At 39.9% G+C, this 144,179-nt stretch overlaps 1 protein-coding gene across 3 annotated transcripts; it reads right to left on the bottom strand.

The window, feature by feature from the left end:
- Positions 1-65,733: 65,733 nt before the first annotated feature.
- PIK3R1 (phosphoinositide-3-kinase regulatory subunit 1) lies at positions 65,734-126,256 on the bottom strand. Of its 3 annotated transcripts, XM_063422137.1 has the most exons (16): positions 126,066-126,256; positions 120,788-121,540; positions 92,667-92,759; positions 91,212-91,286; positions 88,227-88,358; positions 87,141-87,342; positions 86,856-86,935; positions 76,703-76,805; positions 75,944-76,042; positions 75,637-75,817; positions 75,076-75,201; positions 73,965-74,107; positions 73,515-73,691; positions 73,353-73,421; positions 70,929-71,099; positions 65,734-70,477 (listed from the first exon to the last, which is right to left on the bottom strand). In XM_063422137.1, exons 2-16 carry the CDS (start codon positions 121,119-121,121, stop codon positions 70,288-70,290), a joined length of 2,175 nt encoding a protein of 724 aa, XP_063278207.1. In that variant the 5' UTR covers positions 121,122-121,540; positions 126,066-126,256; the 3' UTR covers positions 65,734-70,287. The 3 variants fall into 3 exon arrangements, with proteins under 3 accessions (XP_063278207.1, XP_063278209.1, XP_063278210.1); XM_063422139.1 differs by lacking the exons at positions 86,856-86,935; positions 87,141-87,342; positions 88,227-88,358; ... (2 more) ...; positions 120,788-121,540; positions 126,066-126,256 and adding an exon at positions 80,384-81,117; XM_063422140.1 differs by lacking the exons at positions 86,856-86,935; positions 87,141-87,342; positions 88,227-88,358; ... (2 more) ...; positions 120,788-121,540; positions 126,066-126,256 and adding an exon at positions 78,197-78,397.
- Positions 126,257-144,179: the final 17,923 nt, after the last annotated feature.

Below are 144,179 nucleotides of genomic sequence, written 5' to 3'. Positions count from 1 at the left end.
TCCTCAAGGCAGTGCCCCCACAGAGGTACCAGCTACACAGTAGGCACCACAATCCATCCCATAGTTGCCCAGGAGCTGAGACCTTGATGATCTCCAAGCCTGTTGTGCAAATACACAGGTCTTGCACCCGATTCCTCCTGCACAGCTGGGAAAAGAATCCCTGAGGATGTCTACCTGAAAGGAGGCAGCTGCATTGAGTCTATTCCCTATGAAGTTCTTGTTAAGACAGGATCAGCTTTGGTTACCTTGTGGTCTGGTGTTTCATCCAGGAGACCAATCACAGCCATTGGATGCTTGAAAACTATGGCTGTAAAAGCACATCTCTAATTTCACTGAAATTTTGTAACTGGGGAGATGGAAATGCTACAGAATACATGAATAGAGACCAAAAGGACCACTGTTTCTGGGACACTAAACTTTCTCCTGGGCTGAGAGAAAGCAGATCTTGAAGGGCTTAGTTTGTGTAGAATATCAGTGAATGAAGGTATCATCAGGAAAAAGACCTCAGTTGGTTGCTTTGAAGAAGACATGATAAACAGGGAACTGGCATTGGATCAAAAAGTGATATAGGTACTCCAGATTTCATCCTGGGACCAGATAAGCTGGACTGAACTAGTGCAGCTAACTAGTGAGACTTTAGATTACAGGCAATGTTTGTCTTAGTGATACAGGTGTGTTTCCAGTGCTTCCAGAGCCTGAACACCTCGGAAATTTCCAGTTACTCTCTTGACCAGATGCCCATAAGGGACAAACACAGATACAGAAAAGGCTCAAAAGGATGTCCCCTGTGTGCAGCTCTGCACATCTTGCGTCTGAAGGGTTCGTGGAGAAAATCCTGAAGAATCACCAACCTGCTCTCTAGTACAATGAGGAGCAAAGATAGGAGCACAGCTGTTCAAGTCTGGGACAAGAGTGAGGAATTTGCAAGAGAAGCATCTGTGCTTGCACCCATAGCTCTGTCCTGCAAGGTGTTTCAAAGAAAATTTAGTGCTGGCTCACAGACCTAGTATGTGTTATGTGTCAATATTAAACACAAAACCAACAGTTGGCTGTGAGGAGGCAATAATGCCATCACCCAGAGCTCTTGTGCAACCAATTGCACAGAGCACTGTCACTTCCCTCCAGCTGTACAGCTGCTGTGCGAGAGGAAATCAATAAAACATCATCTCAGACATTTAGACAGTTTGAGGTTGTGATCTGCCCAATCAGGGTTCAGACACAGATCTCAGTCCTTGGGAGGAACAAGGGCATGTGCGTCAGCTGAGCCACAATAACGAACTATGTTTTCCTCAGCATAAAGGGTGGTGGTTTAAACATCAGTGAAAAGCATCTGACCCCACACATTTGAGGCTAGAAGTGTCTGTACTCACACTGTACTTCAGTTGGTGCAGAAGGACTTCTTCAGCACAGGAGCTCAGCTACACCTCATGTGTCTCCTACGTGGGTAGCTCCATGGCAGGGTCATCCATCAAAGAGAACACAAATGAAAGACTGAGTTATAAAACCATCATTCTGCCACTGCTGCATGTCCATGTGGAGACACCAGGGAAAGCTGGGAGACACTGAGTGGCTTCCTTTGTGGAGGATGCCACAGAAATGGGGGTCTCAGTTGCAGCTGGGAGGCAGATGTCTGCTGGGTCCAACTAGGATGGAGCAGCAGCTTTGGTGTCCACTTGTAGAGGTGGTTTTGTGTTTAAGAACTTCCACCTTGTCATAACTGTTTCTTCACTTGAAAAACATATTTGTAATCAGTGACTGTTCTGGAGGATAGTCAAAAACTGAATGGCAGAGAGGACATCCTCTCAGATATGCTGCCACACACAACACAAGAGCCTTAAAGAGTGATCTTTCTTTTTAATTGTCTTTACTAGAGCAGTCCCAGAATACTATTATCAACTTTATTCCCACTATGTATTTTTGAAACCAGGGCTCTGCATTGTGTGAGACATATGACCCACAAAACTCACAGAAAAGAAACCTTCATGCTCACATTTTGGCTGGGAGTCCAGCCCGCCCAATGCAAGCAGCATTATTTGGATCCTGTAGCTTTATGTATGAAAATGGAGCAGCCCAATTGAAGTAGCCTGACTATGCTGTTCATGTAGAAATAGAAATGAGTAAATGCCTCAAAGGTTGTCCAGGGCCTGCTCAGGCAGACCCATTCATCTTCTGAAGGTCCATTAGACACTAGATATGGTTGTTCTGTCCTAGTACTCAGTTCTTTCCTGGATCATCCCTCTAGACTGATGCTGGCTAAGAATAGAACTGTCAGGAGGGTCACAATGTGGACCATCATCATCAGAACAACCTGTTGTTGCTTGTCCCCTCCTGTGCGTGGGCTGCCTTGTCTGCCCTCTAACTTGGCTGAGGTACCTCAGTCACACTGAAGGTGTCAAGCTCTGTATGGTGTGAACAGGATGTGGGCCCTCCTTTCAAAAATGTCGAAGTCTTGTGCAGTGGAAAATGACTAGTAAATAAAAATAAATTTTCCACCAACTGTAATTTTGTATATGTGTGTATTTGCAGATTTGCACAAGCAAAAGCCATTCTGATCTGCAGAGGTCGCTTAACCATAACCCCTTGTAAAGGGTATTAGGACGCTACTGCCATTTTTTTATTAACAGAAAATTGATGAATAATGGCTGCTATAATTGTTTTGACTGAGGTATTTACTCAATGCTTTGTTGTTTCATGAATTTCTTGTTCTATTAAATCTTTGGAGCAAGGCTGGTGCAAACCATGACTTGGTACCTTTAATGTTTGGTGAGTTTTTTTTATATTGTTATTTTTGCCAACTTAACAGCTGTTTCCTAACCATTTTTTCAGTCAGGATCCTTAAATTCATTTTAGTCCTTGGTTACTGCTTAAGTTTATGCTGCCTGGTTCCTGCCCTCATCCATTAACAGAAATTCTTCTGGCAAGTTATGTTTTTTCAGCTTTTCAATAAACATGATATTGGTCTTTCAAACAAATCACCTGCCTTGATGTAATTTTACTCTATTTGCTTCTCACATGATACACCGAAGAGCAAAAATAACTCTACAGATTTTAATCTCCTATTCTACATACATTACAAAGTTTGATGGTAGCCACATACATTTAAAACGACATTCCACAGAATAAAGTTTCATGTAACTTGTCATGAAAACTAAATCTCACAGTCTGCATTAGCAGAAGTAAATCTGACATAATAGATTTGAGTTTGGTTTTTTTTCCCAGTGTTTTTTTTCCTTGTGGGTTTGCTAAGAAGCAGAATTATTCTGTATGAAAATGCACACTGCCCCTGATCTTCCTCACTGTTTTTCTCTGTTCAATCCTAACCCAGCCATTGAATTTTGCTAATGGCAAGGAAAATTTGACACCTTAATGGCGTCTTTCTGTCTATATATTGCTCTCAGTATCTGATAGAGCTTGAGGCTGAGTTTTTAGTTGAGGAGTTGCAAACAGGGCAGCAAAACATCTAGACTGGGTCAAGCTGACACGTCAATATAATTATATTCAAAGTTTGTGGTTTGAAACTTGCTGTGAACACTTTGGTAACTGGGGGCAGCTGGACAGATTGATGAGCAGCTCATCCCTTTGTAATGCTCTCATGTCCAGTAGTTCTGGTGGTTTTGTTCACAGGGGTGAACAAAATTCTCCATTCATTTCCATTCATTTATTACTTAGTCCCAATAGCTTTGCAAACTTGGTAATCAGTGTGTATCTTATTTTCAAGACAAAAAAGGGCACAGTCATTCCTAGATGCAATGCATTATCATTTTGAACATTTTAGGTGCAGTAAGGTATGGTCCTGAGAGTATGCTGAATCAAAGTATATTAAAAATACCCCTAGAATAAGGAGTCTTGAAGTCAGGAGTCAAACATCCGAAAAGCCCTACGGTATTTTGAGAAACCAAGGCCCCCTCTAGAACATATCCTGTAAACAAAGATTTAGCCCATTCAGGGGGAATTCCTCACGATGGGGGGATATCACACTATTCATCCAAGCCTCTCACTGGGGCATCTCAGTTAGATATGCTAATTTTTAAGGTCTATAAATTGTATATGTGGTCTATCGAGGGTGTGCATTGTGGCACCTCCCACCTTGCCGAAGGGAGGCACCACAAGGATCCTCATTAAAATACTGAGGTAAAACCCCTTTATCCCTTAACTGTGTCTGGGTCTCAATTTCTAAGACCAGGAAAAGGTATCACCTAGAATGCCAACTGCGTTTTCTTTCCTAAACACATGCAGCTGACAAAGGTACTCACAATGGAAATCGCACCATTGCTGCTTGAATAAGATAAAGATTGAGGTTCTGGCATGCAGAAGGAATTACTATATATTGGAAGACACACAGAGTACTGTGAGAAATGATATTTTCAAGCCTCACCTCTTATATGTTAAAAATGTTACAGTGTCATTACACAGCATTACAGGTAGGAAATAAACGGGGGGAAAATAACAGTTATAAAGGGGTGCTACAGCTCCTGCACCAGGGACAACCTGCTGCAATGGGGGTGGGTTTTTTCCTTGCATGTATTTATTAAGACATGAAGATCTCAGAAGTCATATTGCTTAATGAAACAATATATAATGGAACAGACTGAAAGTACCGAAATATACTGAAAACTACTTTCAGCTGTTTTATCCAGGGAGAAATCAATAGGCTTATTTAGCATTGCAAAACTATTCACATCAAAAATAGTTTATACATGGTGTTCCACTTTCTAATCCACTAATTTCAGAGGAGAGAATCTAAACTTCAAATATACAGCAAGAACAGATTGTTCAAGCTGTGACTATTGTACTTCAATTAAAATATTTCTTCTCCCTGTGGTAGTTGAAATATTCTGGGGCTTCAGTTGAGGGGGAGAGAGAAAAAGACTTCAGATTCTTCCTGCTCATGTGCATCTTACAGATTAAATAGTTTGATGATTTTTTCTAACATTAATTACAGTAGATCTGCCAGGTACACTTGTGCCAAACTTCCCTGCAGACACTTACTGCCTGTCACCCACACCCACTCATCTCATGTTAGCCATCATTTTGTCATTGCCCAACAAACCCACACACTGTTTTGCAGGGACCAGACGGCTCACAAAACTGCCAACTGCATAAAGCCATCAGATCTACAGAAAATCCCTCTGAGTCCTAAGAAACACAGTTTTTCAGATGATTTCCCTATTTACGAGTGCTTCAGTAACTGACTTTCTGACATTTACAGAGAAATGAGTGGTGGTTGGTGTGGCCATCTGGTTCCTCAGTATTTGTGACACTAACACTTAAAGCACACGAGTGCTTCCATGAGTACAAAAGTCAGAGGTGACTAAATATACATGAATTTTCAAACATAACAAGATTTCAGGCATTGCTCTTTTCCTCCATGTGCGCTTGTGATGCTAACAAAGCAAGAGCCAGTGAATGTGCTGACCTCTGGGAACAGCTTAACTGAGAGTGATGGAAATTCAGCTGATTTTTCTTAGAAATGACTACATAAAAATTGATTTTCCTTTCTGTTCAGAAATAAAAATATGTTCAAATTTTATCCAACATGTGAAGCATAGGCAAAGTATTTTAGAGTATGTTTATCTTTTCTACATCATGTATCTTTTAATTTACTTGCATATGTGTGCATATGTGTCAGAGTATGTACAACTACTGACCTTGTGAAGATATACAGAATCAAAGCAATTAAAAAGTTTTAGAATCTTCAGTTAACAAATTTGTTTCATTCCAAACAAATTCTGAAAATATTTTTTGAAGAATTTTGAAGGATAAATTTTTTTGATTTTGATTTTTGAAGGATCAATTTTTTTGAAACTGTTTTCCTCCTGCTCAGTTTTCCTGAAACTTATGCTTCTTGTGGGGAAAAAAAAAAGGATGAGAAAAAAAAAAAAAGAAAAAAGAAAAAGACATTTTCAAGTGGAAAAATCTTTTAGATAAAAAAGCCTCTCAGCTTTTTATCAGCTGTACCTCATGAGTAAAATAAATACTATGGAATAGTCTTACCTAATTTCCCTGGTCATCCTATGATTCAGGTTGGTTTTTGCTCACATAAAGTTTAATACAGTATTTGCTTTCTTTGCCACTCAGAGAACCATTGGTATTTGCTATGGGAGTTCTGTATTATCATTATTATTTTACTACTATTAGGCAGATACTTATATTTAATGAGCACTCAATGAAGTACACACATACACTTGCAGATGGAGTGTGTTGAAGTTGAAGTGACTTGAATTTTAAGTTCTTACCAAGACAGGCTGAGCTGCCTTCCACATGTCAAAGTCCTGTCTGTCAAGAAGACAGTGGTTTTTAGAGAACAATACAAATTATATAAAAAACATGCATTTTGAGCATGATGCAGTGGTAATGTGGAAGAAAATTTTCTTTAAATTATTTTTTGGATGATATTTCATGCCTATTACCAATAGTTGAATAGGTACTGGAGTTCAAACAATGTTACAAATATTTTTCTTGTACCAGCTCCATTTCCAACTTCTTTATTCTCACTTTAAATATTGTCTGTGGTTAGAAATGCTCTTTTAAAATGTTTGGATATGAAAAATCTTACACAAGTTTATCTGAATGCTTACCTGTATTCTGTTGTCAGTTGATTGTAACTTAAACCTGCAGTGGATGATTTTGTTGGAAGGAGGATTGCATTAAATTCAGAAAACCAGAATAATACCCACTCTGTCCTGTATGTGAGGCCTACATTGGCATTGCTGTGACTTGAAGCCAGTCACCATTTAGCCAATAAAGGCACAGAAGTGCAATTACAAAATAGCTCTCTATATATTCATTTATACCTTCTCACATTTCCTAAAAAAAAATGCTTATTCTTAAAAATCCACAAGATTTTTGTGCTGCACATTTATGTCTGAGTATTTTTTCTTCCTTCTGTCTGTTTTGTTAGTTATTTGGTTTTGGTTTTGTTTGTCCTTTGTGCTTGTGTGTGTGTATGTGTGGGTGTTCAGGTTTTATCTGTGGGTTTGGCTATGTGTTTGCTTTGGGGGAACGTTTATTTAATTTTTTTCAAGTTTCATAATATAGAAATAGAAGATTGTAAAATGTAGATACACTAACAAACAGTCCATTCACGGTAGCATAAATCTCTAAAATAACCAACAGTTTTCTGATATCACAGTTACTTAATTATGAAACGCTCAAGTACAACAGAGAGCAAAATTTCAACGTTTGGCCGCACGGCACAAAGTGCTTGAGATGATTCTCTCTTTGTAAACAGCACATTATGTGGATTGGAACAATACAAAGCAATTCAATTAGAGAGAGTGTGACCTTTTACTGCTTAAGCTCAAAAGCAGCAGAAGGAACCTCGCCTATAATGAACATTTAGCTGTCTCTACTTTATTGCTGTTTTCTAGCATTATCTAAATGAACACGTCTTCTCTGTATTGCAGATGGATTTGGACATCTGCAGCCTTTCAAGAGGGAGATTGCCCTCTCTCAGCTCAATGTTCTGAGTGCTGTCAATGAGGTCATACATATGTTCTCACTAATATAATGGTAGCTTCAGTTTAACCATCAAGATATTGATTTCACCCTTGGGAAACTACCAAGCTGGGCATCATTAAAATAACATTTGCCACTTCACAGTGATTGCAGTAATGCAGTATCTCCTCTGGTGCACCAGAGAACAGAGTTTCTGCCTCACTGTCTTCACTGTGGTGAAGGTTGTGCAGGTGGCTGCTGCAGGTAGCAATGGTGTTGCATGCAATACTTTGTTTCTGGGATAAACCACATCTTAGTCTGGGCTGATTACAAGTAAACGAAGGCAAAGAGAAAGTTATTTAAAAAAAATGCTACTCATTTCACTTAAGAAAAATATTATAATTTATCCATTGAAACTAATGAGTACCATCTGATCAAGATCTCAGTTTTGATAAAATGTTGTGACCCCTTCTAATCATGCTGGTAAACTGGCTCAATAATGACTCAGAAAATTCCACCTGCACTTCCTACCCAGCAGCTGAGTTTTACTACAAGTCTCTTAATCAGGAATACAATTTCCTACAAAGGGGTTTGTTTGTTTGTTTGTTTTTTGAGTTACTGCTCTTGGATTTGTTTACCTTGTACTTGCTTTGTTTTAAATGTAATTGTTGGCACATGTAGTGTGTGATTCTAAATAATATTCTCCAGTATAACCATTACAGCCTAGAATATAGTGTCAGAAAATGGCTTGTGGAGTGCAGGAGGCTGTTTTAGTTAAGATGGGAGAAAAGTAACTTGCTGTGTAGCCTTGCATAGCCTTCAGGTAGAGTTACTGAGAAGCTCTCAGCTCTGTTGTTAAACAATGGGAAGAAATTAAATTGGGGGATTAATTACAGGAAGGTAAGATGCATGGGAAGGAAAGTGGCCCTGAGGAGGGTCTGTGGTTAGTGGCATGTTTAGTCACGCTATGCCAGCCACCTGGATTTCTGGGAATTCAATCAAGTTTCAAAAAAGTCTGGACAATTAGTTGGTTAAGCTCTGCTGAACCACCCCAGCAGCACTCGGAGGTGTGCAGGAGGTTAATGAGAGCCCTTGGTTCCAATGGGCAAAACTGCAGCTGAGCAAGGGCGGAATTCATGAACTCACTGGGGTGGACCCTTCAGAGAGACAGGAAGAAAAGCTCTCATGCTTCTGGAAATCCCCAGCTGAGCACAGAGCAGATCTTTAACTCGCTAGGACAAGGAGACCATATATGTGCATTGTCTTGGGATCACAAATATTTCCATCCCACTCCTCACACAAGAATGTTCAAAGCAGGAATAGCTAACCTTTTTTCCAATTATGGCATTGCCAGCTTGTAAGTGACTAGGTAGATTTTCAAAGGGGAGGAAGGATACTAAAGCACTTCTCCATGGGTTCCTGTGGGCCTTGACCCCTTCAGTGCTGCCATTATGCTAGTCAAATCCTGAGCTTTGACTCATGGACCAACTAATTCGTCACAAGAGGAGACCCAGAGCTGATGAGCAGAATCATAGAATTATAGGATGTTAAGGGTTTGGAATGGACCATAAAAATCATCCAGTCCCAACCCTCCTGCCATGGACAGGGTCACCTCCCCAGGTTACTAAAAGCCTTATCCAACCTGAACACTGCCAGATTTGGGGTATCTACAATCTCTCTGGGGAACCAGTTCCAGTGTCTCATCATCCTTACACGTAAAAATTTCATCCTAATGTGTAACATAAATTTCCCCTCTTTCAGCCTATACCTGTTGCACCTTGTCCTACCACTGCAGTTCCTGACAAAAAGCCCCTCTCTCTGGCTTCCCTGCAGGCCCCTTCAGATCCTGGATGGTTGTTACGAGGTCTCCGTGCAACCCTCTCTTCTCTAGACTGAACAACCCCAACTTTCTTGTCTTTGTAGGTGAGAGCTTTGCTCCAGGAACTGCTCTACATAGCCAGTGGAGATCTGGAAATGTGCAAGGGTTTGCTGCTCTGCCCGCAAGTCTTTCAACATTATCTGTAAGTTGTGGGCTCCCCCACATCCTACACTTGCAAGACACATCACTGCTTTCCTGAGATAAAAACATTGTGCTTGTGGGCTGCCAAGACTCTTTCACTAAACACATTTGTCTTATCTTGAACTGGTGTACTAACAACACCTAGTAAGTTGCAGGGGCACAGAGGGGCGAGCTGGGGCTGAGGAGCTCAGAGGCCTCCCAGATGCCCTCAGGGCTCCATCACCTCCCACAGGATGGCAGAGCAGCTTGGCACGAGGTACAGCCATTGCAAAATGAGCTGTGTCAGCTTGCATTTTCAGAGGTTTAATGCAGCATTTTCCACCAAAAAGGTCCAGTGCATCTTTACACAGATGTGCAAGCAGTGCTGAGTCTTTGATGAGGAGATCTTGGCAGTACCACTGTTCCTGTACCATGTTCAATGTCCATCTAGTCTGGGCCTGGGGCTCTGTCTCGAGCCCACAGACCAGGGAGTCCAGCTGCTGTCTCCATATCCTCACCCCTCAGCACTAAAAATGAGGAACAAGAGGAAGGGCACCCACACCGTTGGATCTTTATCCCTCCTGGCTCTGATGAGATAGTGTTGAAGAGGGAAACCAAACCTCTGGGAGCAGATGAGAGCTGCTGCTGGGTTGTTGTTTCGTGCCTGGTGCTGTGGCACTCGGGGGGGAGTGACAGAACCCCTGGGGTCCCCAGAGTCCCCAGCAGTCACCACCGGGTCAGTGTAGAGAGGAGCAAAGTGGGCCTCACATCCAGTCTGAGATTGCTTTACTAAGATTTCTTTACTAACATCACCCAACCCAAACACACTGCAGAGGTGAGGACAGGGAACAGAGCCATGCCCGTGGGTTTTAAGGGACAGACTCATGGTGGAGTTTAGGGTCAAGGGGCCAATAGGGAGAAGACTGGGGTGGGACACAAGGTGGGGTTTACTGAACTCAAATCAGTGGGGAGTCTGATGTGAGGAGATTTACATAAACAGACCAATGGAGCCTCAAACATAGGGAATTCCTCAAGGGGCAGTCCAGGCAGGGGCTGTTACAAGGGGAGATTGACAGAGAATGTTTGGGAATAAGGGGTAGGTATCAAGGAAGACTGATAACCCAATGGGTGGACACAACCCAGGCTAAATCACCATCCCGGGGTGGGGTGGGGAGGTGAGAAGAAACAAACCATAGGGTGTTAAAACCATAGGGTATTAAAGCATAAAATTACACAGCACTACACTGGGTGAGCCACGCTCCAGGGTTATTTGTTGCCAGAGCAGCTACATTTGCACAGACGGCAGTGACACTTGCCTCCCATTGGAGAGGCAGGCTCTTGTGACATGGGCTTGTGTAAATCTTTTAGCACTGCCCTGCTATGGCCCCTGTCTGCAGCATGGACAGGGAGCATACCAGCAGCTGCTGTCCAAAAACAGGTAACCTTGACTGTGCAGTGTGGACCATGTGGATACCCAGAGTCTTCAGAGTGGCATTGTGAACATCTATCACCTGTGTGACCACAATGTATTTTTTCTGTTTTTAGATCCATGAAGTCTTTTGTCCATTAGGGCTGTATTGCCTGGCACCTTTTCCATGGGACTGACTTTTAAACGTGGTAATGTTGCTCCATTGGGGCTCTCAGTTCCCACCCAGTCACCTCAGACATGGTGTTCCATCTTTCTAGATTTTGCATTCGAGGTTGGCAGTTTTGCATGGTTAGTCCCAAAGGTGCCAGACAGTGGTGTATAACCCAAAATCTTCCCTATGCAAGGAAAAGACCACCATAGGCAGTGATCAAAACTGAGATTGTTTAGCAAGTAGGGAGGTGTTGAGGAAAGCTAAAAGAAAGGGAGGTCTGGAGATCTGGGAGCCCTATCTGATTGTACCCCTCCTTTCGGCCTGCCCCAGGCTCTGCCAGGCTGAGGCCAACCCAGTGAAGGTCCTCTGCCATCACATTGCAAAATTTTGCAGGTGCAAGTGGGGCAGGAAATAGTCTAGGATTAGCTTTGCCAGGGAGAAAGGTGAAGGTGTGCTGCCCTTTTTTGGTGTGCTCTGGTGGGGCCTGGTGCAGAGTGCAGCACAGATGGGGAGGAGTGAAGCTCAGGGGCACAGCGGTGACTGAATAGGAAGGGCTCCGGAACCAGGACCTCGATAAAGTTTGTTTTGAGTTTTGCTGCAGTCACTGTGCTCCAGAGAGGCTGATGATAAAAAGCATGAGCATGAGTCATCCCTCACCAGCTGATGGAAGGCTCCCTTCAGGGCTCATAAAGGCTGCATAGATTTAGCCTAAATGTCTCTGTAAGCATCAGAGCTCAACTGCCAGGCACCGATCACGGCTTGTCATTTGACAGTGTAGGTTCTTCTGATTCTGATTTCCTAATAAGAGATTCTAAATTTGAACATACTTTTTGCTGGCAGGTAGACATCCAAATAGAGAGTGCTATCCAGGGAGTAGCTCATGATTAAGTCTCGCTGGAATTCAGAAGATTTGCCTCCTCCTGCTTTTTTAACTTTGAGGTTTGTTGTCACACATATACCCTGAGGCTACTGAATACAAAAAAGTGTGGAAAACAGGAGGAGAGAGTTTTCACCACAACACCTGCTTTCATCTGTTGCTGAGCACCTCCTCATAAGGGCCCAAGAAGAGGATGTGCTTACAGCTGGAATGCCTATGAGTTCAGGCTGGAGCACCCATCACAGCTGGGATCCTGTAACTGGCTAGGTCAACTGTGCCCAGACAAATATCCTCACTCCTGGATACCCTGAAAGAAAGCCTCTCTCATCAAGACCTTATCTTGTCATCCTGCAATATGGAAATTATACCTTTCCTCTACGCTAGTTATTTCGAAGAAGAGTTTAGACCCCTAAGATTGGGACAGTGTTCACAAGACAATAAATCACCAATTTTTCCCTGAAAAGCTTTAATCAAAATACATGTTTCCTTTCCAGCTCTGCTATAGATCAGTATGAAATCAATACTGTAAAATAAACCCTCCAAATTCATGTTTCTCTGTTAAATATGGGTCTGACCATTTCCCATTTTGTAACAAAAAATGCCCTCCAAGACTGCTGTAGATAACATCTATTTGATTTAGGTTGGTCTGAAGTGAATGATAAATTTTGAGAGAGAGGCCATGTTTTTTAGCCTTGTTATTGGCAGGTAGAGGGGGAGGAGAGGCAGAAGGCAGACAAAAAGAGGTCTGTACTAAATCTAGTGGAAGTGGCATTCTGGTTTTCTGGGTTTCCTGGAGTAGAAGAAGAAGTCTCAGGAGCATTTAGCAGTTTGAGTAAAAAGCAGTGAAGACTGGATTTTCTTACAAGAGGTTCCTAATTTCACCTCTTAATTTATAATTTATATTACCTGGGTATTAATAAAAGAAAAAAACAACCAACCAACCAACAACAACAACAAAAAAACCCAACCAATATCAAAAAAATCTGCAATGACAAAGCTTTGGAAAGGATGTCTTGAAATCCCACCACACTGACCTGTTTTTACCGAGAGGGTTTTGTCCTACATAATTTCACCATTTCGTTAGTGTCCCTAGTCTGCAGAGTATTCTAGCCTGAATTTTTGATGGAAAAAAAATAGAAATTCCCAGGACAAGGGGTGTTTTTTTCCCATTCATTAGGGCAGAGCTTTGCTGGATCACTGGGATCCTCATCTAGAAGCTGTGTAGCTAGGTCCTGCAGCTGTCATGACAGTGGCAATGATGTGAAGAGGAGTCACCCTTGTCTCTGGGCTGGCAGTCCCATGGTGTGGGGTCTCTACATGGTGCTGTGACCACTGTCATGTCTGCAGTGCTGAAGTGCTGTCAGCAGTCTGCATCACCAGGCAATCAGCTCTCCTCGCTGGAGTCTCCACTGCACAGGCTCTGAAGAGTCACCCCTTTGACAAAGTGCTGTCTTTCATTCTTACTTTGCAGCTGCAGGTCTGAGCAGCTGCATCTCAGCCCCCACAGGGAAAGCTAACATTTGAGGCCTTCAGAAAAATGGCACTGCACTCTACAGCAAAAGAAATGTTGCTATTTTCCATCCTACTCGTTCTCACTGAAAAGGCAGGGCTGTTGACATGCAAAGGCAAACATAAGTGATATACACTTGTCAATTATTTCTTTGTTCATTTCTCTTTTTCTTAGAAATACTTTTACAGTATTACATTTTTACTCTCAATAATGTTTAATGCCAAATCTGATATGGACCTATGGTATGACTTGCATATTGATGTCTGGTCCAGACCATATCATTGATATTTCTTCTCTTCATTGCAAAATAACATAGTACACGTACATTTTCACTTAAACATTTAAATGGCCCATCACTTCTGCCTTGAAAATCTTTTTCAAGTGGAGCTAGACCTTTTTCTGAAACATCAGCTTTCAATCTAAACCCTACTCTAAGACCAACTGCATCCTTTTCATGCTGAAAAGACATCATTCAACACCTCTCTTTCCACTCAGAGTATTTTGGGTCTCTAGCATTGAAAAAATGCCGAGTGAATAAAATCATGGGTCTCATACACAGCCCTTCAATGGTTAAGTAGAGGTAATTCTTCAGTGTGCCGACTTCATCCCTGCAGGCATCCCCTCAGACACTTGGTACACTCTGTCTTTCCTTTTTCTGATGCAATGCAGCCAGTGTTATTGAAACGCTCCATTGCTGATTTACTAATTAGCCTTTATTACCAGAATTGTCTGACCTTATCTACTCTCAGTACTATTCTGACTGGCTCTGTTCCTCCAGAGCATTCTTCTCATCTATTCCCATGTACAATGCATATTCAGGAGCTTGTTTGGGTTATGAGTCAGAAGATAAGCCCGTCTCCCAGTCTCCAGCTGGAGCTCCTGAGGCTTAGCTGTGATCTCCAATATTCTTTACAGTAATTACTATTTTTTTACAGGATAGTTTGAGGGATCAATATCTAAAAGCAGTAGAGATGTTATTATAATATGCTTGACATTTGTTATCAAAACTGTAGATTATACAGAAAATTTTGCAGGCGTAGAAGTGCATGTCCTGAATATTCTTTCCTGCTGTTTTGCATAGGGTTAGTGCCAAGAGTCTTCAGCATGAAGTGAACAGTGTTTATAGGTTAAGTAAGGGTTTTTTCTGCCATGTACTTCTTAGTCTGACAAGGATCACGAAGGCTGGTGGGAAGCTGCTGTCCTACCTTCCACTTCCTGAGCAGCTGTGCCAACAGTGCCATGACATAAATAATCAAGATAGCAATAACTTAAACCAAGCACTAACCAACCCAGGAAACCTCTCTGCTGGAGTGGGCAGCTGTCTGCTGCAGTCTCCCACAAACCTGCTTATTTGCTCACCAGCCTCGAGTGGTGTGCAGGAAACCTGGCCAAAGGGCTGGTTCACCAGCAAACAGCAAGGTTACACCAGATTATGGATTCATTTAGCTGAAAGGCTGGGGTTGCTTCCTGAAGCCAAGGAGCCCAGCCAACAAGAAAGTGGGTGCTAGCAGAAGAGTTGTGTGCAGAGCACGCTGGAAACTGCTGGTGCTTGGAGGCTTCAAACAGGCAAAAGAGCAGAGTGTTTCCCTGAGAGGCTCTGATTTGTTCATTCCATTGAACTTGTCTAATTCCCTCACACACCTGAGCCTGCTGCCTTAGTGGATCAGCAGCACTCTAAGCAGTTCAGGGCCAAAGCACAAGGAATTATGAATTTTTAAATTGCTATTCACACCCTGCATTTCAGTAATGTCACCACATTAATGTGGTAGCTTGTCAATGTTAATGTTTTGCTACCCAGACAAAAAGTAGGAGCAATTCCCTGCATTATATGACTGTGACTACATTACTCTGATCACAACATGATTTAACACAGAGATTTGGGAAAGAATTTGTGTAAGACACATTTTTGCACTGGAAATGAAAGCATTTCCTACCAAGTGGGAAGTACTTCTTCCAGAAGGCTCTCTGCCTTTGGCTTCTCCTTCCCCTTCATTAGACAGATGCACTTTATACTGCTTTTTTATTGTGCTCAGCATATTTTTAAGCACTATGCTTAATATTTCTAACACAACACTATGGACAAACTTGTGTCATGTTGTCTCCCATATTTGTAATATAGACAGAGCAGACAGCTGGTGCATGGACTAAACTGTAGGCAAAGAACAAACTCCATTTTCTTGTGAGGCATTGTTCAGCATAGAACTGCACCATTTTGAGCAGGTTAGAGCATATTGTAGTGTTTGGAAGAACACCTGCAATTTTCCCCATAGATTTTGTCCTAAGAGAAGATGGTGCTGTCATTATTCATTCTCTTTAAAAAGCTGTAGCAGTTTGGCAGTCAGTTCCTCAGTTAAGGGAGAAGGGGATTGTGGTCTTTACTCAAATGTAGCCATTTTCAGGAAAATACAGCTTGCAAAAACAGAAGGCTTCCCAAGGAGTACACAAATCAGGGTCTGAAAAAAACCTCTGAAGTGCTCCCAACAGTAAAACCTAAACTCCTCAAAGGAAGAAAACAATCTTGTGATTGTGACCAATATCCTATTCCCAAGCAGAGGCTTTTGAAAGTAGATGAATTTATCAATTCCTTTGGCAAAACTATTTTCTTTTGATTATGGTGGAACAACTAAAAGACTGCAAGAGGCTGACCAAAAAAAGAGAAGGTAAAATTAAGAACTAGATATAGTATTAGATGGTGGGAAATGCTATCACCTGCATCAGTAGCATCCAGCAATGGCAGACTGGGAGGCTCCATCCAAAATTTTAAAAACACTCAAAAAGCACACTCAGCTCCCCAGAGACGTGAAGCAATCATCTATTTTTTGAGTGAGAGTACTCAAAAAAAAGAGAGCAAGAGATTGATCAAATTACAGTGAAGGGAAAAGGACTGACGTGAGCAGGGAACAATTATAAAACAGTTATTGCCAGATTCCTAACCAATATGAAAGGCAATGGCATTCAAATGAAAATGACCAAGGCAGCCATGTAAATCCACAAAGACTTGGGCAATCTAGTACACAATCTTTCATTTGAAGACAAAGCAAAGATAGGAAACAAAAAGGAGCTGCTGCCAGAAAATGTGGTGGCATAAACAGGGAAAGCAGGCCCAAATAGAGACGATACAAATTGCAGACACTCTGAATGTCATGAGGAAAAAAGTCTACAAAAAGGGAGACAAAGGAACAAAACCACAAAAACAAGCAACCATCCAAGGAGCGAAAACTTGCACATACATGAGCTCAGTGTAGCACAAAGGAAACCACCAACCACAAAACACACAAAAGAACAGAAGATGTCTGTAGAGCTCAGTGTGGCAGGAGATACAAGAGAAGGGCCAAAACCATGTATAAACTAGAACCACCAGAATAGTTAAGATTGGAAGGGTACTCTGGAATTCGTCTTGTCCAATCCCTCTGTCAAGGGAGCTGGAAGGTTAGCAAATTACTCTCTGTTTGGTTGTGGGTTTTTGTTGTTGTTGGGCAAGAATATCTTCCAGATCTGTTACATGTGATAATAGATAAAAGAGTTTGGCCATTATAGGAGCTGCTCCCATTACAAGAGCCAAACAACTGAAAATGGGAGCAACAAAGAGAATGGAAAAGTAGATCATGTTGTCACAGAAGCCAGTGGTTGGATGAGTAGCATGGTACTTCCTCAGAAATCAGGCAAGCCTGTTGCCAGAGACCATTAATGCTTCAAACAAAGTACTAAAAAGAGCTCAACATCAAAGTTTTGCAAAAAGAGACACATAAACTGAGGTGACAACAGCAAAACATGTTGGCAACCAGCGCCAACAATGGATATTAATAAATGTCATTAGAGCTACTCTACCATATTTGGTATGTCACTAGGTTGATAGAAATGGCAAAGAATGACATTTGGGGTAAAAACTGAGGGCAACTTGCAATGTTACCAGAAAGATATATAAACAAAATTCCTAGGAAGTCGCATCATGGCAGATGATGTTCTGGCAGCATAGATGCAATCACTGGGGAAAAGCTGATGCAAATCATGGCAGAAATCCCCACTGTCTTCTGTGACCATTCAAGGGATGCAGGACTGCAGCTGGAAGTGGTGTCACCGAGCCACCGACTGCGTAAGACTTGTGGCCTGGCCTTGGGAAGGCGGAAGAAAGCTCAAATCCACACTAAATGGATTCTGTCAGTTTACAGACTGTTAACACTGCTAAACTAGCTTCACTTCTCTCCCCAGAATCTTTAGGTGAAAGTAAACTTTCATGGTTAGTATCACACAAATGAGACATATGGTTGCTTTGATGTAGCATAGCTATGTCACATCTCAGACATTAACTACCTACCCCAAAATATTGGTAATATCACAGAAAAATGTGATATTACCAATATCACATACTTCAGATATTATATGTGATATTACCAATATCATGTACTTCAGAAGTGGCAGTAGGTGCCTTCTTCATTGAAGGCCACAGTGAAAGAGGGGCTTGCAGGACCATGTACATGTGAAAAATACTTCAGTTCAATTTGTCCAAGCCCTGGAAACCTTCAAAGAGAAGGTGACCATGACTGACAAGGCTTTAAAATAAGACCTTACTGGAAGTTTCTGGAAACTTTCATCACATGCTATTGATACTGCGGAGCTGGAGCTTATAGAAAATACACTTCAGTGTACTGAGGTGTGCCTATCTGGCTTCTTTTCCAAGGGGATATTGTGACGTGAAGCATGGCAGCTCATCAACTTGAAAGGAATGACTTCTTCAGCTTGAAAGAAATACAGGAAACTGTGACAGAGAACACTTCAACTGAGGTGGTTATGAGGCAATTTCAAGACAGAGGTTAGAAAGAGTCAGAGAACAAGCTGTAAAAAAGAAAAAACTGCAAGTGTTCCTACCACTTTTTCTGTTGGGAGGATGAACAGTAAGAGCAAGGCATGATCTTCCTCTGAAGTCTGGTGAGATGGGATGAGTGGACCATGGCAACATCCTGTGTGAAAACAACCATATTGCAGGAAAAGCTTTCTCTAGGGCATATTTGAGCCAATCTGGAATAAAATCTGGAAAAGCAGAGAGGCCATAGACACCTGACCAAAATACCCTGTAGTAACTTCTGATGCAAGTGGGGAAATTTAAAGGCAACAAAATACACCACTAATCTAGCAGACCTGGCTTCACTGCAAAAGTAGAATCTTCCATTGCAATTTTCTAGTCTTCTTCTAATACGATCTGCTTCTCAGACTCCTAGACCAGAGTCTGATCAGAGACATGGAGAACATAATCACAGCAACTGCCCTGGATAATGCAAGGAACATACAGAGGGTCTTCAGTCTCATGGTGAGGTATCACAGGGGAAAGCCAGGTTACACACAGCTTTGTTCAAGCTACCTGTGTCTGTGAGTCACATGTATCAGACCACTGGTAGTGGAAGGCCAGGTAGAAACGGGGTTTTTTATGTCCATTAGAAGTTTATGTGGTTACCACAGTTCACCATTTCTGCAGTAAAATTTACTGAAGGCATTTGATGTTCATATCAAATTGGTGATTGTGAAAACCATAGCAGAAAAAACTCAGTTGTAGTCCAAAGAGGGGCTTCCATTTTTGGCTGTGGTGGATTCAGGGTTCAAATTCTTAACCTAAGAGGGAGGACACATTTTCAGCTGTGGCTTCCATGTTACAGAAGAACATCTTTAATTGGAAACATATTCTGTGCTGAGTCCCTCAACGTTACTCCTGAGTTTCTCCACTTACTCCTTTGTTTTTCTGCTCTTCTAGAGTGAGGAAAATGACGAAAGGAAACAACTGGTTTTGGTAAGAATAGCTTGGAAAAATCAGTGAGAGCAGTGCCTGTAGGGGAGTGTCAGGCCATAGGATATTGTCTAAAGCATTCTCCCAGCCTGAACTACTGCAGCTTGGGGATATCCTGACTTAAATGTGCATCAGATTATTTGTTTTATAGTGGGTACTTGTCCAGTGTACCCTTGAGTCCCTGTTAACCTTGAGTAGTTACTGCTTTGTCACTATCTTGTTTTATGCTTGTACACTGAGCACAGCCACCTGCCTTAAGCTTTAGCTTGATTTCTCTATGTGGAGAGTTATAAACCACCTTTTTCAGTAAAGAAAATCCTTGAAGTGGCACAAGGCTCATAGTCTGTAGCTACATTAATTATAGGAAAGTCCTCGCTGAAGACAAGAAAAATAAAACATTCTAGATTTTCATTTTATCAGCTCACTATACCAACAGCATCACTTCCAATTTATATTCTATACCCACTAAAGATAGTTATATACTGAACAGAAAGTTACATACAACAGGATTTATAATTAAATTACATTAAAATATTCCTCATTAATTTCTTCAGGATTCTTGGACATCAACCTCAGGCTGCATTTTTCTGAGATGTCCCAAACACCAGCTCATGTGGAAGCATCTGTTTGTGCTGACCATCACTCATTATCCGTAGGCATACGAAGCTCATTCCTAAATCCACCTGTGAGAAGCTCCAGTACCTGCAGTGACAGCCAGAGTGGGTGTGGGCTGGACACAGCTGGCTGGCAGCACACACTCTTCCCCACTCTGAACCATCTGCCACCACCTGCACTTCTTCTCCAAGGACAGATTTGAGAATAAGGTTTGGACCTTCGAGGGAAGGCAGGCCTGGCATTAAGAGTTAAAAAGTTAAAAAGGGCAGAACTGCCTGCCATTGCAGACAAGGGACTTTGATCTGAGTTTATGACAGAGATGTTAATAACTAGACTGGACCAGATTTTTTTTCTCAACCTGAAGGAATTTTTAGGCTTTTACAATTCTTTTGTAGCTCAGATCAAGGCAGAAAGTTGAAATAATGGAAACCAAGACAAATACTCTTCCCCTCCTTTCTTCTGTGTCATATTTTTCAGGGTTTTTTTTTCCCTTTAATTTTTGTCTTTAGGAAGAAGTCATGTGTCATCTTTGATCTGCTATCCCTTTCCACTGCCTTCATGCTTCACAATAAATGTCCACACCTCTTGCTGTGTCCTCTCACCAACTTCCTAAAAACAGTGGGGCTAAGCTGGTGTAAGGTACTCAACACTTTCGCTCTAACTGCTACCATAATACCTACTGAGCATCATATAACAAATGGCTGAAATTTTAAAATTAAAAAAAACCTAAATGAGATATTTCAAATGTAAAGAGTCTATCCATACATTTCATGGCAGGAAGGGCTTCCACTGGGTATATTGTCACAAACATTAAGATTGGATAAATCTCTGCTTTGATGGCTGGCTACCTCTCAGGTAAAATGCAGTAAAGATCCAGGACTAATATTACTATATTACTATATTACTGATATTTGTAAAAGAGAAGCAGGAGCTGGGCTTTTGTACCCTGCAAGTGACTGTAGAGGGAACTGGCCTTGTATTCCAATGCTGGTTACTCTAGCAAGTTCAAATGAGCACCTTTGAAAGTCAAATCTTTATATCAGGGACTCAAGCACAGATCCTGGATTTATCTTCACATGCAAATGTTTGTGCCCAGTGTTTTTCTGAAGCCTTCACCAAGATGGCTGTGGATGTGTCTGGACCACTATTGACTTTTCTCAGACTATGACTTTGTCATATAGAGATCTATACTGTTGTAAGCTTCTTCTCAGAGCACCTTTAGAATTTTTCTGGGGTCTGGTATGCCTATCCTCTATTTATCTCCTTTATTAACTCCTTTGATTATTTTTCCAGTTGATTTGCTTAAATTTAAATTAAATTTGTTGAATTTCTTGGTGCTCATTCTCTACAGAAGAAATGGGCAAGCACATTACTTCTTGTTTTAATTCCATCACCAAAGTATTGAGTATAATCCTGTCTGTGGTGGGCTATAGGTACTCTATTAAAGCGAAATTTACTGTCCCATACAAAGATAAAGAGCAATTTTATTAAAACTTAAGCTTAAAAATCAACCAGCAGGTAGAACAGAATCAGAAGTCTGCCTAAACCCATTCCTATGCATGCAGAGATGGGGACAAGGGCTGGTAGTCAGGGATGTGCTGGATTCCCTGGAACCCCAAGGATTTTGTCACCTCGAACCCCACTCAAAAATATCCCAGAGAAAATAACCATGGTCCTAAAAAGTTTTCTGGGCACCTAAATGCACAGCTCCCAGGGGTGGCCACTGTCCTAGAAAATTTTGCCAATGATACCAGGAATAGAAGTTCAAACAGGGACCTGATTCACTGACGTTTGTTCTGTGAAATCTCACACTGATGCAATTTTGAGCAAATGCACATAGATGGAGTCAACCTGCTTCTACTTCAGATAAATAGCATTTATTTATTTTCCATGCCCACAAATCAGGACAATCAACCTGCTCCCTCCTTTAGCCCTGCATGATAGGTCCAATAAGCTAATCCAGAAGTAAAAAGTGATTTTTGCAAACCAACATGGGTAAATTTTCAAGTCAACCCCATTTCTGTAAGAATTGTAAAAGAATGAAACTGCAACAGGACATAAGCAAAAGGGATGATAGGAAAATTAAAAAAAAAAACCCAACAAACAGTTACTAGAGATTCAGTACAAAAAATCTTATTAACAGAAAATGACTGAGCAGTGTTTTTAATGCCTTGGCTTAGTGCTGATTTAGCAGACAGTATGGGAGAGCACTTAGCCTGGCAGCCCTAACTCTGGCCCAGATCAGTCCTTCGTGTAAAGAAATCCCTCGAAGAAGCTTAATGAGGAGTGAGATGGCAAGGACAAGGCAAGGGGGACCCTTGCCAGACATCTGTCCTGTTGGATCCCAGCAGGAACACACGGTGCATATCTAGTGCAAATGACACAGATACATAACACAGTGTGTCATTTGCACTGCAGGGCACGTGTAAAACAGCTGGTTCCAGCCTCTTCCAGCTCCTCCACTGTCTTCAAGATGGACAAAGAAGTATCAGAAGTCAACACGAGGGTGTTGCACATCCCCTGGCAGTGCAGTGAAGTGCACTTCAAACACAAAAGGGAGCTCTGGTGTTTGCATACAGGGCTGCTGGGCTGACTGCAGCAGTGAACACTCTCATCTCCTAATTCAGTCTTCAGCAGGTTCTTAATTTATTTGCTCAGAAGTATTTATCTGCCATTTTTAAATCTCACACTCACAAGGTTTCAGCAACTGAAAAAGCTTTAAACCATTTTCACCTCCATGCTTCATTCTGATGTTGAAAGAACAGATACCTCGTATGCATTATTGAACACTGAAGTCAGGGAAAGAATAAAAAACCAGAGAAGCTAAAGCTAAACAAAATATAGTCTTCACTGCTCTTACACAGCTCAGTAAGACCCAGGCAGAATTGCCCTGTGATACCCAAATTGTGCTAGGTACCATTTAGAAATCAGAAGCTGAGGAAGATCTTTGGCAATGTTTTGTCAGCAGATAAGCCGGCTAAACATTAACCTCTTTTTTTTGCAATCCCTAATCAGAGGTTTCCATTCATACAGCTGCTCTGTACTCTGAACCCTGAGTTAATGTATCTCTATTTTACAGGAAAGCTTTGCTCACATTGCTTTTGGACTCTGCAGAGTTGACAATGTGACCTCCTGCTGCCAGCTCAGGAGGCAGCCTGATGATGCCTTTGCTTGGGTTATGTTAGTTAGCAAGTTCACCTCAGGTCCAGTGCTTAGCTTGCTAAGAATGACTTGTGGTTTCCAAACGAAGTGCTCCATCCTGAAATTAGGATTCTACTGACTGAGAAGAGGCAGGATGAATTGGAAAGTCACATTAGATATGCAAAATTATTTCCAAATTCCAGTGCAGGAGTGCAGCAATGCTGAAAAAAGTTGCTGGCCTGGAAAAGCAGACCCTGCCAATACAGCCAAATCTACAAGTTTTCAAGAATCTTCTTCCATGGAAAAAAACACAGACATTGGTGTTTATTGATAGTATATCAATGTGGTCTATTTTTTACATGTAAATAAGAGAGAAAGAGAGACTAGCTAATTGTAGTAATTTATCAGTATTAAGTATTAAAAAACTGAATAGAGATAAGGGACACAATAGCAGCATGAATGTTAGATTTGGAATATGAAGACTGAATTTTAATCTTGGTATTTTAGAATGTTTTGTGATTTCTCAGTAATGGGAAGCAGATGCAGTTAAACTGATTTTGGGACATATGCAGGATCCAGGGGTGAGAGCAGCTCAGTGGATTTCTGGCCTGTGATGGAGCCTGGGCAGCGGAATTTGGTGGGCAAGACTGGAGCATCTGAAGAGGAAGAAGCATCTCATAATACTCTCTGTCCATCCTAGCTTGCCTGAATTCTGGGAAAGTTTTGTGGTCAGTGCTGGGCCAGCAAGTCCCACACCATGGAACCGTTCCATCTTCCCCTCCCAAATTCTCCAGCTCTGGGACCTGCTAAGCACAGTGAGAGCTTGGGGGAAGTCTTGCTTGCAGTGTCCTGGATATCAGACCCTCATGCTCAAGTATGCCTCTGCAGACCTGGTCTGTCTCTTCTATGCCCTGAGAACCCAGTTTTGAAATGCTTTTCCTCAGCTCCTGCTTAGACATTAATTTTCCAGGCAAAAAATATAGCTCAGTCAAAATTCAGTGAACAATTCCTATACCACACAATACTTCATCACATACTTAACTGTAACTTTAGCGGTGACCTGAAGGGGATGTGAGCACATACTCAAATTGCTATCCATGCTAAATTATTTTCTTGAGCAAGGACTGGCAGAAGGATCAATCCTCAGCTGAACTGAGGCCTTGTCAGATTTTATTTCTTAGAGTTCAGCTATTTTTGCTGTTGTTTATCCTAAACCCTCCCAACAACAGCACAGCAGTAATGCAAGAATTTATTTTGCAACACAAAGAAAATATGTTTTATGTAACATATGTTATTCAGTAACAATAGAAGATACACAGCCCACTAAAATAATTTCTTTCTGGTTGGAAATCAGAGATGATTTTAAGCTGAAAAAGTGAATGTTTTTCAGACTCACAAAAGATAAGAACTCAAGGTTGATAACTGTGGCTGCCTTGTGGTCTTGTTGCAGCCTTCATGCAAAAGCTCCTGGGTAAATTAGATCTTCTCACATGCAGTTTAAGGCAGTAGAGCCTCTGTTGATGTTCTTACAGGACTGCAAAGCAGTTGAGTGAATGTAAGATCAGGGATTATATTTATTCTTCCAGTTGCATAGCTCCAAGCATACTGACATAGACAAGTAAGGGACAGAAGCAGAGTACAGGGTCAAATACAGACCCGCATTAAGAACACAACACGAGTGATTGCATTAGCTTTGGATTTGAGTGCAGATAAAGATACCATTTTCTGATTGCATTACAGCTGTGGCCAGGATGAGCTCTACACCAGCTCTCAGCAACCACAATTCAAGCCTGAGGATCTAAATTTTTGGCTCATGCAGTGAAGAGCAGTAACACAGAAGCCTTTCCTCTCTCTCCATGTCCTTTCTGTGTGCACCATGCAGCTAACCAGCTGTTTGCAAGTATGTGGACTCCTATTCCTGTTCCAGGCATGAATTCTGATAGAATGGCCCCAGTCTTGTGCATGCAGGAGGAAGCAGACCCTAGACATGGAGCTCAACACTGACCTAAAACCCTGCTTACCTGCCTTTCCAGCCCTACATGTCACCCCTCCTGAGGCTTTGCCCAGAGGTACTGGAGTCCTCCAGTATCCTCCCTGTCCTGGACCTTCCAAAAGTAGTTATCCCCCAAGCATCCTTCCCTTACAGACCTCTAGAAAGTCTTCCTACAAGCTGTTTCTCCTCACCTAGGTGGATCTTTTTCTCTCCAGGATCTTTCTGTGCTCACTTAAGAGACTGAGAAAGTAATTTCATCCCAAGAAATCATACACAGCTTTACTCATAAATCCCCTGTGACACACTACCCTCATGAGCAGATTTCTTCTACCATTTTTGATGTCAATTACAATCTACCTTTCATTTACCTGTGTTCTAGGCTCCTGCTATGCAAAGGATTTCCAACATATTGAACCAAAATCTCATAACTGTTTAGGACTAAGCAGTATTATCTGGGTTTTTTTAATGTCTCAAGAATAGTAACATATATTATTCTGCAGTAAAGCCAGTATAATGACTCATCTGTGGAAGAAAAATTCTCATAAACCTAGTGGTAAAGGGACAACCCATTTTAGCTGTCTATCTCTTCTAAATGAAGCAGAGGAGTATGGCTAGATTGCCCAAAACTGCCTCTTCCAGGAAGGCTGGTGCGAAGAAGAATTCCATGGATGGACCCTGGTTTGCTGAAATACTGTTTAGTATGGACAGGTTGCATCACTACAAATGTCTGTATCTGTTTGGATTTACATCTGTGGTCGCTGAGGGATAGCAGAACCATATAATGTCATGTGCAATTACAGACTTCATCCTTCTCTGTGTGGGAGGAGAGAACACAGTTTCATTAAACATCTTCTTATCCCAAACTAAGAACAACAGATCAATAAACTGGAAAGCAAATTATATCTTTTATTCAAACTAATGAAATCTCAAACTGAAGTATAAGCACAAAGGGTCAGACTGTGATGCCCTCAAGGCCAGAGAACAGCGCTAAATATGAGATGGTGGAGGTAAATATTGGGTGCAAGGGAGATCAGGGATTAGCACTGCCATGAAGCAAAACAAAACAAAACAAAAAAATAGAATGAAACAAGTGAAAGAGAATCTGTTGAAGTACTGTCATGGTTGTGTGGAACTGAATGGGTTTTCCTCTACAGAAGAATGTGAATAATGTTTGCTGATATTCTGTGTGTTGGTGCACTGACCCCTCCCTCTCAATGGATTTTCATAAAGATCTCCCATTTCAGATGAACCCATCTGAAACTATATATTTTGCTGTATATGCTTATTTTATGTGTATATGTTATGTACAGATATAGGGTATGGACTAGAGACCATATAATACCTGTTCTTGGCTTTAGGGTGGCCAGAATAAACAGTACAAAATCAGCAGTGATGTTTTAAGATATCCAACCTGCTGAGTAAGCTACCAAAAGTGTCTTCCTGTCCCCACAGCACACAGAGTAAGGATGCAGCTTCTCAAGACTCCTGTTTTCACTGCTACTGTCTGAGTTTCTACCAGTTTGCCTGATTTGTGCCTTTCTCAAGGCAACAGAGACGATGTGAAAGCTGCACTGTGAGTTGTTCCCTGAGTTGCCTATACTTACAGGTGATCACAAGATTTGGGGTAATTTTTTTTTTCTCTTGCAATTTCCCTCTTCTGGCTTGTAGGTATGATTTATAGCTTGATTTATTTTTTTGTGCAAGAGCAATTATTTATTTCCTTTCTGCATGGAAACTTACATACACCTGGGACAGTAGGGCTAGATGCAAGCTGTAGTGCTGGTGGGGAAAAGGAGCTGCACAAACAATGCCAACAATGCCCTGCTTGCTGCTGTGAGAGCCAGATGCACACACAGGACAGGCAGGACTGTCTCTGAGAGTGCATCTGTCCCTCAGTCTATGTCTTCCCATGGAGAAGACCTCACAGTGATTATTTGCAGGACTTGATAAGCCTTCATCTGAGGAGGTATCCTCTTTATTCAAGACATTAGGACAGGCCCTCAGCACACGAGCAGTAAATGATGTTAATCTGCCCTTTGTTTATTTTACATCAAAATGACTTAATTATGTATGTCAAAGACAGGCATCCTCCTTCCTATCCAGCTCAGTATGTACCACCAGCAACTGCCAGCATTGTCCCTGAAGGTGACTGATTCACTGAGAATTCTTTTGAAACCTTGTCCCACAAGCTTTCTGCTTTGCCACAAAGCATAAACTCCGATTTATCTTCATAACCATGCACAACTGCAAGTATAACTGACTGTGACAAAAATAATCTCCTATCACCCAGCCCCAGCTTTTAACTCCACAGCCTTTTCTGAAGTGTGAGCCACACATTGGTACAGTTCTGCTGCAGAAAGGTGAGGTTTGGAGGTCAGTGTGTTCTTCTGTGTAAGAAGCGTTCACAATCCAAAATAGCTGACCATTCTATCTTTTCCTAAGACAGAGTCTCCAAATAAAAAGATCAAGCAAAAGACATAAAAAAATAGATCTGGAATATTCAACCGAAGGTGAGTTTGTCTCTTATTAACTTAAAAAGCATGGTCCACTCTTGTAAGCAAGTGGAAAGAATTTATGGACACCAGGGGTTTAAAGTGACTGACTTGAGGTCCTGCCAAATGAGGTCAGTTAGCAGTAAGGTACTTCCATTTTATGAATGAATCTTCACATTAATGCCATGCAGCTCTCCATTCTGCTATTCACAATCCACTTCACAAAACTTGCATTTGCATGATCTCCAGGCAGTAACAGGAATTCTCTTATTTCCACAGATGAGGAAATTACATCACAGGAAAGTTGATTTTCCCTCAGCCACACAAAGTCAGAAATTGATTGCAGGAGCAGGTGATTCATCTTGCTGTCCTGAACCATCATATGACATCTGCTTGTGGTGCCTTAAGTTTTAGCTTTCATGTTTTTCAGATTCAGTGATGCCTAGGTGTGTAGTTCTGAGCCTCATACGAAGTGATAATAAGTGTAAGCTCTCTCCACAGAGTGGGTAGACAAAACAAATCCTTCCCTGCTGGAGACCAAGGACAAAGAGTACAAGTTTTCAGGCCCAAGAACACGAACAATGGTGCACTGAAGAGAGAAAGCAAGAAGGATGGGACTTCATAATCTGAGGCTGTAAATAGACGATTGAATCCAATATGCAAATGCATCAAAACTTACAAAAGTGTGAGGTCTCATGACTGGTCATTCATTTTGTGACCATTTGGGTCCACCTTGGCTCTTGTCCTGCCCAAGCTGTACCCTTAAAGGCCTTTTAATAAATACCTGCATTATTCTCTTACCTCTGTCTAGTCTCTGTTCCAGGTCAGCTTTCCCAAGGCATCACTTGGGATGAAGAAAACAGGTTGCTTTTTCAATAGTAGGACATAATTGCTCCACCACAGGGAAGATTGTAAAGCCATTTTTCCTGACGTTTTTAGACATTAAGGACACTATTTTAAGAGTTTAAAAAAATGTTATACTATCATAATGAAATGAAGTTCCATTCTCTGTCCTTCTTGGCGCTGGCATTAAAAGTGTAATCTTATGTGCCATTCTGAAACCATGCCATTTTTGTACCTATTCTTACACTCTAAGGACTTATCCCATGAGCTCTGTGGATATATTTGCTATTTTTGATAAATAGTTTTTTGAGGGGTCTTAGATAATGAGTGTAGTGATCATTCCTAACTACCTGTACATGTGCTTCCAAAGCCTTTCACAATTCAGGAGGATAGTGTGCCAGCTCCTGACAAAGACCAAGATTTGACTAACCAAGTTCTTTGAAAAACTTAGAGGGACACTGCACAGAATAGGTGTTATCTTTCTTTCCAGAAGTGCTCAGTTTGAGACAGATTTAAAACAAAGAAAGTGAGGGAAAGTAAAGAAAAAAAACCCAAACCCATGACCTAAATAAGGAAATAAAGAGAAATTAGCAGAGCAAGGAAAGTTTTAAATAATGCAGGGATCCAGTTCTTCAAGTACAAAGAGGTTTAATCGATTTTAAAATATTTAAACTAGGAAATCTACAGTAGGAAATACTTCAGATAATTCATAGAAATACTACCAGAGATATGTGTAAAAGAAAGGTAGGATGATTCAAACCCAGGATGATGAGGAATTCATAGTAGGCTTCCTGTTATTTTCTGGGGCAATGCTTCTTATAATTTCCTGGATCCAGCTTTTTTTCTGATTCTGTAGGCAGCTGCCCTGGAAGCAAAAGGAGTGAGCATGCTGGCTGAGGAGACAGAGGGAGACTGGGAGAGACAGGTAGACTGGTTGTCAGGAAAGCATCTGCACATGAAATCCACCAGGGAACCAGAGCACTTTCCAGAAGAGGAGAGACAGGGGGAATGCTGCAGGGCTACACTGCTGTTTTCCTTGGATGGAAAGAACCAGAACTTTGCTCTTTCATTTCTGGGACATGCTCTCCTCTTTGTGCTTTTCTTTCCTGACTTATTGAAAGGGGTAAGAAGGAAAATTTGGACGTGGCTTGATTGTAAATAATGTATTTTATTCATGCACACACACAAGAAAGAGAAATTTGGTTGAGGCCCCTAGCTAGTAAAAGGAGTGCTGTCCTGTATCTATTGACAATGGAACATTTGGTGGAAAATCATCCTGAGAAAGTATAACTTCTCCAGAGGAAGAGTTTTCTTCCCTCTTGATTTCCTGTAGGATCTTCTAGTCTTGGGGCTATAAGAAAAAAGGCTTTCAGGGCAGTACAAAAGAAATAATTGAATCATAGAATGGTTTGGGTTGGAAGGTTCCTTAATGATAATTTAATTCCAAATCCCCTCTGATGGGCAGGGGTGCCACCCATTAGATCTTCTTAGAGGAGAAATAGCTTGTCTGTCAAATGTATAACCATTTGTCTTAATCACTGTATTCAGGAGCTTTCATTGCTTTCTAAGACTCTCTTCTGGGTTCAGCTTTTTGGGGGAATGAAGTCATTAGGCACATCCAAAATTATTAAGTCATCTACATTTCCCTGCACCTTTTGCTTTGCCACCCTCTGGCACATCTGCAGGGTGGTGAGACAGTGAAGAGTGGTTGGCACAAGTAGAATAAGTCTCATGAGTATGGTATAATGGGATGGCTTTTGCTTGTTTGCTTCTGGATGTGAGATATGAAATGCATTTTGGGATTGCCAAAACTCACCGTTCTTCATGGGAATCCAGAGTTCTTCCAACACTCAGTGTTTGGCTCAGGCAAACACTCTGAACAGCCTGAATGAGACAGCCTGCTGAATTATAATCTATTCTGATCCTGTAGGAGCAAACTCCTTTGATGTAGAGGCATGTCATGATGTTGTTTACTCTCTACAGTATTTGTACTCAGGTATTTTTATTCCATTTGGTCTTCACTCCAAGTTCACTCCCTTCCTGCTATTTTGGTGCTAATCAGAACTAATGTTTTTCAGATGTTCCTCCTTGAGCCTTTTCCAATCAATTTCTGAATGGAGATCAGTATCAAATCTTATGAGCAAGAATAAATATTTTTTAACAGACTATAGGTAGATGCTAACATGTTATCATCTTAACGTGTTGCAAAATTATGATTTAGTCTCAGGGGTTTACCTAGTGGTCAAAAGATTTAAAAGATAACACATCTCTAGCTGCTTCATAATCCCATTACTGAAAAGTGCTTTGGTGCCAAGGACAATTTATGGAATCAGTCAGGTACAAAAGATTTCCCAGGAGGTGCCAAGATCTGGTTCAGGAGAACCACCTTCCTCATGGCAGTGCAGACAAACTCTGTCAGTAATGCTGTTAACAGGTATTTTCATTAGCATTTCAATAGCTGTGGCTGGAGTGGGTTTGACTTATATGTGGTCACTTTGATTTCTTGCAGCACTTCTCTGATGCACGGCTCTGTTAATGTGCTGTAATGGGAAAGAAGGGGAAACGTATCATTTTCTGTGTTTCTGTGTGTCCTCCCACATGGAAAAGTTTTCTGCAGTGCCAAGGATGCCTAACACTTGTATCTGCCATTGACAATGTGCAAAATCCCTGACACTGTGCTGAGCTGGTCTCTGGAGGGAATAGGGAGCACTCAGGGCTGAAAAGTGGATGTAAAAAAGTATGTAAATATCAGGAGAGTCTGGACTGTGGGGAAGAGTTAGACTGCTGCAAAGGCAGAACTGAAACATCACCCTGCCTTTGACACATCCATTTTAGAGGATGTGGGGAACATTTGAAGCATGTCTGAATCTGATAATCTTTTCCATACCTTCTGTTTTACTATGTTTTATTCTGGTTTATTCTGGTTTTTCATGTTTAAAAGAGATTTCTTCCACAGGAATGGTTTGGGGAGAGCTTGCACTCCAGTGATAGCAGCTCCTGGTTGGTATTTACCTATAATCAGTTTTTTTGGTGCTTAAAGAAGGGGGCAACAGTCCTGCACTCACAGTCCTACACTTCAACTGTGAAGCAGTGAAACACTTTGTAGCTGAAGGTGGAAGAAGAATTTAACACACACAGAGGAGGTATTACTCTGTTGGGTTCTAAGATGCAAAGGAAAAATGCTGTATCACACATCTCTTCATTCACTCTTCCTGTAGTATAAAATGCCCTGTCTGTGTGCTTCTCTTCTTTTTGGAAAGTATATGTAGAAGAGCAGCAAATGTTTAAAAGAGCCCTGGTGCTCTTTTAAATAAATAACAAAAAATCCCAAATCAAAACAAAAAACCCAACAACAACCACCAAAGCAAAAATGAAAAAACCCCAACCAAATGCAAACCAAGCCAAACAAAAAACCCACACCAAAACAAAAATGAAAAAACCCCAACCAAATGCAAACCACACCAAACAAAAAATCCCCACCAAAACCAAACCAAACAAAAAATGACCCAAAAAACCCCAACCAAACCAACTAAACTACCCCCCCAACAAAAACCCCACACCCAAAAAGTAAAAATTGAACACACTAGGATTGTTAGGAGAATTTATGCTGTCTGCCTTAACATTATGAATACCAATACTTTCCGAGTACACTGAAGAAGGATGGTTGCTTTCCTGTTCAAGTAATTACACAAGAAGCTTTCTGGTTTGGCTGAATACTTAGGGTATTTCAGTCTTCTTATTATTAACTGAAAAGAGTCATACACAGATCCTGAGAGTTCAGTGAAAAAATAAAATGAAATTTGGATTACTCAGAAGAGTGAAAGTCTCGAGAGAAGCAGAAAAGCTGAACAAGGACACTGATTTCAGTCAGTAAATTTGTTTTCCATAAACACAGTCTTTATTACACTTTTCAATAGAGAGTGATTTCACATTAATGTCCCTCATCCTACTATTCCTGTGCTTCTGTAGTAGAGGGTCTAGTCAGCTGTGTTGATGCAGTAATTCCTATTTTGTGTCTCTTCAGCCTGCTCAAGCCTCTAGCCTAGGAACTAAAACCTCCAAAACAAAATTCCCCTCTTCTGCTTGGCCCAAATATAGTAATTTCCCATATTATGAGAAAGACAAGCTCAGTCCTCCTTTAGGAGTGTGGTCTCTGTGTTCCCTTTCCCTGCAGCACTTTTCTTCCTGCAATGCTGGTGAGTTAAAGGTTATGTATATCTCAGTGAACCAGTGTAACTAGTGGCAAAAAACTTCTTCAATAAAAAATTGTCAAGCTGACAATAAGGTGATGCACCTGCTGCCCTGTGAACAGTAAAAGATTTGTTCCATGTCATATACTTTAAACAGAAGACCTTTTTTAAAATGAAGTCATGAAAATGTAATAATTCCACCATTCATTCAGAAATAGTGTTGTTCTTAGGAGACCTGTGGCTCCTAACCAAGGCTCATAATAGCAAGGAAGATGACTGATCACAGAACTCAGTAGAAAGGTGGAACAGCCCGTGTGTTACCAGGCTGAGAAATTAAAAGATGAAGTATCCATAACTGATAAGGAGTTGGCAGTTACAGATCTGCCCTGTTATTGCAACCACTCACTACTTTTAGGATAAGGAACAGTTTCATCAGGGGTTTTCAAGATATAATTAATTCATCAGCGAAACTTCTCTCTGAAGGACTACAGGTGGCTTGGGCAGATGGGAGAGGCTTTAGCATTTGCAGGGAAGAGGGAAGGTGCCTCCTCCACACCAGGTTTAGCTGAGACAGTGCTCTGCCTGAGCAGGGCTGGGGATGGAATGGACTACTCCAGGTGGGAGAAAGAGTGAAGAAGTGGTCTGTAGACAGCCGCAGCCGTGGAAGGACAATTCAAAATTAATATGTAAGTAGGAAAGACATTTTCTTGAAGGAAAGCACAGGTTCAGAAGGAGCACAGAAAAATAGAAGAAAGAAGTAGAAAAGGCGTGTGTCCCTCAGCATTGGCACAGTGAACAGTTAGTAAGAGGAGAGAGCTATGCAATGAGCTCTGAATAAAGTCCAGGTTTGGCTTTGCCAACACCTTTTGTGTAATAACACACAAATAATTTCATCTTTCCTGTGTTTTTTTCTCCTTCACACTATAGTAATGTTTCTTGCTCCAGGTTTGAATGTGTCCTAATTCCAGCCAGGATACAGTTAACTCTTTGCAGTAACTGTAATGGGGTGTAGGCAGAACACAGAGGTTATTCTATACCATTTCATGCCACTGCCAGGAGCAAAAGGAGCTCTCACTTCCAAAGAGAAGCGTTGCCTCTAGTCGAGAGAATGTGGTGGAGGGAGCTGTCCAGTATTTTCTATTGTTGGGGATGTCCGTCCATGTGAATAACTTATTTTCTTATAGCCTTTGTTAATATTATTTTTGCTGTTACTGTTTGTTTTTTTATCTCATTGCTGTTTCTGGTAAATTGTTCTTATCTCACTCAGCCCATGTGTGGGCTTTGTGTTTTGTGCCTCCAACAGGAACAGCATATGGAGTCTCCATGGGTGTCTTGGGTTATGTAACCAAAAAAAAAAAGTGTATTCTGTTTCACCTGTTAAAACCAGTCGGGGAGATGTTTGGGTTTTTTTCCTTTATCTCTTGTAACTCCAGGAGGGTGGATGCCTTCTGACAATAGCCCAGCTGTTAAACCAGGTGGGGCAGTGTTTCTGATCTCTTCCACCACTGTCCACCTGCAGGGGGATATCTTCTGTTAATGGGCCATTGAGGCTCACCAGTGACACATTCCATCATCCCATTGGGAGAGGGTCCACCCAGTGCGGGGGAAACCAACCATTCCTACCAAGATAAAAACTGAGATGTAGGAACACCAAGAATCCTCTTTTCCACTGGATTCTCAGAGGAAGACTGGACTCATCTCACCACCACTGAACCTGTCTGCAGGATCATCTCTACTCCAACAGAACCACATCTGTCACTCCAGGAGGATTTATCTGGACTGCTCCCAGCACCCTGGCCAACAGGGTGTCAGCTCATATTCTTGACTCCGACAAAGTTTTCTAGGACTTCTGTTTGTTTGCTTGTTTGTTGTTTTGTACTACTGCATTTGTATTTTTAATATTCCTAGTAGAGAACTGTTACTCCTATTCCCATAGTTTTTTGCCTGAAAGCTCCTAATTGCAAAATTATAATAATCTGGAAGGAAGGGTTTTTACATTCTCCATTCCAAGGGAAACTCCAGTTTTTCCCTGGCAGATACCTGTCTTTCCAAACCAAGAAAATGGGGCACTGAACTGAGAATTACCAGTCCTAAGCCACAGCAGCACGGTTCCAGCACAGGAGAGACTCAGGTTTCCTGGTGCCTCCAGACACCATGGCAATGAAATGTTACCTTACTGAAACATAAATAATAGAAAGGAGGTCAGGTCCAAGCACAGGCCTGGAAATGAAGGTAGTAGAGCAGAAGGAAAACACAAAATGTCCAGAACCTTTTCTAGGAAGGAGGAGTGCTCATGGCCTCTGAAATGTCTGGATCTCCTTCTTTTGTCCATCCTTTCCTTCTTGTCATTCTCCTTGTACTGTGCCTTCATTTTACAGCTATCAGCCAACATCCAGCAGCTAAAATCTACACGTGCCATTCGCAACTAAAACTTGCACACTGCTAAAAACTGCCTCTGTGTTTCCATGGAAATGAAAACTAACAGCATGACAATAAAATAGGAGAAAACCATCAAAAGAGAGCAGTTGAATACCTTTATCTTACTTCTGCTTAGCAGTGGCAAGAAGGCGAATGCTGTCCATCTAGAGCAATTTCCAGTGGTGGATCCCAAAATTCTTTCCAAGGGTAACAACTGCTAGCCTCAAAATGTCATTGAGGGAATAGTTCTCTTATTTCCTAATGGACAAATGGGCTTTTTGGGCTTCCTTCCCACATGGGTGTGAACGTCCTTGTGTGAGACTGGGCCTTTCAGAAACTACATAGCAATGTCTTACAGCATGTGACATGACAGGACTGTATTAATATAGTCAGGAATAGATTCCTGTATGAGATGCCTCATCACATCACTATCCCTCATGAACAATCTTCTTCCTAGGTGCAGAAGCAAAGTGGCCTTTCCTGGCTTTGTGGGAAGACAGATTGAAATTAAATACCACCAAAAATAAAAACAAGTGGGATGTCTGACTTTTATTCCCAACACCATTCTCAGATGAAAATTAGATCAGGGAATAATAAAGCCTTTCAAGCTCCTTTAAAACAATTGCCTATACCATATACCTGACCTTCTTCCTCCCATTTCCATGGAAACAGAGCAGAAAAAATGCAATAGAATGGGACAGGAGACAATTATGTCAAATGTATGTAATAGTTCTTACTAACAGTTCTCACTGCAATTTCAGGTTGGGTGCATTTTAAGGAAGGGGAAAGTTAAAATCTGATGGGTATCTGAAGGTGGATCCCTCACCAATACAAATCTTTTGCAGCTAGTCAAATCTCTTTATCATTCACATCACAATAAACTTTATTGCACTGATGTGAAAGTGATTGAGCATTGGAACATGTGGCCCAAAGAGGCTGTAGAGTCTCCCTCACTGGAGATATTCAAAACTTTCTGGGCACAGTCCTGAGTGATGTGGTCTAGAGAACTCTACTTGAGCAGGGAGCTTGGTCTAGATGACCTCCAAGGGCTCCTTTCAACTTTAACCACTCTGTGATTGATGAATGTCCTCAGCTTGGTTCTTGGTTGTACCAAACTTTGCCTTTTGGAACAAATATATTAGAATAGGCACAAATAAACACCACAGCCTTGAAACAAGTCTCAGACACATTGGAAATAAACCTGTGTGTCTATTTGTGGGTCCATGCACTTTTGTAATACCTGTGCATTTCTGAGTTTCCACTGGGTCAAGCATGTAGCACTGATTTCATATGCCAAATTCTATATAATTCTCTTTGCTTTTTGGAATTATACAAATGCTTTAATAAATTATATTACTCATTCTGGATGGTACTACTTAGCTTAGTGGGAACAGAGCAGCATTTCTCCTGTTGGTGAAACATGCACAAATGAAAATTTGTGCATCCATCAACAATTCATGGGGGGCAGCAGGCTCTAGACTTTGGCTTCTGGAGCAAAAGGCACACAACTTCCCACTTTTTTTTGGCAGAGAGATGAGGAGAAACTGGTGATTATGGGTTCACACACACTTGTTTATTATGTGTCACTTATGGAAGCAACAAAAAATTCCAGAGCAGTCAGTAATACACAGCTATAATATTTTAAGTAGATCAAACTGACACTAGGAAAAAAGGATGGAAAAGGCTTCCAGAACTTTTTGATGTCATCATGGCATGGAGGTTTCTGCATGTGCATGAGGTTTCCTTTTGCAAGTTAAACCAGTCAAGAGTTTTCCAATGAAACCCTCCGAACTGAGGTATAGAATTCTCCAGAAAAGGAAATGATCTTACACAGAAGGAAGAGGAGGACATTAGGATTTTAACCAATTAAACAGAGCTCACTCTCAGGGAAGACTCTTTGAACAAGATGACCAGGTGGCCTCAAACAAAACTTCTGTAGGATGCTGTAATTCTTCATTACAGCTGCTTCACATCAACTTCATACTCTCTTCTGTCCTCACTATGGACCATTCAGTCAGAAAATAGAGGAAAAAATGCTCTGAGGTCAGTAGCAGCCTCCAAAGTCTCTTGTTAAAGTACTCAGTATTACTAAGAGAAGGAGACTGAGGATTTCAGTGAGAAAAAGGGGATTTGCAGAGGACATGAGATGGAGAGACTTGGGGAAAAAAAGAGCTGTTTAAGGCTCTTACAAAGAGGAGACTGCTGGCAGGACAAGCAAGGAAGCAGGTCACTGGGTATAGTCCTGGAACATACTCACTGGGAAAATGCAAACAGAGTAAGTGGTCTGCTTATGGATATTTTGGAATATCCAGATAGTGGAGCTGTGGTCTGCTTATGGATATTCTGGAAACAGACAAATAAGCTGATTTAACTGGATAAGTACTTAACCATTAATTACTCTTTCCACCTGGACGATTAAAAACTCTGTTTATCTTTGTAGCCCATTTTGTATTTCTTCACAGACCTCACAGGTAAATGTAGAACTGGTTACTTAGGTAAGGTATTTTGATAAAGGGACAAGGTAAATTAGTCAACTTGATTACAGTGGCTTCCTGCCCAAGGGCATTTGACAAAGATTACATTACACAAAGAAATAATTTAGATGTGCCTCTGAAACAACCACATGACTAGCTCTGACCCTTCATAAGAAACCTTGTCAATTGCTTACCTGCACAATTAAAAATCTGTATCTCACTTTGGCCTGAATAGAGCCAGTTCAACTCTCCTTGAACTTTACTTAGAAAACTTTGAATTTAGACCAGGTAAAGCAGATATATCTTTACTGACAAAACTGAGATGTTTTTGTAAGGTTGCTCTGAACTCCAGAGAGCTGTTAAGTGATTGTGTCCTTTTAGTCCAGTAAAGGAAAGCAGGTACTGCTGGCTAATTTATTTACCCTAAGATACTGCACAGAAAGAGAACTGCTGTCCTGGGAGAGCCCTACCTTTGGTGCCAGGAAACAGAGCAAGGTTGGTAAAAACAAAACAAAACAAAACAAAACAAAACAAAACAAAACAAAACAAAACAAAACAAAACAAAACAAAACAAAACAAAACAAAACAAAACAAAACAAAACAAAACAAAACAAAACAAAACAAAACAACCAAACCAAAACAAACCAAAACAAACCAAAACAAACCACAAAACAAACCACAAAACAAAACAAAACAAAACACAAAACAAAACAAAACAAAACACAAACAACCAACCAAAAAAAGGAGGCGCAGCATTAAAATTCGCTTTCTCTTCAAACTGTTTAGGAAAGCTTTGTTTTCTGCCACATCTAACTTTGCAGTAAAGTGAGATCACAGCAAATCAAACAGCTTTTGCCTGGAAGCCAGGCCACCCAGAGCAGTCTGCTGCTTCTGAGAAAGGGAAGACAAAACTTTGGTCTTGGTCTGATTGCCATGGCTATCTGGTCTAGCCTGCTAGACCTGCCTATATCTCTGTGAGATATTGCCCCCAGAACAGCTCTTCAGATCCAGTTTGTACTCGAGGCTCTCCATGTGGCCTTTCAGCCTGCATAGACCGTGTTATTCCTCTTTCCACTATCAGAGCTCTCCTTTGCATTGGTATCCTTTGTTGCTGTACCCCACACTGACTGAAGAATTGAATATGTAGCTCCCACCACCACCAGTGCTATGATTTTTTTAGGTGCTTACCAGAATATTTTAGGTTCTTCATGTATGAGAGATGAGGGTGGGTGACTGATGACAGCTCCTCTGCTTCTCAGCCTCCCCATTCCTTGCTCTGTGCCCATGTTTCTGTTAAATACTTCCTATTCCATGGGCCAGCAGTGGTTTCCCAGTTACTTTTCTCCCAGCTGCCTAAGGAGGAAAGCGCAGGGAGTCCAGTGTTGCAGGGAGGGAGGCTGATGTTCACCCTTATGTGCTTTCTTTTCCCTTACTCTTGGCTAATTCTTACATGCAGTACTTACCTTCAGACCTAGATAGTGGTGTCTCTGCTCTGTTTTAGGGGAGCATCAGCTTCTTTGCCATGGACAGCTCAGGTGCACTCCCGTGGGGAAGGGGTATCCTGCAGGGGGTTCTGTGCTGCAGGGTGAGGCTGCTCTTGGCCTGCTGGGTCACTCTGCATTTGTACCTTGCACGTGGTTGTGGGAACCTAAGACAGGTCCCTTTCTCAGAAGATTCTCAGACATAAGTTCCGGCTTTCTTCCAATGGACCTGAAATTAATCCACCAGAACATCAAAGAAGGCATACAGCAGAGTGAGGCATGGTGAAGTTGAAGGTGTTTTCGCTTGGCTCTATTTTGGAAGTCATGTGGCTTTTTTCCAGGAAATCCTTTGGGTCTTTTGAGGAGGGAGTTAGCTACTTACAGAGAGAGTCCTGCACACCCCTGGATGTCAGGATCCCAGGAGCAGCTGTCAGAGCTGTCTCTTTGTCCCTGAGAGCAGCTCAGTTCTAATCCCTCTGTGGTGCAGTATCTTCAGACTGATGTGGGATGTGGGATGGTCCTGCTGGGAGATGGTACCAGTGATGCCCTGCTCAGAAATCAGAGCTATCAGACCAGGGTGAATGTGGGGCCATCTCCTTAAAGAGATATAAGCAGATATAGGTGAGATATATAGAGATATATATGCAGCCCTATTATTTTGACTTTTCTGCTTATGAGCTCAGGAATGTAACCTTGGAAATGCTGTTCAGTTTTCCAAATATTACCCTTTGCTTCCAAACATTCTTCAGTAATCTTATCAGCAACATTGTGCAGTTTTTCATTGAGCTAGATTGCCAAAATAGCTATTTAGTTGGGTTGTGACTCAAAAGATTTGGAGTCTGTTCCACACTCTGCTACCAAGATCATCTGCAACTGTGAGCAAATCCCTTCTTCTAGCTGTAATGCAGTGAGGTGAGCTAACAGCAAAGTGAGGGGATTTAATCAGCTAATGTTTTGCTTGTTCAGATGCACAAAAATTATTATGCCCCCATAACATGATAAGAAGTAATGCAGTGAGTGAAAAACACAGATAAGGTCTGCAAAGCTTCTACATAGCACCAGAGAACAGAAAAAGAAGACACAACCTTCTCGAAAGTTCCATCTAGTCTTTCAGCTGCCTGGAGCCTGTGGAAATGTTCTAGCATTTATCGGATCACACTGATATTTAAATTCATTCACAGAAAAGCTGTATAGTTATATAGTTGTAATTATAAACATAGGTTGCAGTTTTAAGATAGTTTAAAGCTCAATAGTTTATATATGTGTAAAGCTCTACACAAGCATAACTGAAGAATCACACACTCTCTTAGATATATATGTATATGTGTATATCTGTTTCTTTCTGTTTTAAAGGAGTGAAGACCACTTCTAGTATAATAAAGGTCTCGACTGAAAAAACCCCAAACAAACACAAAATCAGCTCAAGTCTAACTCTCTGCCTTTCTAAATGTGGTAGTAATCAACCAATCTACTCAAAACATACTGAAGAGGCAGCAGACCAACAACATAATCTTTGTTACTTTAGAAAACCGTGCCAAAAATCAAGCTTAGACTTCCAAAGATTTTTATGGTGCTCACACTCTACCATTTGAATAAGAAGATGTAATTACATTAAAACAATTTTACAGAAAAAAATGCTCTATCAATTTGTTTACCTTTCTACACTCTAATGTCACTAGATTATTTACTGTGTTTTTCACACTTGTCTTCAAACATCTTCCCCTTTACTTTTTACTGTTGAAAACACTTTATGAAAGAACCTACTAAAAGTCAGCATATCCTCAAACCCATGTTAGTGAAACATTGGATCAGCTCCTCCCTACTTAGCAGCTTTATCTTGGTCTACAAGCAATTTTCAAATTAAGCTTGTCCACCTGGCTGATCAGTGACTATACCCACCCTGTGAGCTGGTTATGTACAGCTCCTAAAGAGACCTCACATGTTTCCACATGTTTTCTTGGATGTCCGTGTCCAGGGTCCCTCAGGCATTTTTGTTTTTTATACAAATGTCCTCAACCTCTGAGCCATTGCTGCATCTAACTCCTCAGTCTGTGGTCTGGCCCCAAACATGACATCTCACTTTTGGAAAGACTGCCTGATACAGGACTAAATTTCAAAAGAAAAACTTCTCACTTGTCTTTCAGCCAATACTGAAGATCATGGAATTATTAAGTTTGGAAAAGACTGCTAATGTCATCACATACACTAAGGCCTTTCCTTATACTGTCCCAAAATTTCTCCCAAGGGTACTATGTAAGCTGAGCACATTGAGAAACAAAAAGAAATATTCAGAAACAATGAAGAATATGGGAAAAGTGCAAAACCGCTAAAGGATTATATGATCCAGTTTTGTTTTCATCCAGAGTGTGTATTCCTTCTAATTAATCCTAATCACAGAACTATTTTGCATTACTGTCTACATGGGATAATTTTTTCTTATTCTGAAGAAAAATGTGGACAGATTACTTGCTGTCACTGAGGAAGCTTATCAAAATTCTTGCTCAGATTCTCTGTGGAAGGAACCAGAGCTGTTCCCTCAGCTCTCCAGCCCTGGACTCCTAGCACATCCTGTCCACACATTTTCAGCAGTGGTGATAGGACTGACAGCCTTTTCTGGGGACATTCTCACTAAAGAGATCCCCAGCAGTGTTACTTCTCCATTCCGTTGAAATTTTTGTGGACATAACTCCCAAAAGTGGCCAAAGGTGCAGGACTCAACTCTTATAGACAGACTGCTTGTCATCCTCATGTACATTCCTGAGCACTATCCTGACAGGGCTTCCAGCCTGACTCCAGTGTTATTACAGAATATTGAAGGAATTCAGCACCTTGTATATAGGGCTTGGCCCAAATAAAGAATTCATTGCCTTTGGATGAAGCAGTTCAAATTGAATTTTTTTTGAAGCATGGAAGACATACTCTAAACAGACTGCTACAGTTGATGCAATAGATATTAGACTAACCATGAAAACTAGAAAAAAATTTGTTTTGGAAGAATTTTATCATTTTAAATTAAAAACATATTTTACATATTTATGAAATTATCAGTTTTGTATACCTTTTTTAGAGAACAGGAATTGAGAGTACCTATGGCCACTTTCAAAAGCTTCACATTTCTTGCTACTTCTCAATCACAGGAACCAGTGCAAAAGGTTCCTCTTAGTCCCATCCACACATGAGTACCCTTCCCTTCCTCCTCTGTGATCCTCATCATCAAATACAGTTTAATCTTCCAGCGCTTCTTACTCAGCAGCTACAATTCCAGGAATAGGAAAGTCTCTGCAGCCTTCTAATGTGCCATTTATTAAACTCTGTGTGCTGACCCTGCTTCTGTTCTAGGTAGTTGCTTATATGCTGTGGAGGTACTGGCTTTTGGTCACATCTACATCCTGTTGCAGCAGCCTTTGTGCACTTTGCCCTGCCTATTCCTCTTCTCTCCCTCTCCTCCAAAATCCTGCCTCAACTCCAGTGAACACTGTACAATAATCTAGAGAAATAAAGAATATTTTATCAGGTTATGTAAAAAGAGAGTGAGGAAGGGAAGGTGAGCACATTTTAACTTTGTGAAACAAGTGAAATAGCTCAACCACTGTGTGGAATAGCACTCAATGGAATCAATGCTGTTGAAGAATAATTTTTGCAGTGCAGCCTTAGCCTAAATGCGCTCTCCCTGCTGCTGCAATCTGTATTGGTTGACCACAGATTTTTCAAAGAAGATGAAACATTGTTCTCTCACAAATGTCACGTTTATTAAAAGATTTCATCTTCTCCTGTGCTGTGTTTGCATCACAACACAAATCATCAACTTGCTTTGACCCTGACACCATTTTATAGGCTTAATAACAATAAATCTATGTCCTGAAATAGTTTCTGCAGATTACAGCAATCAATCAAAATTCAGGGAGCCTTAAACCATTAATGTCATTGGCAATGATCCAGCACCCTGGGAATCCATCTAAATCAGCCATTATTACTGAAAATGCTCCTTAAGAGCCTTAAGATAAAGGTAGTATTTGGGAGCATAAATTGCAGCTCTATTTTTATCAGCCACTGAGGGATGATTTTCATGGCGATGTTTTTTGTATCTGTTGAGAACAACACAAAGCCAGAACAATTCCTTCTTTTGCCTCATGCAGTTCTTTTGGTTATTGTTACAGAAAAATAGAAGCCAATACACAGCAGATTGCTTTGCCTACGTGAAACATGTTTGTTATGTAAAGGAGTCTCAGGATTTTTTGAAGGAAAAGGAAAGAGCTGCTGTCAGAAGCCCTTGTACTTTGGAGACCTTTCTAGTTCAAGGCTGTGTTCCTAAGAGAAACTGTGCCCACCTTATGAGATTACAGATATATACAGGTTTGGTAATTTCACACCACAAAGTTTTGTTATGCAGAGAAACAATGCAAAACTTCAGGACAAAGCAACTTTTTCACCGAGATGTATCTAAAACTCTTTGTCTCAGGAATTTCTGTAGATGACCATTAGCAGAGTACCTGAAAACCTTTCATGTAAAATGAATGGCAGTCGTGTAACACTGCAGAACTTACATAAATTTATCTTTTATTGATAAAACAGTTTACTTTCTGGTTTGTGTGTAGATTTTTTTAAACAGTTTTCTTTTACCTGTTGCAATGCGATTTTTTAATATTATTTTTTACTTAGCTGTCTCGATTGAAGGATGCTGATGAAAAAGAAAGGGGATATACTTTGTAACAGGGTCTTTTGAAGGTGTCTAAACTGTGTCCTGCTGATTATTTTGCTTATTGTGCTCTGACATCTTGTTCCCACTTAACTGTTTGCACACAACGCGTCTCAGACAAATCAATGCAGGTTCTGCCATCAGCATCGTTCTGAGAACAGTTCTCATTCTGTAAAGACCTGATGTCCATCATCAGTGGGAATGGATTCAAGGCACCATTGAAGACTGGGCTGGGCTCACAGGTTTGCTAGAAGCTCTCAGATTGCCCAGCAGCCTGACCCTAAAGGACAGTGCTGAGGCAGTCCAGCAGTCTCCATCTTCAGCCATCAGTCTCTAAGCAGAGATCCAGACAGATCTATAGCTCTACAACATGCTAGCAACCTCAAAAAAATGTTTCAGTCATGTTGCAGAGGACAGGATCGTTAATCTGTTGATCAGGACTGTCCCTAACATAGACATGTCTAAAGAGGGATCAATTTCTTTTCCCTCCAGTGACCTAATTCATCCACGGGTACAGCTGTACTCTTTCCTTGTTCATGACTTGAACTTTCTGCAGAACAGTGCAAATGTGAATTGCATGGACGATTTTGAATCTTCATACCAATGAAACAAAATAAAGATCACAGATAAAATCTTGTGTTGGAAACCATGTTGTGTAGACTCAGTGAAAAGCACCTTAATTTTTTATCTAATTCAAAGGAAATATATCTACAGACAGGTTTTAAGGTTCTCATTTCACTCTGAAAAGTGGAATGTGTCAGGGAATAATTTTCTGGTTACCCACTCCAGTCTGATTTGGTGGCTCCCTGTTTTTGCATCTGCTTTAATTCCCTGGTAAGAGACCAGCTGAGTTTTGCACTTGAAATGTGACATAGGTATTGTTGGCTAATAATGGCTCAAACCAAACTTCAAGGTGTCAAGACAATAAGATTTCCAGAGCTGACCCATCCCCAGTGAGGAATCTCTAAACTCTGGTCCCATCAGAAGTCCAACAAGTTTCTTCACCTGAATCTGGATTATAGCTTGTGGAATCTACGCAGTAAAGACAGAAAGACAGTTGTAACAAACTGCAGAAAGACAATTGTAAGAAAAAACCAAAAAAGTGTTGTCCTTTCTCATCTGTTCTGTGACCTAATGGAAAAATAAGCTATGAATATCATTACCTAGGGAGCATGCAGCTAAATCTCCTTCTCTGTTTCTTCCCTTAACCTTGTATTGCCTAAAATGGTACACTTGACCTTTTACATCTTTTAAATTTGATAGCAGTATCTTTTAAAAACGGACAGGCAAATGTGACCTTGTCCATATCAAATAATTTAACCTATGGTTAGATGCCAGTCGTTCTCATTAACTGATTCACATTTGGGACTGCAGCTCTCCCTGAGCTAGGTGGCTTTTAATGGGGCCTGTTGCTGTGCTTGTTGATGGAATGAGCTATAAATGCTACCTTTTATCTTAGCTTTTACTATCCAAGTGAAACCAGTTACTGGAAAAGATGTTTGGTCAAATGGATGACAAAGCCCTTCAACTGAACAACGTAGCCCATTCTACACCTTGAACTTTGCTACAGATATTGTAGTTAGACAGCAAAAGTGGGGACTGAAAAAGCTGCAAGTTCAAGAATTTGGAGATGGATAGCTGCTACTTTAATTGGGGAGCAGAACTAGAAGCAAAGTTTTTGTTAGGTCATTTCTGAGGCAAATTTTCTAGACGTACTGAATGAAAGCATTCAGCTAAAAAGGAGAGGTACATGAGAAGGAGAAATTTAATTTCTTGGAGTTCATGATATTCCCCAATATCACAATTTTTTGCCTGGTCTAGGCTATATCTCACAGTGCTACCCACATGACAGGACAAATTCAGGTTTTTCTGAGATCATGCTCTTTTACATCTCTTTGTGTAACACCTATCAGGCTGTATGGGACTTCTTCAGGCTCTGCTCTACAGCTCTAACTAATGGTGGTGAGATCAGTATTTAAAGTGGTGCTGTGGTGTAGGAATGAGCCATAACAGATCCCCTGACAATGATGAGACCCATGGACCTGGGCAGTGGCAGAGCTCAGGGATGTGCCAGGTAATGATCTAATCCTCAACTGAGGGTAAAATTAGCTTCCTTCAGAGTAGCGTTTTATCTTCAGCAGAGCAAGCAAAAGCTAATAAAATACCTACAGATGGTGCAAACAGATTTCGAAGATTGACATCTGTGGGAAGTTTTGGGATGAACATTTGAACTCTGAACATCTAAATCTTGACACAGTATCTCTGCTCTCCCAGGAGGGTTATCTTATCTAAAAGAAGTGCTAATTTGCACAGAGTTGTATTTCCATGCAATCTAAAGAGGAAGAGGTGTTGCAGAGCTAGGATGTCTGGTGTGTGTGGACTCCCTGTACTTAGGAATGTTTACTGTTTCACTAATGTTTGACCTTCCAGTTCTGACCGTCTGGTTCTGGAAAGCTGAGGGGTTTGATCTGTGGACTCTCATCATTCCCCTAAACTGCAAGTTAAGACATTGATACCACCACAGCAAAGGAAGAAAGACCAGGATCACCTGCATGCAGACTATCCTATAAGGCACAGACAGTTCTTGTGGCAACTAACCCCATCTGAGAGATTTCTAACTCTTGGTGATTTTAAGAAGCAGCCCAGATTCTGTCACACTGCAGTCTGGTGAAACTACATAAAGGAGATTTGTTGACATAGTGACAGTGTTTATACTACAATAGATAAATTAAATAATAATTTTACATCTAATTTTTACAAATATGCACATATATTCAAAAGAGAGATCATTACATTTAGTTAGCCACATGCAGAAAATGTCTCTAAGACCTGAACTTAGTTGTTGAATGTATTTCATCCTGTTCTCCATTCTTGCAGATTTGTACCATCAAGAAAGTGAAAAACTCACAGTTGTAAACTCCTGAATATTAATTAATATAGAATTAGTTAATTAATACAAATTAATACAGAAAGACCTAGCTTTAAAGCATATATGTCTTTCTATGTAAATCAAACATGATCTTTCTGGATTTGGATTAGTTCAATCTTCGCCGATTTCAGCTTCCTCATTTACAAGTTTCACACTCCAGAAGACTCAAAATTGTTGTTGCTTCAAAGAGCTTTGAGGGTGTCCCAGTTCTGCTGGTCCCAGTACCAGTTAGAAGTTATGCCACAAGGCATCCCCTCCCTTCAAGGGCACAGCCTTGTCCCCTGTCTAGTGCAGGGTAAGAGACTCCCTAGGAATGTCAGGTATCCTCTGTAGGGGCAGTTAGAGGCACAAAGTCTTAAGGAACTTGAATTAAAGCGTGCAGGTCAGAAATGACACTGAGCTACCCAGTGATTATTCCTGCCTACAGGAACTAGGACTTTCAGGTCTGCTACAGCTACAAAATAAAGCAATCAAACAAGTTGGCAGGGTGTGTTAAGGAAATTGGAAAGTGGGCAAAGAGCAAAATATAGTCATGTGAAAATGTACATAGAAAAAAATCTTCAATATTTCTGAGATTTTCTGTTCCTAATCTGCAAACCTAAATCATGTCCTCAATGAGCTGGTTCTCCCAATACCTGTCTCAGTCCTTCAGATTATTTTCTCACTGGATGATGACCAGAGAGGAAAACCAATAGGTGGAGACAGGCTGGTGATATAGGAGAGAGCAATACTTACACTGTTGGCTTTATTGAGAGGATAATTTAAGGATTAATGCTTACTACTTATTGCTTTTGAGGCCACTTCTGAAGCTGAAGATGAAGGGAAGATTTATTATTTTAATTATTATTTTGCTAAATATTGTAGGAAGGTATTTAATAATCTACGAATGGTCCATGAGCAGGTGTTGGTTCTCTCCAGATTTCCAGGAGATAAGGGAGGCTATCTGGTGTCTGTCTATTATTTAAGAGTTACAAGGGATAGGGAAATGTAATGAGCAGTAGGATTACAGCACTTTTCCATTAGAAAATAATTAAGGTCTTGCATTAAAAAATTGTTAAAAATGTCTCTGAGTCTTTCATTTCTGAGTAGCTGTGTGCTGTCATTCCCATGAGATCAAGGTGGAGTCTGGATGGGGCAAGAGAAAGTTGAGAATATGAAACACTCTTGTCTGCACCATTGTAGTGTAATGGTCTACAGTTAGAAATTATTTTAAGCATTTCATCTTGATGTTTCAGTGAGAATCAGTGCACCCAAGGCCTAATGAGACCTGTAGAACAGATTGGTCATAATATAGAAGCAGCTTTCATCATCTCTTTTTTCATCCACATTATTCTAGATATAATGGGAAACAACCTCAAGGAGTTACAGCTTTGAAGTGTCTAATAAAGACAAGTTTTTCCTTTTTGGAGACGAAATGTGAAGTGGAAGCATCTGTATTGTGGATGATTAATTTCTGAGTGCAGTGAGTGAGCAGAGAGCTGACAGATATGTAGTGGAGGGTTTAAGAAAAATAGCCATGGTTTTGAATCACCAATTGTACATTAAACCTGTACGTGGCCTGACACTATGTGCAGCTCTTAGCAGAGCTGTAACAGAGAAATATATTGCATTCGGTGTTCCTTCATTTAGACCTTGCCAACAGTTGTGTAATTCGTAGTGGGGACAAAAGTCTTTGAATACCAAGAAATTACAAGGATCACTAGGTTCTCAGAATCTCTTCTCTGAGAGGACTGAGTCAACAGGATCACCACAAATCAGGACCCAGGGCAGTGCTTTCCTTTGTGCTGCTAAAGAGAAAATGGAGCTCTTTTGCCACTCTGCAGCTCCTGCAGCTGCACAGCCTGGTGGTGCTGCCCAGCACTCCCACCTGTCCCTGGTGTCTCCAGCTGCATCCTTCTCTGGGTCTCCACTCTGTGTCTGGTTTCACTGGGGTTCCTCTGCACCGGGGTGATGTGTTGGGTCCTGCAGTCCTGTTCAGTGCCTCTGTCTGGGTGCTCATGGAGCATCTGTGCCTGCAATGTGCTCAGCCAAAAGGAAGGGCAGGGCTGTCCTTGCTCTGAGCTGGCCAGCCCTGTGCCCGGGGAGAGAGTGTTCCCTCAGCCCACCTGCTGCAGGTGGGCTCAGAGGAAGGGCACACAGCTCTCAGGCTCTGCTGAGAAGCTCCTGCTTGCCACTGGAGCCACTGTTGCTCTGTTGCTGCTGATGTTCCTCCTCCTCGGTTTATGGACACGGAGCACCAACACAGGGCTTCAAAAAGCCAGGCCCAGTCAGTGCTGCCTGGCTGCAGGGACAGGGGTTGCTTGGGTGGTTTCCACACCCCCTGTGAGTGCAGAGCCTGGAAGGAAGGCCAGGCCAGTCCTGCTGGCCCAGGGCTGCCGTGCACCTGAGCTCCGTGGGCTCACTGCAGATCCGGTCACGGCATCGCCGCGTCACCCCCGGAGCCAGAGCCCGAGGGGCACAGGAAGGTTCCCTGCTGCTCTGGGGACAGCCCTGCAGCAAATGGGCACCCTCAGGCCTGGAAAGCTGCCACATCCTCAAGCTCCTCCCCACACAGGGTGTCTCCCCAGCTCAGTTTAGGCCCTTTAGGGCTAGAGCTGCTCCAAACCACAGGTGGCTGCAGCCACGGGGCAGGACACGGTGCTTGCTGCTCTGTGTTGGCATCCAAGGCACAGGGCATGGGGCTGGGAAGGGACAAATAGAAAGGGAACTTTGGCTGCTCCCCAGATGAAGTGCAGAAACAGCAACACCATCCATGAGACAGTCATTTCATGGCCCCAAAGCCGTAGCCACACTGCTGTTTTAAAAAGAGGACATAAATGGAAGATCCGATTTATCACAGAAGAGAATTAGGTCTATTCCTTGGTTATAATGGCTCATGAGGTCATTATGACTTATGCCATATTCTCAATTTTTTTCTTCCTTGAAGAGATGCTCTATTGCAAATGAAGGGTCTAAACTGCAGAATTTTATGTGATTATGAGTGTGCACTTTTCCTGACAGAGAAATAAAATGAATCTCTATTCTCCAAGTCCTTGCACTGCAAGGGTCCTGGTGCACCTCCCTCCCTCCCTCACTGCTCCTTCCCTCCACCTAGCCTCCAACAGAGTTTAAAGAAACTACAGGAGGAGGCTTTGTAGTGCTCTAATCACCCCCCATTTGTGCTGGAAGTAGCTCATGGTCACGGCTGCTTTACATCAGGCCAAGCAGAGGTCAGGCTCCTCAGGAGATCAAGCAAAGCATGGTTCACTTTTTCCTGGTGCTGTTAGCTTTCTGAATATTCTGAGTTGGATTCCCCTGCCCACTGCAACTACCATGTTTCAAAATTTTGGAATTGCTAATGCTTTTATTTTCCAAAGCAGACAACTGCTACAAACCTAAGTCTACTTGCAACATAGCCTGACTTTGGCATAAAATACAAGGCAAGGTGTAACCAAGAGCTGAACACCAACTGGAAGTGGTCCAACAAGGAGCATGGGGATGGTGTCCATCACGTGCACATGGACACCTTGTTCTTGCCCTCTGAAGGAATTGATTCCATGCACAAATCAGGAGGACAAGTGCCACAGAGAATTTCATTGTCAGAGAAACAAAACAGGGCTGTGGAGAGCCAGGGGCCCATGGCGCAGGGCAGGGAGAAGCTGGAATGTCAGCACCTTGTGCACTGTCACGGTTTCATCCCTGTACAAGTGAGAAGCAGAGCTGGAAAACTGAGGGCCTGGCAGTGCCCTCCACATTTGGACACCTGACTTGTATGGTGTGGCAGGACTAGTGTGGCAAAAAGTTGTCCACTGCTCAAAGGAGTTTTTCTCAAAACTTTACTTACTCCCTGCCTCATTACACTAATATTTAAATACTTCTTGGGGGGTTACTTCTTGGGGTTACTGAGGCCTGGGCACTGTAATCACAGTAATCACTGTCTGATTTCTGATCATATACTGGGACTTTGACTACCTTTTTTTTTTTTTTTTTTTTTTTTTTTTTTTTTTTTTTTTTTTGGTGCTGATCTTTTAAAACGATTGTTTTATTTTTCATTTCTGTGCAGTTTAAAAATAATGGTTTTGGATTGCCTAGTGAGGGATGAATTGGAGTCTTGGTACTGCTGCAAGCCCTCTGACAGAGCTTCATCAGAAGCATAAAAGATGGTACTGATTTTGGGCCTCCCAGAGGTTTTTTGACAGGTGATATGGTTTGCTGTAGCAGTGTTTTAGTTTCTGTTTGAGATAAACTGCAACCATAATACATTATTGAAACTAAGAAAAAGATTTCCTTGTCCAATCTGGAATAACAACCCGTGTGCACAGGGCATTTCCTAAGCCATATCCTGCTGAGCACCCTTTCCCTGAGAGAGATTCCTGCAGCAAACCTTCGTGGTGGCATCCCTGCCTGGTGCCTTGTGCTCATACTCACATGACTTCCTCCTCAACACAGCCTTCACCACCAGCAAATCATCTTGAGTGCTTGCTTTGAAAATCTTACACAAAAAAATAACCAGAGCACTCTTCCAGTCTCTCCCATTAGTCATGCTTTAAAATGTATACACCTTTTATTTTAAGCCACTCCTTCACCTAATTCCACATCTCTAATCAAATTATCCTGCTGTTAGCTGTTCTCTCAGTAATCCTCGAATAACAGTTTTCCAGCTAAGCTGATTTGTAACAAAGTCTGTTTCACAAGCCTTAGTGCTGGGGCCACAGCTCTTGGCCCCTCCAGCCTGACCTAGACCCTGTAATGGCTTGAAAGTTTCCTCCTGGGGTTGTTTTCCCTGAACCAGCCAAAACGATGCCACACTGCTGAACTGTTCCACAAGCAAACCCTGTTTCAGAGGACTTCAGAGTCCAGTTACAATTCTTGTCTTCCTTATATATTCCAGAAAAAAAGTGTCCACTGAGATGAAGAAACCTACCAGCAGGGATGCTTTTTTCTTGCCACAGGAATGGCATTGTTGTTAGGTGGGGGAAAACCCAAAGGAATGGAGATCAGTCTTCTGCTCACTGGAATGACTAATTGAGCTAATGGCTAATGAGCTTCTGTCTCTGAGTCAGTTTAAGAAATCAAAAAAGCATCTTGTCCAACCTAGTGGAGTACTGTCACCATGATGCTGCTACATGCTTGAAATAAGATTTTTCCAAATGAAAACTCTTGTTAGTACTATTAAAATAGATAGTACTGTCTACTAGGGCTTATAAATAATCACATAGATGATAAAGAAGGATCTGGAACTTTGGTCTCCTGTATCCCCCAGTGAGAGATCTAGCCATTGTGCCATCATATCCCTCCTAATTGCCTATCATTGCCCTGGGCCAGTGAATGTTTAATTATTTCCACAGAGAAGAATAACCCTCACAAAAGGGTCTGGTATTGGTGGAGCCTGGTAATGATATTGCTTTGCTAAACATGGTGTATGGTTATAATGTCACAACACTCTCCCAGAAGTGCTGTGTCCTTGGTCATTTCTCCCAGACACTGAAAGTGGAATCTCCACAGCCACAGAGCCTGTCCAAAATGCTTCTTTTAAGAGGCTTTTTTTTTTTTTAATCTTTCATGTGTGCGTCTAATTTTCCTTCTCACCTCAAAGAAGCTTGTGGCAGACATCTAAGAGATAAGGCTGTGCTGAAACAGAGAAAAGAAATGCGATCAATTGCAATGACAAGATTACACTGGGTATTTTAATATACACTAACATGAATTCTGCTTGCCTAATGTGTTGTGTCAGTGCAGTAATCAGATGGACACAAGAAAAATGAAACAGAAGGAAGAAGAAAGACTCTGAGAAGGAAAGAATCTGCTCATGTTCCCAGGGAGGGATGAGTAAATTTTTGGTACACAAATATTTTAGGTGAATTATGTCTCCTTCCCAGAGTCATCCAGGCAAAAGGAGACAGGCTAATGAGAATCATCAAGCTTTCCACAAGTAGCCTGGTCTGACAGAAAAGTGTTCTCCCAATTAACTTCTATTAATATAAGGGCAAAAATGAAGTACAGTGCTCTAAGGCTACTGGGTGAGTCTGAGGAATCAAGGGATAGACAGAGTTTAACAGGCTCCTCTAGCACAGTGGGTCCTCTGACAGAGCTTCATCTAGTGTCTGGAACAAATTCCAGATGTATCTGCATTCCACGGAATGGGAGGAACTGAATATCTGCCTTGAAAATTATTCAGGATGATATAACTTCGTAGTAGTATGACTCTTTATATAAAAAGCTGGAGGCGAAAAAATTGTCTTGTCACTGTGTTAATCTGAAAGTTGTTACTTTTAATTTTAGTTTTGTCTAAATGAGTTGGTTTTTTTTGTGGGTTTTTGTTTTGGTTTGGTTTTTTTTTTTTTCTTTTTTAGGTTTGTCTCTTTGTTACTGTTTTCTGTTCATTTTGGCTTTTTGGTTTGTTTTGGTTTCTGTACCCATAGTGTGTCGCGGTGCCGAAATCGAAGCCCCTTGGCTTCACCCCGAGCCAGCCCAGGCACCGGAGCAAGCGTAATCCGAGCCGCCCCTCAGCGGAATGAAGGGGTCAGCCCTGTGGGTTCTTGGCCCTGGGAGAGGCCTGAACGGCAGTAGGATAACTTGAGCGACGCGCCGAGAGGGAGAAAGAAGGATCCAGCCAGCCAGACAGTGGAACCACAACTTTAATCCAACCGAACACCGTCAGGGCCAGGCGGAGCTGGACCCAGAACAAAGAAATGCACCAGCTTATAAACTCTTGGGGAAGGGGAGGAGAAAGGGGAGTTCCTCTTTGTGGCCTCCAATGAAAACTTATCACTAGGGAGATAAGGGGAGGGGTTGCAAGCCTTGGACCAATTGGGGAATAGGGGAGGGAGAACATTGTGGCGGGAAAAAGGGGAAAAGTAACATGTAACAGAAGTGAGCTAAGAATAGGAGCTTGTAGGGAGGATGTATCAACTTATGAATTTAAATTAAGGGGGGGTACACAGAACATACAGCAATATACAGAACATACAGTATAGGTCCCACCAGCCTTTTAACTTCTTCACATATCTAAATCCATTCCACTCGGTAAACCACCCATATGTCTTTCAACTCTGCCCTATCTCAAAAATCCCTCTCTTTATTGTCCTTCTTCCAGCTCCCTCTCTCACTTCCTTAAGTCTCCTTTCAAATCTTCTCCCTCGTCTGTCCTTCTTTTTCCTGACACAGTCCTTCAAAGCACTTGCTTTCACTTGCTTATACAGTCCAGCTTTCTCTGGAGGGTCCAGCTGGGGTTAAACATACAAAAATGGGGAAAGTCCAACCATCCACACCACCACAATAGTGTATGGAAGTAGAAGGAGATTCTATTTTACTGATACTTGTTCAAGTAATGAAGAATGACAAAGGAGACAAAGGGCAGGAGAGAATAAAAATGTAGAAATTCATCGGGTGGAAAGGCAGTGACTAGTCTATAATAATTTGGGGATTAATCCAGCGTGATTTTAGGGCTTTTGTTTTCTCTCCTTCCACTCCAAGACAAAACTTCCTCTTACAGCTAAACATAGGGAAATAATGAGAAAAAAATTCCTCATATTTATGCTTCTTGGTGAGTGTTTTCCAGAATGGAAAGGAGGAGGAAGCCATGTTTGAATGACTGCAAATTTAAAGGACTAGATTATCAGAAAAATATTTCTAATCAAGTAAATATTATGTTCATGCAGTATGAGTTCTGAATATATGGGTAGGCAAATATTAAATCTATTATAGTCCATTCCATATTGGATGGCAGCTAATGAACTCTTGGCTTCAACATTTTCAGATGGAGCAGTACCTTAATTCTTCTTCCCCTTCCTGTTAATGGGAAGAACAGCAGCTGGGAGGAACATTTGCTGTGGGCAGAGTGTAGACTGCATTAAGGATCAAACATTTAAGCAGAACATTTCAACAGGGATGCAGAACCCATTTAGATTTCAGCTGTGAGCATGTTCCATCTTGTTTAAAACTGAGCCTCTTAGAATGCCTCTGCAAAAGCTGGGAAATGTTAGAAATTAAGCTTGCGTTTACCCTTGAAGAGAAAGGTCGTAAGAATGAAATAAGAATATCACCTTGTTTATGTTAAGAAATACATGGTGTGATTTTTGTACATGTAGTTATGGTACTACACACTCTACAGTTTGAAAGTGAGTATCACAGACTCTTGCAGAAATGGCATTCCTACAGATTTTCCCAGAACTTTTGTTAAATCAGTCATGAGCTCCAGGAGACTTAGGAAGAAAAAAAAAAGGTAGTATTCTAAATGTGAACCAAAATTCTGGAAAAAAATACAAAGCACAACAAGACCTGACATTTCTGAATGTGGAACAATGTGATCATGGCAGGTGATGCTATAAAAGGTCTAACTCCCAAAGCCTTCAAATTTTGGCATCCAGGTTCAAATTATATCAATATCTTTTTATTATATACCTGATTTTTCCCTGTATAATGTCTTCTATGGTTTATCATTCTTTTAGTTCTACCTACAGCCTAAGGGTTTTACTGCCCTGTAGTTGTAGCAGCAGTTTTTTGTTCAGTTTTCCTGCTGTATTGGTCTGTAATGAATTTGTCTAATTACCTCAGTATTCACAGTTTCCCTGCTAAAGAATTCCACAGTTCATCTACATATTATTTGTATTTGTGTGTTTTAAATTAACCACCTGTTAACTTTGTTTGATGGCCTTTGACCTTGTGTTCTAAGAAGCAGTAACTAAATTTTCTCCGTTTGCCTTCTGTCTGGTCTTTCACAAATGGTTGTATCTGTCACACCTCCTCATCAGCCTCTTTTCTGAACTAAAGCACCCTAGTCGAGTTTATGTCCTCTTCCAGGGAAGCTATGCCACAACTTCGACCACATTTGTCATGTTATCTCTACATTTGCTAGCTTTTTCATCTGCTTTTCATCTGCTTTTCGTCATGACAGAGAAGACAACAACCATATGTATTCAAAGAGTCCCACTGTCTTTGAAAGAGCTGCGTTGTTTAACAGCTGATGAGCTGAGCCTCTCTGGGATGGGTATTGTATAAGGGCTTTCTCACAGGTTCAGGTTTGATAAGGAACATTAAAGCATGAATTCCACTGCCAGCCCAAGTAAAAAAAAGGTTCTGTATGGGTTTTCAGGCTGATTGTCCTCATGGTGCCAGGGGGGGCTCTAGCAGTGGCATTTACTTATTTACTTGTCCTAAGTGCCTGAATAAACACTTATAAAACACCTCACAATAAACCAAACAAAACCAACAAGCAAACAAACAAAACCAACCTAAACCCAAACAGCTTTTAGAAGCATTGCAATTTTAAAAGAGGAAATGTACCTCCCTTTGCCTTTGTGACTAATGAAAAACCACTTCCTCCCCACACCCCACCCCAGATATCTCCACAAAGAAACAGAGACAGAAAATGTTGAATCCTCCAAAATAAGGTAACCTCCAAGACAATATTTTCTCGCCATCCCCTGAAATTTGCTTTCATACTGTTTGCCCCATCGTGAGGGTGGGGCTCCTGATGACCAGGTGAGGCAAGCATCTGATTAGACTGTCAATTAGACTACCCAATCTCCCTCTCTCCCACTAGTTTGTTTTTTGGATAGGGAGATGAACATACAGAACTTGAAAAGACAAAATCCACCTTTCGTGAACAATCTATAAACAGAATTTATAATGCAGATTCAAAGGACAAAGAGATCAAGAAGCTTGGTCATCTGTAAGAACAGTCAAGCTCTCTAATTGGGAAAGACAAGTTCTCTTTTCCATTGCAAATATTATTCAGGTGCAGCAGGTGCAATCAGTCAGGCACAGAAGGGGAAAAGGTTTCTAAGACACCAGTACAAAAGCAGTCCACAGGAACCTGTGGCAGAAAAATTAAGTGAGAGAGATAATATATGTTATCTCACTTACAAAAGCAGTATCATCAGATCTAGATAAATTATTGAAAAAGTTGTCAAATAAATAGCCTAATGGATATGATCACCATTTTGCTCGTTTTGAACAAAAACCATTTTGCTTGATTTGAACAAGTGCTCCTCCAATAATCTGCAAAAGGGATTGTCTGAGTGAAGTTTTAATGTGACTTTTCTTCTGCTAAACTTTTTTAAATGAATACCCTTGATGCAGTTTTATCACTCATAATTTTTGCACTTTGATACAGCTCCTTTGGAAATGATAGGAGATAGTCTCCTTAACAGACTGTGCATGTTTTCAAGGCCAGAGGCCTGACCAGTGATTTTAGTTCAGCCACATTTAAAAATATTGGTAAAGAAAGCAGAAACCATTTAAAAGTCTTTTAGTGCAGCAGGTAGGCAGGGCTAATCAATTAAATTTAATACCAAAAATAGTGACCTGAATGTCAGCCAGATCTACCTATAGGGTAGATAATTCTGGGGAGACATTTTGTGCTGGGATGAGATGGAATCAGTGAACCTAAAGAGATTTTTGGCACACACAGCTCCATCATGTATATTTGTCCATTTCTAGTTCACACCAGTTTCCCTTGTGATTGGAGTAGTCTGGAGGGAAGGTGTCTGAAACAAATTGCAAAGGGTCTTTTCTAACTTTTCTACACTGAGTTTCCAATCAGTGTAATAGTTAGTTATGCTTTACAGTTAGTCTTTTATGCAGCTGTAAAAGATTCTAACACATTCATTGGCCTTTTTTTTTTTTTAATTGCTGTGTTCAAATGTTTGTGTTTCCAATCTAAAAGACTGGGTAGTACTGAGTTTTTCAGTACATCGAAACCCAACCAGAACACCTCTGATTTCTGAATGGTTAAGGTATGGTTATAAAAATACCAGTCCAGTCTGGTTTCTGTGTCATATTCAGAACTGGTTAGGTTTGGTTTCCTGTTCTGTTTTTAAGATAACATGTGTCCAAAGCAGAAGGTCTGTCATTTTCACAAGTGCATGTGATGGTTTTTCATGGTGAAAAAATCTCCAAGACTTTGATAGTTTGGCGTCCAAAGCCAGACTCACACTGCAGACAATTTAAGCCTTAAAATGTGAATATAAAAATAGTTCTGATCTAGATATCACTTCTTGAGCTATAATACTCAGTAAAAACCAAAGAACTCGAACTGCCTATGAGAAAAACACCACCACCTTTATAACTATACAATTATCCATCTCAGCCAAAGCCTGCCTATTTTTTCTGCTCTAGACATGCAGTAATCGTTGAAGCAGGGATGTGAATTCAATCTTCCCTGTTCTCTGCTGAGTGACACAAAAATAGTCAGGCGTTAAAAGCACTTTCCTTTATCCAAATGAATATTTTTATTTATTTATTTTGTTGGTGGAGTAAACCCACCAATGAATTGGAGCTATTTCTATAGTGTGCTGGAAATAGCATAAAGCATTCACCTAGAGCATCTTCTCTCTGACTTCAGCATCTGCTCACTGAAGACTCTCCTAGATCTCACATGCACTGACTACTAGGATGATCACTGTTGGCTAACTGGCTGTGTTAGATGGAAAATGAAGTCCTGCGTTTAGTTTAGAACCTTCATTTGTGTTAGACTTGGTTATCCTTGTGGATCCCATTCAACTCAGAATAGTCTGTGGTTCTGTGACCTGTAAGAGTTCTGTTGAAATCATAAACCTTGTGAGGATTTAATATGAAATAAATTAGTTTTAAAATAAGAATTTCCCTTGAAGAATGATTCTTGATCAACTCTAATATGTGCATACTGAGCCTTTCCTTCCTAGTCTCTTTCAAGATTCATGACTAAATTATTTTCCAGGAAAGGATGGAGAATGATGACATCTTGTTGCTGAGTGTGTCATTCATATGACACAGGAATATAACCTTGGATTATCAAATACATCAGGTCTAACAAATACACCGATAACTTTGAATTGATAAGGATGTTGGGCTGGAAAACTTTATCCTCAATTATCTGCAGAGCAAAATTAAAAAAATAGATAAACCCAGGGTTTTAGAAGACAGTGTGGACACCTAGTCATATTTTTGTGCCTTAACCCTTCTGCTTGCATTCAAAAAGATCCACCAGTAATATAATTCACTGAAAATGGGTAGCTCAGGAAAACAATGGAAGAAAACTTGTTTTTTCATGTCTTGTGGTCCTCCTCTTGCAGTGGGAGTTAGTTCTCAAAGCTCCCGAGCTAGATTTGCATCAGAAGCTTTAGAGGTGAAAATGTAGATAAACTTCAGATGTGAATTATGTGCTAGGACTCTGAAGATGTCAGTTCAAAGAAGAAAACATATATGTTGAATTGGGCATGGTCACACACTAGTCAAGGGCTACATATGTATTACCAGATGGTAGAGCAATTTCTTTGAGTTTCTGGATCAAGTATGTTTCTCACATGCATTCTGATTTCATATTAGGGCATAAGTCAGCCACCACCTTCTCTCACAGCTCTACTGCCAGAGAAAACAACTCAGGTGCATGTGTGGGAGTAGCTTTGGCTGGTTTCCCAATCAGCAGCCAGAACACTAAAATTTGAGAGCAGTCAGAAAGACCACAGCCCTTGTTTTTTGACTGGAGATAAATATATTAGATCTGATCTAGCAATCATAAATATTGTCTTGGTTTGAAAGACAGGTGTATGCCAGGGAATGTGGGAAACCTCCCTTGGAATGGAGAATACGACAACCTTCCCTCCAAATTATTGTAAATTTGAAACTAAGGGGCTTTCAGGCAAAGATACAGGAAAAGGAGTATCAGTTCTTTACTAGTATGTGTGTGTATAACAAGGCAAACAAACACCAATGAACAAAGCCCCAGAAAAGCCAATTAAACCCCAACGAGCAGTCTGTTCCCTGCAGTTTGGTCCATTTCCCCTGGGTGCAGTTCCGCTCACAGCCTGCAGGGGCGCTGCTGGCTCCCGGCCGGGCGGGCGGGTGCGGTGATTCCCCCAAGGCTGCAGGGGGCGCTGTGGGGCGGGCTCAGGGAGCACCAGAAATGGTGGCTCAGCCCAGACAGGGAGGGATGGAAAAAAGGTTTTCTTTATAAATTCCCAGGGGCAGCCGATCCCAGTGCTCCTCTGGATAGTGAAATGAGTTGTAGCAGGGACCTCAGAGCAGCAGCTGGAATGGCAGGAATGAGGACAGTCCTGTAGCAGTAGATGAGATATAGCAGAAACTGCGCAGCTGCAGCTGGAACCGCAGGAGGTCTCAGCAGGCACAGGGTATGGGGCTCCAGTATAGTGGAAAAAAATCCCAGAGCAGGGGCAGAGGAGCAGTGGGGCTGGGCAGCAGCAGCCCGGCTCCTGAACACTGCAGGGAGAGGCCCCCTCAGAGGGGGAAAGGGGCTGGGGGTTCTGGGGTGTCCCCTGAGGCCCCCTCAGAGGGGGAAAGGGGCTGGGGGTTCTGGGGTGTCCCCTGAGGCACCCCAGCAGATGGCGAAGGGCCCCCTGTCTAATAAGGTCCCGGTACGATGGCTGCTCTTAGGAGCAGAGCTCCGCTCACCGTAGAAGGCAGCAGGAGACAGAACCCCCCAGTAGTGTCAAATTCTTCCATGACCGCAGCCTCTTTTCCCTCTGAATGCTGAGGGAGCAAGACAGAGCTAGGAGCTGTGCCCAGCCCCTTCCCTCAGCCCCAGTCCTGTGGTCTCTCTGTCCTTCCCAGGAGAATGTCCCTCAGCTACCATAGTAAAGCCAACTGCACTCCTCCCCCTTCTCCACAGTTACTTCTTTTCTTTCTCTTTTCTCCTTTTTTTTCCCTTTTCTTTCTCTTAAGTAGCAATTGTTATTGTTTTTTGCCAACAAAATGGTAGAAAATGCCCTAAGAGAAAGAAAACAAAAAAGAAAAAATTCTAACCTGCAACAAATGTGTACAATAGGGATGGGATCTTTCAAGCTGCACAAATGTCTGCTCTGGAAAACCCCTGCAGAAATGTGCTTCACTTGAGCAGCATGGTTACTTCTTTGCTGAGGCATTGACATAGGTTTGTTTGGCCTCTCCAGAGGCTTTTCCTCAATTTTATACCAATTTCAAAGGACACTTGAGTTTCAGAAATTTGGGAAGAGTGGCATTTTAAATGGAATATTCGTTGGCATAGCCTGGCTAGGAAGCTGAACACATTTTTCATTAGTTAGCTTGTCTTCAGACCTGAGGCCATGTTATTGGATGTATTCCACCAAGAAATGTTGGGTGAGCCTTAGGTCATGGATGTCACAGTCATTGTGTCTCCAACAGAGACATGCTGAAGGGAGCATGTGCGTACACATTGGTATAGTGAAAATAAGGGAGGACTTGCTCATGTAATTGCCACAGCTAACCGCCTTCCCCAGAAAAAGGAGCTCTCCTCAACCATCTTAATAGAGGATGTGCTCTTTGGTTTGTGACACCAAAATGAAAATTCTTACTATCAAGACTTTAATAGCATTCCTTTTCTTTCCCTGTCTGCTCCCATACTCTAGAAATAAATGGCTGTTTGGAGCCAGGATTACTCAGGCCTTGCCTCACACAGCTGTCAGAAGGGTACACAGGCAAATTGTGTCTGGTCTCTGACCACGCCCTGCTGGAAGCACATCTGGCCCAGCCAGATAAGAGGCAATTTTTCCACTGGAGAACCGTAGACAAGACCTAGCTCATCTGTGCCTGCCAAGATTACAGTGTTAGTTTGACAGACCATGACAAGATTTCAATTTTAGTAACACTGTTATTGGTAATGAAGATCAAGACATTTTGAACTATCATGTCATTTAATTGTATTTGTACACAGGTGACCATTTTTTTTCTTTTTCTTTTTTTTTTTTTCCTTTAAATCAGTTTGCTCTCTCATTCTGTCTGAAATACTCACAGCCCTGCAGGAGAGAGACTGTACACATTCACTCACAAACTAGGTCAGTCTGTGTTCACCTAGGAGCAATATGCTTTTGTCCAGAAATCTACAGTGCCTACCGTAAAGAGGTGGAATGCTGTGAACCCAATATGAGGATTTTACTCACATATCCTGAGGAATCTTGGTGCTCAAGGTTTTGTCAATCCCTGCTTTCTTGTTTACATTGCTCTTATCAGTAGAGCAACAGGTTGTTTGCATAGCAGCTTCTCTTCTTTCATCTCAAGTCTTCTGAAGCTTCACCCCAAATTGTTCCTGCCTTTGACCTGACACTGGATCTGCTCTTGCTACTGAAGCTATTCAAGGCCTTATCTTTGATTTCATTGCACGGGGAAACTGCCCAGGCTGTCTGAGGGCTCTTCCCTGTAGAACATTCTGCACTGAAAGGTTTGGTTTAACTGGAGTAAGTATGCACACGCTCATGTACCCAAAAAGCACCATGGGACCTGCCACCTTCTTGAATTTTTCATGTAGTAGATGCCTGGGGGATTTCACACAGTTCTCCTGCCCTGAGGTAGAACTCATTCCGACTGGGAGGTAATTTGACTGAAGTCCTTCCTATCTTAGTTTTACTATCACAATGCCCCACCCTGTGGTCTTGGCTATGAACCAGCTGGAAGGAAAGAAAGTCAAGTTCCCTAAATTTCCTCTGGATAAGAAAAGAAATGTAGATGTGGTGACTAACAAACTGCTCTTATTTGGAAAAAACAGCAGCATCTTCTTCATCCATATCTTTTCAGTGACCACATGGCTGGCAAGAGACCAAATTACTCTTCAGAAGACAGGTCTATAGCCCTCACAAAGACAGGATGTTGGGAGGTGCTGATAAGCCAGGTCTGAGACAGTGCCAGGTTTTTCCCTGAAGCAGTCAGAGAAGGCGGTAGTATCATGGCATTACTGCTTATCTGGGTTCCTCTGTGTGGAGTCCAGCATTACATCTCCAAGGAAGGTATGGGCCAGCATCTTTTTGAACCTGTCACCCTTGCAATTATAATGAGAAAACCCTAGTTCTATAAACCCAATTGAAATTCCAGACCCAAACGAATTGTCCTTTGTCATTATGCTCAAGAGCAGAAGACATTGCAGCTGGTACTGGAAAGATTAAAACTGAACTCCTATCAGCAAGGAAGAGATTGAGTTCATCTAACCTTAGCCACATTGAAGGTGCACATCTAGCAAAAGCCATTTGCCTGGGCTCTCCTTCCAGTCAATGGAACAATTCCACAGAGTGATTCACTGCATCCTAAGAATAGTGCCTGAGGTAGGTGGGGTGAATCACTCTGGGGAATTGCCTGGCTTTCTCTGAAGAGGGTTTTGCCAGAGAGCTTTGATGACAAGCCTTTCTGTATGTGCTTAAAATTAGATGAGATGAATCCCACCACTAAATGTTCAAACTCACTGTCTTTCTGAAAAAAGAAAGAGCTGCAAATTGCATGAGAATGCAAACAGCTGATGCTTAAAGTGACAGCCTTTTCCCAAGCCCAGTCCTGCATGGATTTCACAGGGAAAGTGGAAGGCAACTGGACATTGCAGTCTGGGTGAGAGGTGCTTTCTCAGTCTGCAGAGAGAGGTGCGAAGCTGCTCCTCAGCAGCTCCCTGGTCTGGCTCCAGTTCTGACACCTGCTGATTTGCATTCCTCTCATATTTCCAGATCGTGCTCTCTGAGGTCTCTACTCCCATTCAGCCACACAACAAACAAGATGTTAAGAGCTGCTGTCCTTTCTAGATGGGTAAAGCTTACTGCTCATTGCCCTGAGTGCATGAGGGCCCATGGAAGCTGTGAACCACTGCCGTGGGTACTAGGCAGACAGGGGTAATGGATGATCTTGTCACACAAACAAGACACACAATTCCCTGTGGAACTGACTCCAGACATTGACTCTCAGTGTGTTTATTTCACCTAACACCCCATGGATGGGTGTTGAAGGACTTCCGCCAGTTCCAACAAGAAAAAAAGATGAGTCCCGCAATTTTTGATTTATACAAAGCACAAGATGTCGGGGGAGGGGGGGAAGCAAACCATGTAGAAAACAAACATTTATAGAGGATGAAATGCTCTCAGGTATGATTTAATTATCTTTCTTCTCAGGCTATGGTCTTCTAATGAATTAGGAATACCAAACACATGACAGTGAAATCATCATCTGCATTAACTATACTCATGTCCAGTTTTGTCAATATTTTTTGTTCAAAGACCTTAGAATGGTAGGCTTTAGATCCTTTTGTTTGCTTGCTGTTAAATTTTATTCCTGTCAATATTTGCACATTTAAATCAGTAGCCCTAAATGCCTCAATTTTTAGCATGCAAAGCTAATTTCTTCATAGAGGACAGAATGGCACAAGTGGTGTCCTTGCAATGCCATTCTGGCAGAAAACGAGTCCTGGAATAGCCATGGGTAAAACCCTGCTTTTTCAAAGAAGGGCATTTCTGGTTATCTAATAGCTCGATCAGAGGTCAAAAGGCTTGTCCCTGCAAAGATTATCCAAAGTTTAAATAGTGGCCAATCAATTAACATCTGTTTATCTAGAAGGTCCCAACAGAATATCTCTTTTTGGTGGTCTATGCATTTGAGGCCATAGGTCCTCCAAGGGATTAAAAGACACCAGAACCACACAGTGCTCCCACAGTTCCTGCTTTTTGCTGTACCAGAGGCAGTAGGCAAGGCCTGATGCCTCTTGCACAGCTTATGTCTGTCTGGAAGCACGTACGTGTCTGTCTGGAACCTTAACTCTTGCACAGCCTACGTCTGTCTGACCTCCCTCCCCCACAAACCATCCTGCAGGGAAAGCAAAACCACTTATTAAAACTTATTTTTAGTCTTCTTTCCAGTCAGGGATACTGGCAAGTCCCTGCTGCTTGCTGTTTCCTTAGCTTGCACCCTCTAAATGAGGGAATGGGGCCCCTGTGGTAAATGTTAGGTGTATCCTAATGGCAATCATCTCAACAGAGTCCCCATATGGACAAGAGGGGCTCTTCCCCCCTGATGGCTGGGAGGGCCATTATGGGCACTGAGAGGTGGCCCAGGGCTTCAGAACTGCCCTCCTTGCCCCTGCCCTTCTGTGCCCAGGGAGAACCTCTTGGTCAGTGTATGGAAATGGCTATAGGGAGTTTCAAAACTTTCCCTCCCCTTTTTGGCTTCACAGCTCAGATAAAGGGATTTATGTGAAGCTACTCGCACACAACTTTGCACGAGTCAAGCAACTTTGGGAGAAAAAATCCCAAGCCATGAGCATTCCCAAGCCTTTAAAAATATCACATTCACTTGTATCTGCACAAAGACAGATTTAAGCAGTTTTCCCTATGGTTCTGTGACCCTCAAAGTTTAGCAAGAAAGCAGAGAGGGAAAGTGGGGGAGTGTTTGTCTACAGACAGTAATAATAGAATGGCATTTTTGCAAGCCACTCTTCTAGTCTGCCAAGAGTTATTTCTGTACAATGTATGATACTGACAAGAAATCTTAGATTTTTAAAAATCACAGATTTTTCTGGATTATGATCTATCAGTCTTAATTTCTCTCCAATAGATGATGACAGATGACAGGATTCATCATCGAGCTCACCTTATTTTTCAATGATGATGCTGTGGCTGCAGAGGCCTTTATGGTGCCCAACATCAGTTTAGGAGGCAGGAGCAAGATAAACTTAGTGTCAGTATAAAGGAATCAGCCTTCTGAGGAAAACTTCAGCAGATGCAAGCACTGGAGATCAAGCCCCACTTGCTATTAAGCAGGCTAAAAATACAGCAATAGCCCTCAATCTAAGTTTCTTGTAAGAATCTCTAAGGGCCAGTGACAATGTTGTGGTTGTTAAAAATTGTTCAAGTCTGAGCTGAATATGTCAGTCTAGGGTATTTCCACCTCAGTGTGAGCAATATGTAAGCAAATCTTAGAATGGAAACCTTGTACAGAATGGGAATGGGAATCTCTTTCTTCTTCCAGAGTAGCTGGCTCACTTTCCTGGAGGACCTCTCTTGGGACAAGTTAGGAATAAGCTCAAAGAAGTCAGATACCATATACCAATAGTGAAGGGAAGCAACCAATATATTCACAATTGGCCTTACCCAATCCCCTCCCCCCCATACTTTCCCCCTCTTCTTCAGTCTTATGCTGGTTTTCACAATTATATGCAGACATGATCTGGTAAATGACTTTTAGCTGCAAAAGCTGACAGGCTGGCTTCATGGAAATCAGCGACAAAGCTCACACTCTTTTCAGAAGAGCCATAACTTTATCTGCACTGCAAAAGGCAGATCACAGATCATAAGTATTGCACTGTTTTTGCAATAGTATGAGATAAGGAAAACTGTCATTTTGTCACTGTTTGACATGAGATTATTTTGGAGCTACTGAACTACCTCATTCAGTTCAAGACACAAAATGGCTGTGAGTCACCTGAAATTATTTGCTCCCTAGTTCCTCTAATAATAAGAGCATTTGGGTATCATTTTCAAAGAAGTCCACATAGAGACGGGAAGAGGTAGGCAAGGATGCTGGTAAATAGACATCACAGTCCTTATTGAAGCCTCAACAACCGAACTGCAGTTTCAAAACAACCTTTATTCTGCTTGAAGACTTATTACAATTTTTAAAGCAACTCAAAAACAAGACACAGCTCCATCAACTCTACAGCTTGAACAAAATTTTAAGGAGGCATGTTTTCACTGTTGCCTTGTAAAGGCAATTTACAATCTGCTTTACTATCCACCTCCTCAACGACAATTTTAAAACAAAGTAATCTTAATGTTTAAAAGACATGTAACAGAACAGAGCTTTATTTTCAAAAAACAAGAATTAAAAAAAAAAAATAGCAGCATCTTGGGCAGCTAATGCAATCTCATCAGGACAAGCACACTGGAATCTTACCAACTCCTACAGTTTAGTCTCAACTGCAGTAAACAGAACATGATTCTACATAAAATGTTGCACTTTGTAACCTTGTCCCATGGGAGGCATTATGCTTTGAGCTGCCCATTTCTAAAGTGACCCTGAAAAAAACAGTATCAGGATTCACTTTCCCAACTTAATACCATGCATAGCAAAAGCACTGTGTGAAAATCGGCAGTTTTCCCCATTAGAAGCATCTGAATGTTTTCCCAAGCATTATTATTTCATTGCCAATTACAAGACAAAGCCATTTTTTCACTACAGAACAGTTGACACCAAATAGAAAATCTGAAGATTTGGTTTTACAGATTGCTTGACAAGATAACGTAACCATAGAGACAAGCTTTTTTTTTTTTTTTTTCTTTTCTTTTTTAGAAACTATTCAACAACACAGAAACTCAGTTTTCTAACTGGAAACATGCTGCACCCACAAAGGTCTAGTGTGCATGTGTGCGTCTTTAAACAAAGTTAATGATATCACTTATTAAATTCATCAAAATGATCATGTTCTGTGGAAATGCATCTGTATTGGGAACTGTTCATACATAAACACAGCAAGTGTGTAAGAGTATGCACAGATAAGCATCCCCAACCTGCAAATCCATATTTCACCTTAAGTAAATCAGAAACTCTTAATTTTGCTTGTGAGTTTTGGTTCTCTTTGCTATGTCTTATGCCTTTCAAAGGCCTCGTGAAAGAGATGCTGCAGTGCAGCATAATTCAGGGATTTAAAATAAAACAAAAAGCTCCACAAACCAAAAAAAAAAAAAAAGGAACAGAATAAAGCCCATCCATGAATTATATTAGATGAAAAAAACTCTGCATCAATAGAAATACAGAAAAACACTGTGTTTCTTTAGTTATATCCCCATGCTTTTTTTTTTTTTTTTTCTGTATATAGTAGTCTGAGATCAAATCAAAACTGGAGTGAACAATATGGTACATTAAAGACAAACAACTCTGCAGTGAATAGGGCCTTTGGCAGGTCTTAGCTCTGTGCATTAAGGAGGGAGAGAAATGCAGAGGCCACACAATATGTAAGTACCAAAGAAAACCCACTCATGCCAATTTGAGGGCGTAAATGATCCCTGCAAATTGCACAGACCCTGTGTAGGCAGAACATCCCCTTAAGAAGCCCTAAGCACTCATCCTTACAACATAGTGCTTATTTCTCATTGTTGCTTGTGCAAGAAAAGCAAGTGTCAAATCTGCACACACACTATTTTTTTTTCTGCTACAGCCACACACAAAGAGAAGTTGCACAGCACACAGGAACGAATTATATTCCATACTGGGCTGGGCATGCTAAGGATACGGCCCACTGACATAGCAGGGGTTTTCTTAATATGAGGAAAATTAGATCCAAATGCTTTACTATGATAAAATGTCTTGACAAATGCTACGTGAAACATCAATTCAGATTACATATATTTTGCCTACAGAGAAAAAAAAATACAATTTTACTCTTAAAATATTTAACATTCAGAAATTAATATATGTCCGAAGAATATCTTGGATTGCTACAAGTGTTAAACTGCTTTATATTGAACTAATCTGTAACTTCAAGCCCAGTAGCATAACTGGCATGCTAGAGTACTTGTTGGTGTTTTCTGTAGTATAAACCAGTTACTAATATAACAGATTCACATGGTCCTACAGGCCTGAAAAAAGTGTGGAATGAGGAAGGGAAGGCATGAAGACTAAACTTCTATTCAAGAAAAATATTCAGAATAATTTTCTAAATGATGACTATCATGAAACAATATTTGTTGAATCTTGTTTCCTGATATAAATTCTAGTAAGAAAATACAACTATAGGAAAGCAAAGACAACCCACCAAAAAAACCCAAACATAAAAAAAAAAAAACCAAAAAAACAAAACAAAACAAAAAAAAAAACACAAACCAAAAACAAACCCCAAAAACAAAAACAAACCCCAAAAAAACCAAACCCAAAAAAACCCAACAACAAAACCAACCAACAAACAAACAAACAACCCCCAAAAAACAGACACAAAGTCAAAATGAAATCAAAATCCTTACAGCCTGAAGTAACAATGTAAAAATGAAAAGATAATACAAAGGTTATTGGAAACTGGCAAATTTCTTATTATTATTTCCAATAGCTTATAAAGCATTGCATAATTTGAAATAAAACACAAGGTTCTCTAAGCAGAGCTATTATGAGAGAACTCCATGGGTCTCACTCTTTTGATTGTGTGTGCAACTCTCTTCAATAGTACTGGATCTTATCTTTTGCATCTTGGGGGAAGAATAATTTCATATGTTCACTTAGTCAAATCTATTCCAAAATTTCTCTCAATTTCATTACTTTATTGATTTGCAATGTATGAATTTCCTCAGTGGTCAGGACAATAAATAACCATTGCAAACCATTGACAGTGAACTATCCCAGGATTATGGGTAACTCTGTTTTAGTGAGATTTATGTATTTGTTTCCTTTAACTAAAACATGATTTTGTAAGTCTCTGGTGCCCTGAAATTATGGAATTGTTCACTTTGATACTGCCTCAGCCTACAGACTTTTGAAAATACATATCATAGCCTAATCATTTTCAAAAAAGACATTTTCCAGTCTTAATTAGTTTTCCACTGTATGCAAATATACTCGGTAGAGGTGGAAGCTTTTTTTTTTCCACAATACTAATACAAAAAACAAACCTAGGCAATGGATTAGAGAAACTTCCTTCATGTGAAATGAAAATACCTTTACAGGCTGACAGAAATTCTGTCATAGGAGGTCAAGAAGTCATTTATTTACTGTGAAGGTGGACTCATTCTGAGATCCAAACTATCTACACTCTACACTGCAGTAGCAAAATATCCCCATTTTTTTTTCTGCAGTCATTATCAAAGAAGGATACACTATTTTTCTTGTCTTCCATATACAAAGACAATCATGACAGAAGTTCAAAATGCTTCAAGAAGCAAATGTAGCATGGTACCGTATTCTAAAGATAAATCTGAAACAGTATTGTTGGACTCAGTGATATTTTGTAATGTTCATATATTTTTTATTGAATTAAGCAGCTTTGAAGCTTATCAGGCACTGCCCAACAAAATATTTAGTAAAAAAAAAAAAATTACGAACTTTTTAAACTTTGAGCTAGTAGCTCAATATTCTATACAACGAAAATTGTAAAATATTTCATAGTTTAAGTTCTCAAGCCAACTCTTGCTGGCTTCCTGTACATTTTAAACAAAACAAAATAAAAGCAAAAATAAAAGCAAACAAAAAACAAACTAGAAAATTATTAACAAAAAATAATCACCAGGAAAAATATCCTTAGGCAAAAAAAATTTAAAAAAAGAAGACAAAAAACCAAGAGAAACAAGCCTAATCTGTAGATATGCTTGAGAGAAGACTATAGCCTAAAGAAAATTTAGTATTGCATAGCATAGTCTAAAAATTCAGCTTTCAGCAAACAGAAAAGGAAAAAAACGAAAGAGTTTGGTATTGACAGTTTCCATCAATGATGTTAGTCATCCAGTACTATGTACATTATAATACACTATATGCCATTGAAAATCCCATTTTCTTCAGTCTTAAATATATTCTTAAAACAGGATTTTTAATCATCTAAACAAAACACTTCCTGGCACTTCACTACTACAGTTACTCTGAACAACATACTGTAACTGATGTCCTTTTAAAGTGTCCCTTAGAAATGAAAGTGCCACTCTGCTACATGTCATTCACCAGAAACCAAAACAGAACCACAATGCTGTACGTCTGGATCCACTGAGTGCAGCAACACCATTCCAAGTCAGATCGTGACCACAAAATTCCAATAACTGAATGGCACAGACCTCTTATACCTTGTGTCTGGATAATCCAATGTTCTAGCTGGTAAAGCTTCAGAAGTGGTCGTAAACAAGCACCATGCTTAAAGGCCTCTATGTCCCTGCAGGGAGATCAGGTTTGGATTTTTCTCTTGTGTTTTTCTTTTTACAATTATTAAAAAAAAAAAAAAGCACTTCAGATTACAAACATACATTCACAGCACAACACTGTGATCTCTCCCACTGCAGTTGTGAAGGAAATCTCTAGTTCCATCTGAAGACAGATAGCTTTGATACTGCAAATTCTTGAGTAAAGCTGAAAGGAGCCTTTTCTCTCCAGAGGCCTCAATGTTGCCAAATAATTTCTTTAAAAAAACAACAAACAACCCAGAGTATTAAGATCTTCATCGCCTCTGCTGTGCATATACTGGGTAGGCTAGTGTGACATTGAGAGAGTCATTGTGCTGCACAAGTGACGTGTGTTGGTAATGTAGCACCAGTTCTTTGAGCGAGTTGTACAAGTTATATGGCTCTGCAAATCCATACCCAGTAGGTGTTTTGTTTATCACACAGTGCTTTACTTCGCCATCCACCCTAAAAAAAAACCAAACAAAAACAACTGGGTTTTAGTTTGTGAGTACAGTAAAATTAAGACAGAAAATCAGGTATTAGAAATACATCTTAAGATGCTAGTCAGTACATAGAATTCCTCTGTCCTGTGGTGGGATAATGGTAGAAAATTATGTTTAGTCCAAATTTGTGAATAGCTTAGGGAGGCAGGAGATAGGCAGGACTTAGCATGCTGCACAGAAAGGACTGCACACATGTTTTGGTTTCCCTTTGGAGTGAGGCTCCTCTGCGGGAGTGGCAGAGGTTGGAGCTGTGTAGGAAATGGAGCAGCAATAAGGATGGCCTCAGGACTCCTGGACCTGCTTTTAAATGTGAAGGTCCAAGAGGAATTATGCATATGCAAGTGTCTGTTAGCCCCCAGCTGAAGGTAGCCCCTTGCACGTTGGTTGTATAATTCACAGGTTAGGGTACATACACAACAGAGCAGGCATAGCAGCCTTGTTTGCTGCTCTCTCGAACAAGGAATGTCCCATCTCGTTTTCCCCGAAGCAGATTTTCAGCTTGGCTTCTATTGATATTTCCCACATTCCATGTTCTCTCATCATGATGGGGCAAGTCCTCATCATCTTCTACCATAGAGTATTGGCTGTCAAAAAGAAAAAATGTGTTTGTGAAACACAGAACAAAATCCACTAATTAAGCAGTCTTTATTCCATGTTACACTGGTTAGCAGGCTGCCTCCTTGGTAAAATCAGGGATTTAAACCAAATAATACCGCACCATTTAAACAACTGGATAAAAGTAAAATATAATCTCTGTTTCCCATTTCTTTGAAAAACACTCATACAAATTTTAGGAAGAACATAAAACTGCCATTGCTCACTGTTTTGGTAAATAGCAAGCCCAACAAAATCAGTACCCTCTGAGTCAGCTTCATTTCCAAAGACCAGAACACTTGGTCAGCAGTGAAAAATTATGCAATGTATCAACTACAGCTGCTGCTTGGAGAACCTCTGAGCAGTTGTACAGGGAGACAGATTAATTATTTATAGGAGAATGGCTTTGTGAAAAGGTGCAATACTGGAGTGCTTTCGCTCTCTGTCTCTCCTTATAAGCAGATTATGAAAATAGCATGCAATACGTGCTTCTCTGCTAAATCAGCCACCAACTATAAGGCTGATTCAGAGTTACAGAGAACCCTCTGAGCTAAAGCCCACCATGAAAAAAGAAGTATCTGGTTCATATGTATGGATATCACTTTGGAATTCTGCAGTTCCAGAGCTTCCCAGTCCCACTACAGCCTGATAGGCCCTGCCTCTTCTGCTCAGTTTGCAATAAGTCTGTGTTAGGCTAATGCATTTATTCTCTCTGTAATAGGCTTTTAATTGGTTTTTCTTGGTCTAAGAAAAGATGACTTCTCACTCATCCATGGTTCTGGCTTTCTGAAGATTCTCAAAGTAGTCTACAGAAATCAGCAATTGTACATAGTTCTATCTGAAACAAAAGAACCTTTCTCTTTATGAAAAATAGAATTCTATCTCCAGGTCCCTAGTCCCATCACTCTTTTGACCTGCATGACATTTACATACATTCAGTAGTGACTCTGTTTTCAACCAGCATTTAGACAATGCAATTCTTGTTTTTCATCCTGTTTATTATATTGGGGGATTTTTTTCTGCAATACAACTTCAGAAGAAAAGCTATATTCTAAAAGTTTAATTTTTCAGCAGTTATTAGACTTGGCAGCAAGGAGTATCAGAGTGAGAGAAAATGAGGATTTTCTTTAACTAGTTTCACTTACTATTTTGATGCCACACTAAACCCACAGAGTGTTCTTTGTCTACTATTTAAAAGATAGGAACACTAGTGGGAACAGGTGACTACATATTTTACATCTCCTCTTTGAGTTAAGACTGAGAAAACAACATGGCTTTAAAATGTGTATGTCTTTTTTATCTCCAGCTTCTACCACACTGATAAGCAGAATTTCCAGGATAACAGTAGGAGACTCAATAAACCAAGCCAAATTAAAATAGATGTGGACAAGGCCAGAATGCAAGGCAGAATGCACTGAAGTCATTGTCAGTCTGCTGCTTTCATTGTATATTCAACCAGGCAGCATAAAAGGGATGCACAAGAAACCACATAGGCAAAAAATGTTGATACAAATACTACTGAGACAATTTTGATTTTTCTATTTGTTCATTTCTCACTGTTACTGGGCTTCAGATATTATTTTGTGTCTTGCTTTTGTTCAAATCTACTCTATGTTTACACAACCCAAGCACTTTTTGCCTTTTTCCCAGGAATAAAATGAAATGTATTCATCCGCTTAACCTCTGTCAGAACCTACAGCAAACGAAACTGTTTGAAATGACAGAATACTACCCTGCCATTTTCCAGGGGAAAAAAAAATAGATCACAGAACCAGAGGATACTCCTCAGCACATGCAAATTTATTATTTACAACAGCAATATGACCCAGTCATGTGGGTACCCCTGTACTGGATAACGTCATGGTACCCACAGTTCAGATTTGGAAAAAGCCCACTCATGCCTAAGAGACCTTCTAAACAATTTATCCATCTGTATGACATCCCTCTAAGGCACTAACACCTAATTTTGCTGGTAAGAAAAAAGACATGGGTTACATTTCAGTGTTCTGTTACAGTAACTTGATTATGCACTTCCCTGAAAAAAGGAGGAGAGTAGAGGGTGAGACAGCATCCTTTCTAATACTTGCATTATGTAGGCTGTCACATCTTAACAGTGTGCATTGTTACTGAAGACCTAGGCTTGAGATTTCCTCTGTGTGGTCCAAGAATTAAATATGCTTTATCTCACTTTTGTATTTAGGTGATTTGAAACACCAGAGATATCTAAATCCTCCAATACTTACTCTTCTGCATTTTCATTTCCAAGCCATTCATTTAGCTTCTTTTGCCGAACGCCTTTTTGAGTCAGCCACCTGGAGAATAATTGCAAATGAAATCAATTTTTAGTCACAAAAGTTGGACACCATTAAAAAACCAAACAAATTATGTTAATTCATGATGCTCACATCAAGTACTGATCTCTTGTCTTCCTCAGCTGTATGAGGTCAGGCTTAATGCTGTTCATACGCTTGTCTATCTCTCTATATTCAGCTGCTTGCTTTTTTAAGTCTTCTTCCAATCTCCGCCTGCTGTCCACAATTTCACTTATCCGAGACTTCAGTTTTTCATAGTTGTGCATGATTCTAGAGGGAACAATGTAGTAGGTTACACTTTGATTTCCTATTCATAACTTTATGATCTGCTATTTAGAGGTGTAGACACCTAAGAGAATAGATTATTTCTAGAGATGTAGTTATACATTTTGCCAGTTCACATCTACCCTATTTGAAGTTTCTTTGCTTACAACTGAACAATTTCAGACTTGTCATCTTGGTTCAGTTTTAGGCAGACCTATACTTGACATTGTTTGTTTTATCAAAAATCATACAATTTGATATGCAAAATCAAGTACTGACCTTTGTATTTCTTTATCATTTCCTTCCCGTTTAAATTTTTCAATGTATTCCTTACTGTATCGTTCTTGTGTTTGGCACTGCTCTTCAAATATTTTTATTGTTTCATTAAATGCCTCAATGGCTGTTCTTTTCATTTGGATTTCCTGAAAATAAAATAATTGTTATTACAGTTGTTATCAGATAAAGGGGAAGATTTATTGGCTTGTTTCACAGAAACAATTCAGTATATTGTAAAAGAATATCCTTCCAATATCCCTTTACCAAAATGTATTCTCTCTGCTGAGCCTCATGGTGTAGAGACAACCAAAGGCTACCATGATAAGATTTCCATGATGAGGTTTAACAAGCAGTAGATCTGCTAAAAAAAGAATCAGTTACAATCTTTGCTTTCTATAAATAAATTTATGCTTGGAACCTTACGGCAGTGCACTTCGCCCTTTGAACGAACCTCAGTCCTTAGAGGCACACCTGGCTTTCTGAAATAAAGGTGGCCTTGACAGGTCTCAGGAGGTTATCTAGTTTACCCTCCTGCCTCTCCATACCTAGTTGGTAGCCAAGTCTTAGGTCATTAGTTCAAGTTGGCAGCAATTCTACAGTTTTCTTTAATTCTTTTTAGGCGTATTTCTCACACACTTTAATAAACAGTCTTGATTCTGGGGCTGTAAAACTGGACTAATTCAGTGGCACTTCAAGGTATGGCTAATAATTGATTATTAGAGGCAGCTTTTCATTCCTGCACTTTGTCTACACACGTCATCTTTTACCATGCATAGGTAAACCAGACCCTTCAAGAACTCATAATAAAATGCAATGCTTCCCTGCAAATGTGCCTTGAAAACCATAACTCAGCTTGATGAGGTCAGTATGCAGAAGGGGTGGTAAATCAAGACAGTTATGTGCTTGCTTTGGATGGAGCTGTCAGACTTGGGCAGAGGGCAGCTCAGTTTACAGGTGGTGGCTGTTCAAACATGAGTAAGCAATTGCACTATTCTGAGCAAGCATATCAGGGCAATGCAGTGGTGGTGGAAGAGGGGAGTAGGAAAATGACAGTAGGAATTCACACTAATTCTACAGAGTCCTCCATTCTCCCTTTCGTTCAAATCTAGCTCACCTGAGATGTTCTTGTGTAGTCTTCATAGAGTCTGTCGTATTCTCTGCTTTTTTCTTGGAACTGGGTATTATATTCATGTAATTTCTTTCCTACTGCTTCAATGCTATCCTCTTTTACAACTTGATCCTGGAATGATGAGCAGAAAGAAAGATATTCTGTAAGGAGATAATAATATTGCACAGCTTTTCTGGATAAAACTGCTTAAAAATGCTTAGACAATTACATGGAAATGTGATTCCTCTTTCACCAATATGGAGATACAATAAATGCATTATATGCAAATGAGAAATTAATGACAAACAGGAATTCTGCACTGCAAGTGTTTAGCTTTATGCTGAAAATTACATATTTAACCATTGAGTGGGATAATTATTAATATGTTTGTTTCACAACAGTGTATCTGCAGTATTTAAAGTTTTAAATATTTACATGCAAAGCATGCAGTTTGATACCCGCTTGATTTTTTCAAACACTGACAGAGCTGAAGTTCTTAATGTTCTGCAAGTTCTGTGATAATTTCTCTGTATTTAAGTGAAACACAAAGAAAATAAACTAAATTACCTGCTGGTACTTAGATACTGGATAGAGTAATTTTACATCCAGTTTAGGATTGTACTGGGCTAGAGATTCATTCCGGTAGTGGTTTATTAGCTCGACCACAGAGTTGAACGTTAATGGGTCAGAAAAGCCGTATTTCCCATCTCGGTGAAAAATCTTGATTAATTTGTTATTTCCTCCTTTCCTGCAAATAAAGTATATGGAAAAGTTAGGCATGCTTCAAGTACTATTTCCTAAATAACACTCTGCACTAAGTGCAGCTATTGCATTTTCCAATCAAGCATTACAGACCCAGTGTAACCAGTCTTACCTCAGTGTCAGTGTGTAGTCCCCATGCATTTTGGTTGAAGCATCTCGTACCAAAAAAGTACCATCAGCTGTGTCTCGAAGCTTCTCATTTACTTCTTCCCTAAAATGAAAGCAAAAGTAACCAGTCATTTCAATTAGTTCTCACACACTTATTCCTCCACAGTGCTCTAAATTAAAATTCAAATGTTTTGAAATAAGTGTGTTTTAGAAGCCTTCTATGTCTCCATATTAATACAGCTATGTAATACCTTATTTGAAATTGTTAGAGAGCAAGTGGGATAAAAAATGGCATACTCTGTTCTCTCACTACTGGACAAAATTATTATTCATGCAAAGCTCTTTATGCTTGTTCATACAAGCCTTTGCAACTGGAGCAGCCAGTGCTGGTCTAATATACCTATATATAGTACAGATAAAAATGTTGCTAATATATAGCACTTGTTAGTCTGACTTGCTGACTACTGAGACTACAGCTGAGGTTTTGAATGAAAAACAAGAACAAAATCCTTTCTTAGTGCTATCTTTTCATGCTAGTATTTCACATAAGTCTTAAAGTACACAGAACAATCATTTTGCATTCTACATTCTAAGAGACTACCAGCAACTTTTTAGTCATATATGTTTGTGGTGGAAACTATCATAAAACTGCTCTTACAGCTGCGAATTTTCTACACTCACAGCATAATACATACACACAGAAGAGCACAGCAAGAATAGCACAAAGCCCAACATAAGAAATACATGTCTTGAGGTGATTTACCTTGAGATATCCCCCCAGTACCATTCAGCGTCTTGTAATGACATGTTGTTATTCATGCTATTGTTAGTTACAGTATTAGGTTTCGGTGGCTTAGGAGGCAGTGCTGCAAATGAAAGGGGGGAAGAAAAGTTGTAACTCACTGAAAACATGACCATATATTTCTTGAAATTACACATTATTACATAAATTTTATAATTCTCTGAATGCCTCAAGAAAAAGAACTGGTTACCAAATAGAGCTGTCCATCATTAACATCCTTTAAAAGACACTACAAGAATCAAGAAATTTGAAAACAAAATAATTCAAAATAAAGCTATACTGTTTCAAAAGATGATGTTATCTTGCAATAATATATTTTAAGGAAAATATAACACTATCCTCAACTCCTACGCCTGTGAAGAAAGCATTTGAGGAAAAAAATCTGAAGTTTGTTTTTACCTTCTTTCACCACCTTTGGGTGAACATAAGTAATAAAACATGCTATTTTTTTTTGTCCTCCTATGTAACAATCTTAGAGGAATTTTGCTGTTTTCTTACCTAGAAGCTGAGTAATAAAAGATGCAAACCCATAGCAATACAGTATATTTGAAGCAAAATCAGGGTTTTGTGACCCTCAGCATTCTGTGCAATGATTTGCAAAAAAAGCCAAAAATCCAAGCCCAACAGTTTAAGAAACCCATCTGTGACCCAAATATCCCTTGTGTTAATCTTAGCATTCTACAGAATAAATTGTGTTCCAAATGCCAGGACTGATTAAAAAGCACCCCCCAGCCCCCCTCCTTTTTCAATGTCAAAGCTGCATATGTATACCAGTGGGTGCCAGAGAAGATACTGCAGCACTGACTTAGTAACGAGAGGGACTACACTGGAATCAGGATTAAAAATCAACTCAGCTCTTTCAGTTCTCCAGTAAGTACCTCATTCTTGTCCTGTATATTATGACCAGGCTCAAAAGACAATGTTTTTGAAGTTGCAAGGAACATCAGGATAGTTTAATACTTTCATACGATATGAAAAAACGATGCTGCAACAGGAATTCAATCAGTATTGCTAGATTTTAAAAATGTTTTTTCTTTAAACAATCCAAGCCAATGACTTGGAATCACTGTTTCAGGAAATTTGAGTGTTACTACAGCATCTCCTTTTAGGCACAGTGTGGAACAGAGATAGCAAAAATAGTAATAAAAGAAATACAATTTTTACATGATAAAATAGCAGGACTAAAACTACATCTGACATAATAAAATCAAAACAGAAACAGGTCAATTCAGTAAAAATTCAATTAAGTAACCAGTCAGGTATTTTAATATGTTAAGATTATAATTACTAAAACCATGCACTAATCCACAATTTTTATTCTAATTTATGAAAAAAAGAAAACTATTTGTATCAATAACAAAGTAAAGAAATCCTACATATCCAGTATGAATTTTTCAGCAGCTATTGCAAACACCAAAATTAATTAAGTCTTCTATAATAAGACTGCAGTTTTACCTGGTGGATCCATTTCTATGTAAAACATCAAGTCTGTGCCACAATTTATATCTGTCTTAGGATATTCTATATCCAGTTCTTCCATATTCCAAACAGTATTGTACATTTGTATGAGTTTCACTGAGTAAGCTCAGATACAAGAAAAGAGTCAGGCTGTCTTTGTAATGGTGTCTTGGAATTCATTTTAAAACCTATAAGGGGCTGCACTGTAACCTATTACATCATAATCCTCAGCCAATCATGTCAAAATAATGTCACCAAACCACTCCTGCTTCCTCATTTTGTTCTACATTAATCTTAAAACAATTTCAGTTTAGGGAAGAATCTACATTTAGCAGAATTGCAATATAAAGCCAGTATTACACACAAAAGGAGCGAGTAGGCTCTCCTTGCCCGTGCTGCTGGCTCACTCTCCTGACTTTGCAGCATGGTACAGTCCAATCCTGGCAGGATGACAAAAGGCTGATATGCTGCAGCACGTAGCTCTTACACACAGGCGCACACAACACACTCACACTCACAGGGCAGCTCCCTTCGGAAGCAGGTCGGTCACATCTCAGGTGCATTCTCCTGCCTGAATGCCTGAAGTTTGACATTCAAAAGGATGTAAAAGCATTCTAGAACTACTGCACATATTAGAGATGCATTAGAGAAGAGCATGGCTGTGTGTGTGTATATCTGTTACACACTCATTTTACACAAACACACACAGATGTGTATATAGCCACATAATGAAACACGGATTATGTTCTTAAACTCTGCATGTTTCTACTGTTTTTATAGGCACATAGGTCTGATAGAGTTTATATTACTATATAAAGCATGCTTACTGCGGAGATGTCCTCCTCTCTTACTGTTATGTAATAGAACACAATTCAAATCAATCTAGATTAATTAATTTTGAAATGTAAACCCCAAATATTATAATCTTACATTCAGCTCATTCACCCAAACAATAGAAGAAAGTAATAACTGAGCAAGATCTTAAAAAATGGTGTTGCTGAACATAAAAAAGGCTCTGAGGATACAATATGATTTAGTCTGCCTTTTCACACAGTTTCTCTACCCTATTCTCATTGATATATTTATCAAGTTAATTGTTTTTAAAAGCAAGAGCCTCTTGTCAGTGTCTCCTTCGCCCCTTGACTTTGTGTCAGTAGCACCCTCCAACTATTTAGAAATATTCCATCTCTACTCCTCCCATCACTGTCTGTAACTCTCTCTGACCTCTTGGAAGAAACATGGACAGAATAGGGAATAACTTCAGAGCAGAATGCTATGTAAAGCAATATGAATGCTTTATACCCGCTATAATCTATGGGGGAGGAAAGCAGAGACCAGAAATAGCTACAACAAAGACTAGCTGTAGCAACTGTCTGTGCCTTAACACCACAAGAAATTTTGGAAAAGCTGAAATGTGCTCTATCTCACAAATATTCATTGAACAATTAACACAATTTATATGATTTCCAAATATTTTGCCCCTGCCTTCCCCCCTCAACCCCCCACTGTCTGTGCCTCTGAGCAGGTTACCCCTTTCAGACAAGCATCAACATACAAGAGCATATTTGGAGTACTGACATATACAAAAAGATGAATGCTACTTTGCTTCATACATAAAGAAGCTTCATTTTGAAGTAGACTTTCCCCTTCCTGTTGAAGCAGATATGCTCCAAAGATTCCTTCCATTTCCAAAATGAAATAGGATACTTAAAATCACCCCAGACACAAGTCTAAACACTGAATTTAGTGGCTTAGCCCACCTGCTACCCAAACAGCTAACTTGCCAAGGTAATTATTTAAATTAAGTTACAAAGATTTCCTACAAAAGCTGCATTGCTGCTTTTAGGTCTCATATGGGATCAGTAATTTTTTTTTATTCCGCTGAATCAAAATTACTTTCAGGAAAAGTTACTTCCCTCGAGTTTCACTCGAGACCAAATTTAGGACTGAACAAACCTGTATAATAGGGTTAGTGCTCAGCTCAGACCAGCCTAGCCTGCAGGCAGGAAAAGACAGAGGAGGCAGATAGGCTATTACCTATTTTGTATATAAGCTGGAGAGGTACTGAAGTACTTGACTTAAATTCATGTATCTTAAGACTTTTAAAGCTCTACCTGGCAATCAGTTACAGTACAATACTTCGACAAGATGGTGAAAAAAACACAGAAATTAAAAATCACTTACTCTGTAAGTTATGCATCGCAAATGATCACCCTTGCAAAACAGTCGAGAATACAATCCAGTATTGGTTTCCTCTGATAAAACTCTTGCTTAAAAAGAAACCCTAAAACCTCCATTTACTAGGAAGCTTCTCTGAAGCAATGAAGAAAAAGAGATTGCTCTGCTTTCCAACCAATGTTCCATAAAACCCCCTAAAAGAGTTGCAACTTGCAGTAAGAAAATCCAAGCCTTCTCTCTCAACTGCTTAAACCTCTGTGGTACCCAGAAGGTATCCACTTACTCTGGTTCATCATTAAAAACTGAACCTGACTTCAGTACTGTGAAAAAAAAAAAGAAACCACCACCCTCAGTAGCTTGCACGTCTCTCTCAGATAAAGATCTCAGTTTCATGATTAACTTGGGTAGGTTCAAATATTTGCTGAGCCAGGGATTTCAGCTGGGGGATGGGAGCCAGATTCAAAGTAAAAGTTGTCATCAGCTAACAAGTGGCCAATGCGGGGCTAACTTTCTCATTTTAGCTAAGTAAATGAGAAGCCCATTGTAAGAGGCCTTAAAATAGTCCCTATCACTGGCTGCTGCATGCAGTATTAAAGATGAGAAAAGCAACACGAACAGCCACATACAGGAAGTGGCTACCTGCAGAAAAAAAAAATAGAATAAAATTTTTCCTTCAAAAGAGCTGCATCTCTAGAAGCAGCCCTGTGCAAGCAAAATAGCTTGCCTGCAAGCACAACAGCACCTTGTACATGCTCATGCCAGATCACAAATACAGGTGCTGCTTCAAGACCCTTAGTCTGAGGTTGTGAGACTTTTTATTAATTTCCTATATACTAAAAATTTCTAAAAAAAACCACTATCCGTAGTGGTTCCCTGTATATCAGGATTGTTCAATTCTTGGCCAGGGAGGTGGGAAAATCAACTGTACAGAGAGGGAGAAGCTTAGGTTAAATCTATTTTCCCTGCCTTAGTGTTTGGTGGAGATCGAACTTGCTAAAGGAGCAGAGCAGCAACTGAAGAGCCTACTTCCCTCTGTCTACAGAGGTTATCTTCTCTGCCAGTTAAACTTCTACAAGGAAATAAATTCAAAGTAAAAGGAGAAGCAGATAAGTTAGGGGAAAGAGAGAAGAGGATTAATATTTTCCTCCCACTTCTTGCAAACACTGAGAATTTATTTGAGATCTGCTTGTTGCTCTTTAGGGTGGTCAAATAGTATTGAAAAATTTTTGCCTCCTTAATACTTCACATATCAAAATCCTCCTATGCTGTGAAACTTGCACCTAATAATAAAATCCCAAATATCTGCAGTACATTTTTGATGTTTTGCACTTGACTGATTAGTTTCACCTATAACAATCCCTTGCTTCCCTTGTTTTAGCCTCTGCCTACTTGAACAATTGTCAGTTCTAAATATATTTTCAAGTAGCAGAGTCAGAAAGGTACAGCCTGCTTCAAGAGGAGATAGAAATCTGTGTTTCTGAACTAATTCAGCTTCAGATTGTAGTTGATATTCTTCTTTACTGTTAAAATTACAGAAGGGGTTGAGAACATTTCTTGGTTTGTAGGGCCACAACACAGTGGTATATAGTCAAACGGGAAAAGACAAGCCAAACTTGGTTCACCAAACTTTTTTATAAACTAAAAAAGCACAGACACCCACACAGAGATAATGAGTTCTTCATTATCCTGCAGGAGAGATTCAAGTGTCTTGTCAAAAAAAAAAAACAAACAAACAAACAAACAAACAAAAAAAAAAACCCAAAAGACCCACAAAAACCAAAAAAAACCCACAAAAAACCCCAAAAAACACACAAAAACAAACAAACAAACAAAAACCCCCACACACCCTGGCATGCACACACCTGTATTTTCAAATATTGGCCTGTCTTGTCTTTTTATCTAAATTTCAAAATCTCGAGTGGTGCCCATTTAATTTGCAGCCTACTATTCCTTGCAGTCGTACTCACAGTGTTCTTCTATTAACATAGAACATTTTTTTTCTAAAAAATTATGCCTGAAGCAGGAAAAGAACTGATCATGTTTGACGTGTGTTTTGCACATAAACATAAAAACCTGCACACGGACATGAAATTCTGTAAAAAAACGCTAAAAACGTTGTACGCATTGTCTCGCTCCTATCAAATTCTCGCAATTAGGTATTGAGAAACACGAATCACTGGCTTGTGTCAGAGCTTGGACCAAGGACGTTCCAAAGTGCGGTGGTTCCGTTAGGTCAGGGATGGAGCCTGGCTGCCAAAGGCTTAGGCGGGGAGCCCTCTGCTGGGTAGGACACGGATGCGCACGGTCCCCCCGCCCGGGGCACCGCGCCCGCTGCTGTCCCCGGCGCTCGCAGCCCTCTGCTGCTCCCAGCCAAGACCCTGACAGGATGCAGATAACTTCTGACAAGGACAGCATTCCTACACGTTTGTTTACGTCCCCAGGACGCTACCGACAGGACTGTGGTCTCAGGCTGATGCCTGTAGCAACAGAGGGTACCTTTGAGGAGGAATCAAATTCCAGGAGGAACTGGATCAGCCTTTACATTGTCCTGCTCTAGCTGTTATGCCACCACTGCTGCAAATATTCTTTATAGCTGAAAGCAAAGTGTCTGCAGGTCGGTGATGCTGCCAGGACTTTGACCTCATCCCCAACAAGTGAGCAGTTACATATAAGCAGCCTTATTACCTCACTCCTTCTTACCTATGATGCTCTGAGTAATAAAAACTACTTTTTCAGGCTGCAGTATTTCAGTCTGAGCTGTTATTTACAAGGTTACATACAAGTCTGGGAAACAGGGATAAACTGGGATAGACAAAGCAGCTCAGCTCTAGTCAGTGCACAGGCTGTTGGAAGCTTTGACTCATTGACAGAAGGCAGCTCTTTCCTTGGCTGTAGCTCTTCTGCTCTTCACCAATGAAGATGATGAGATCCAGTGCTATGAGCTCCCCACATCCCTTTGCTCTCTTGCCATATCCCACTTCCTCTTTGCCTTCCTAAGATAGACATTATTCTCACACACCCCAGCTCCAGGAAGGACCCCTATCTCCCTAAACTCCCTACCCAAAATTACCTCCCAACTCTCTCTGTGTGGCCTGCCTTGGCAGCTAAACTGACCCTGTTGCTCCGAGCACTCCCTGCACCTACGATGGGCAGCTTTGGGATCTGCATCCAGGGCAGGCCACCTCCAGACAGACAAACCAGGACCCTTAAAGATCCTTGACAATGAACTGGAAAACTACCCCAGTCTTCTATACCTATTAATATATCTCCTATAGCCTATTTCCCACTGTTTGCATTCACAAGTCTGTGTGGTCGGTGAGATTCTGTGAGACCTGAGCAGCGCTATTTGCTAAAGTCTGTTACAATTAAGATATTTTATTCTAGTAGTACTGGTTTGGATAGCACATTTAGAGACTTGACCTTTGTTTCTCACTGTTCTTTTTTCATTTAAAGTCTGTGCAGCTATACATCTAGCTGGGATGTTCAGATGGGATGTAAAATCCACCTACCTTGCCCACCAACACCATCTTTTGTCTCTCCTACTGACAGACTTGAACAATGTGACAAGAACCAGAAAATGGATCTAATTTTTTCTAGCCTTATTTCTCCTGCAACATTACTTTTGTCTTCATCTGCTACACAAAAATCTACGATACTATTAATAGGTATTGTTAACTTTAGTATTTTTGTGTAGGACTAAGCACTATTTTAATCCACAAACTAGAATCTACAGTTTGCTGATGAACACCAAGACAGACAAAAAACCTCAGTGCAACTGTTCTGTGGTACGTCAAGGAGAAACTTGACTACGGTCTAGGAAAAACTCTTCTTTTTGTGTTATGACATTGAAGAAGCATCACTCTAGCTAGAACATGTCCAACCAGAGATGCCTAATTTAAGATACTAATTCTAAAATACAGTAAGATGTAAGGTCCAGCTGCTTACTTTTTAGTGTTTTCAAGTAAGAAGCATAATTAGTGGATGATGTAGTAAGGAAAAAACCCCACAGCTGTGCAAAGTTTTACTTGCTATTCAGATTGGTTATCTCTTAAGACTGCATTTAATGTATTTATATCCTGCATAAGATACCACTAGAACTTCATGCACAACTTGTTCTAGACAGAATGTTCTCATCTTCACAAAAAGAATTAAGAAGGAAAGAAGCCATCACTCCAGCCTGTGAAAAAGAGAAGAAACCTGGCAGCACTGGCTTCCCTGTTATCGCTTAATAATCATGACGTTATTTTCAATAAGTAAAATTCTTTCTTCTTAAGACCTCTCAAATTTTCTGCTTGTAAGATTTTATTTAAGATTGTCATTCTCAAAATACTTAAATAACAAGTAAGGTGTATTTTATTGTGATCTTCTTTTTATTGCAGTCTATGTAAAAAGTCTTTATGGAAAATCAAACCACTAAAAGCAATAATCCTAAAGATGACAATTCTGAAAAACACATCTTAGAGTGTTTTTATAGTTTATATGAGAATGGTAAAAATAGACCACTTCAGATGTTCAGGTCACTGAATGATATTGGTGCGGAAATGGACTCATGGCCTAATCCTGCAAACTTACAGAACATTTTATTAGGATTCAACTTTTGAAAATGATTCAAACTCTTTACAGGCCTGAGGGCAGAGACTAGCTAACCAGACTCTGCAGAGCCTGAAAACTTGTATCTGAAGTTTTTTCCAGCATATTAGTACATGTGCAAATGTTCTACTAAAAAACATTCTAGTAGATGTGATGGACTTCGAAATGCACAGGGAAGGAATTTTATTTTTGTAACAGATCACATGAAAAATTCTAGTAGGACTGTCAAAGTAAACGATTGCATCATGCTATATTAATTAATGCAGAAGTAATATTAAAAACAATCAGATGTTAACATTATAATTATTAGTGTAGTGTCAAATCATATAAATCTGATGGATACAATGGCATTTCTTCAAGCACCCTAATGACACTCTCAAAATGACTAGATTCCTTGTCCTCATTAGTAGTTCTAACATCAACACCTTTCACTTTTACACTTTCCTCACATGAAGCAACTTGGGCAGATAGGCAACCAAGTGATCTCTTAAATCCAACTTAAAAAAATCTTGCTTTGAAACTGAAGAAACTGTTGACCCTACCTTTGTGACCTACCAACCAGTGCTTCTAGACATACATATTTACATACTTCAAAGCATTTGCAAACGTGTAACCATAAAAAATGCTATTAGCATTAGACTATTAGAATCTGTTTTGCTTTTTAAGGCTTGTGACATGTGAAAAAGAAAATAATTCTTTAACAATTAGCAGCTATTTGCTGATTCTTAGTAAAATATGACAAATACTGTCAGCCTGGACTCTCCTAGTTGTTACAAAGCATTAGGCAGAAAAATACACAGGCATTCTGGAGATCCTTGCTTAATTACTTCACCCAAATTGAACAAAACTAAATAGCAAGCTGAAAACAGATGTACACAAAATGTTAGGGAAAGTTTCTTAACTAAAAGAACTGGCAAGATTAGAAAAGCCTTTCAATTAGAAACAAAAATTTTAGCCATTTTAAACTAATCTTCATTAGCTGATGAAGAGGATTATACAATGTGCCTACCTGAAACACAGGAAATAAAGCACTTTTCTGCTGTGTTCTAGCTCTTCAGAGCTTAAGTAACCCTACAAATCCTACTGCCAAGAACTTTATTTTGTGCTTTGACTACAGAGGTGGGAAAGGTATAGGATGTCTGATGTTCTGTTCACCCTTTCCTTTGTTAGGATATTCTCTGTTAATAAGCTGTGAAAGGAATGCTTTCAGCTAATATGCAAAGTTCCCTGCATTAATAATTTTCTTGCACATAATTAGCAACCCTGCCTTGCTTCTACCTAATACTTGATTCAAACCCAAGGATTTTGCATAAATTGGAGGTGTGTTTTACTATTTTTTAACTTAATTACATGTTAACTTACAGAAGCAATACAAGTAGGATCTAACTTTCCTGGATGAGTTCTTAATATTTTTCACATTATTTATTGATATTGATAAATATTTTGCATATCTGGATTAAAAAATACATGTATGTAAATAATATCTCCATAGGGTACAGCAAATCTAAGAAAATTTGCCTGGGAGTAAATTGGGAGTTCAATAAAACCTTGAGAATTAGCCCCCCACCACTGTATGATATGTATTCTATTGGTTTGCAGGTCTTAAAAATGAAATCCTATTTGTTATTTTCTGAAAGAGAAGAAAAGTCCTAAGGCTGTACAAACTATTGGCACAAAAATTATTTTAATGAACAAGATTATTTCTTATAAAACCAACCTTGCACACCACTACAAAACATATGAACAACTTAGCTCTGTAATTGTGCAGTTTTGTTTTGCATTAAGTTTTGATTTAAATAGAAAAAATGCAAGCATTTATGCTCTTAAGTTGAATTTTAATATTTAAGAGAATATATAACTTTTTAAATTAAATTTTATTTTTTTTTACCTGGTACGGGCTGTCTCTCATTCCATTCACTTGTGATTAAAACCTCTAGGATTTTTATGTGGTGTTCTGTATTATCAGAGCTGCAAGAGATGGATTAGACAGTAAGAATAAGGAGAAATACAAAAGTTTACTTTAAATTATTGAAAAAAAAGAAATAATTTACTACAATGTCCTCACATAAAAAATAAGGTCAGAAAATTATTTAAGTAATCTTATTTTTAAGTTTTTTTGTTTATAACTAATTCATATTTACAGCACAAAATATGGTAAAGATGACCCACATACCTTGCTAGCTGGAATTTGAAAAGCAGAGGGCTGAAAATTTCAGCCAGAGACCTTGCATTCAAGAGATTTTTGCTGGAAGCTTGACAAACTCTGAGGAAATGTTTGAGCAAATACTGGAGTGTGAGCCAATACTGGGGAGGTATATTTGGAGATCTGATCAGTTTCTTCAGCAACTGAGCATATTCCTCTGAGCTCTGCACTTCTGCAAGCAAACAGATAAATGGTTGTTGAAACCAGCACAGGAACACGCAAGTAAAATGAAACTGTGACTCCTTTAGAAACACCAATTTTACAGAAAAAAGAGAATTCTGTCCTTCATTAGAGCCAAAAGACTTCTTTCTTCTCTTAAAAGAAGTGAAATGCTCAGGGAAGAGTGAAGAACAAGTATTTAAAAGTCAAATGGAAACAGATATGCATTTTGGTAAAAACCACAATGTGTTCAGAGTGTACTGGTAGAAGTCTGTCTTGTGTTTAGCGTCACACATGATTGGGTAATTCTGAGATGCACTAGATAAGTCTCACAGGTGCTGTTCTAACTTTGAAGGTTACCAGTAACAATATCCTGCCCTGAGATATATAACAGAATACTTGGCCCATGTGCTGAAAGCCTATAAGCTGTACTTGTTTGAAATGACCACTGTAGACCACGAATCTCACATGCATGTATTTCTCACTTCATAATCTGCAACCCCAATGTAACACAGCACTACATGACCTCTAATACATTTACTTTGTCAGCACTGATAAAAAGTTAAAAATTAGCTCTCTGTATACAGGTAAGTCCTTGATTTTTTCCCCCCAGTTCTTCTATAGCTTTTCTAGTTACTAAAATGAACAGAACTGTGTTATCCCTTATATTTTACATTATGTTTACCTAAATAAGTAACCAAATAATGCAGAATAATGTCTGGATCTGAACTGAAACAGCTTTAATTGAAAGGGGTAAAGGTATACTTATGGCTTCTGAGATGCTGCCAGGTTGTGCAGAATTTTTGCTGTTCTGTGGGTGACAGCTGGACCACCAGATATTCATAATTCTAGTAAAAGTCTTTTTGCTTGAGATTTGAAATAATGCAATAATCATACCTTGAGCTACAGAAACCATGTCACTGTAAACAGCTGCTGGAATGATGGGATTCGGCAGGTCCAGGATATACCTCTTGAGAGCATCTGATAAAGTGTGAACATCAAATGTCTCTAAATCTAATGAAGAGGCATCTAAAGGGAAAGAGCAACACGCTTTTTAGACTTCAGAAAGTGAAAAAAATACACAAGCTCATAAAAACCCAAAATTCCTAACTTACATCTGGTTTGTGGGGAAAAATTCATAAGAATTGACACCAAGAATAAGACACCAAGAAATATTTTTGAGATGAAGAACACAAGAGTTCACCACCATGCCCAGTCCCTTGGCATCTGATGAACCAAATGGTTTCCATAACTGTATCTGCCCTTGTGTCACATACAATTCAGGGCTGAACTCAGAGCAGTGGTAGTGGCTTGCTACATCTTGGCAATGTTATGGAACATCAGAATATTTTTAACAGGTCTCTGTTGTACATGTAAATATTTTGGGTAACAAGTAAGTACTAATCAAAGGTTTGGTCAAATGCAGCTTCTCTGCAGAGAGCTACTTCTATTATGACTGGAAGTTTGATTAACATCTTGGGGATCTAAGTCTGCAAATATTTATGTAAGTAAGTTGAAACAAATATACACGTGCAGAACTGTGTGCTTGGTCTTTTATGCAGCTGTTGGAATTTATCTTGTAAAACTTAATACCCTTCTAGGACAGTTATGACTTGGGATAATGTTTGGGAGTGTCACGTAAAGGACTACTTGTTAGTATTGGAGCAGAGAATATTGGCAGCAAAAATAAAAATGAAAAAATACAGAAATCCTTAATGAAAGCAAGATTAGGGTTCTTCCTATAACATGAAAATCTGGCACAGTGAAGTCCTAAGTGTAAACAAAAAGATCCATATTTTGTACAAGAATTTAGAAGTATTAATGCTGACCAACCTTCTGTCTAGCAAGGTCCCTGGTAAAACAACTATTGAATCTATTTGTCCAATTTAAACAAAGGCTAGAGGGAGGTAGAGGACTCAGATAAATGGTGTGTCTGCCAATACTGTGAAATAAGGCAGCCAAGAGGGGGATAGTAGAGAGAAGCTTAGTACTCCTCCACTCCCTTTGTCTTCCCCAATAAAAAGCTTCCAGTATGAGCTCAAATGTTATCAGACACCAAAGAATTTGCATGAGAGAAAAGGCATAATTAATGTCTCAGATGACATAAAACTTGCAGTGTGGGAATGATTTCTGCAAGAGCAATTATGTGTCAGAGAATCCACAAATTCTTATAGAAATAGCTTTTATTAGTTTTGCTGCTCACTGACTGTTTTTTATTTCATAAGCCAAGTTAAATCATACTTCTTTAGTGTTGACCATTTCTCTCAAGTATGTCCCAAATTACTATAATGAATACATGAGTAAGAATATACTTACTCTGCAACTCTCTGGATGTAATATCATAAACAGACCTGAACTCCATCTGCTGAGCTGACAAGATGTAAATCAGCTTTGATTTTGGAGCTAGATAGTATTGTGTTGATGCTAAGAGACAGTTATCCAGTTAAAACATGGAGAGCATTTTAACCACTAGCAGAACAGCACACTGATTCAAGTTCACAACTTTGAGATCAAAGCTGACTTCACCCTCTGAATTAGCATTCTGCTAATTCAAAGAGAGCAGGCAGAGGAAATGAGGCCTATCTCTATCCCTGCCCCTGGATACTCACTGCACCAGCTCTGTCCTGGAAGACCCTACTCCTATTTTAAAGAGAATTAAGAAAGAGACACTGTAACTAAAGGGAAAAGTTCTGTTTCTGTTACTCAAACCTAATTACATTTTCAGTAAGAATACATGTAAACCCTGAGTTTTTCATCTCAAGAGAGAGATAAACCTTTCATAAAAGTACAGCTCAGTTTAGAGACTTAAAAAAGGATTCAGATAATTTAAGAGATACAATCATATTGGTGCTACAGAAAATCTGGATTTATCTGGACTGAAGAACATAAATACAACACTAAAAATGTGACTGCTGTCATGAGGCTGCTAGCATCACATGCCTATTTTCTCTCCCTGCTTGTACATATACACTTCTTCACTCCTACTACAATCAGCATAGGACAGGATGCCCTTTTGTTTTGAAAAACTAGACAACTCAGAGTATCTATCATCTCTTATTCACTGTGTTTGCAATTATTAAAAATGAGGTATCTAAAGCATTGTGTGAGTTTGCTTGCTTTGTCCCTTTGGCAACAAGGCATATAACCATTTTCATTTTCTACCCCTTGTATTTTTGCACTGTTTTAGGCAAGTGGAAGCTCCCACCACATATTGCACTCCAGCGTGCCAAGTCGTGGTTAAACTCTCCTCCCACTCTCATACTGAAACAGTGCTGCCATGCCAGTATTTTCTGGCCTGAAGAAGAAATGAAGTATATCAAAAAAAGAAGAGGAAATATATTTCATGAAACTTGAATGGGTATGTGGTGTTAGTGGTGCAGTTGCATTTTACTGTCTGAGAATTCAGCCTACAATAAAATTCAATTGTGTCTTTCACTTCAGTATCACTCTGCAGCAGGTAGATAATGGACTGACACCCCACCTACTGGACCAAAAAAATGCACCACAGAACTGTATATAAACAACTGGCCATTTGTTTGCAAAATAATAACCTGCAGCCTTTCAGGAATAACGTATCTCTATCTTATTCTGAACAAAACATCTTTTTTTCTCTAAACAACTAAACTGTCAGTCTTTGAAGAAGTAAAATGACAAGAGATTAAAATAAATACTCTTAGAAAAAAAAAAAGGTGCAGTGGAGCCATGAAAAGAGACAACTTGTAAAAATGAAAATTTTTTTTTTTGTATCAAGAATAAGAGTTACAAAACTTTTTTACTTGTATATGTCTTTTTAATAATATATTATCGAGAACCAGCACATATGAGTGAGAGTGGTCTGACCACAAAACCTGTCTCGTGCTTTAAGGAAAAGGCTGTACTTACCACATTCAAAAATTTGTCTTAAATCCACTGCGCTGCTTGAACCTTGTGCTCCATACAAAGTTGAGTACTCCAGACCTTCAAAACAAAATTGATGGGACACGTTCAAGACAACATTAATATTTCCATTACTGTTGCCCTGATGCAACATATTTCTGTTTTCCTCAATAGCACTTACAGTATAAATTAGCAACATTCTTTCACCTACCACACTACAGAATGTGATTGTTTTTTAAGGCTGTAAGACACCTCTTTGTACACTCAGGCTGCTGTGTCTGCAGAGAGAGATGGCCAAGGAAGATCAGAGATGCCAGTACTCCCACATATTCTGTACAATTATTTGTGGGCCAGCTGTAGAAGGCCAGGAAATAGATTCCCACTGGTGTCAGAGAAAATATCTGTATATATCGCATAATGTGTCCAATAATTCACCTGAATTATTATAAAAGACAGCAATAACGTGTTTTCACATGAAAGATACTATTTACAACTTTCCTACGTCAGTGAAAGTACAGAAGACACAAGGAAAGGGACCATGTGCAGGGATGCAGAGCAGTGACGATTTAACACCATCAGTGGTACCTCCTGAAAGCAGCAGTTCCTTATGCAAACTGGTGCTAAATACTGGCCCTTCACACTGATATCAGCAAGCTACTACTCTTTCAGGACAGAGGCACTCTTTCCAAGTGCCAGAGGAGTATTTTAGAACCTCTGTGCCCAAGGACAGCAGCCTGATTCTCATTACAATACCACTTTTGCTCTTGTTCACCAGCTTAAGGCCCCTAAATGAGGCTTAAGGCCCCTCACTGGGCTGCTCCTTACCTCACAAAGACTATGAAAGCAACATCAGAGGAGGTGCCAGAAAGAGAAATAGGGCAAAAGAAGCATGACATTGTAAAAGAAACAGGAAAGCCTCAAAAGGATGGGGAGACACCAGCACGGGAAAGCAGGTGAGGGAAAAAACTCATAAAAGCAACACTGTCTGGCTCACTATAGAGCAGCAATGAAGAATTGGCTCCTGAAGAATAAAATCAGTTCTTGAAACCTTTTCATTCAATTTTATTCTTTTCTTTTTTGCCCTGCTTTGGGGCAAAACATAACTTTTTTCCCTGTGCAGCTGTGTATCCAATTCCATGTTATGCTGGCACTTACATAACCAGCTTAAAGGTGCTTACTGGTTACAAAAAACAATACCAAGCCCTTCTCCCTTACCTTCCAATAATACATATATTAATTATTAAATCCCATTTGAGGTCATCTTTGGTTTTGCTCCTACAGTCCAAATAGCCTCTAATGAGAAGAGACCAGTGCAAACAAACCTTAAAGGAGATTATTTAGGATGTTAAGTAATTTGATGCACTATCAGCTCTAGAAAGAGGCCATGCCAGTTCTAGATCCAATTCTGCAGTCTTGGTTCATATAAGGAACAAAAAACGTTGGTAGATTTCTTCAGCCTACCTTTCTTTTCAATTGTCTCTACTATCTTGACAAGAATCGGTGGAGCAACATCAGGAGGTGCAAACTGCTCTGTAAGGTCTGGAATTGAAAAAGCTGTAAAAAAAAGAAGAAAAATAAGACAAGCTTAGATGAATGCAATTACTTTTATGACAATCATGACATGTAATGCAACCAGCTAATTTTTAACCACGGAACAAACATCCCACTTGTCAGGGCTATATGACAAAACTCCAAACTTAATAAAAAATTGAATAAAAATTATGAAAATTGCATTTTTATACTATTTTCTTTCAGGGACCTCAGTCCTAGATTAGTTCTCCATATTATCTAGGAAAAGAAAAGTCAATTGAAGTCTGCAATCTATGTGCAGAAATACAATGCCAGTAAGGAAAGAAAAAAAATCTTTTGGTCTGAGATATTCACATACACTGTGCACCAAGTGAAGGAGCTAAACACATAACTGTCTGGGAGTGCCTGATCTGTCTGGGAGTGCCTGATCCCCTGGGTAAAACAGACTTACAAAGGCCTGAAACAGCAGTAGAAACAAGTATTTCACACTCATACACAAGCTCAGTAACTTCTGTGCATTTAAATTTCCAAGCATCATACTATTAAAAGTATAGTTTACTTCTTGAAGCAAGAATTTTCTTTTCTACACAGATTGGTCAATAGCAGTATAAATAGCAGTATATTTTGAAAGAGACACCTAGCAGATTCAAACAAAACTGCACACACGTTTTATACAAAGTCAGTTTTCATGCAATCAAGTCTCTTCATGTAAAGTACATACTCTATAAAGGTATGTTCTGGCTCTGTGAAGAAACATCTATCTATAAATACACAATCTTTTGCCAAAAGAATAATTCAAAAGTTTTAGAGTGGTCCTGTTTAACACTTGGAAACAATAATGTTTACATAAAGGTATTAAACTACTGCCAGAAACACCTGGTACAGTTTGATGGATTATGATTGATGAACAAATCACTGAAGAAAATCAGTGATAAATTAATCACTGAAGTAAAAATTGCCAGGTGCCTAAGCAGTGGTGATCTCTGCTTAATTAAATTCACCATGGACAAACAGAGAGTGATTCTTGAATACACTATATGCATATGTACAAATAACATGTGCACACCCTCTGCCCTTATTTTCAGAAGACTGAAACAAAATGATGGTCATAACGAAGCAGAAGGAGAAAAAAAACCCTATGAACAGAGACTTTTTAAAGAAAAACTTTGAGATAGCCAAAAAGTAAAAGTGAAAGAGAGAGCAGACAATTTTGGCTGGTAATTCACCCTATTTTAGATTACATAGCTTCATAAAAACACGGACAATTTTGCTGTGATTTAACCTTACTCAGCAACTAAGTCCCACAGAACTGCCCAGGCACTCTCCTCTGGTGGGATAGGGGTGAGAGTCAGAAGGGTAAAACTGAGAAAATTAGTGGATTGAGGTTTAGACAGTTTAAAGGGAAAAGCAAAAGACACACAAAAAAGCAGAGCAAATCAAGATCTTAATTCAGTGCTTCCCAGGGCAGGCAGATGTTCAGCCATCTCCAGGAGAGCAGGGTTTCATCACTGGGACTTGGGAAGGCAAACACCATCACTTTGTACATCTCCTACTATTTTATTCTTCCCCCAGATTTACTGCTGAGCACAGTGCTCTGTGGTATGGAATGTCTGTGTCAGTTGTGGTCACCTGTCACGGCTGTGTCCCCTCTCAACTTCTCGTGCACCCTCTGTCTCCTCACTTGTGAGGTGGGGTCTGAAGCACAAAAGGCCTTTACACTCAGCCTGCTCAGCAGTAATTAAAACATCCCTGTGCTATTAGCACTGTTTCCAGCATGAATCTGGAATGCAGCCTCATGATAGCTACTACGAAGAAAATTACTTCTACCCCAGTCAAACCCAGCGCAAATTTATAAAACAGTAAGAGAACAAGGAAGGGACAGAAGTTCGGAAGTGTAGAGAAAAGAGGAGTGAAATGAAAGACAATAGTAGTAATGGAAGTGAAGCATACCAGCAAAAAGAAGGAAAATTATGGTACCATAATGATGGAAATACTTTCTAACCCATTCATAACTGAGGATATTAGAAAATCTAACCACTCAGGAGTTTCAAAAGAATTGCTTATTCAGATCTCTGGACTGCTGGTACTTTTTAATGACTTGAGCAAAACAGGAGCAATTCCCACAGATCCAAGGAGTTCTAACACCTGATCTGCAAGTAACATGCCTACATGCTAGTGTAGTGTCACTATAAGTCCTGGGCAAAATAAAGAAAAACCTAAAACTAGGCTATAAAATGTAACAAAAGAGAGCAGACCAGACTGTAACTAAGGATCATGGACAGAGCTTTTTAGAGGATAGGTTCTTTCCTTATTGGCACCTTTGTGAGCTGAAAAAGGCCAATGAGTAGACATAATAAACTCCAAAATTCTGTCAGATAGTTGACTTAGTATAACACTCCAACTGAAAGCTAAATTTAATGAAAGGATGTTATATAGGTGTATTAAAGCAGAACAAGATACGAAGGGAGCAAATGGACTTTTCAGCTCTTTTCATCTTCAAATCACTTTCAGATTCCACCTGTAACATCTCTTTTGTATCTGCTTCATCTACACAAGATGGGCTCAAATGGAAAATGCTGCACTCCAAGCAGCCTCTACTGAGGCATACTGAAATAGAGACCAACAAATTTGTAATATTCAAATCAAATAGTTCTTTTCAATCACAATCTATCTTATGATATGGACAATCTATTAAAATAATAAATGAAAGATTAGAGTAATATCAAAAGGTATGCTATGAAGATACTCAGACTGTGAGATACTAATAGACTCAAGGGAATGCTAAGGGCTTAAAATGGATCCCTTACATGGTAGCAGAGAAAGAACAGGGTTCACATTTTTTTTGTCTATGAAAGTAACTTTCTGGTCTCTTAGGGAACTAGTTACATTAAATGTCTCCCTCTTTCATAACATCAACAAAATTGCATCATCTCTGAAAAAAGATGCTCATGTCCTAATTTCAGATGGAGGCAGCATGCAGCCACAGTCAGCAGTTTAAATTGAAACAGAGGAAAGAGACAAAGAAGGATAAATAGAGACAGAGGATGGAAGTCAAAACTGACAGACAGTTGAACCTTATCAAGTGACAGCTTGGCAGTTCAGGGATGGCCCATCCAGGCTACTGAGCAGCACAGTAGTGAGCAGCACACTTCCATTAACCAAATTGTGCCTTGAAATGATGGCAAGACATCAACAAATACCTATCAACAAGGTGTATTTAGAAAAATAATTCCAATTACCACTGATGTAGGCTTTCTACATGAGGGATGGAGTCCGAGGAAAGCAAAGAGGAGAACCCAGTGTCAGGGGAAGATGTCAGTTCAGGAAGAAGCCCCTTGCAAGGTGAAGGCAAGACAATACAGAAAACAGTTTGTCTCTATGGGACATTAGGACTGGGGTGGTGTAGACTTTACCTAAATTACCTAAGCAGAGAGGGCCTCTTCCTGCAGACTTTTTGCTTCCTTCCTCCATGCTTTTCATCTCAACTTTAAGCAGAACTTTAGCTTGAAACCAGGTTTGTATTCTAATCTGTTAAATATCTTTGTTGTAGAGTATTCATTAATCAGTAATATTCTTACTTGAAGTGAAAGCCTTTTGGAAGCTATGTATTTCCCTTTATATTTACAACATCTGTAACATATCTACAAAACGTGTATGTGAATAAAATGCCACATTGCTTACAGTGAAAAGTTTCCAAAACTTCTCTGCTATCTTAAAATATGTATTTTAGGAGTTCAGATAATTTCTGTTCCTCTCTTTCCAAAAACTGGAAAGTTTTATAGCCAAAGACATTGCTGAACTTTCAGAGGTGACATGAAACTTCAATGAATGACAATCCATTCCATAAACACATAGTCTGTAAAATACTTGTGTATTTGACTGAAAACTCAGGATATGCACCTCTCTTTTAAGCTCTACAGCAAAAAGACACAAAACCCAGAGAGACACAGAATGGTAGGTTCAAAACCTGCAGTTATCAGCAACACAGAAGTTACAGAAGAACATATCTAAGTCACACAGCTACAATGTTCAGCAATGTAGAAGAAAAACATTCACTTCATTGACACGTTGAAGATAGCATGAACAAATTACAATCATTTAACATCCCACCTGTTTTAGGATTTCCTACTCATTGTGTCACCTTCAATATAATTAACGCATAACATCATACTGACTTTTGCTTCAAATTTCTCAACTTTTGCACATAAGAGAAAATTATGTTCATTTAAAGGTGAAAGGCTTCACAAGACACACATAGTCAGAAAAACAAAAAAAACTTAACAGTACTCAAAGAACTGAAGCTACTTTATTACATTTATAGAGAAGACAGCCCAATTTGGGAACAGTGCACTTCAGTTTCAAAATGCTGAGAGGAAATCTCAGAAGTGGAACTGAAGAAAACTACACCTAATTTCTGGGGATTTTTTTTTTTTTTTTTTTTTTTTACTACAAAAGCCAGAATACAAGTTATGATTAAAGAAGTCCTGATTCTAGATTAGGTGTACCAGGACAAAACCCAGGATGCATGTTAAGATTTGCAGTGGGAAAGGAGAACTTTATATAGGTCAGTTTTAGTAAAAGACAACTGGGAAAAACCTCACATGCAACCTGCATTTAGTATGTGATTTCAAAGTAGTCTTTTTCTTTGAAGAATGTTGTAGGGCAACAAAGATGCTTGAAAAACCAAATCCAGTCTAAAGGATTTGAGCAACTTTGTAGATCCCTTTGCTAAAATCCTGTATCAGTTTTTCATTTAAAGCAATAGTTTTCCCCAAATACCTCTGTTTTGTTCTCTTTTTTTTGTTGTTCTTTTTTTTTCCCCTTAATCCCAGGGTGTCCAAAATATAATGGTTCTCAAAATTGTCTTCTTTCTACATCTAGTAGAGGTTCTCCAGGTAGTAAGGAAGCTTCTGATGACACTTGATAAAAGCTGGATTTTCCACTAGCTTTATTTTTACCTTGCCACAGTGAGAACCAGTGAGATGAATGACGAATCAAGGGTTCTCTCCACTCTGCAAACTCTTCCTTCTCCCTGTTACAGACAGGACTGAACAGCTCTAAGGCAATGGCAATGTGTGGGAGATGAGAGCATACCTTACATTCAAGGGTTGCCAGCACAGCTACAAAGTGCAAGATGAAACCAGCACACAGCTGCACCTTTTGGAAGGGTTCTCAGTAAAAAGATACAGAGTTAGTACCTGGCAATGACAAGTGGAAATTTAAAGCTGCAATTTGGCTTCAGATGCTTCTGAGACACATCTTTCATTACTGCTAGAAGAAGAATGAAATTGAAAAACTTATATAATAAAACCCTTTCAAATGCACAGAACACACCATGAAAGGGAGTTTAATGTCTAAATATTTACAGGAACTATTTACTAACTGTACTTGAATTTAACTTTTAGTTAACATTACTCCATGAATGTTCTTACTTTTCCATAAATAGCATTAAAATTTGTGCACACATTTCGCTTTTGATGAAAACACAGCTTTATATAAAATCTACTATTTGAGAGCTCAGGTCTGAAGATGATCATAATAATTATGGTGCATGCAGATATACTCTTTATGCATGCAATTGTATCCACTAACATAGTGATTTGCTATGGCTTTACACACATCCTTGTTTGAAAGTCATATAACAGCTCCAGATGTGAAAGGTTTTACCAGTGCTTAAATCAGCTACATTCAACATAAACATATCAATTAATGCAGAAGAAGAAATGAAAAGGTAAGGATCATGGTCAAGCAAGTTGTGATAATGCTCCAACTAGATTACCCAACAAACTGTAAAGAAATGATGGCTGCTCAAGGACCTAAAATACTTCTGCCAGTGGCACCATCAGTATAATGCATTACCAGCTGTGGACAATGACAGGGGGGTTTTCCTACATAGTTCAACACCCACGTTTGCTATTGAAAATTCTGGGAAAACATAGGAGCTTACTTTCTGTATTGAAATACTATTATTTCAGCAGCTATGTACTCTCCTAGGCATGGGAAATGGAATTCAGAGAATGTTCCACCATTATCACCCATCCTTCTTTTTCCATAAGGATCCACAATGTCTGAATTCAGCAGTCATCAGTATACAATGCTGGATTCCAGCGAAGATGTGCTGGAAATGAGGGTGGTTTGGCAGCTCTGCAGGGCCACTCAGGCAGTGGTGTGTATTGAGCTGTCCCATGTACTCCTCCAGGGTGCTGGCTGCTAGTGACTCCCATATTAGAGAGAGAAGAGCTTGAGGAGAAGTGCTGGGAACACACCAAAAGCCATGCCTGAAGAAACACCAGTTCAGACCCTGGCAAAGAGGAAAGCTCTAGGAGGCAGATCATCACACAGATGATGGCACAGCCTGATGCTTCTCATGGCCCTGTGGTGACAGCTGGTACAGATGCTGAGCCTCAGCCAGTGCAGCCCTCTCAGCACCTGCTGTAATCAGCTGAAAAAGAAAAGGCCACATGAGCCTCACAATATATCAGGGTGAAAGGAGCCTTACTGACAAAAAACTCTTAACTATTAGGGAGAGGGGATTCTGTGATCCACTGTATGTTTCATAACAGTCATGAAAAGTAGTGAGTTCCTGCAAAAAGTTTCAGTACAACAGCATGAAAGACAGAAAAAAAACCCTAAACTCTAACTGGAGAAATTTTCCATAGAGATCTGTGCTTTGGGCTCAGTGTCAGACCAACACAAAAGATAAGTCTGGTATTACAATTAAATACCAAAAAGCAACTCAATCTGAGATTTGAAGAGCTCAACCTTGCCTTGACATTTGCATTTTCAGATAACCTAATGGTATTTACCAAAAGAACAATGTTCCAAACTGCCCAACTGCCATTAGCAAAAGGTTTTAACTAGGCAAAGGTGAAAGACAAAAAGGTGAGAGTGAAGAGAAAGTCAATGTTACTGTGTGCCTCAAATAGATCAAGGACTGCAATAGAAAGTAAATTCAGCTGCAACTGTTGGTAGAGAATACCTCTTCCTAGACCCTACTGAGATGATTTCATTTGGCTGTAGTTAAATGCTCCTGGAGGCTGAAAGCACCATTTGAAATGTCAGTAGGAAGAGCTGTTCAAGCCTCAACCACTTTCTCCAATACTGCTTTCGTTAGAAAGATTTCAAAACACACCACCATTCATGGAAAAAGATGGAAGAGAAATTTAAGCTTCCATGAATTTGACACATAATGATGTGGCTTGATGAGTCTGCCAACTACTACTTGTCTCTTCCTTTTGTGAGATGTCATCAGTCAGGCAGGTTGCAGACTCAGAGTATCACAGAAGCCTTGGCAGTAGAGAAGACTAGATTCAGGACAACTGAAGACAGGAGAAGAGTATTGCAGCACTAGAAAAAGAAATGGTCATGCCCACCAACACTATGAGCTTTTGGGCTCAGAAGAACTCCATTTATATGGAGGCAAAAAAATGTCTGAGACTCAGGATTTATTGTGATATGAATGACCCCAGAGCTACGAAGAGAAATACAGAAATGATGCCTATTGGTGACTTTAAATTACTGGGGTACAACTGGACAGCTGAATGAAAATACTACCATTTTATAATCCTTGACTATTATGTACCCCTAACAATCTGCTTCTTCCACTGGCCAACAGGTGTTTGGTGTGAACTGGAGGACAAAGTGGTAACTTAATTTACATGTTCTCTTGTTAACAGGATATTGAAGATTTTAGCCAGGAAATACAGATCTGTACTGAGAAAATAGTTTACTGTATCTGCTGTCATTCCTCTTTTTACTCTGTCTTCAATTGAGGAACACTTGAGTAAAGCAGAACTAAATAAAGCCTTTCAAGGGCATCTCAATGGCAACATTTAACTCTTATGGCAAAACAGTATTCTGACGGTACACTTTCAGACTTCAAATATCTTTGTAAAGCAATCACAGCTCTGCTGTGATCCTACATCAGTAATGCTGAGTGACACAACTTATCCAAGAGGCTTGTTCTAAAAGGATGAAGAGGGCAGTTCTCAGGAGCATGATCTACTGACTTGTCAGCCCCAGTTTACTGCCCAAAACAAACCCAACACCTTCAGATTCCTCTGTGTAAGGTAGGTAGTAACAATATAGCCTATATACTTGAAAGAGTGTAAATTTTTCAAGTGCAAAAAATGTACAAAATTACTTTTATGGGAAAATGTACAAAATTTGTCATAATATTGTGGCACTTAACAGAACAAGGCAGTCATTTTTTAAGAAGGACAAACACAAGAATATTAAGATTGGGCCATTTATAGTCCAGCCCACTAAATCTAGGAGGGTCAGAATAAAAATGGTACTTCATTTTATCCTAGTTACACATAGTATGTCAAAGAGAGAGAGTTACCTGAATAAATCAATGCTGTAACTGAAACCAATAAAATACTTTGCCTAGATACTTCCCAGGGTTATCAGCACACATGCAAGCAATGCTCTGGTTGATAAAGTATCATGTGCATGGTGACTATGCAGGGAATTTTGGGTGCCAGGAGAACTAATTCCTCTCTTCATCCCAGTTTATGAAGTTGTGCCAGCTGCACTCTCAGGGCTAAAAAGAACAAGGGGCAACTATGTGAAAAGGGGTGAAGCAAGCCCTGGTAAATACAGATTACAAGAAAATAATCCATAAAGAATAGATGGTTGGACTAGGCAGAAAAAAGCTCTGATTTGATATTGAAAGTCTTACTTAACAAGATACCAATTCTCTGAAAGAAATACAGGATCTTTTTACCACTCTCTGTCACAAAAATGAATACTTGTCCTAGAGTGCTGCATTAATCAACTAAGAATTCCTCTAAGACAAAGCAAAATGAAAGTAGGGAGAGAAAGAACAAAGAGATTGTGTCTGGCTTGAGGAAAGTTTAGTTACAGAGACAAACAGAAAAACAAAACCACAAAGCAACATAGTGTAGAGAACTATATTCCTTTAAAACAATTAAATACTTTCAATAGTGGCTGATAATCATGTTTCACACTTATTAATTTAATATTTCATAAAGCTCTGTTTCTATCATCAGTTGAAAGGGAAGTGATAATGTCTGTACTGGGAAGGAATTCTGTACATAATATTCTATCAGATTAAACCTCAATAACTTTATGAATTATGAGCTGTCAGACACTTTTCTCATCTGCTACAGAACATACTTCTTAGAAATAGGAGCTATAATTAAGACAACAGATGTTCTTTGTTGGCTTCATCTGAAGCATGGATAATTTTTAAAAAGCAGCCTGTAGTTAAGACAGTATTCTGCTTCCCTCTATGGGTGAGCTTTTGCAACACTCTTTCCAAACAGAATTGAATTTAATGGTTGCAACTATTTACAATTGTTATTAGCATGATTAGAAAACACGAGCAGTACTATTTTGAGGAAAAACCCATTAACTAGGTAAAATGTTCTGGCATGAAGTACATTCCATTATAGCACAATACATAATGCATAGTTCTGCAAAAGAAACTACCTTCCCCAAAAAGCAAGGAAGATATGGCAAAACCACCTGCTTATTCAACTCTTCTTTCAAGTATCTGTGAGATAAACAGAAAGATTAAAGTAAGAAATAAGCAAGAATGTACTAAAAGATGTCTTTCTGCTTCTAAGTAGAGGAGACGCTTGAAAAGCTAAGGAGAACAGAGTGTGGGTCAGGATAGACACAGTTGGAGCTGAAACCCAAGCAGGCTAGCACTGGGACTTTGACACTGCTGGCTTCCAGGAGAGGCACATCTCACCTCCCTCACGTGGTCTGCAGCACTGGCACAGCTTGAGGCTTCCCATGCTTTTCTCAGGCGTGGCAGGCTGGCGAGTAATTCCTCCTTACCCTTCACTCTCACTTGGGATCACCCCAAGCCCTGTGTGACATGCAGAAGCACAGCAGTAGTAGTGTTCTCACATTCCCTACGAGCATCACTTTAAATGGAAGGACAGGTTAATGTCTCTAAATAGCACAAGCCAGCGTGGATTTCAGTGCATGAGTCCAATGACAGAGAAAAAAAAAATTAATAAACCAACACCTGTTTTTCATGTCTTGTTGACACCTGCATGTTCTCTGCCAGGAATTTTCAGTCAGAGATATTAGCAGATGAGAAGTAAGTTGTGATGTAGGTACCAAGTTACTACATCATAACATGCAAGGGCATGATGACAGAGATGACAGAAAGGAAGGAACAGGACAGGGTACCAAGAACTGATAAAGTGCAAAACTGCCTTTTTCATGAAGTGAGGCTTGTTACATTCCCTCCTCTTCCTTCAAGACTGCTGTTCCAGGACTAGAAAAGTGCTGAGATCTGCAAGAATTTGAGTAACTCAGCCTGCTCAGTTCTCCTCAGAGACACTAAATGACAATTTCAGTTTCTGGCAGGGGTTTGACATGAAACTATACATGCTATCAAGAAGGGAAATACATAACACTAATTGTTCAAGTGTAGTGTGGATAGTGCTGGCGTGAGGACAAACAGCACATTCCACTGGCAGCTGCATCTTGTGACTTACTTATCAAGTTCCTGGTGCTTCACTGTTATTATTGCCATAAAACATCCAGATTTTAGTAGAGGTACATACAAGTCCTTATTAGATAAAATTTTGATAGTTCTGTAAACAAAACCTCCCTTACTGGTATTATTAACTAAGCATTCCCTTAGAACTGTTGCCAACTGCCTTCCCACAAACTACCTCATCTTTCCCAAGGATATTTATGCCATGATTTCTATTAGCTTCTGCACTCTAGACTTTTTTTTTTTAATAAAGCAAGAGTGAAAATTCAATAAAAACATAATTTATTGTAAAGTGACTCAATGTAAGTTAATATATTTACATGGTACCTTTGCTCTTTAAGGAATGAGGAGTCACTCTATAAGGGATGAGGAGCAAAGCTCCCTCTGACACCTGCTATACTACACAGACACATTAACAAAACTATATTGAAAGAGTATCAATTACCACCACCAAGGACAAGCACCCAAAACTTAAGACCCCATGAAATTACACTGCCCACTTCAGTGCACAAAGACCAGAGCCCTCAAGGGACAAAACTCAGCTGATGAACTGAGTAATTTAGTACCTGGAATATTATCTAGGCTGTACAAGGACACATGGTCATGCAGTAGGCTTATATACTCCTGTTTATTTTCCTCTTCAAACCTGAATTTTCTATCATCTCATCTCAGAATGGCTTCCCATGTAAAAGTACTTTGGTCCACAATTTGTTCTTGAGTTCTTCCTAGCAACTGGGAAAGGAAATACCTATTTGGTTTTTCCTGGAAACATTTGACACAAAGGAGAGAGGGAGTTGCCTGTCTCTTAAGGGAAGGAATGCTGAGGTCCATCTCAAGAGGCACTTGAAAATTTTAGTTCTGGCCAATCAGAACTAAAGTAATTGTGAGATTATTTCAATGACCTCTATCAGTTAAAACTTCATAGACAGAGCAAGCTCATGTGCTGGAACCATTCTCATGTAAAAAAGTAGTAATATGTATTTTCTTCTGAGTAGTCTGGTGCTGTCCTACAAAGATTACTAACCTCAGTTCTCTTTCCACATATAAATGGTGATGGTCAGAAATGATGAACCTTCACTGTGAGATACCACGGCTGCTGGAACACTTGAGAATGTTGAGAATGACCTGCCCAGTCTCTAAAGGATTCTTGTTCCTTACGGCTTTCCTTTTTTCCAGTAACAAAAAGTTTCTTATGCAAGGCAATCGCTGGTTTGTGATAGCATCTCTCCTTGAGAAGCACATTTAAAGCATTCTCATTTTATTTAATAATCATAATACATAAAAATTCTGGGCAGTACGTTTTTCTGCTCTGAAAGAATGCTTTGTTTTGTTACCTTTTTGCTGCAGAGAAACTAATGGGAGAAGAATGCCAACAAATCCCTGTCAAGCTATCCACAGACAAGAGATCTAGAAGAAAAGAATAGGCTCTTCACAACTGCAAGAAAAAGATAATGCATATTACTATGCTTGAGAAGTCAAGTTGTTTAGATCTGGAAGATTTACATAAAAGAACTGGCAGAAGCTGCTGACAGATAAAAGTCAACACTGCTCCTTCATCTTTTGGGAATTATGGGAAACATTTGTAAGTACACAGAAAGTTAAAAATAATGAGTGTATAGCAGTCACCCAGAAAAAAAAATGCAAACAATGGCAACAACTTTCCAGCACCATGACTTTTATGTAAAAAACTAATGTGTTTCAAATCAAATCAAACATGTTTCCTCCTCTAAAAAAAAAAAAAAAAGAAAAAGAAAAAAGAAAAAGCTTAGAGCTGTAGCTGTAGCAACAGAATATAGCAATGCTGAAAGGCAGTCTTATAAGAAAGTAAAACTGGGTTAATCCTTACAGCCATTAAACCATGGGGTGATCTGACATAAATACAGAAACAACATTATTAGGAAAATCCTGGACTGAACGTGCAGAGAGGTAATTCCACCATCCTCTCTACCTTCAGATGAACAAGAAAACCCTAAGACTATATGTAATAAGATTTTTTGACCCATATCATACTACTGTAGAGATTTCTCTGCATAGCAATATCAGTGTTATTTTCTTATTCCAATATATTTCACACTACTAAACAAAAAGGATGTCATGCAATAATAAATACATGTACTCAAATGCATGAACCTAAAGATCTCTCTTTCATGAATCACTGTTTGTTCACACTCCACTGCTGAAGTAGCTTTGATTCAGACCTTAGCACTTAAGGTGATGAATGAAATTTCACAAACCTTTACAAAGCTGTCAGGTTCCCAACTGGTTAACTAACTCTAAATGGCAAAAAACCTTCATTTGTGTACTGACCAGTACACTGTGTTTGTTATGAAATCCATATAGTGTAAAACTTGTTTATAGGAAGTGTGTAAGAAAATGGAAAATGACAACAAAGATGGTGCTCATGAAAAACTGGCTATATTTTTACATCACCATCTGCAAGCCAAAGACTAACTGAAGTCAGGGTAAGAAAGTATGAAAGAGGATTTCAGTCTGCAGTGGGAGCATTCATTTGCAAAGAGACCAAAAGCAAGAGACAAAGCCTTTCTAAGAAAACCCAAACACTTCAAATCCAAGAAATCCTTTTGCAGCCTTACAGTGTTAGAGTGTCTTGTGGTCTAAAACAAAGAAAAATGTCTCTTTTGTGAAAACCAGTGGTGTATTTTAAAGGAGTGAGACTGAGCAGAATAGGATGAAATAACTGCAAGAAATATTTTGTAGGTGATTTTGGAAGGTGTAAGCTACAGAAGGGCATAACTAGAAAAAACATAAATCTGGTTAAGAACTGACAACTTGTTCCCTATGATCTTGAGTTCAGGTGAATCAAATAAAAGGAGCTCTTTCATGAGCTGAGGCAGAAGCTCATTAAATGAGGGAGGCAGAAGCTCTTTTTAGGTCCTCTACAAAGACCCAAGAGATGAGTAAGAAGCATTCTGATCCATTGCTTCAGTTTTTATTTCTGGTATTCAGCAGCTGCCCTACACTGACCTACTTCAGCACAGCAGAAGGTGCTCTAGACATTCTCCAACTTCCCTGTAGAAAATTCATGGGTAACAGGATCAATGCTATCTCTGAACTTAGAGGACTACTAAGTGTATATGTGAGAATGACAAGAAACACTGATGTCTTGAATATTTAAGTGCTGCTAGTGTACAGATCTTCTAGAGGTCACACACATAAAACATCCAAATCAGTTTTTTCACCATCCTGCTCCTCCTAACCCATCCATATCTGAGAATATAGTGGCACTATCTATCTATCTATTTATTTCAATTTCCACATAGGTACAGAGCTTAAAGCAACAATCACTCAGCTGACTTGGAATGTTGTTTATAGGATGCAATAAATGAGTAAAAATAAATCCCTGACTTGCACTAGATGTGCTCAAACATGTGAAAAGGCCTTCTAGCTATGACTTACTAAGAAATGGGTGGGGGATTGAGAGGCTGAAAGGCTGCTGGCTGACTGGAGTAAGCCTTCCTCCACACTGGCCAGCAAGGACTGAGAATTGACTATTTTGTCAAAATGCCAGATATATTGTGGTTGATTTCCTGCTATCCTCCTGGGTGTTGGGTGGTGCAGGGGTTGGGGAGAAGAGAGGCAGAGAGAAAGAGAGGAAAGAAAGGAAATCCCGCATTTATAGTTGTTTCATTACTGTGCTCCAAAGGAATCCCTTGGTCATCTTGCCAGAAGAAAGAACCAGTTACCTTTATTTGGTCCTAGCAGAAAGGAATCTTTTCCTCATTTCATTTGCCTTTTCAAAGGTATGTATGTATTTAATTATTTAATTATCTATTTATTTAAATATTGTCCATGCCAGATAGAAAAAGGGTATCTCACTTAACTCCCAGATGAAAAAGCATTCCAAAAGAACCAATTCCTTTCTGAGAACAGGAGAAAGAGTAATACATTAATTTTAAACTGACCTGATTTTTCTAAAACACATATGACTCCTTGTTTTTAAGCACAACTCCCATGAATTGCCTGCGTGAAGCTGGAAAAACTTGCCTCCTAAATAGCTCAGATGTGGCAACTTCAGAGAACTTTTCTGAGGATTTTACAAGATAAAGCTCCTCAAAAATGGCAGATGCAGCAGACAGCAGACTCTCAAAAGTGGCAGGTCCTGCAATAGTCTTTCATGGTAAAAGAAGTCTTTCATGGTAAATGTGCCACTAGTAGCTCTAAAATGATTTAGACATATCAGTATGAGCAATCATCAAAACTGTGGCCTTATTTAAAGGGAAATTCCCTTTTATTTTTGTGTTTTGGTGGTTTGGTTTTTTCAAATAGCATAGTTCTTGATCTCTCAGGGGAGCCAGCTCTTCTGCTTCTCTTTTTCTTGCTTCAGTACATGAGTCTGCTTTTCACCTGTCAGCTTCCTACATTTCAAACCTTGCTTTCAAACTGAGAAGTCTTAAGAGACAGAGCAGAGCAGCTGGGTGTTCTGTAATGGTATTCAGCTAGGAGTGAACAATGCAAAGGACCAAGTGAAAATGCTGATCTGTGTTGCCTGAGGTTGAGAAGGAAGACACCAGTACAGTGCAAGGCCACAGGTATAGACTTCTCTAGATACATATGCTCAACTTCTTTGTCTGCTGATTCCAAACAGTTTCAGGGTACTTTTGGTCTAAACCTGTATGTACAAACACTGAGTTGCGAGGTTGTTGGTTCATTTTTTTTGGGGTTTTTTTTTTCCCCAGAATAGCTACGAATTACACACCACAAAATTAACTGCAGAAATTTAACATATACTGGCAGGCAACAGTGTAGTTTTGAGTCATGCTAATAAAGATCAGAACAAAGTTTCAGAGCCTATTATAGTGGCCACTTATGTCACAGTCTGACAGTGCTCTGTAAACATCCAAAACAAGCAGCACTTTTAAAAAAAATTGAGTCAGAAAATAAGCGTATATTAAAGATTTCTGACAAGCAGCAAATAGGTAACAAAATAATACTTAGCATGATAAAAAACACAGCTTTTTCCAGAACATTAACTTGACACTGAAATATGAGAATTTCATGCTTTTACTTCTGCATAGCTATCAACTTGAGCACAACAGAACAAATTAGAACCATTTTCAAATCTATTTTTTCTTGCTGGCTTTATAGCTTCCCCATGCTTTCTGCACATTACACATTCCCTCTCTTTTGCTCTCAGCATTTGGACTCTCTCCTTCAGGCATTCTGTAATCCTGCCAGCCAAAGAGCTTTGCTTTTAGTAAGTAGATCTGCCAACTTAAACACCAGTCTCCTAAGGCAATGAAATAATGAAACACACATGTATGTACTTGCACATAATCTGTCAAATACCTCTCTAGCCCACTACAAATGATTTTTGCAATCTGGGGTTTTCATAAGAGCATGCATTCATACATAGTTTTCAAAGATCAAATGCCATGGTTCTCCAGAGCTCTGTGTCTTGTTTGTACACTCAAGCCCAATGACCTTGGAATTTCCATATTAACATTTAAAGGTATGAAAAATGAAAAACTTAAAAACACAAAGATTGTGCAGAAAACTTCATATGGAGTAAGTATATCCTTCAATTTTTCCAAGTTGGCAGAGAGGTCTCCTGCAAGACAGCACAGATTCCTCCATGGCAGAACACTCTTTCCACGTTTCTAGTGTGTCTGGAAAGTTAATGAATAATCATGCCAGTTGTCAAGAGTATTTTTCATACCTCCCCCATTGCTCATCTATCATCCACACTTGATGTCTTGACTTCCACTTTCTAAACGAGTGTTTCCTGAAAGAGGAATCTAATGTATGATGCTAGCAACAGAATAACCCAGGAAAAGCTTTGAACTTTGTCATACTAGGATGATTAAGTAAGGTTGCAGTTTACTACATGGTAAGATAAAGGTCAGAACAAAAGCATCTTTCCAGGAAGCAAGTTATTGATCAGTATTAGAAAAACACAAAAACCAAGTTTCAAGAATGGTAATTTACTCTGTAAAGTTACCATTTGCAAAAATTCCTGTATTATGAATCATGACTACGATATCACAAAAAACCCCAAAAAAACTAATACAGATGCACAATAAAAACTTAAAGTAAGAGGTGCTTAAAACACATCACTGAAATGTTCTATTGTGAGACATGCTTTACATGTACAACAAAGTACTGAGAATTTGAAACTCTGGATTTCCAAAATCATGAAATAAGTTATGTTACCATTTTTGTTGAACCTGTGCACTCACATCCTAGTAAATCTTTTGGTTTTGATGCTTATATTTGGATTCCAGCTGGTGGAGTAAGAGGTATGCCAGGAATATTTGTTCTGCAAGGAATTGTTTTGACATCCAGTACACAGTAACTGAAGCCAGCCAAGGAATGAAAAGATGGTACTCACTCCTTGGGATAAATAAAGATTTACAGAGTCAAATGTAATGCATTTCTGGTTCCTGGTTTTAGTTATCACAATGAAATATAACTGCTAAGGTTCTTACATGTTAAGAGTTTTTAACAGTTACTCCCCAGGTTCATCTTCTTGAAGTGAAATCTACGTGACCCTCCTGTGACAAAGAGATTAGCCTTAAACTATTTAAAAGCACTAGGTTTGTTTGGTTGTGTTTTTTTGGTTGTTTTTTTGTTGGTTTTTTTTTAATCTGTTTAATTTACCTCATTCCTTACAGGAACCATGATAGCATCTTTGCTTACAACAGTGTCCTAAAGGTGACTTAGTATTTGTCATTATGAAGTTCTATGAAACACAAATTAGTCTTGTCATTGGAAACAGCAGAAATATCAATGAAAAAACCTATTTCCAGAGAGAAGGCTGAAGGCTGTGAAGAACAGGTGGCTTAATACCACAAACTGATCAAACTGAATAAAGCAATTTTAATTCAGTGAAAACCTCGAAAAAAACATAGCAAGAATAAGTAAGAAAAAGGGTGGGACAATTATATCACTAAAAAATGTATCAGATGGCATACACTGAAAGAAGTTGCACTTATACGCATAAACACAAGTTTTAGATGCAGTTTTGAAACCTTAATGTTCTTGTACTGTAGTGCACAGTTCATTGTCTAGACACATTAACATCAAGGGGATAAAACCCTGTATTTATTCTAAATACAATAAATTGTTACAGAATATACAAATAAAACTGTCACCATATCACTTCCTCAATTATAAAAAACCCTATTACTGTCACAATAGTTACCCTAACAGGTAGCCCTAAGGAAAACATCAGCCCTGCCACAGTATCTACCACCCTAGAGCAAATGTTTAACATGTATCAGAGAAGAGTTCTGAATATACTGAAAGAAAATAACTTGGTGAAAGCAATTTTTATACTGTCATCACCAAATACAATCAAATATATGTAGTTTCCCAAATGAAAACATTTTACTACTAAATTCACAATTCTTACCATTTTATTAAAAGGATAAAAAGTTAAGTAATATATACTAAATATGTACTAAAGGAAGTATTTTGGACTAATTAGTAATAGGCTTTAAATTCATCTAGAAGCTATGAGCTCAAAACAGGAATAACAGGGTGAAATTACATGCCCTGCATTAGCACAGGACCTCAGAAGAGGTGCTTACAAGAGTTTCTCTTACTTGCATTCAAAATTTACGAAAGGACAGTCAGACTCTGTTGTTGACATCAGAATTTATGGTGTAGTGTTTCATGCACATTCATATTCTATGATTCTGGTTTACTGGAATCTCTTCCAAAAAGACCTAAGATTTGTGCTCCAAAAGCTAAAGACATTAAGAATCTTGCCTAACAGAACTAAGAACTACGGGATTTTTCCCAATGCTGCTAAATCTTGACTATAGATCTGATCCTGTTCTTTCTGAAGTCGAGATGGGTTTTACCACCAATTTAAGGGAAAGCAGAATAGCAACCTATGGCTTCTTATATTAACAAGTCCTTAAAGTAAAGAAAAAAAAAGGTCCTCAATCATGTATAACATTTGCAAGAACATCAGTACTTTAAAATAATTTTATTTTTAGTTTGCATCCAAAAGGATTTTGAATAAAGGATTTTAATACTCTGTTTAGAAGAGAGCAGCTGACATTAACAAGCATGGGCATGTTCCATCCCAACTACTATACAATTTACCACCACATTTGATTGACTGGCTATTTAGTTCAAACAGACATTGAGAACTAAAAAACAAAAAACAAAACAACCCACAATCCGCCTGCCCCCCCACCCCCCCGCAACAAAATAACCATTCTTGTCTAATTGGCACGTTCTTACTGTATCATAATAAAGCCCTATATATTTGTCTCAGAGGAAACATCTGGAGAAAAAGCATAACAGTTGGTAACTGTCTTCCCCTTTTTTGCTGAAGTGTTCCTGCAACTCGAAGTCCCTCATCCTAAATCACTCTGGATGGCACTAGCAGCCCACTAGCTTTTGCAGTGAAGGTTTTAATATCAAAAATAGATAAATAGATGAGACTTTCAACTAGCTAAGAAGCAAGATTTTATGCTAGTTGCTCTGTAGCATACGTTGTTCAACCAGTGGTTTAATGTTATCCCCAAAAACAACCCTGAAAATAATGAGATTGTGAAAATCTCTCATTTCATGTTAGGAGGCTGCAGTTTACACAGGCTACCAGAAAAGTTTTAGAGTTGTAAGCACTAAGTATGATCCAAGAGGAATTCAGAAAAACATGAAAGTTGCAGGGAATGCACAGTAATCTTTCAACCAACAGTAATGAATTATAAATAGAGCAAAGAGAATTCAAACTTTCATCACTCTGTGCCCTTAAGAAGCCCTCGCTTAATGAACAGAGGTTCTATTTTCTGTTATTTCAGAAGAAATTTTTTGCTATTTGCTGTTTAGAATGCGTTCCTTAAAATTCTATCAGTTGGCCAGGCCAGATTACAAGGATGACTGGAAAAATCTTTATGCTTAGAACTGGCTTTCACTGGAGCAAAAGGCCCCCCTAAATCTTTTTCTTTCTAAGGAAATTGCCTCTTTAGCCCACAAATAATAGTGTAGCTACTGACTGGCTACACTATTCTGGCTTCAGAACAACAGAATAGACTTGGATGGGCCAGAATATATTCTGAATTCTACTTAAACATCTGTACAGATTTTACTCCTAAGTACCTAAAACAAGCCTTCACAGAAGACCTGGCACCTCACAGCTCTTTGCAGACCACATCAGGGCAGATGTCTCTCATGCATGTACCAGTCAACCAGGAGCAAAGCAGGAAATTATGGAGAGTTTTGCCACGGTCTCTGTCACTCTTCACCTGTGCCAAGCAGCTGAGTCTTGGCAAGGAGAAAATTCAAAGATAAGGTCAAAAACACAACAGACATTCCAAGCACAGCACACGAAAAATTGCAATGAAATTTGCATGAAAAAAAAAATAGCACTAGAGAACTGGAACGTGAGCTCACAGTGTTGAACACCATGTGCAAGTAGGAAAAAGACTGAAAACTTTTCCCTGTAATTGCTTATTTCTGGAATGTTCCTGGATAGAGAGATAATGAAACCAGATATAGCTGTGCAGCCTTATCTGTCATGATGTGTAATTAGTGGTTTCTTTCATTAATTCCCTAATTTAAGTGCTTTCATCTACCTCCAGCAAAAAAGAGCTGAGGAAGAGGACTTGGAAATGAAAAAGTAACCTCAGAAACTAAGAAGCTTCTCTTTGAGAGAGACTGCTGGAGAAGCTGTAACATGCTTTGAAACATTGATTTGCAGTGCACCATTCAAAGTTCCTTTGCCAAGACTAGTCCTCCATGCTTATCTGCTATCTACCAACGTTAGCCAAGCAGCGTGAAGAGATCTTGGAAGAAACAGGCGACAGCATTTAAGTTTTCTCTCCTAACCCCAACAGATAAATTCCACTGCTATGTCTGTGATCAAGACATACAAACCTGGTGCAGCCATGCCTCCTGCTAGGTTGTTGTGGTAATTCTATCCCAGCAAAAGCCAGCTCAGAGCTGCATTCCCTCTCAGACTACAGATCTCAGGTTGCACTACTCTTCCTTCCTTCCCAGATGGTAAGCAAGAGGCTATGGAACTGGAGTGTTCAAACATCCTGCATCCAACAAATGCAACCCCAGGGAGGAGACAGAGCAAGGTACAGACCACTTGAATTATACCAACCTAACATGCTTGAATCCAACAGTTTGGCTTTTTGCCACTAGCTTTACAACTTTAGGCATGCATGTGTTTTATAAGGAAGCATCAAAATGTTCAAGGAAAGCAGACTTAACTTTGTTTTTCTAAAACATAGACACTAAAAAGAAAAAAAAGAAAAGGCAAAAAAAAAAAAAAAACCAGAGAGAAAAACCAAGGCCAACTATTTTACTGATATAAACTGAAAAGATACAATAATTGCTCAGGATGTTCTGGAACCTGAATGGATTCAAAGTAACTGCCAGTCCTGCAAGAGGTCTCCCTTCTGCAGGAGCATCTTCCCATCCCAGATGCCACCAAGTGATTCACCAACACAGATGGAAACTGGCATGTTTAGACCTACCAAAGGCAGATCTCACTTCTTGCCCTCAACATCCACAATCTCCAATGAAGAAATTATCTCCGATACTGACCTCTGGGAAATGTTCTAGAATAGCAAATTATGAGGAGCATACACAAACAGACCTAGTGGATTGTACAAGAAAAATGTCTGACAGCTAACTGAATTGTTAAAAATGCTTTTCATCATTCATGTAATAGTTTATGTAAGAGTTTTGAAGTATAAAATAGCCTCAAAAGATATTTTTAAAGTGCAGAAACCATATGGAATCGCATCTTTCCCTGGATGAGGGCAGTCGTGTGTTTTTGAAAGTCTGCCTTGACATCTTGTTACCTGAAAAGGCATCAACTGAAATATAATTTTTTCATGTTGTTTTACAAGCAAACTATTTTATAAAGTGGGTCAACATGTGAAAATAAAGAACAAGATTTGGATGCTATTCTTGTGGACTGTGGCATACAGTATTTATAAAAGACTGAAAAAAGCCCAGTCATGCTAGTAGAAAAGGTTACATCTGCTAATACTTTATGAAAAGATTTCAGGTAATGTCTAAGGATGCAGGCATTTATACAGCACAGTGGAAAAAAAGAAAACAAAAACCAACCCCCCAACAAAAAATCTACACAAGTGCCTTCTCTTAATGAAACCATCACAAAAGAGAATTGCATTTTTGACATGTATTTTGCTGAAAGTATGAACAAAAGTTAGTAACCATTAACCAGAGTTACTACTTTTTTTTTTTTTTTTAAACCAGAAATTCTTTCTAAATTCTCCCAAGTACTTAGATTCTCACCAAAGTATTCTCAGGACTTAATACCCTTCTCCAATTAAAATAAGCATGTCTTTAATATTGTGTAATTCCCTTTGTCATTCTTCGCTATGAAAATAAAGAAGTTCTTTGTATTCTAGCCTTCAGATTGATTTCATGGATGTTCATCATGGAGAGAGGCTTTGGAGTGAGACGCAGATGTGAAACAGTGCACAGCCAGCTGCAGTTACAGACGTGTGTTCTTTCACACAAGAAAATCTGGATGCATAGATGGCATCACACAACTATTCAAGCGGGCACAGTTATTTGCTCAGGGTGCAGAGTGATCCATTCTTGGCAAACACTTAGTACCATGCATTGCTGAAACTCACAAACTGATGTTATCGTATGCAAGCCAAAGTAAGAACTATTTGCTAACCACTGAATGTTTTTTTCAGATGTTCCTGGATCACAGCTACAGTACCAGACCAAGATAATTCCAATGAGAGGTGTAGGCGAATTCACCTTTACCGTGCTTTACATCTGCCCCAGCTTTCATGTCAGCACAAGGTACTAGCAGACTAAATCAGCATAACAGAAGGCTAAGGAAAGGTAAGCAAAGTCACTCAGCATAGTGCCATTGTTGCAATCCCAGAAAGACACATTAAAACCAGCATGATACAAAACAGACAAATATTTGTTACAGCATCAGAATACGAGTGTCATTCTTTCAGCTTCTTAATGCAAAATTAAGTGTAGTGTAAAAGAAGGCATTATTTTTATTAGATTAATTAGATTGACACAGTCCAGGAAAAGAGATACATTTCAGTCACATAAGCCTTTTCAGTCTAAGTTCACCTTTGAGAATTAAAAGAGGGTTCTGTATGCATCAAGTGATATATTTTTCACAGGAACATATATTGTTCAAGTAAAGTATTATTTCAAAAAGCTCTCTGTCTAATTTTTATCCTGAGAGGATTAAAATGCCACATGGAAGATGCTGGGTTTAAAGGTCCTTCCTCCCTCCTGCTTCCTTCCTCCTGTACCAGCAGATGGGGCCACGCATCAGCCATGGACTTGCCCAGGCCGTGTATCCACGTGCAGTTTGTACTCGTACTTGCAAAGCCTGTCCCTGTGCTCCCTGTGGTGCTTCCGAAGACTTTTTTAGCTATTATCAACCCTGATATTATCACTGTGAAAAAAATGCTCTATCTCACTTCAGTAGAGCTTGTAAAAATCTTGGCAATCATTGGTGATAAAGCAGGTGGCAAGGACTCTGTTTTCAGATTCATGCACTTACCTGGCAGCTAGAAAATTGTCTAGAAATGTGATCACAAGCAGCCAGCAAGGCTTTATGACAAGAACTTGTCCCATTTCTCAGTGCAAGTCAAACTCAACTGACATGAAAATTCATGACTGCAATGCAGTTCTGATAACTACAGCAGGGCAAATACTTAAACTGGTTCTAAAAAGTAAGAATTCAAGGGCACTGGCTTGAATGGTAAATATATTTACCATTTTTATTTGTCATGAGATAGTGACTCATCACTTCATCCCATAATTTCCCTTTTCCATTTGCCTAAATCAGGCAAGATGACTGTTTTCTTCCCAATGGAGGCTCCAGGTTCGCTGCATTTTACTCACTCTTATGTCCCTCAATGCACAAATGTAAATAATTTTCACAAATGGATTGCTACACCGGCTTTATAGCAAAATTAAAGAAACAAATCCTACAACACATTCAGTTAAACCATGCACAAACGGTTTTATGACCTCTGTCAGTTTGGATCTCTGTCTGATATTGCACAACCTGGTTGAGGAAAGGAAAGAGTTTCCAAATGTTCCGTATTATTATCTTTCTGTAACTGGCTGATTTGTATCTGTTATAGGAGAAGAGTAAAAAAAAATTTGGGCCTTTTCTTTTAAAAAATAAATCTGTTTTACAGCTTCACCACAAGAAGGAAGAGCTTAGATTATTTTTAGGCTCAAAATCAGCTGAAATAGTACAAAGTGTCAACACAAGCAACCCTTTTAAGTTACACAGGAAGTTGCAGGAAGTGCCAAAACATCAAAACAGACAAATTATTCATATAAAGTTCTGGTCTGTCTTTCTGCAATCTGATCTTCATTTCAAAGTGAGAATTTAGCATTCCAAGTTAAATCTGAAAGTATTTCAGTCCATCAATCAAAGCTTTATGCGCCAAAGTCTGCCTAAGATCAGCCTTCACAAACCAGGTAGGGAAATGATACTGTGTGAATCAACTCTAAATGCATGCAGTCATATCAGATGAGCTGAATCCACATTTGCAAAACGTATCTGGACATTGTACAGCTTATGCACTTTTCATTTGCAAAGAATTGAGGAAAACTGGGACGAGCAAGAGTAACCAGCCTAACGTAGCTTCAATTACGAAAAAACCCAAAAAAAACCCAACCAAAAACAAACAAACAAACAAAAAAACAAACCTAAAAAAACCAACCAACCAACCAAAAAATCACTCCAAGAGAAAAAAATCCCTAGTCATGTAAAATCTTTACTGTTTCATATAAACTTCAGATGCCTAATGGGGGAAATAAAGGTGACCCTATGCTGTGTCTCCACTGTTGCAAGCTCAATCCTCCCAGCAGCAGCCAGGCACCCTTGTCAGGGTGGGAAAAAAAAATGTGGCAGGTTGGTCCATTTGGAACCTCAGCACAGCAAGAGGAATTACATCTGCTCTGCCATAGCTCTGACATGCATCAGGCCTGAGACTGGAAGGTGCTAGAGACTTCTTGGGACTTTTGTTTCTCTTTTATTTTTATATCCTTTCAGATGCAATTTAAAAAAAAATCCCCACAAAATTGGCCTAAATCTAGCTCCCTTTTTGACAAAGATAAGGGGAAGACAGGCAAAATGTAACAGTCCTAAAATTTCAGCCAAGGAATGCCAATTCTTGTCTTAACCAATGGTTCTAGAAACTTAAATAACTCATGAATAAAATAAAAACATGGGGAAAGATTTAAGTGTTTTAATGGAATTTAAGACCACCAGCAAGAGGGGTTTTGTTTTCAGATTGGCTTTTAACATTTAGGAAGCTCCCTGTTTCTAAGACTGACTGTATAAGACATGGGCCTGATGAGCAGCTCTGCCCATGCCACCAGCCTCATTGACTGCAAAGTGTGCTCAGATGTCTGTGATTATTTCTGTATGAGTAATATGCCATTGTGAGGACTGGCAGCATTGTGCTTAAATACTGCAAATTAGGTCTAATACAAAAAACAATATGGACATTGATGAGCAATTGATCAGGCTTAATAAAGCCCAGGAATTATTCAGAGTGAATAATTAAGTATTAAAGAGTATTGAAAATATTAAAAAGTGTTTTCTTCAAAAAAATAAACCCACGTTTAAGGCAAAATTAAAGGAACTTCTTTGATTATACATATTCTTTGAAATCTCAAGTTTCTGATACTCTTATTCAACATATATGCAACAGGGGTGCATACTGAATTGTCTCTTTACAGAATTAAAAAAGCATACAAATTACAAATAAATGAGGTATGTTTAGGAAGTCTTTAGTTACAGTTCCCCATTAATTTGTCATTTGAATCTACAGTACATTCAATCCATCAAGTAGTGAAAATGTAAACTTGACTGCTTTTGGTCAGGTAAGTTTCACACTACACATTAATTTATTTGAAACACACTCTAAGGCTGTAGAGAGAAGTCTCATCCTTGGAAGAATCTTTTGGCCTTCTGCCCATTACATTGGCTGCTGGACAATGTTAACTTTACTATTCCCTGCCCCAAACAACATAATAAAAATAGTGAAGCCATCTGGAATTCAAACATATATTGCTACATTGCTCTTTATCTGAACTACATAAAACCTCTGGTTTTACTCTAATTTTTATACCCTTCTGCTAACTTTAAAATTTCACCTTCATTTTGATTTTTATAACACTCTTTCAGTACAACATTTCCAAATTTGTTTCTAAGGTTCAAAGCACTGTCTGCCTTTGATCTCTTCTAGGAGAGAAAAGATCTGTACAGATACTACTTACAGAGACTACTTACAATTACTTTTCCTAATTTCTTTTAGGGAAGCATACTTTATTTTAACAGTAACTAAGCCTGATGTTCAAATTTCTATTCAGGAGGATCTAATCCCTGGTCTTAGGGCATTATGGAGGTATCTAGCCTCTTATATGAAGCTTAAAATCTTTAATTCAAAACCAGCTATGGGAATTTTTTTTTTATGAGAAGAAAACAAGCTTGCTGCAAGCTGATTCTTAAACATTTTGGAGCACAGCAGGATTATGGGTGCAGAGTTTGAGATGAAGATTCCCAGTTAAATCAGAATACTTTCTTGTTTCCAATTCCCATAGTCCCATGATATTAAAAATAAATACATTGCACATAAATAGTACTTTGTCTAAAGGCAATAAAGCTCACATAGGAGGTTATACATAAGCAGAGCCCCCCAAATCTGGAGCAGAATTTCCCAAAGTAACTCCCAGCAATGGAAACTCCCATAAATGTCTGTTACAAACACAGTCCTGAAGCAGGCTTGGAAACAGCAAGATTAACACCAGGACTTCCCAGTGCAGTGCTGTGGCCAGCTCACAGCACAGAGCTGTGAACAGAAGCATGGAGCAAGCATGACTACAGAAACCAAAGAAGTTACCAAGTGCTACTTTTTAAACCAATAAACATCGAAGCCGGGATGCTGGTTACTTCACCACAGCACGCACATGTAAAGAATGGAATTTTCTTTCCATTCTCTGCCCCTCAAAATGACCTGTCAGCATTGAGGTGTCTATCCAAAAAGCCATGTTTTTTCTGCTGTTAAATAGATTGGTGACAAATATCTCCACAGAGATAGGGTTAAGAAAAGAGTCAGTGTCACCTGAGCAGCACACATTAATATCCAATACAAGGAACGATCGAAAACGCAATAGTTTTTCCTCTTCAAAGGAAATACTCCATTTTCAGAACTATGCTAATGAAAGAGAAAACATAAGGCTCTAATGACTTGCAGTTAAGAATTCAAGGACTTCAGAGATAGGGGCAGTACAACTTAAAAGGCCGCTACATCCTCATCTGCTCTCAACTTCATCCTAGCAATGATGTACATCTAGGCACTGCAGACTTACAAGCAACACTTGCTACAGAACATTGATCTACAAACCAACCTAGAAATGCTTCTGCCAGGTTAATTTGGTTGCCACATACATTTTTGTATATTTCTGCCCTTATCTTCGCTGGGTATCAGCACAGCTGAATATAAACTTATAATATGCACAGAGGGATTAAAGTTGATAAACTGATACCACAAATTTGCAAGTGATGCTGCAAACACTTCTGTGTAGGCAGTGTGGATACTATTCATTACTGTGGTGTCACTGAAAATCATGGTCACATACTACAACTTTTATTACCTACACCTAGAAACCCAGAGAATTGATTAAGTACTAGAAGTTGAAGAAACATAAGCTGCTCTAGCCTTCTCCAATAGGCTGTAAAGTCTATTCTAACATGTACCTGGCTTATTGATCTGTAAAACCCACTATCTGAATGTCAGTAGGTAAAGGAGACAAAATGACTTGGAGGAAGGTTTTTTTTGTTTCTTTTGGTTTTTATCCCAAAGCTTTTCAAACTATAAAAGAAGAGACGTGTTTCTTCTCTTAACAGAAGAGTTCTGGTAAAATTCTGAGTTCTACCTAAGACACTGTTGCAAATACAGGTTAAAAAGCAACTCAGGAAGATACTTCCTCTGTTTAACCTTTTTTTTTAATATAAGGCTATCTTTTCTACTGCAAGCCATACCCCCCAAAATGATAAATCTGAATTTCTCTTTATCAGCATTTCACTGTTCATTTAAAATTATTCATTCTTACCTTTAATGGCAGAGGTAACCCCCCATGACAAGAATGTATCTTTTGCTGCTAGCAAGGGATTTGTGGTAAGAATACACTTTTATTTAGAATGCATAGTATTGGACTAACTGAGCACTTTCTCACTCTCTAGTGAGTTTGATGAACCACAAAAGGAAACACTTCCATCAGTTTCTTAGAAACCTAAAATAAATGTTAACTGGCGCTTTTTTTTCCACTTCAGTTTTTTACAGTGGAGAATTATAAACATACTTTCCAACCTGTGAGATGTACCTCACAGTAAGTCACTGGTCCCTGTGCCTGAGATGAACGACATGGAAGTACAAAGTGTGTGAGGTAAATATTACAACATAAAAACAATTCTTAATTGACTGAAATGAGCTGTATGTTAAAAGAGCTGACCAGCAGGTGCTGTATACACGAATGGACACTCAGACAAGACTGTGAAACAAAAATACCTGAAACCATGCTTCTTCTGTATACTGACCTTGTTGTTCACTCTCTGATTCAGCTTTTGCAGGACTTGGTGCCACTGGAAGAGGCCGAGGAGGACGAGGCTTTGGAGTGGGGGGAGATATTTTTTTTCTTCCAATGTATTCTACATAAGTTCCTGGGAAATCCCCCCTCTCCCCTGTGGTTTCATTAAAGCCATTCAACCAACCAATTTCCTCAGGCTTTGCTTCTTCCCCTTCACTGAATCCAAGTGCTAGCAAGGTACCTTTATTCACAGTTAATATGTCTCCTAAGTGCAAGTCAATGTCTTCTTCTCGCTCTTTTTTGTAGTCATATAAAGCTCTGTATTGATATCCCTCAGCACTCATCTTGGCAAATGATTTAACATTCAAAAGTGTTATGAAACAGTATTAAAATGCAATTGTCCAGTTATAGTTTTATGTACAGAGAAATTCAAGATGAATTAAATGGGATGATGAAAATGTCTCTTAAGTAATAAAATCCAACAGAGAATGAAAAAACACTAGTCTGCCTTTTCACCGCTGACGTTTTTACCAATGTATTTATTCTTAGTCACTGTCTGTTGCAGAAGTTAAGTGTTCCAATCCTTCTGTGTCCAGCAATATTCTTCCAATTAGTTCTTTTCCTGGGCTTGCCAGCACTTCTCTGTCTCCAAACACAAGTTCAGCCAACTCTTCAGCCAGTCACACTTTCTTCACATGTATTTGCCACAGACTGCCCACATACCTTAAATATGCTGCCACCAAACTCTGCACACATGCTTTTCCTGGAAAGAGAAGAGAAATCTGATTAAATCATTTCACATTCTCTTGATGATTGTCAACTTTGTATTCTACCTTAAGCTTTCTGCAACTCTAGCAAAGACTGTGTCCCACATTAGAACCCTATGTAACAATAAAATCAAGTAAGAGCACAAAAAATATCTCTTGCTAATGTTTGTATTTTTATAAAGGATATATGTCAAATTACTTGAATCAAATTTGTACCCCTGCAGTATGAGGCATGCTTCCCTCTCTGTGAGTATTGGCTACTGGAAAGTCTCAGGGTGAGAGGTCCAAGCCCTGGAGCTATCCCTCCAGTGCAGTATCTAACCTGGCAGCAGATTTTATATATCATCTCCCTGAAGCAGATAGCCACACCCCTTCGCCAAAAAAGGTCTGTCAAGACAGAGGAGGAGCTTACTGTAATTAGCATTGACCACTGGGTATTCAGCCTCCTCCTGTTTATGAAAAGGGTGAAGATGGGCAACAAACCCCATCCTAAACCCTGTATTTCAAAAACCTTTTGGAGGAACATGTCTTCTCATAATCTGTAGGAGAACCAAAGACTCAAAAGAGCTTTTACTTGATGACTACCATATTTTCCCTTTTTCATTTTTAAAGAGGGGCTTTACCATTCCCCCATCTTCCAGATGTTTTTTTAATGTGTTTATAGTATAATACTAGAAAAACAATCAGCAACTGAAACAGGCACACCCAGACCACCTAAGCAGCCCAAGCAGGAGTAAAGTATCAGGGTGTATGCTTAAATTACATTCAAGGCAAGAGAACACAGGCCTGAACTTTTGGCTCAAGGTTGCCCAGCCATAAAGTAAAAGAAAAAATATTACTAAAACCCGACTTAATTTAGAGACCAGTTGCTTGAAGACATATAGAACAGTGAAAGCTTTCTAAACATTATTTCAACTGTTACTCATTTTCATCTACTTAAAAAGACAAGCCAAATCATAAATTGAAATGCTATACTGGAAATCAGAAAGTACTAACTACTCCAAGCTGCACTGAAAGTCCTAAACTGCATCTGAATAAACGACCTGAGAGAGCCGTGTAATACCAGCAGGTAAAATATGGACTGTGTACTATGTACTCAACGTATAGAAAGCTCTTTTTATTGTGAAACACTCCCTTTTTACACTGTAAAGAGACACCAGTAGACAGGGCTGGAACAGGGAACATCTGACAGCTCTTTTCCACACCATTTTTTCTAATGTCTCAGTCATCAAGTCCGTTGAAATATGACTAACTGACAAGCTAAGAAGTGTTTATAAGAATGCATACGGGCTTTCTGTGCCAGTGAATGAACCTGATCCCTAACTTGTATGTAGCTCTTCTTCAGTCCGTCAGGTCCTTGCAACATGTTGCACAACATCTCTTGTGACAGAACACAGAAGAAAATCTTGTGAAGTTCTTGAAGAACTTCCTTACCATCCCTTGCAACTAGTTTTTGTTGTAGGAAAGAATTATTTGAGCCTGAATTTGAGACTTCCTATTTCAAAAGGCTTGCAAGTAAGTATTTATTCTAACAACTTGCAAATCTATTCATGTGAATTAGGCACCTAGCTCCCACTGAAGTTTTAATCAGAAATTTCTGAAAAACCAAACTAAGCTGCCTACCTCATGCTACCAAATATCACAGACTTTGCAATTAACATGAACAGTTTCACTGATCATGAATTTTGCCTCTTCTGCTAGAGAAAAGTCTACCAACAAAAACTGGAGAAAAAGTACAAGTATCAATGTATCAACTAAATGGCAGAGAAGCCTTTACAAAAGCATAGATTTTTCCTGTTTCATGTAGCAAGAGAAAAAAATGCACTTAGAGAGTTTTGATCCAAGTGTTATGATTAATACAAATGTTTCCAATCAAAACCAACTATGCACACAGCAAAGCCTGCTAGAAAATTACCACTTTGACTACTTTAAATACTCTGAAATATTTATTTTCTTTTTAGGGAAGGTTCAACAAGTGCTCAGCTACAACTACTTATTTAAATCCATTTAAATTTAAATGCCTATGGGCATTTTGGCAGGCAATGAAGTCTTCTAAACACTGCAGAATTCAACTGACTTGACCTACTCCTCAGATCTTTTATTATCAAACGTATCACAGAAACTTTATAGCCATATATTTAGAATGAGTGTTTCTGTCTCTCATGCACCTTTTGAAAATACAGAACTGGAAACGTTGTAGTAACGCAAGAACTTCTTACCAGAATTTAAAGCGTATTTTAAAAACTCAAAACATTAGAAAAACTCAATGAAGTTGTGGTAGCAAAGTTTCCCTAGATCCAGTTCCCCTGGGGAGCTGCAGTACCTGTTCATGCTCACTTATCAGCACCACCCTCAGTACAGAGTCCCCAGCATCTGACCTCCTGGTTTATGGTTCGTGCACCTGGAGACATTCCTGTGAGTCAGCCGTTCTGAACTTCTCCGATTTATGCCTTTTTCTGTTGTTACTATGTGTCAGGTTCAGGGATGAACTAAGACTCAGAGTTCCAAGAATCTTGCAGACAGATCTAGTACAGGGACAAATAGCAGTTTTCCACACTGGCTCAGTAACACCACAGTGTATCCAAAATGCCCTCTCAAAGCGCTTTGCTAAGATCCTGTATAAAAAAATTCTCTTTACTCCAGCTGAAGTTACACGGCCTCAGGCATTTGACTCAAACTGACATAAGCTGACTGGTTCTAAAATATATAGCTTGGACACCCTCTTAGATTAAACAAACCAAACACTTCAGGGAAGAAACACTCTTATATTTGAGATGATGTATTAGTGGATTTCCATTTGGCTGGTCAAATGGAAAAGGGGGAAGAAGTATTGTTGTTCATTTGGGTTTTTTTATTTTCTGTCTAAGAGCTTGATGCCACTAAAAGATTCCTGAGTTCAGGCAGAATTCTGGTCTCTCAGCAGAATGGTTTATGTTGGGCATTTCAGTAGTGATAAAACTTAAAATGCAACAGAAAAACTCAACAGTCCTACAAATTTAGGTCGAAAAGGAAGGGGACATGAAATCTTCCCCTTCACCCTCCCCTTCTTCCCCTGTTAAAAATGACATCTGGTTCTCCCACTTCACTGGTACCCAAGTGTTTCCTCCCACACAAGCTATCATGCCTTTGGTACTGGAGGATAAAAACTTCTACACTGCATATGTATGCACAGTGATACCAGAGGGGTGGGCTGGTAACTGGTGCAGCATCCCTAATATAAGATGCAAAGATTTTTTTCACGTTTTTATTATCAAATTTAATAACCATATCTCCTTGCACTGCAATCTCTCTAATACTAATTCCAAAAATCCCTAGAGGAATAGTGTCTAACACAAGCTTTCCTTCCACTGCAGGATAAGCTTGGTAGATAGAGGAGCTGACTAACATACTCAGGGAGACACTGAAATAATGAGAATTGAAGGGTGAGCAGGGAAATTTGCTTGGAGACCGACTCTTCTCCCCACTAGGTGTCTACACACCTGTGACTCAAACTGCAGCTTTCTCTGAAGCATGCTCTCCAAGTGGAGACGACCAAGTATAACATTAGAACGCTATTTTCTGCAAGAAAGTGAGCTCGGTGATATATCACGAAGTAACACCTTTATACCGCTTCCAGTCTGAAATAATAATTTTGAATCTTTGGAGATTCTGTAACAAGTCTTTGAACGAGTTCAAATACATACACGTTAAATAAGTACTCTGAGCACTGTACATCACATCTCATTCTGAAACATCTTAAAGACCTTACAAAGACTGCAAACTATGGACGAAGGCAGGTAAGCTTCAAGACCACTTCGGCAGAATAATTACATTAACAACGACAATTGAAAAACTTAGGAAAACAGTACAGTCTGAACTTCCTCCCGTTGAAGTGGCCGGCGGGCTAACCACTGCTGAGCCCTGCACCGGCACGAAGCCCCCGCCGCAGAGCAGCCGCTCTCCGGGGCCGGTGCTCGGGGTGCTGCAGCTCCTGCAGCGCCGGGGCAGGGCTGCACCGAGCCGGCGCTCGCCGGCGCCGCGGGGACGATGGCGGAGCCCCGGGCACGGAGAACGCCGCGCCGACCGCTCCCGCCCCGGCGTTCCCTACGGACACCCCTTCCGCCGCCTTGGGGGCCGCATCCCGGGCACCAGCCCGGCTCCCCACGCCACCCGGGGCCGGGGCTCCCGGGCAGCCCGTCGGCGGCCGCGGCGCGCCGCTCGCCCTGCCCGTCCAGGAAGCGCCGGGCCGAGCCGCCCCCGGTGGCGCGGGGTGAGGCTGCACCGTCCTCGGGGCTCGGCCACGGCCGCAGCGGACGGCCCGCCCCGGCCTGCCGCGCCGGAGGGCTCGGCGGCGCCACAGCCCGCCCCGCACGGGGGAAAAGTTGCGCGGGGCGGCGCTGCCGCTCGGACTGTCACCCCGCGGGGCCGGCCGGTGCCCGCGCTCCGGGCAGCGCACGGCCCCGCACCGCCCCCTCCCGCCCCGCTCCCCTGCCCCAGCAGCCGCCCGAGGGGCAGCACCAGCTGCAGCGGGACTCGCTTTACCTCGGCAGCAGCAGTAGCAGCAGCTGCAGCAGGAGCGGCGGGGCCGTCAGCACCTCGCTCCCACCGCCGGGCAGCCGCCGCCGCGACGCCCCGCTCTCTTTCGTGCGCCCGTCCCGCCGCGCTCCGGGACCCGCTGCCCGCACCGCGCTCGCCGCCTCAGTGCCTCGGCGCTGCCGTGCCCGCCGCCGGCTCTGCCCCCGCCCCGCCCCCGGCGCCTCCGCCAACCCGCTGTGGCACCGCCCCGCCGCGCCCGCTGACTGACGGCGGCCCCGCCCGCCCCCGCTCCGCCGCGGGCTCGGCGCTGCCCGGAGCGGGGCCGGCCGCCGCTGCGCTGCCCCCGGCTCCCCGCCGCGGCCGGCGGCCTTTGGGTCGCGTCCTCGGGCGCGGCGCCCAGCGATGCCTGCGAACTGCCTCACCCCGGGGAGGCCGGTCCAGGCCGGGAGGCGGCAGCGAGAGGAGCACGTGCTTCTGCCTGGTTCCTCGTTGGGGATTTTCCTCCTCTCTTTTCCTTCCTGCCCCCCACCGTTAATGTGCTTTGTCACGTTGGTGAAGTGTGAATTTGGTGAAGTCCAGAACAAAACCAGCCCCCGTGGGTGCCCGGCTGTGTGCGGAGCTGGGTCGTGCGGTGCAGCCAGCGGTCCTCCCTCGGTGGAGCTCCCGGTGCGGGGCTGCTCGCCCGGGGCCGCCTGGCAGCGGTGGGCAGAGCCACACTCCGCACGGCCCGGCCAGCCCGGGGCCCTGCACCGGGAACCGCCACACGCCCCTCAGCCTCAGCCTGGGTGGAGGTGGCAGCTGTCGGCAGCAACAGAGACCGCCAGTTGATAACCAGTGCCCGAGCTTGAAAGGCTCCGTGCAGTGCAGAATGAAATTGTTTATTCCCTGCTGCAAGGAGCACACCACCTCCATTGGATCTGACAACGCGAGGGTGTGGCATAACACCACGAGCTTGCAGCGAGACAGCCGTGCTGCAGATGTATCTACTGCGTTAGGACAGATCTCCGTTTAGATACTAAGTATGTGTACAAGAGTTACCACGACTGCCACTATGAAAGTAGACAATGTGGTCTAAGCAAAGATAGAGCACATCCAGGGTGGCAGGGAAGGAATGCAAGGGCAGCCGTGCAAGAAGCAAGGCAAAGGTTCATGGAGGCCTATGGTGAACACTGGTACGGGGGTTGACCTGCTTAAGAGCAGCCAAAAGAGCGATAACACAGAACTTCCGAAGTGTTTGCTGCAGACAGGGTGCAATGCTCAGGCCATGAAGTACCTTGTAAGAAACTGTACATCTGGTAAAGTAAGACAGTCTGAATTTTAATAATCTGAAGAAGAGTATGTATTGTCTGGGCAGGAGGGAAAAGTGTGTCTTGTTTTAATCTGACATTCTGAAACACTGGATTATTTTATGGTCTGATGATGAGCAACAGAAAGAAAAAGTGGACCAGGACTTTACTACAAGCTTCTGTCAGGTGCAATAGATGAGATTTTGAAATCCTTAGACTTTTGGAGGTATTTATCTGGAAAAATGTTCTAAACCAAAAATTTTGATTTTACTGAGTGTGAGGTAAAGGTAGGAATCAATGATTAGTTACAGTTCCTTTAAAATACGCTCTACACTGGCCTGTTACCCTTTCCAGAGGATTTTACTTGTTTCCTCATTGTGTTCTTAATTTTTCAAGCTTCCAAGAGTCACTAGAAGGGTGTTTTCTGGCACCCGTTAATGATTTTTGCATTGATTCATTAAGATCCAGTTTGCTTGAGGACTGCAGGTGGGAGATGACAGCTCCCAAGGCCCATAGGGTAACAGTGTGGATCTGACCCCACAGGGGTGTGAAATAGATCTGCAAGGCTTTATCCTTGAAGGTCCACGACCCAGACCCTGGAAGATGGTAACAATGCCTTCAGTAATCTATCTGGCAACCTAAAGACACAGAATGACTATTAAAATTAATACTTCTTTTGGAGTAGAGACTGCTGTTTGTACACAAGCAAAAGCATTGCTGTAATTTAAATAGTGAACAGTAAAATTTTTGAGGGAAATGTCAACTCATACAGGGTTGTTTTGGGTTTTTTGCGGGGGGGGTTTTCGGGGTTTTTTTGGTGGGATTGAATATGCAGGCAGAAGCCGAATTAAGAAATAATTTTCCTTTTCTTCTGTCCAGACTGCTGTCTCTGTATTTGCTATTGCTGAAGGCAAAAACAGCATGGATTTTGGAGGGGATTAGGCAGACTGGCTGGTTGGAATGCCAGTCCTGGGCACTGTTATAACAGTGGGTATTTAGAGGAACTAAAAATCTCTCAAGTAGTGTTTCCCAGCTGGTGAGACTAGACTTGTTCCACAGGTGAAATTCAGGGCTAGAGTCAGTGGCTGTGCTCTCTCCCTGCTGGCATGGTATCCATCAGTGCAGGGAAAAGTCTCCAGGGGAAGATCTAGGACCTCCTACTTGCTTCCCCTCTGCCCCTCCAGGGCATCTGTGTCTCTGCTTTCTTTACAGAATTTCTTCCCTGAACTTTGATTTCACCTTAAGCATCTCACTCACTGCTTTCTCTGTCAATCAAAGAAAGAAAGGGACCCAAAAGAGAAAACGTAGGCAATGGCAGCACATAACTTTGATCCCCCCCTTGCTGGCTTTGCTGTCATGCTTGTTGTGACTTCAGTCTAAAGGTCACTCCAGCTCTTTCACTCCTCTATCCCCATAGATCCCAGCAGTAGTCCAATGTCTCTAGGAATAACATCCTATGTTTAATCTTGCTAGGTAAAATTTATACAACAAGGTTTGCCCTAGGAATGTTATAAAAAGTACCCCAGGAGACAAAAAGGAGAATGCACAAGTTGAAAACTTGTTTCTTCTTCTGTCAGGAACTTTTCAGAGCATCTCAAAGACTGCATAAAGCTTTTGCATATTAAGTTTAGAGTGGGCTTTAATGCATGTAGATGTGTTTGATTAGTTCTAGGTTTGCTGAGAAGGATATTCTTGACAAATTGAAAGGTTAAGTTCTTGAGGCAGCATGTAAACAGGAGGGACTTTCAAAGCAAGTCAGTGAAAAGCAGAAGACAGAAGGGTAAAATATGGGTAAGAGTGCAGGATCATCAAAGTACAAGCCATACACACATGTTTTTGCTAGGACAACTGTAGTCTCCATCTGTCAGGAGACCTTTTGAGCATTTCTGCCAGAAGCTGCTTAGGAGAATGCACTAAAAAAGTGAGCAGGTCTTTTTTTCAGTACTAGATGCAGTTGGATGATATGAGCGTTTGCATCTTATGTCTGTGTAAGCTTTCTGTGGTAAAGGTTATGCAGCACTGGAGAGGATCTACAATGGAAGCTCCATTTCCTCTAGGAAAAAAGTTCAGCTGGATCTTAGAAAGGAAAGTTTGAAGTACGGAAACCGAGAGGAAGAAGTGTGCTCATCAGAAGATTTGTGGGGAAAGCAAAGTTTCTGGAGTATAGGATCTCTTCCACTTCAACTGACGAACTCCAATTTTTTCTTTACTAGCACATTTTAAGCAGGAAGATTTCCTTCTGTTTCTTGTGGGATGTCAAGGCAAATCCATTTCTGAAGTAAGATGCCTAGATTAATGGACAATGTTAAGTTCACGGTTGGACTCAATGACCTTAAAGACCTTTTCTGATCTAAATAATTCTGTGATTTTATCAGTACTGAATCTGATCTTCTGGGATAGACGGACAAAGGTGGAAGAGAATGTGCAGAGGAGTTTTATTGCAATATACCTTAGGTGTGATGGATGCTAATGGCATATGCCATTTACTAAGTTCAGAAGAGGGTCCTGTGATTTATGACATAATATCATACCATCCTGCAGCAGTGGGATTTTCAGCTAGCTGATTTGAGGGACAAAATTGGAAGAGAATCAATGCATACATCCATTTTAATCCCAAAGATGAAAATGATTTCATACAGTGTAGTTATACTGTTCTACTAGCACACGTTGCTAAATGACTCATGTAAAATTCCCAAAGGAATGGAAGTCAGGAAAACAGCAGGAAAAACTATCCATAGTTATTGTAGACATGAATTAGTGCAAAATAAATACAATGGATCACAAGAAGAACAAGCATCAAAGACTGTGAATGGTGATGTTTTCCTCTCATAGCCAGGACAAGGAAACATTGCTGTTCAGAAATGTAGCTTTAAATGTGTTTCAGAAGTCAAAACAGTAGCGTGAAAAGCAAGTTCCTTCACTGCTTAAAAGCTTTCTAGCATGTAAAGGAAAAGAATGAACTAAAAATAAGACAGAAATTCAGGAAAGAAAGAAGCAAAACTTGCTATCTCATTACGAATCAGAGAAGTAAGCCTGACAACTTTCATTTTAAAACTGGAAGGAAGCTGATTAGCAGCATGCCAGTCATGCTGGGCATCACAATGTGATTTGGTTTGAATTTATTTCAGTTCTGTGGGAAGGACAGTATGGTTTCTCTCTGGCCAAAACTCTGACATCAGCAATAAATGTTGATATCTCAGCTAAGACAAATTTGCCTTCACAGACATTTCCAGTTTATACTCATGTCATGGTTGACATCTAAGGCTGTTTTCCATTCTTCAAGATACAAGACACCTGAGGAGGTGATGGAATCTCCATCATTAAATGTTTTTAGGAAGGTAGTCAAACATCTGCCTGGCAGAGACAATGGTTGTCCTGGCTCAGCCAAAGAGATGGAATAGGTGGCCACAGAGGCCTTCTGTGATTCTGTAAGTGGACATATATACAAATTACCAGAACGAGGCACCAACCCTGAGAAGTTATACCTCTCTTAAATAAATTTTCCCATGAGAATCAAAGTGGCCCAAAATTTCCTCCCCCTGCTCCCACCTGATATCTGAAAGCCAGATGATTGCAGCTGTAAAAAAAAAAAAATAGGGCCTTGCTTCTGCAATATGATCTTTTTGCAAGGAGTTTCTCCAGTGTGCTTTAGATCATAGTTTTAGAACACAAAAATAGTAGAAAATTATATTTTTATATGCTAATCACTTCTAGATAATACTTTGTGTTCATGAAAAGTCTTCAAAATATTTTGCTTAAAAGAACCCCAGACTACTTTTAGTTATCTGAAAGTTGAGTTTTTATTTATTTTTTTATTTAGTCTCACAAGTTTTATTAAATATATGAAAGTATTCATTTTGTTAAGAAAATTTTTAAAATCTGTAAGAATTAAGATAAGAAATAGAAATATACAATGTTTTTCCATGTCTGAAGTGCAGCATAATTGATAAAATAATGTTATAAATATAGTATCTGCAAATGCAACATCTGTGTTTATCTTTCAACCATATAAAATTACATAAACAAGGATTCTGCTTTTTATGAAATCTGTGAGTAATTCCTCCTCTGCTCCTTCAGTGCTTGTATGCTAAATGAGAGAAAAGTCAGGTTTGACAGCCATGTAGAACTCATGTCTTCTGTGTAGACAAGTGATGCAGAGTGAACAGAAATTTTAGGAGTTTTCTCAGGCGTTGTATAATTTTTGCACTGACAACTATACCGACATTTCAGCTCTGTCTGAGTAAGGCTGCTAGGAATAATAAGGGCCTCCATGTGTAATAATGTATCTAAATATCCAGGGCCATTTGTAGCTGCATTTCTATTAAGACTGTTTTCCTAAAGATGCCGTTTGTAGTTTTTTGATATTGACACTGATCACAAGGAAAGCTGAATTCTGCAGAAATGAATTCGGAAAAGGATGATGCTTAACTTAGTTTGGGACCATTTAGTCTTTTTGTATCAGTTTTTACAGAGTAAGGGTTGTGTAGTTTCTTCCAATAACATCGAGGTGGAAGGTGTCACATATTGTTACAATTTTCTGAGATATCCTGGACCCTTAAATAAATTATTCAGAGGAGTCACTCATCACAGTAGTTCTCAGTATGGATATTTGATAGGTGGTACACTCCCTTCTCCTTCAAAGTGGATAAGATGCAAGACCGAGCGTCACAAAGCTTACCAATTTAGATGTGTTTTTGTAGAGCCTGTGAAACCCACTGCAATATGTGCATGAATAATCCAGATTCTGCCAGGCAGGAACATGTGCTGTTGCTCCTACATAAAATGCATCTAAAGTGACATATCCAGCAATTACAGTTCTGGGAAGCATATACAAAATTAGGGCTCATTCTGTGAAGCTAGTAGGAGTTCAGGGCCAAAAGAAAAGTGTATGTAGTATCTTCCTGGACTAGGAAAATAGATGAGTTTTTAGTTTGGTTGGTTACAGGGGGGTTTGTTTGTTAGTTAGGGGGTGGGTTGGGTTTTTTGTTGGAGCAATAAATAAATGATTTCTTCATGTTTAAACTGATGGGTCAGAGCTATCATAGTTTTAAATTTTGAGAGAAATTTGCAATGTGATTAATTAGATTTATCAATGCATTCTACTGCTAACTAAGGGTGCAGTCCCAAAATTTCAAGCTTTTTATTGCAAATATTATCACACAACATGACAGCTGTCATTCGAGCAGGCTCAAAATGATAATACAGGAGCTGTGAGCTGCACCTTAGAAAGTCAGGCTTCCTTAAATCTCAGTTAGCTGAGGAGGCCGTGAACATTTGCCTTTCAATTTTTTGTGGGAAAATGCATGGCAGAAAATTGCCTTTATCACTCCTATCTACTCCTCTTCCAAAGGAACAGCAAACAGAAGATTTTCAGTCCCACCTTTCAGCTATAGGATAGGATGATTCATCATGGGTCTCCTCAGTGCACATGCATACCAACCAACACATATGCACATATAACTGATCATTATTTGTGCCTGCCATCTGAGTAGGACGATTGTGTCATTTTATGGTGGCGGCATAGTTGCTGTACTAAAAAAAGCTATGTCTTACTGTAAAAAATGTCACAAAACTATTAATTGAGCGGCACTGTAAAATAAGCAATTATAAGAACAATTGGTGTTTGGAATCTTTTTCTGTTTACATGATCTAAATTTGAAGCTAGCCATGCTTGAAGCAAATTACTAAGTGGTCCTTCCCAACCTAAATTATTCTGCGAGTCAGTTATTCTATGAAATTTTAATTTCTTTCAGTTTGACTTGGAATGTAGTAGAATGAATATATTATATGTAACATTTCTAGAAGAGTATTTATTTGGTATGTACTACTAGGAAACCTTTTTAATGAGATAAAAGTAGGGTTTGACAAATGCATGTGAGCTAATATATTTCAATATAAATTGAATAAATGTTTAAATTGTACTTTCTTAAAAAAAAAAAAAAGAAGGAAATGAATACATTTTTTTGAAGGCTCATACCAAGACAATTGCATTGGGAATTTACTAAACTGAAAAACCCAACCAGAGAAGCCCTCAGTTACTTGCAAAAAAAGAAAATGCTATCCTTTGTGTTCAGTTGTCATTTTCATACTATCAGCAAGCCTCAGAATAACAGAATTATTTGATGTTTTTACATGCAGCAAAAGTGGTGAAACCTCCTCCTGTTCTGACTTTATCTGTTAAACCACAAAGAAAAGTGGGGGGAAGCCTTCGGGGAGGGAGAGCAAACCACAGTTTTAAAGCAAGGTTTTGGGTCTAAGAAAAAGAATGGAAATTTAAAGATAAGGATGGTAGTGTCTACAATTACCCACCAATTTGTACGTTGTTGTTTCATGTTTCATATGAGAACAAGTATTTCACTTCTTTATGACTTTGGAAACGAAATGCATTTTGGAAAAGAGGCACCTCTCAACGAGGAGAGGTGCTTCTTTTCCAAAGAAAGACAGGAAGACAGGAAAACGAACCTTGAACAGCACCATGTAGTCTCTAGCAGTATTTTGTTGCTGTAGGGGGTGTGTTTGTTTGATATGTTGGTTTTGAACAAGGATAGGTTTAGATGGCTGATTAAACAAAAATCAGTGTCTGGTGAAGACACCATAATACCTTGCAAATCATGATGAAAGTGAGTTGTGTTGTTGCTCTCACCATCTTTATTTGAGTGTGCCAGCTGCCTGGAGCAGAAGCTATGTTACAAAGGGCAATTTATTCATGCAACTTTCTGCTGAAAAGTACTCCCTCATATGTGTTGCAGCTGGGGCTTATGGTAGGGTCACCAGCCTCTCAGGAGATAGGACTGCTCTCTGGCCTTTCTTAAACATAGCTTTCTAAAGTAAAGCAATTTTGGGAACTTGGAGTTTATCAGCTGTGTCATATCCTAAATCAGATCTCAGAAGGATCTTGTGATAGCCCTGAAGATGTAAGAACTAGCTGAACTCAGTACAGAAGTGGATTGAGACAGTATCCAGCATCAAATGTGACACAGAAAAAGCCCTGACATTTGTGAGTCCTTCTAGAGAGAAAGTCTTAAAAGAAGCAGAAAGTAATGGCTTGAGTTTAGGAAAAACAATGCAAAATGTATAGGCTGTGGGAATAGAGCGATGTGGTGAGGTGCACCATAGGAAACATCATGGTTAAATGCAGGACAGAAAAATTGCTGCTACAGCAAAACATTTTCTTGGAAGCTGATGAGAGGAAGTGCTATTAAAACAGTGTGACATGTTCTGAAACTGTGGCTATTCTTGTATGAGACTGAATTGAATTACTGACAAGGGTCTGGAGTGTGGGAAGAAAATCTCCTGTCTCAGATCGAGCTGCAGGACCTGAGGGCTACAGCCTACATTTTTTCTAGAAGGCCAGGAAGTAGTAAATGTTGGTCCAAGGAAGGTCAGTATCTCTGCAAGGTTGTCTTCTCACAGTGCTCACTCAGCACAGATGCCTTAATAGATTCATGACTAAAATGCCACACAGAGAAACTCCAATCTGAGTGAGCCTGGGGTGAGCCTTGCTCAAACTGTGTGCCTTAGTGTAGCCACAACTGTCTCTCAAAATGGAAAGGAAATGGAAGAAGCTGGGGAGCAAAACTGTGGCTCATACAGGTCCACAGGAAAATTGAGGCACAGGGACAAGTGTGGTACATTAATCTCTGAAAAAAGTTGTAAGCAGTTGTCCTCGGAGAGCATTTCTTTGAGTAGAGGGAGACAGAGGGAGGCCTGAGTGAACACTGTGCATGGTATTTAATGTACTGCTCTACATTGTTAAACTCAGGAGTGTTAGGGAAATATGGGGCCTGTTGAATTCACCATCAAATATCTCAGTTTTGAATCACTGAAACCTTCCTCTATGTATTTTTTCTTTCTGTGTGTGCACGTGTTGTTGCGAATGGTTTACAAAATGTTGTAAAGAATGCTAGAATAGCATTTTAGTGATGGAATAGGAAGCTGGAAAAAAACTCACCAGAAGAAAAGTCAGGGAGCTTATAGTCCACAGATAGTCTTTTCTGCAAGCTGAGAGTCCTCCTTTATTTCAAGCTGGACAGTATCCTGTGTACTGAGTTTTTAAAAGAACATCTCAATTCTTCGCTTTCATACAATGCAACCTTAATTTGCTTCTATTGCTTGTAGTAGAAACAGAAACAGGCTGAATTGATGCCTCATCTATGTATCAGAGTCCCATATGTTAATGTAAAAGCTAAAATGGGAATGAAGTAATTCCACTCAGCCTGGTGACTTTGTTTTCCACACAGTGCTAATTTCATATTTATGGCCTCTCCATGGAATCTCAGTGAGCCTTGGCAGGAAGGGGAGGCAATTTTTGGAGGGAGACTGAGATAGACTTCCCTTTCAATGGGAGTATAAATTCTGAAGCCTCAGTATTTCTTTAAGAGTTCACTCTTCTTCCATGAAGACAGCGGGATATTCAGTTTGTTGCCCTGGCTGCCTCTGTCAAAGGACATGTCATTAAGTCGTCTTATGCTGGTGATCAGGCCAGTGTGCTTATAGAAAAAGGAAAACAACTTTACTTTCACAAATTCCAAATGAGATGAAAGATACCTCTATAGTAGCTTTGCTGCAGAGGTGTTCTCACTGAAATGTGTGTGATTCATAGCTCTTAATTTTTGTTGATTTATATCCTGTACTTAGATGTCTGAATGGGATCCAAGCCCCTGCTATGCTTATCTTTGAACAGGCATTGCAAAAAGAGGCCCACTCTGGAGAGCTGTGTGATGAGAGCTAGGTAAAGGGCTTAGGTCCACCAGGGCCTCCCTCTGTGCTCAGTACTGTTGCAGTGCTGCTTCTCTCTGTGGCTTCACTCTTCATGAAAACCTCTGCTGGCTTGCATTCCTTGACCTTGATGCAGTATTGCTCTATGGCAGGGCAGGGAAGCCTGGTATCCGCCAGGGTTGTTGCTAGGACTGGACAGTCAGGCTTAGAATCACACTGGGGACTTCCATAATGAAAAGCCTGAGTCAGAGTGCTTTCCCTGCCGTCAGATTCCAGCTGGTGGCAGCTACTTCTATTCCATAATGCATCAAGAAATACACAGATCCAATGGAGAAGAGTAGTGCAATGCTGAGAAACCTGCTAGAGTCTGGTCTTTGGCCAGTGAGTTCACACTTCACATATTAACTTTATGCTGTAGCAGTAAAGTATAAAAATTCCTTCTTCCCATAAGTGCTCACAGAACTTAGGCCGCGGTTAGCAGGTTTACAGCTTTACCAATTCAACGGTCCTAATGTCTCACCAACCTTTATGTTTTCCATAATCTGAGCAGAAAGCTTAAATTTCTGTGCTTGCAGTATATTGTGTCCAACTCACCTGGCTACGGCTTATGTGCTAGAGTCTTCTCATCTGCAGAAGAGGTGAAAAAGACCTTGGTGGGGAGCTGTGATGGATCACTAATTCAGTCCATTAGGACCTTCTTTCATGTGTAAGAAAGAAAAAAAGAACATTCTCTAATTGCAATGTTTCAGTACAATTTTTAATCATAGATCTAAACCCTTAAGAGGGAGATACAGCCCTCTGTCATGCCAGAAAATTGCTGGCTGATTCTTTATTTCCGTGTGTCCACTACCTTGCCTGATAAATCTGGATGGAGTACATTCCATTGAACATTCTTTATAATTTCAGGATCTACTTTACCTGTGTGAAAAGTTATTTTATTCCTTAGAAAACTATTTTTATATCTTGTCCCACGAAGAATCAAACCACACAGTCCTTCTGTTGACTCCCATTGAAGCCTACTTGTAGATCCCCACCTGAGGTGAACCAGCACATATTCATTTAAGCCATTAGTTTATTTATGTATTTGAGTTTACTGGTAGTAAAACAATGCAGACAAGTCTGTTTAAAGAATTCCCTTTCTGGAATGTTATCAATTGAAGTGTTAAATATTTATTCATAATTATTCATCTAGTCAATAGGCAAGATTTAATTGGATTGTATTATTAAACTACCACACAAGCCTATTAAATAATCACAAATGCATGTAAACATATTCCTGTATCTACTAATAAAAGTACTCTCCACTATAGGAGGTAAGAAAATGCAGACTTAGTTATAATCACAACATACCACAGAAGTAGTATCCTAAACACTTTGATCCATTTTTATACTACCATGCAGAAAAATGAAGTCTTCAGCAAGTCTTTTTTGTATTAGGAGTTATTCCTATGAAGAATTATTCCCCAAATCTCCCTGCTAAGTGCTAACATTGTTCCTGGTAGAATCCACTTTATATACTTGAGTGCTAAAATTTACAGTGCATTTTCTCATTTGTTTATAAGCCATCTTCAAATAAGCAATTAACTAAAATAGTTGCTTTTGTAAATGGAGTGTAACAATAGTTAATAATTTATATTTTTCTGATTCCAGTGTGCAAGAATGTGAAAATGAATGACTAATTTGTTGTTGATATGGGAAGGAATTTTAATCTTTTATGAGAACGTCTTGGCTGTTGGTATGCTTATCTCTGAGAAAGAGAGTTGGAATTCTTCAGTGGGCAGTCTGTGAATATTACTGAGGCAGTGTTGAAAATAAAAATAATCGAGCAAGGCTCTAGTAACAATTTCCTCTTCTGTATCTAAGATCCTTATCCAGAACTCTAAGCAAATTGTTAACCTATATGAAACAGGGTATTATTTCAGACCTAAGCCATTCATTTAGTAACTGAACATTAATTGCTTCTCTTATAGGACACTAAATTCCATTGTTACAAATAAGCTAAAAGAGCAATTTGCCTCATTTTAAATAAACGTTCTCAAAAAGTTGGCTTAATGACCAATATAAGGGTCATTGCTGCTTTAATTAGGATTTCAGAAGAGATGGCTGTCTTTTTCTATTCTGGGGTCATTTCCCTGTGTCCTACACAGAGACCTGGTGACTGCAGGGACAAATCAGTGTTCTGCCCTCACCACCAGCACTGCCTGGTGCAATGCCCTATGTATATTTTTGTGCAGCCTCCTTTTTAATCAGTGTAGCTGGTAGGCAGAATAAAGAATGAAGACCTGGTCAGCTCCAGCAGTCTCAGCTCTGTTTGTCAGATGTGTAGTCCAGAAACACTCTTCCACACGTGTACTTCCAAGAAATAATTTAAAGTAACTGATATTGGATCTACTACCTATCTCGCTCAGTGAATCACCATGTTTAGAGGATAATGAATTTAAAGCACTGCCCCTCAAAGTATTTTGGTACTACTGTTGATATAGTGGTCAGTAAAGAAATGCAGGGAACAGTAAAGAAATCTTCCTAGCAAAACCCAAGAACGATGATGTGACTTGCCCCTTATACACGTGCATGCTCACTCATACTATCTACATCATTTTCACACTCTGCCATTTCCATCATCTCCTGTACAAGCCACTCTTTTGTTCACACAAGAAATGACTAAATGTGCTGCTAAGCCCATAAACAGTCTACAAAAAGTGGTAATTATTGTGTTAGGCAGAAACAGCAACTTAAGACCTGTTTCTCAGCATCTTTCTGTGGTGTGTGCTCTAGCTGCTCTGTTCTTTTCTTTCACCTCACTGATTACCACATTCTCAAAGGACTCATTTTACCTTACAGTTTTTGCCCCAAGAAGAGGATACCTTTCTTTGTGCTTACATAACACCTAGGATTGTGAAACCTCCATCCACTCAAACCTTCTTAATGATGTTCTAGTATGAATAAGTGATGAGTGCTGTCTTAGCTAGCAGTAACTCCAGTAGCTGAGGCAGATTTCCATTCTTTTCATATCTTTGCATCCCTTGTACAGTGATGAAATCCAGACTTTGTAGATCCCCAGATATAGCAACTCATGAAACCTAATTTCTTGATACTTCTCATTACAGCTGTTTTCTTTTGTTTGAGGTGTAGCAAGAGCAGGAATAGGGAGGAGTGTGATGGACCCACCACTGGCCAAGGCCAAGCCAATCAGAAGAGGTCTGTGATATCAATGCCTCTGTGATATACTTAAGAAGCAAAAAAGAAGTTACCATGCAGATGTAATTTGGCTCAGAGAAGAAGAGAGTTAGAACATGTAAGCCCTGCAGACATCAAGGTTGGTGAAGGAGGGACAGAAGGTGCTTCAGGCACTGGAGCTGAGGTTCCCCTGCAGCCCATGGTGGGGCAGCTGTGCCCCTGCAGCCCATGGAGGTCCCTAGGGATGCAGAGATCCACCTGCAGACCATGGAGGAGACTGAGGCCAGAGCAGGTGAATGTCCAAAAGAAGGCTGTGACCCTGTGGGAAGGCTGTTCCCTGCACTGGAACAGGCTCTGAGCAGGACCTGTGGATAGAGGATCCCATGCAGCAGCTGGTTTTCTGGTAGGACCTGTGACCCTGTGGGCCACGAACACTGGAGCAGGCAGTTTTTGAAGGACTGTACTCTCATGAAGACCTGCAACCCACAGGAATGACTCATACTGGAGAAGTTTGTGGAGAACTGTCTCCTGTAGAGAGACCCCATCCAGGAGCAGGAGAAGGATTCCTCTCCCTGAGAAGCAGCAAAACCAATCTGTGATGAACTGATCATAATCCCCATTCTCCATCTCCCAGCACCACTGGAGGGGAGGAAATAGATCCCAGGGAGGAAGTAGGTAGGGAAATAGATCCCAGGAAGCAGGAAGGGGTACGGGAAAGGTGTTTCTAAGATTTATTTTACTTCCCATTATTCTGCTGTGATTTTTATCAGTGATAAATTCAGCTGATTTCCCCAAGTCAAGCCTGTTTTGCCTATGACAGTAATCTCTTTGTGATCTCTCAGTTTTTACCTCACAAGGCTTTTGTTGTATTTTCTCTCCCCTTTCCAGCTGTGAAGAGGAGTGATAGGGTGGCACCTGACATCCAGCCGGGGTCAATCTATCACACATGATCTTGTCAGCTGTCTATGACTGACTTTATTTTCTCTTTGGAAAACAATACAACTGGAAATTAAAATCATTTTAGTGGGAAAGCTATCAAATTTTATTGTTTGCAGTGGCATAGATTTTTATTCTTCCCTTTCTTGTTTTTTGGAAGAAAGTCTGTTATTCCTTTCTTCTTGCAGTCTTAACAAGACCACTTCTATCTTGTTTGGCTTCAGTGTTTCCCTTTACTTATTTCTTAGAATTTCACTTATTTTACAGAAATGTAGAAAAATGTTTTGTACTGTTTCAAACAATGCACTTTCAATTGTGTTAGATTGTAGTGAAAGTGGGAATGGAAATGCCCCATTATATTTCTAGTTGATGCTCATCATACCAAAATTGTTGCATATAGCTATTCTCAAGTGCCTTGAGTAATAACATTGTAAGTTGTTCTCCCACTCTTCTATGAAGGGTAGCATTTACATTACTGTACACTTCCCCACTAAACACTTTTCTTGATATGTCACATTAATTTAGATCCACTTCTGACAAGTCATCCAGCTTTGTGCTTACAATAGGCAACTTTCTCTCTTTTCGTTTTAAGGAGTCTTATTCCAATAATTTTCTAGATGGGTGCAAAAATTCCTGAACAGTCCAGTTGTTCTTTCTTTTTGCATGCAGCAGAAAATGGCATCAGGGCATGTACAGTATATATGCTTTTTATGCTTGTAAACTAACATACAAATAAGTATATGAACATTGCTGCTGCCGTGTTGATTTTACACTGCAGAGGATATGCTATTATTGGCTTCAGACTCAAATGTCATCTGGGTTTGGAGTCTTCCAGATTATGATTTCATCTCTGTAAATTCTAGTTTTCATAAGTCTGTTTATATGCACTGTAAACTGAAATATTCAGTCTGAAATAGTTTCAGACATAAAATGCTAATCAAAACATTTTATGGTTGAGTTATGCCTGCTTCCACTTTTTTAAAAATTCTGCTGGTGAAATCACATCATTGTATTTTAGATTAGATATTTAACATTTCCTTGTTTATCCAGACACTTCCTTTATCCAGGCAAGCCACCATATTCAGTTGAGCAGGGCTTAGGACTCCAACAGAGATGTTAGTTTTGGAAAAAAAAACCCAAATAAAATAAAGTAATTTTTATTCTTTCCAAGACAGACTTATCATTGGGGAATTTGTTAGTTTAAATCAGTTGCCCCCTTTAATTTGCTAGCTACCTTTAAAGATCATGCAATTCCTTCAAATTCGAGGGTAAATGCCATTATAAGATGGTACAGAATGGGGGTTGGTGATTTTTTGTATGTCTCAATGAGTAAAATAGGTGACAGGAAACAGTTCTGCCTGCTTAGACATTCATCCAAGTCCTGCTATAAGGACTGGAAGGACTTCCATTGACTTCACTGGGAACTGGATGAGTCTCTAAGCGTCAATAAAATCAAAGAATTCTCACAGTGAGTCGGCCTATCTGGCACGCATTAAAATAAACGATTGTAAATTTTGAAAATGACTCTTCTTGCAGCATAGGCCAATTGGTCAGCTGCAAATTTGGCACAGCTGTGCAGCATGTGTCCTGGGCAGTCTGCAGGAACATGATGTTCTTTTTCGCTCCTGAGAGCTTTGGAGAATGAAAGAAAGGACTCAACCCATTGCTGAGGACTAAATGCTGAAATAATGGAGCTAAATAAAGAAATCAACAAAAGGCTTATAAAGGTAGCATTTCTTTTGGAAGACAACAAATTAACAAAACACCCCAAAGATGACACATTTTTAAGGCAAGTGTACTGTTTAATTGGGTGTTCTGGAAAGAAAAGAACAAAATTCAGAGAATTCTCTGGCAGAAGCTGATGGAATTTGACCTTTATATCAATGCACTGTAGAAATCAGGCAGAATTCCTGAAAGAAAAAATACTAAGCATGTAATTTTCATCCTTTAACCATCTGCGAGGGGAGTGAAACTCATCCAAAGAGAGGAGAAGCTACTGAGCCCCAGGCATCCACACTGCTATAAAGAAATGCTGCTGCTTTATCTTCAAATGGAAGGATGATTTTGCAGCACAGACTCCTAGATGGTGCCTTTAAAGCCTTGTGCATTGGGTGTGCACTCTAGAAAGAGCAGGTAGATAGATCTTCAACTGCACACAAACACAAAAGAGCAAAATACTGCAGTCCAACATTGTGGTTCATGCAATGCGCAAATAAAGCACAGCACATGCACACTTAGGCTTGAAAGCAGCCACTGAAAAACTGGTTTTGATTGCCCTGATTTCCCACAAAGGAAGCTTCTCATACTTAGAAAGCTGGACCAATGTCATTAATGGAAAAGGAGCTTCACCACAATAAAAGAAACGTGAGGTTCTGTATCTGTACCATGCTGTTAAACACTAATCCCAAGAGACCTTAAGACTAGCATCCTTACAGCTCAGCATTTTGCAATTACATAGCAAAAGACAATTTGGACTTCCTTAGTTCATGTCTTTGGGGGTAGTCTGCACTGGTAAAACAAGATATCACAGAATATATGATTAGTAACTAAATATCCCTGTGACCTAGATAGCTGCTTCCAAGAAAAGTGAATTCCTGAAGAGTCTCTGCAGTTGTTAAAAGGACTTGCGATTTTGTTTTTTTAAATAAAAAGGTACTAAAAAGTCACTGTTTTAAAAAAATGCAATTCTAAATTAGTATTTTAATTTGGGGGGTTTTAGAACTCTGAAGTTTCATCTGTGTTTTCTTTTGGTTTTTACTTCCAGCTGTTGCATGTGATCTGGAGTTCTCCTCTGCTTCCCTGCTGGCTCTGAATGATTTGTGACTGCATTCCACAAAGACACAGTGTGACAAGAGAAGAATACATTAAAAGACTTTTTTTAGAGGTAATTTTAAAACTCTCTTTTTTGCTCATTCAACTTTTGGGTTTTTTTCAGTGAAAATATCTGACCACTAGTAGTTTAATTTGACTCATTGATGCTAGTGGTCCAGGTCCACCTCTGTTTCTCTGGAAATGGATGCCAGCCTGAAGAGAAGGGAATGATTTTGAACATATGCTTCACAGAAGCTGTCACCTATTGGGTATCCTTTATCACTAAAATCTGATTTACAAAGGTTTCTGGTAGCAAAACAAAACCACTGTTAAATAGTTTCTAGTATTGCTAGTTAAGGACCAAATATACCAAAATACATTTTTCAAGTATATACAGAAGAAAATCCCAGGTATACTGGCTTCTTGATCCTCATTTGTTATTGTCTTGCATCAAAAGCAATAATTAACCAGATCAGAAAGACTGTATCAAATACTATGAAAGTAGAATGGGTGAATAAAGCATTCCCAACATGGGACAAGATTACTTAATTGTACTTGTAAAGAACCAGGCAAGGTGAGAAGGAAAGATGGGAGAAAAACCTGCAAGTTTCAAATATCTGCTCTTAAAGAGACATTGTTCTCCCAAGAGAACCTTGGCTCTCCATAGAGGTTTAGCAAGTAAAGTTCAATGCAACGTTTCTCTCTGAGAGCTGTCACACTGCAAGAAAATTTCCTTAGGCTGAGTAGGTCAGTGTTGTTGTTGAGGGTTTTTTTTCTGATTCATGGGTAAAATTCTGGTTGGTTCAATAGATAGTAGTATTTACAGCTGAGAGAAAAATTGTTTCTAAATATATAGGGGAAAGTTAAAAGCCTTTTCTTTTTCCCAGCAAAAGATTGAAAGACCTCATTGAAAATGCCCTATCCATGTCTCTGATCTGTATATACATGTGCACACATGATCTTGGTCTGATATAAAACAGTGAGGAAGGATAACATGGAATGAGTATTTACACAGAGTAATATAACTAATACGAGTCACTTCCACTTTTAAATTTAGCTTCTCTGGCACAATGTGTGAAGGCAGAACATATGTCCTGGCATGTATGCTATTTCAGCAGATTTTGGAATATTGCCACACGCTTGTTTTCATGACTCTTATGGATTCTCCCATTGGCTATCACCTGGTTTTATG

The sequence above is a fragment of the Prinia subflava genome, chromosome Z (genome assembly GCF_021018805.1).
Source record: "Prinia subflava isolate CZ2003 ecotype Zambia chromosome Z, Cam_Psub_1.2, whole genome shotgun sequence".
NCBI lineage: Eukaryota > Metazoa > Chordata > Aves > Passeriformes > Cisticolidae > Prinia > Prinia subflava.
The sequence above is the reverse complement of the archived record's forward strand: the minus strand, read 5'-3'. Positions and strand labels throughout refer to the sequence as shown.

Bases quoted from the DNA above. Each gene is read 5' to 3' on its own strand.
- PIK3R1 (XM_063422137.1), bottom strand. From the start codon at position 121,121: ATGAGTGCTGAGGGATATCAATACAGAGCTTTATATGACTACAAAAAA. The intron at 92,760-120,787 runs GTCAGTATACAG...TTTTTTTTACAG, and splicing joins ATCAGAGAGTGAACAACAAG to CTTTTTCAATTCCAGACCTT. The intron at 73,422-73,514 runs GTGAGCATCATG...ATTATTCTCCAG, and splicing joins ACAAGAGATCAGTACTTGAT to GTGGCTGACTCAAAAAGGCG.